The sequence below is a fragment of the Rutilus rutilus genome, assembly GCF_951802725.1.
Source record: "Rutilus rutilus genome assembly, chromosome: 10".
In the NCBI taxonomy this organism is placed as follows: domain Eukaryota; kingdom Metazoa; phylum Chordata; class Actinopteri; order Cypriniformes; family Leuciscidae; genus Rutilus; species Rutilus rutilus.
Genome location: NC_140215.1, coordinates 32,616,988 through 32,728,341, shown reverse-complemented (window position 1 = coordinate 32,728,341; position 111,354 = coordinate 32,616,988). Strand labels below are relative to the sequence as shown.

The 111,354-nt window shown below is 42.8% G+C and overlaps 8 protein-coding genes across 10 annotated transcripts; all 8 read left to right on the top strand.

Moving 5' to 3' along the window:
- Positions 1–10,094: 10,094 nt before the first annotated feature.
- LOC311298541 (uncharacterized protein) lies at positions 10,095–13,384 on the top strand. The gene is made up of 4 exons (XM_084421557.1): positions 10,095–10,477; positions 11,285–11,416; positions 11,695–11,832; positions 12,100–13,384. Exons 1-4 carry the CDS (start codon positions 10,393–10,395, stop codon positions 13,284–13,286), a joined length of 1,542 nt encoding a protein of 513 aa, XP_084277683.1. The 5' UTR covers positions 10,095–10,392; the 3' UTR covers positions 13,287–13,384.
- Positions 13,385–21,632: 8,248 nt separating this feature from the next.
- On the top strand, positions 21,633–24,854 carry LOC311298540 (uncharacterized protein). Its single transcript, XM_084421556.1, has 4 exons — positions 21,633–21,961; positions 22,769–22,900; positions 23,177–23,314; positions 23,582–24,854. Exons 1-4 carry the CDS (start codon positions 21,877–21,879, stop codon positions 24,754–24,756), a joined length of 1,530 nt encoding a protein of 509 aa, XP_084277682.1. The 5' UTR covers positions 21,633–21,876; the 3' UTR covers positions 24,757–24,854.
- Positions 24,855–42,555: 17,701 nt separating this feature from the next.
- Positions 42,556–45,735, top strand: LOC311298539 (uncharacterized protein). Its single transcript, XM_084421555.1, has 4 exons — positions 42,556–42,932; positions 43,740–43,871; positions 44,145–44,282; positions 44,547–45,735. The coding sequence occupies exons 1-4, from the start codon at positions 42,848–42,850 to the stop codon at positions 45,635–45,637; spliced, it is 1,446 nt and encodes a 481-aa protein (XP_084277681.1). The 5' UTR covers positions 42,556–42,847; the 3' UTR covers positions 45,638–45,735.
- A 9,652-nt stretch (positions 45,736–55,387) lies between these two features.
- Positions 55,388–58,597, top strand: LOC311298538 (uncharacterized protein). The gene is made up of 4 exons (XM_084421554.1): positions 55,388–55,751; positions 56,559–56,690; positions 56,962–57,099; positions 57,364–58,597. The coding sequence occupies exons 1-4, from the start codon at positions 55,667–55,669 to the stop codon at positions 58,497–58,499; spliced, it is 1,491 nt and encodes a 496-aa protein (XP_084277680.1). The 5' UTR covers positions 55,388–55,666; the 3' UTR covers positions 58,500–58,597.
- Positions 58,598–66,637: 8,040 nt separating this feature from the next.
- On the top strand, positions 66,638–69,871 carry LOC311298537 (uncharacterized protein). Its single transcript, XM_084421553.1, has 4 exons — positions 66,638–67,018; positions 67,826–67,957; positions 68,230–68,367; positions 68,635–69,871. Exons 1-4 carry the CDS (start codon positions 66,934–66,936, stop codon positions 69,771–69,773), a joined length of 1,494 nt encoding a protein of 497 aa, XP_084277679.1. The 5' UTR covers positions 66,638–66,933; the 3' UTR covers positions 69,774–69,871.
- Positions 69,872–77,950: 8,079 nt separating this feature from the next.
- On the top strand, positions 77,951–81,263 carry LOC311298535 (uncharacterized protein). Of its 2 annotated transcripts, XM_084421551.1 has the most exons (5): positions 77,986–78,314; positions 79,122–79,253; positions 79,523–79,660; positions 79,928–81,017; positions 81,107–81,263. In XM_084421551.1, exons 1-5 carry the CDS (start codon positions 78,230–78,232, stop codon positions 81,159–81,161), a joined length of 1,500 nt encoding a protein of 499 aa, XP_084277677.1. In that variant the 5' UTR covers positions 77,986–78,229; the 3' UTR covers positions 81,162–81,263. The 2 variants fall into 2 exon arrangements, with proteins under 2 accessions (XP_084277676.1, XP_084277677.1); XM_084421550.1 differs by having other exon boundaries at positions 77,951–78,314; positions 79,928–81,263.
- An 8,100-nt stretch (positions 81,264–89,363) lies between these two features.
- Positions 89,364–92,605, top strand: LOC311298534 (uncharacterized protein). Of its 2 annotated transcripts, XM_084421549.1 has the most exons (5): positions 89,364–89,692; positions 90,500–90,631; positions 90,901–91,038; positions 91,306–92,359; positions 92,449–92,605. In XM_084421549.1, the coding sequence occupies exons 1-5, from the start codon at positions 89,608–89,610 to the stop codon at positions 92,501–92,503; spliced, it is 1,464 nt and encodes a 487-aa protein (XP_084277675.1). In that variant the 5' UTR covers positions 89,364–89,607; the 3' UTR covers positions 92,504–92,605. The 2 variants fall into 2 exon arrangements, with proteins under 2 accessions (XP_084277675.1, XP_084277674.1); XM_084421548.1 differs by having other exon boundaries at positions 91,306–92,464.
- Positions 92,606–100,654: 8,049 nt separating this feature from the next.
- Positions 100,655–103,938, top strand: LOC311298533 (uncharacterized protein). Its single transcript, XM_084421547.1, has 4 exons — positions 100,655–101,037; positions 101,845–101,976; positions 102,246–102,383; positions 102,651–103,938. Exons 1-4 carry the CDS (start codon positions 100,953–100,955, stop codon positions 103,838–103,840), a joined length of 1,545 nt encoding a protein of 514 aa, XP_084277673.1. The 5' UTR covers positions 100,655–100,952; the 3' UTR covers positions 103,841–103,938.
- The last annotated feature ends 7,416 nt before the right edge of the window (positions 103,939–111,354 follow it).

The window sequence follows — 111,354 nt, the reverse complement described above, 5'->3', positions numbered from 1 at the left end:
AAGCCTGCAGCCGAACCCCCGAAACCTCCGAAGGAAGCCTGCAGCCGAACCTCTGAAGCCTCCAGGGAAGCCTGCAGCCGAACCACCAAAGCCTCCAGGGAAGCCTGCAGCCGAACCGCCAAAGCCTCCAGGAAAGCCTGCACCAGAGCCTTCTAATGAACTACTGGAGCCTTCTACAGAACTGCCTGAGCCTTCTGCTGAACTGCCTGAGCTGGAGCCTTCTACCAAACCTCCAGAGCCTTCAGACGAACTGCCAGTGACGCTTGCAGCCGAACCCCCGAAGCCTCCGGTGAAGCCTGCAGCCAAACCCCCGAAGCCTCCAGGAAAGCCTGCAGCCGAACCTCCAAAGCCTCCAGGAAAGCCTGCAGCCGAACCACCAAAGCCTCCAGGAAAGCCTGCAGCCGAACCACCAGGAAAGCCTCCAGGAAAGCCTGCAGTTGAACCACCAGGAAAGCCTCCAGGGAAGTGTGCAACCGAACCACCAGGAAAGCCTCCAGGGAAGCCTGCAGCCGAACCTCCAAAGCCTCCAGGAAAGCCTGCAGCCGAACCACCAGGAAAGCCTCCAGGGAAGCCTGCAGCCAAACCTCCAGGAAAGCCTTCAGGGAAGCCTGCAGCCGAACCACAAGGAAAGCCTCCAGGAAAGCCTGCAGCCGAACCTCCAAAGCCTCCAGGAAAGCCTGCAGCCGAACCTCCAGGGAAGCCTGCAGCCGAACCACCAAAGCCTCCAGGAAAGCCTGCAGCCGAACCTCCAAAGCCTCCAGCAAAGCCTGCAGCCGAACCTCCAGGGAAGCCTGCAGCCGAACCACCAAAGCCTCCAAAGAAAACCTGCAGCCGAACCTCCAGAGCCTTCTAACAAACTACCGGAGCCTTCTACAGAACTGCCTGAGCTGGAGCCTTCTACCGAACCTCCGGAGCCTTCAGACGAACTGCCAGTGACGCCTGCAGCCAAACCCCCGAAGCCTCCGGTGAAGCCTGCAGCTGAATCCCCGAAAGCCTCCAGTGAAGCCTGCAGCCGAAGCCTCCTGTGAAGCCTGCAGCCGAACCGCCAGGAAAGCCTCCAGGGAAGCCTGCAGCCGAACCACCAGGAAAGCCTCCAGGGAAGCCTGCAGCCGAACCACCAGGAAAGCCTCCAGGGAAGCCTGCAGCTGAACCTCCAAAGCCTCCAGGGAAGCCTGCAGCCGAACCACCAGGAAAGCCTCCAGGAAAGCCTGCAGCCGAACCTCCAGAGCCTTCTAACGAACTACCGGAGCCTTTTACAGAACTGCCTGAGCCTTCTGCTGAACTGCCTGAGCTGGAGCCTTCTACCGAACCTCCAGAGCCTTCAGACGAACTGCCAGTGACGCTTGCAGCCGAACCCCCGAAGCCTCTGGTGAAGCCTGCAGCCGAACCCCCGAAGCCTCCAGGAAAGCCTGCAGCCGAACCTCCAGGAAAGCCTGCAGCCGAACCTCCAAAGCCTCCAGGAAAGCCTGCAGCCGAACCACCAGGAAAGCCTCCAGGAAAGCCTGCAGCCGAACCACCAGGAAAACCACCAGGAAAGCCTCCAGGAAAGCCTGCAGCCGAACCACCAGGAAAGCCTCCAGGGAAGCCTGCAGCCGAACCACCAGGAAAGCCTCCAGGGAAGCCTGCAGCCGAACCACCAGGAAAGCCTCCAGGGAAGCCTGCAGCTGAACCTCCAGGAAAGCCTCCAGCCGAACCTCCAGAGCCTTCTAACGAACTACCGGAGCCTTCTACAGAACTGCCTGAGCTGGAGCCTTCTACCGAACCGCCGGAGCCTTCAGACGAACTGCCAGTGACGCCTGCAGCCAAACCCCCGAAGCCTCCAATGAAGCCTGCAGCCGAACCCCCGAAGCCTCCGGTGAAGCCTGCAGCTGAATCCCCAAAGCCTCCTGTGAAGCCTGCAGCCGAACCCCCGAAGCCTCCAGGAAAGCCTGCAGCCGAACCACCAGGAAAGCCTCCAGGAAAGCCTGCAGCCGAACCTCCAAAGCCTCCAGGAAAGCCTGCAGCCGAACCACCAGGAAAGCCTCCAGGAAAGCCTGCAGCCGAACCGCCAACTTACCCTTATGGGCAATGTCCTGGCCATAAGTAATGTGGCTGTGCATGCAGTTAACTGTGCTGATTTAACCATTGGATGTATGGTGTGTTTTCCCTGTTTATCACCAAATAAATCTCACACTTGTAAGACCATTTTCCTCTCTTTTTTTTTTTAAGTGGGAAAACAAGGAATTTGATTTTGTATTCCAGTGTTAGTTTGGCTGTTCTCTCTCATAATGGCTCATTGGAATCAATGCATGAAATCCCACCCTCCAAAGCCTCGCCGCCTTCAAAACGCTTGAACACACAGCAGAGTCTGTAAAGTGTCATAAGATGAAAGACTGCACTAAATTGCCTCATGTCTACAATGCATAACATTACAGTGATAATGAATGTAAACAACTTGCAGTGCTCTAGTTGTACCACCTGACTGATGCAGATTCATTTCGCTGTTGACATGGAAACGTCTGAATCAAAATGCCATGATTGGATGAAGAATTCTATTATTGATTGCTATAGGATGTGAAGTTTCAACCAGTATTGCCTATTGACTAATAGTCTTCTGCATTCTGAAGCATTTTAGTGAAATTGTGTCTTCTAGTGGTCATTTTAGGAAGTTGCAACTTCAAGCCTATTAACAGATGATCCCTTTAGTTACCTGCGACCAAATGAGTTCTGAATGCCTGTAATGCCGAGTTCACACTGCACAATTTTCAGAGTAGTCGGGTCACTGTTCTTTTCACACCGCACGACTATCTGGGGTAACGTTCAGTTGCTGCTGTGTGCACACTGCACCGACGACAGTTTCACACTGGACTGAGTTCACTGAGTGGCTCAGTGGTTCATGTAGGTTGTCTACAAACCGGAAGGTTGGTGGTTCAATCCCCGGTTCCACCTGTCGAGGTGTCCATGAGCAAGACACCTAACCCCAGCTGCTCCTGACCAGCTGGATGGCGCCTTGCATGGCTGATACCGCCGTCGGTGTATGAATGGGTAAATGTGAGGCAATATGTAAAGCGTAGATGGCCAAGCCATAATGCCAGAATAAAGAGATGTCAAAGGTTCGTCGATTGACTACAATAAAGCATGAATGGGCCAGTTCTCCTCACCAGACATTAGTCATAGACTGTAAATGGGCAATAACTTATTTGATTAGCATCTTATCAGCCTTCTCTAAAAAACTCCCCTGACATCATCTTAGAAAATGTATATACAATTCATAGATTTAGAGATATCATCCTCAGATTTGAAATGAAGCATGACTACACTGTGGTTGTGGTTATAAGTTGTTATACTGCATTCACATAATATGTTTATACATTTAATACATACACTCTTATAGGGCTGTCCCCGACTATGGATTTTCATAGTCGAATCAGAATCGTCATGTCTTGCCTATAGTCGACTAATAGTCGAATCATGTGTATGGGGGCGGGGCTTTAACGTTTCAAAGCCGTGATGTACAGAAAATCACACAAAGATATAGAAGAAAATGTATAAAAACATTTTGGATCAATAAAACTAAGAAATAACATAACTCCAGAAAGGCCACACTGCAGACAGGATTTGCATTTCACATGCAAATCAAATTAAATCGGCTAAATTACCTGTATAATAATAAACAATTAATTTACTAAAATTAACTTAGAACAGAATAGGCCTATACCTTTCTAGTAAATAAAAAAATACAAAACGAAATAAATTAGAATCAAGTCACAAGATGAGGAGCAAATGTGTGCAAAATGCCTAAAGTGCAGAGGAACATATATTCAAAACACAAGCCACAAATAGTTAGATTAGATAACCCTGACAGATCAATAAAGAAAATAAAAATAAAGAAATTATTAAAATAACAATAGTAGCCAGAATTTTCAACTTTGTCTTTTTAACTGCAGAAACAACAATAAATGCTAAACTGGAGGCAGTCTTTTTAGCTAAAAATGTTCACAGCATCCAAAAATCAAATTAGAACCGGCTGAAAAGTTTTGAAATCACTTGTACCCTACCTGATCGAGAGAACAAATCCAGTCTTTCACTCTGTCTGTGTCCGTTGGAGTCTTTTCAAATTGTGCGCGCGGATAAAATACATTCTAACGTGAAACCCAGTCTATGCGTGAAACGTGTTAACGTTGGCCGGCAGAAGTGCGATAATGGTTTTCCTGATGCTAAATCCAGCCTTGGAGAATATCCTTTCTGATGGTGTACATCCACACTTTAGATTTTCTTATCCCAGACATTGTTAAAGATTTAAATCCTTGCCGCGAAGACGCTCCTCTGTCGGTCACGGATCGAAAGTGAAACTTAAATCTGTCACGGGCTGTTTGGATTTATTCACGGACGTTAAAAAATATTTATTAAACGCTTCTTTCTTTGCACATTTTTATATACAGCATTATCATAATAGGCTGAATATTAACGTATTGACATAAAAGCTAGTTCTATGTGAAATTGAGCACCCTCATATAGCCAAATGGGCATGATACTCGTTTCATAACACCTCTGCGAAGATTCGACCATGAGATCGGTAGTCGAATCAGGCTCCTCCTATCGAAGCATCGAATCTTCGACTATTCGGGGTCACCCCTACACTCTTAATATATATTTTTTGTTTTTATGTTTGAGCTTTTATATCTCAATATTAATAAGAGTCTGATTAATTCTGAGTCTTGAACTGTAAACTGTCAAGAGTTGGCTTTCTAAATATATGTTGGTTATGTGTCTATTCAGAATGACTTTTTATTTTGGGTATGTAATGTATGCCCCACTTGCCAAAATTGGGTCTGTCTGGTAAGGGGTTAATGCCACAAACTTTAAGCTGAGGATAACAGAACTCTAAGGCTAGCTCAGTCGGTAGAGCATCAGACTTTTAATCTGAGGGTTCAGGGTTCAAGTCCCTGCTTGGGTGAAGGTCAGACAGTTTGTTGCAGACGTCCCCTATTCACTTGTTGTCCTCTTTTCCAGCATTTGAGGGGGCTGTTCATCCTCAGCTGCTCACATCCAGAAAAGAATACAGCATCTGACACACTGGCAGGAGTAGCCGTGGCCGAGAGGTTAAGGCGATGGACTTGAAATCCATTGGGGTCTCCCCGCGCAGGTTCGAACCCTGCCGACTACGTGGCTCTTTGTCTGTTTCCGGCAGGAACTGTAACATCCAGGATCTTTGTACGAGCTGCATTTTTTTCCTCTAACATGGAAAACTGGGCAACCCACATCTCTTTTCAAGCCTGAAGTGAGCAGGTTTTTGTGTAGGTGAAGACATCGTTGAACTCCTTTTTGCCAACACAATATGTTAGCTGAGTGCATCCTCTGCTGCTCACATCCACATTGATGGTTGGCCCTGGTGTCCTCTGCTGCTCACTTCCAGAAAAGAAAATAGCATGTGACTCATTACCACTATCACTGATTCACTTTCAAGAGTAGTCGTGACCGAGAGGTTAAGGCGATGGCCTTGAAAACCATTGGGGTCTCCCCGCGCAGGTTCCAACCCTGCTGACTACGTGGCTCCTTGTCATTTTGTCTGATTGCGACAGGAGTTGTGACATCCAGGATCTTTGTACAAGCTGCTTTTTTTTCTAACAAGGAAATTGGGCTCTTTTCAAGCCTGAAGTGGGCATCGTTTCAAAAGGCCCAGATCATCACTCTTTCAATGTCAGTGTTCCTAGCTTTGGAAGGAGCAACCTATCTCTCTCGTCCCTTTATAAATTGTGGTCTTCATCCTTTAATGCCACAAACTTTAAGCTGACAAAGCATGAACACTTTAAGGAGAAAGTGCTGTTATATCCCAAGGGTGGCTGTTCCCTGGCAAAAGCCCGGTTAGCTCCAATGGTAGAGCATCATACTTTTAATCTGAGGGTCCAGGGTTCAAGTCCCTGTTCGGGTGAAGGTTTGTTGCAGACCTCCCCTAATCTCTTGCTGTGCTCTTCCCAACCTTTGAGGGAGATGGTCTTCCTCTTCAAGATAAGATGTAATGCTTGGTTACTAGCAGTGTTGGGGAGTAACGGAATACATGTACCGGCGTTACGTATTCAGAATACAAATTATGAGTAACTGTATTCCGTTACAGTTACAATTTAAATAGTTGGTATTTAGAATACAGTTACATTGTTGAAATCAATTTATTACATGACGATACTTCTCTGTTTCACGAGTTTATTCACTCTCTAAATAAATTAAGGCAACTCCATGCATTTCCCAGAAGCCCCAATATGAAAACGAAAAAAATGTGTGGTTTGTGTGATCAGTCACAATGGAGTCGGAAGAGGAGCAGCGGGAGCTAGAGGTAGAGATGGAGCCGAAACAACAGAGCCAGGGCAAGAATGCGTTTCTATCTTGGAAATTCACATTCACATTAGCATTTCACAAGAGAACGAAATATAACTGTGCAGTGCAACCTCTGCTTGCCAGCAACCAACCTCCTTTCAGCGTCCAAAGACTCCACCTCCAACCTGAAGAAGCATCTTAAAGTAAGTTTTTTTCAAATACGTAGACCTACACCACAAAACTAGTTGAAGATACATTTTTTTTAATCGGTCAATTCCAGCGTTATGGGCGTGAAATTTGCAGTCAAAACTTGAAATATAAATTCTCAGAAAATGCATTAATACCAATAGTGAAACGTCCGTTTATCCATACTCCCTTAATAAAGGAGTCCAGACATTAGAAAAATATCGGTCTACATGCGTTTTATATTTAATATGAGGGAATAAGATTTAGAAGATTTAGATTTACTCAGATTGAGTAACGTAACGGAATAAGTTACAAATGACATTTTTGGGCATGTATTCTGTATTCTGTAACGAAATACGTTTTGAAAGTATCCTTCCCAACACTGGTTACTAGGGACTTTAAGCAACAGCTGCTGATGGAACGGCAACGGCAACGGCAGCCGGAAGTAAGCGTTAACTGCCGTAGCTAAAGAGCGCAAAAATCACTAAGCAACAGTAAAGAGGACGGCGTAGGGGTAATTTAATCATCAAACAAAATACAAAAAAAGGAAGTGATTTTTGAGCAAGAGAAGGGTTGCTTTTGGCATTTAATGATATACAGAAACGATTACAATGCCACATAACCTAAAACATAACATTAACTTTCTTAATCTGTCATGTAGTAACGACTACGGCAAATCAGCTGTTCTCCCGTAGTAGACGGTTACAGTAGAACGTCGCGAGGTAGCAGTTAATGTCGCGCGTGCGCAATAGAACGACAGAATGCCATTGCCGTTCCACCAGAGGCCGTTGCTTAAAGTCCCTACTGTCTGAGCAAGCGGTGGTGGGGGACTTTGAGAGAACTGAGCTGAAGCTTGCCGTTGACACTGTATGTGCAGGCCCGGGGCGAGTGGAAAGATTGCTTTCTCAGTATAGCATTTAGTACTCTGCGTTGTGCGGGCAGCATCCCCAGTCCAAATCCGGATCATGGCAGTTTTTTCGTGTAGGTGAAGACGTCGCTGAACTCCTTTTTGCCAACACAATATTTTCGCCGGGTTGATCCTCTGCTGCTCACATTGATCCACATTGATAGTTGGCCCCGGTGTTCTCTGATGCTCAAATCCAGAAATGAAAATAGCATGTGACTCACTGGCGGGAGTAGTCGTGGCCGAGAGGTTAAGGCGATGGACTCGAAATCCATTGGGGTCTCCCCGCGCAGGTTCGAACCCTGCCGACTACGTGGCTCCTTGTCTATTTGCGACAGGAATCGTGACATCCAGGAGCTTTGTACGAGCTGCTTTTTTTCTCTAACACAGAAAATTGGGCAACCCACATCTCTTTTCAAGCCTGAAGTGAGCAGGTTTTTGTGTAGGTGAAGACGTCGTTAGTTTATAAATAAGTGTTGGCACACCTGTCCGAGTGGCGCTACAAATTCTTCTAAAATCTGATTTTATTTCGGGCATGTTAAATTAGCGTTCGACAAACGCGAACAAACTTTTAGTTATTTATGTACACTCACAATAACAATTAAATGTTGTGCTTTTGTAAAATAAAGAAAACAAACAGGGTGCGCTTTCTGCCGTCTCGGTCTCCGTCACAGAAATTAACCAAAACTCTATGGCAGGGGTCGGCAACCTAACCCCTCATTTACACTGCACACGTCTGCAACCACACGGTGCCAACTCACACCAGGAGCATTTCAGAAGCGAAGCGACTGGATGCGTGAGACCACGTGATTTGCCTGTCCGACGTGGTTTTTCTTGATTTTGGGGGTTTCTACCTTACAGTCTATGCTTTCTACCAAGGATAAATTGGTGTGCAATACAATTGGGAGTCTGCACATGGTGTTTATTTTGAAATTGACAGTGTTTTTTAACTTTTATTTTGTATTTCCGGTGCGACTTGGACGCGCGTCCGTCAAAAATAGACTAGGCGCCTATATTTAGCGAAGCGGCGCGGAGAGCCGTTTCTGGGAAGCTTCTGAAACGCGCCGCGTCGCGGCCGGTGTAAACACAAGCATTGACTAGAATGGGCGCGATCAGCTCCGGTAGCCGTGTCGCAGCCGTAATGCGCCGCAGATGTGTGCAGTGTAAATGAGGGGTAAGGCACGCGTGCCCGCTGGCACACAAGCAACACATGCGAGAGAAGTGTATGTATTTCATTCAGATAAAGTAGTCTACCTGCACACAGATCTACATTTTGATGTAATAATTCCTCATAGTAAAAAAAGCGTATTTTATTAAGTTAGGAGTAGAGATGCACCGATTGATCCGCTGGTGACCGGAATTGGCCGATTTTCACGTGACATATGCCGATTTTATGCCGGTCAAATGCACTCGGGCTCCCCATGATTAACATCGCGCAACATCAGCATCACACGTGCACGTGTAATATTTTTTTTTCGCCGTGCATGTTAATCAATGAGTGCATTCACACCGCGAGCAGGAGCAGCGCGTGAGCGCCCCACAGGAGCAATGAAGCGAGTCTATTTTGTCTGCGCTGCTCACGCTCAATTAAAGTGAAAGCACACTTTTGATGAACAAAATAAATATGATTTCAAACAAAAGTGCCCAAAATGCACAGAATGTGCATGTCTAGTGTGTTTTAACAAGAACTGGATTAGGTTATGTCAGAAAAGAAAATGAAGACTCAAAAATATTTATATAAAATGTACCCATTTAAACTTGTTTTTATTATTCAGTTTGATATGGTATTTTATGAAAAAAATATATATATAGAAAAAAAAAATATTTGTGTGGGCTGTAAAGTGGTTAGAAAAAATGACATCGGAATCGGCTAAAATCGGTATCGGCAGGTCAAACTCAATGGGAAATCGGAATCGGCCTAGAAAATTGTAATCGGTGCATCTCTAGTTAGGAGTTATAAATACTATTAAATTGTCTATCTAAATCTAAAACAAATTTCAAGAGAAATATTTAAATTTCTGTACTATTTCTGTGTAAGCCATTATGAAAATGTAAAATGTTTGTGTATTTATATGAGTGTGTGCGTGTATATATATATATATATATATATATATATATATATATATATATATATATAGGCTATGTGTGTGTTGTGGCACAGTGATGAACTCGGAAACTTAAAAATGGCACTTTATGACAAAAAGGTTGCTGACCCCTGCTCTATAGGCTACTTGCCTCGGTCACGATAAGAAATATGTCTATAGAAAGCTTTGAGTGAACAAATATTATCTGATTATGCAATCCATATGAAACCATCCAATATTAAATTGGCTATGATATAACCGTGGCTGTGTATTCCCCTATATTCACTACAGTGGCTGGAAACATTGTTTTCATTCATAATTACTTGCATGGATTCAAATCAATCAGCAATTGAAAAATTCAGATTCAAATAATAGACATGCCCGTGTTTCTTGATGATCAATGCAGATTTATGCCAGTCTCCAGTAGAGATCCATTTCCTGGAGAGTTTAGGTGTAGGAGTTTAGTCATAATTACAACTTGTAACTTGTGGTAGAACTCCGACTTGTACCACGTGATCGCTGTACCACCTGACCACTGCAGATTAATTTGCCGTTGATAGTGTTGCCATAAAAACAATCAATCATCTCCTAATTACGGTCATTATTACGACATCCAACCCTAATCAAACACACCTGAACAAGCTAATCAAGGTCTTCAAGATTAGGCTATATTAGAAAGCTACAGGCAAATGATTTTCATTAGGGTTGGAGTTACCCAGACCCCCAATTGGATCTTTAAAAACGCATTTTCAAAAAGTGTTTTAAACTCTTCTGATAGCGTTTGGTTTGGGACTCAGCTGATATTTTGATGCAGCAACAGGGATTTTTCTTTGTAGTTTTGTGGTCCTTGCTGTCCGCCCCTCCTGACTCACTAATTCAGTGCATCTTCCAGCAGAGTTGATTTTGAGATTTTTGCAGGTTGAGAGGATGACAGCTCAAGTGTACTGCTCGTTTAGTGCTGTTTTATTGTGTCTGTCTGCTTGTTTGAGCGCAACAGATGCTGGAGTCCTAGGTGAGAAGTTCTTTTAGCTTCATTACGCAGCCTGAAGAAGTGCATAAATAAAGTGCCTTACAAAATTTGATTTCAGACACATCTACTTACAAAAATACAGTACAGACGTCAAGTGGAAGTTCATCTTTGAATGTTGGTTTAGTTTTAATAATAAGCAAAGTGTAAATATGCAAACTGTCATAAGTTTATGCATTGTACAAGTAACCCATATAATCACTAATAGGCATTTTTGTTTACTGTTAAACACGAACATTAGTGTTATAATATGGCTGCAAAATTGTTACCGGACTGTATCAATCCTGAGTTTAAACTTTTGCTTAAGGTTTTTTTGTTTTAAGAAATGCATAAGCCTACAATATAACGTGGGGAGCTAATTATAACCGATAACTCTGCATTTTACATATATAGTGGGTTTCTATATTTGTTTTGTTTTCTGTTGAGTAGCTTATTAAAATGCTTAAAAGGAAATGAGGGTGGTCATTGCCAACCGCCATTAAAAGAAAGAGGGTGGTCATGGGGATGGCATCATTTTTGAAGATGTACACCAGTAAATTTGTATACAACATATTAACTGATGTCCATGCTTTCTATCAGCATTTCACTATTATTCACTCTACTACAGTGGGGTAGGTTGTATCTGCACTCAGTCTTTGAAACCGATTGATGCAGTTTAGTGAAAAATGGTAGATTTCTAAGCTACTTGAGTTGAAGCAGATAAATGTGTGAATATTATAAAGTGAGGCTGAAGCAAACTATTACAGCACTTCCTGGTCTCCCCTAATGATCCTCTTGAATCCTCTTCTGTAGTGCCTGGTCAGTGTCCGGCGACGCTGACGGTCGTGCCCTCCCGACGAGGATGCACTTCTGATAGAGACTGCTCTGGAGGACACAAATGCTGTCAATTTCCCTGTGGGTCCGCGTGTGTGCCACCTGTTTTCAGTGAGTTTTAATTGATGCATGCTATACGTCTTCCAGAAAAAACCCTGAAAAAATGTTTTCACTCAGGAATTGCTAGTAAGTTTCACAAATAACTGCAAAGAAACCGCAAGTAACACATTGAACTAAACGTGAAACTATGAAGTAGATGGACTGAATATTCCGGTAAATCCTCCTACGAATTTTTTTTTTTTTTTTTTTTTTTTTTTTTTTTTTCATACAGCGTATGAGACATTCAGTATTCAGTGATGTGGTTTCTCTGTCATGTGTCTCTATAACAGCAAAGCCAGGGGAGTGTCCAAGTACAAATTTTGGAGCAGGAATGTGTGCAGAGTTGTGTTCCTATGACAGTGACTGTCCGAACAATGAGAAATGCTGCTGCAATGGATGTGGACATCAGTGTATGGATCCATTTGCAGGTATTTGTTGTTATATTAATGTTTGGGTCAGCTTCCTCATTTCAGTTTGTCTTGTTTTATAATTAATCGTTCTCAATGTAAAAATTATTTAGCCAATAGCACGGTTTAAAGTACAGGATGGCTTTACAAAATTAATACGAAAAATTATTAATACGATCATGATTAATAATTAAGAGAAGTAAAACTTGGTATTTGGGTTTTGTGCTGTATCTGAGACTGAATGCCTCTAAACAGACTGACTAAAGTTGACTATCTGGATCCATCCAGGGAAGCCTGCAGCCGAACCCCGGAAGCCTCCAGGGAAGCCTGCAGCCGAACCACCAGGAAAGCCTCCAGGAAAGCCTGCAGCCGAACCACCAGGAAAACCACCAGGAAAGCCTGCAGCCGAACCACCAGGAAAGCCTCCAGGGAAGCCTGCAGCCGAACCACCAGGAAAGCCTCCAGGGAAGCCTGCAGCCGAACCACCAGGAAAGCCTCCAGGAAAGCCTGCAGCCGAACCACCAGGAAAGCCTCCAGGGAAGCCTGCAGCCGAACCACCAGGAAAGCCTCCAGGGAAGCCTGCAGCCGAACCACCAGGAAAGCCTCCAGGAAAGCCTGCAGCCGAACCTCCAGAGCCTTCTAACGAACTACCGGAGCTTTCTACAGAACTGCCTGAGCCTTCTGCTGAACTGCCTGAGCTGGAGCCTTCTACCGAACCTCCAGAGCCTTCAGACGAACTGCCAGTGACGCTTGCAGCCGAACCCCCGAAGCCTCCAGGAAAGCCTGCAGCCGAACCACCAGGAAAGCCTCCAGGAAAGCCTGCAGCCGAACCACCAGGAAAGCCTCCAGGAAAGCCTGCAGCCGAACCACCAGGAAAGCCTCCAGGAAAGCCTGCAGCCGAACCACCAGGAAAACCTCCAGGAAAGCCTGCAGCCGAACCACCAGGAAAGCCTCCAGGAAAGCCTGCAGCCGAACCACCAGGAAAGCCACCAGGAAAGCCTCCAGGGAAGCCTGCAGCCGAACCACCAGGAAAGCCTCCAGGGAAGCCTGCAGCTGAACCTCCAGGAAAGCCTGCAGCCGAACCTCCAGAGCCTTCTAACGAACTACCGGAGCCTTCTACAGAACTGCCTGAGCTGGAGCCTTCTACCGAACCTCCGGAGCCTTCAGACGAACTGCCAGTGACGCCTGCAGCCAAACCCCCGAAGCCTCCAATGAAGCCTGCAGCCGAACCCCCGAAGCCTCCGGTGAAGCCTGCAGCTGAATCCCCGAAGCCTCCTGTGAAGCCTGCAGCCGAACCCCCGAAGCCTCCAGGAAAGCCTGCAGCCAAACCACCAGGAAAGCCTCCAGGAAAGCCTGCAGCCGAACCTCCAAAGCCTCCAGGAAAGCCTGCAGCCGAACCACCAGGAAAGCCTCCAGGAAAGCCTGCAGCCGAACCGCCAACTTACCCTTATGGGCAATGTCCTGGCCATAAGTAATGTGGCTGTGCATGCAGTTAACTGTGCTGATTTAACCATTGGATGTATGGTGTGTTTTCCCTGTTTATCACCAAATAAATCTCACACTTGTAAGACCATTTTCCTCTCTTTTTTTTTTTAAGTGGGAAAACAAGGAATTTGATTTTGTATTCCAGTGTTAGTTTGGCTGTTCTCTCTCATAATGGCTTATTGGAATCAATGCATGAAATCCCACCCTCCAAAGCCTCGCCGCCTTCAAAACGCTTGAACACACAGCAGAGTCTGTAAAGTGTCACAAGATGAAAGACTGCACTAAATTGCCTCATGTCTACAATGCATAATATTACAGTGATAATGAATGTAAACAACTTGCAGTGCTCTAGTTGTACCACCTGACTGATGCAGATTCATTTCGCTGTTGACATGGAAACGTCTGAATCAAAATGCCATGATTGGATGAAGAATTCTATTATTGATTGCTATAGGATGTGAAGTTTCAACCAGTATTGCCTATTGACTAATAGTCTTCTGCATTCTGAAGCATTTTAGTGAAATTGTGTCTTCTAGTGGTCATTTTAGGAAGTTGCAACTTCAAGCCTATTAACAGATGATCCCTTTAGTTACCTGCGACCAAATGAGTTCTGAATGCCTGTAATGCCGAGTTCACACTGCACAATTTTCAGAGTAGTCGGGTCACTGTTCTTTTCACACCGCACGACTATCTGGGGTAACGTTCAGTTGCTGCTGTGTGCACACTGCACCGATGACAGTTTCACACTGGAGTGGCTCAGTGGTTCATGTAGGTTGTCTACAAACCGGAAGGTTGGTGGTTCAATCCCCGGTTCCACCTGTCGAGGTGTCCATGAGCAAGACACCTAACCCCAGCTGCTCCTGACGAGCTGGATGGCGCCTTGCATGGCTGATACCGCCGTCGGTGTATGAATGGGTAAATGTGAGGCAATATGTAAAGCGTAGATGGCCAAGCCATAATGCCAGAATAAAGAGATGTCAAAGGTTCGTCCATTGACTACAATAAAGCATGAATGGGCCAGTTCTCCTCACCAGACATTAGTCATAGACTGTAAATGGGCAATAACATATTTGATTAGCATCTTATCAGCCTTCTCTAAAAAACTCCCCTGACATCATCTTAGAAAATGTATATACAATTCATAGATTTAGAGATATCATCCTCAGATTTGAAATGAAGCATGACCACACCAGTGGCTACACTGTGGTTGTGGTTATAAGTTGTTATACTGCATTCACATAATATGTTTATACATTTAATACATACACTCTTAATATATATATTTTTGTTTTTATGTTTCAGCTTTTATATCTCAATATTAATAACAGTCTGATTAATTCTGAGTCTTGAACTGTAAACTGTCAAGAGTTGGCTTTCTAAATATATGTTGGTTATGTGTCTATTCAGAATGACTTTTTATTTTGGGTATGTAATGTATGCCCCACTTGCCAAAATTGGGTCTGTCTGGTAAGGGGTTAATGCCACAAACTTTAAGCTGAGGATAACATACTGTAACTCTAAGGCTAGCTCAGTCGGTAGAGCATCAGACTTTTAATCTGAGGGTTCAGGGTTCAAGTCCCTGCTTGGGTGAAGGTCAGACAGTTTGTTGCAGACGTCCCCTATTCACTTGTTGTCCTCTTAAGGAGATAAGGCGATGGACTTGAAATCCATTGGGGTCTCCCCGCGCAGGTTCGAACCCTGCCGACTACGTGGCTCTTTGTCTGTTTCCGGCAGGAACTGTAACATCCAGGATCTTTGTACGAGCTGCATTTTTTTCCTCTAACATGGAAAACTGGGCAACCCACATCTCTTTTCAAGCCTGAAGTGAGCAGGATTTTGTGTAGGTGAAGACATCGTTGAACTCCTTTTTGCCAACACAATATGTTAGCTGAGTGCATCCTCTGCTGCTCACATCCACATTGATGGTTGGCCCTGGTGTCCTCTGCTGCTCACTTTCAGAAAAGAAAATAGCATGTGACTCATTACCACTATCACTGATTCACTTTCAAGAGTAGTCGTGACCGAGAGGTTAAGGCGATGGCCTTGAAAACCATTGGGGTCTCCCCGCGCAGGTTCCAACCCTGCTGACTACGTGGCTCCTTGTCATTTTGTCTGATTGCGACAGGAGTTGTGACATCCAGGATCTTTGTACAAGCTGCTTTTTTTTCTAACAAGGAAATTGGGCTCTTTTCAAGCCTGAAGTGGGCATCGTTTCAAAAGGCCCAGATCATCACTCTTTCAATGTCAGTGTTCCTAGCTTTGGAAGGAGCAACCTATCTCTCTCGTCCCTTTATAAATTGTGGTCTTCATCCTTTAATGCCACAAACTTTAAGCTGACAAAGCATGAACACTTTAAGGAGAAAGTGCTGTTATATCCCAAGGGTGGCTGTTCCCTGGCAAAAGCCCGGTTAGCTCCAATGGTAGAGCATCATACTTTTAATCTGAGGGTCCAGGGTTCAAGTCCCTGTTCGGGTGAAGGTTTGTTGCAGACCTCCCCTAATCTCTTGCTGTGCTCTTCCCAACCTTTGAGGGAGATGGTCTTCCTCTTCAAGATAAGATGTAATGCTTGGTTACTAGCAGTGTTGGGGAGTAACGGAATACATGTACCGGCGTTACGTATTCAGAATACAAATTATGAGTAACTGTATTCCGTTACAGTTACAATTTAAATAGTTGGTATTTAGAATACAGTTACATCGTTGAAATCAATTTATTACATGACGATACTTCTCTGTTTCACGAGTTTATTCACTCTCTAAATAAATTAAGGCAACTCCATGCATTTCCCAGAAGCCCCAATATGAAAACGAAAAAAATGTGTGGTTTGCGTGATCAGTCACAATGGAGTCGGAAGAGGAGCAGCGGGAGCTAGAGGTAGAGATGGAGCCGAAACAACAGAGCCAGGGCAAGAATACGTTTCTATTTTGGAAATTCACATTCACATTAGCATTTCACAAGAGAACGAAATATAACTGTGCAGTGCAACCTCTGCTTGCCAGCAACCAACCTCCTTTCAGCGTCCAAAGACTCCACCTCCAACCTGAAGAAGCATCTTAAAGTAAGTTTTTTTCAAATACGTAGACCTACACCACAAAACTAGTTGAAGATCATTTTTTTTAATCGGTCAATTCCAGCGTTATGGACGTGAAATTTGCAGTCAAAACTTGAAATATAAATTCTCAGAAAATGAATTAATAACAATAGTGAAACGTCCGTCTATCCATACTCCCTTAATAAAGGAGTCCAGACATTAGAAAAATATTGGAATATCGAAAAATATATAAATATATTTTATATTTAATATGAGGGAATAAAAAAATCTTTAACTTTTAGGTGGCAACATTTTTTTTGTTTTTTTTGTAATTCTGTGAATTACACTGCGCAAACCAAAAGTAATACTACTCACCGGATGAAGAAGGGTAGGCTCTCCACAGAACATAAAATATTCATGTTATTTAATTTTTCGTATTCGCATTCATGAGGAAAAAAACAATGGTCGTGACAGTTCTCCGTTACGGACGTGAGCGCTCTGAAAGCAGCACTAAAAGACTGCTTTAAAACTTTCACAGAGACCTCAAACAGAAACACAAAGCCTTTCTTTAAAGTGAATTTCGTTTTCGTTTTTTAGAGCTTTCACCCTGCACGCGTTTGCAGTCCGTTTATCCGTTCCAGTTGCGGTGCGTATAGGCTACAGCAGTGCAGCGATCGTTTCCGCACCGAGTCTATTTCTGCTGTGCTGCAAACGCTGAATTAAAGTGACAGCACATGTTTCGTGGTCAAAATGAACACAGATTGAGCTGAAAATGTAGTAATTTAACCATAAATGCATTTAATTAAATTAAATAAAACTAAATTTAGTAATACCACCATTAATGTTTTTAATTAAGTACTGCTTTTTTTCACAGTCATCTTTTTACTTTAAGACCGGGGTAAAGCAATGAAAACAAGACGAAATAATGAACAACACTCGTCTGATTCGTGGAGGTTGAAAAACAAGTTATTTGTGGCATGCAAGATTTATTGTATTTAAATTTAAATGCTAAAAGAAAAGGCATGATAGTCGGCTGTGTTTGTCAATTTTAAGTTTTAATTTAAAATGTTTGCATTTTTAATATAAGGAGCCTACATAGTTAAATATGTTACCACTTGCTTGAACAACTTAATATATAATCTATATAGAAGTAATGCATTGATTAATACGTTGTTTAAATTGTTTAAACTTGAATACGTCTATTAAAGAGTGTATATGTGTAGGCTACAAAGAGAATTGCACCGGTGACAAAACTTTTTTAAAAATAAAAGTTGCTGATAACTTCTGGATTTGAAATACAAATATTGTGTAGGCCTATGTGTTTGTGGTACAGCCACGGATCAGTTACGCACTGCAAACGCAGCATATGTGAAAGCACTACAGCGCGTGCTGCTCCTGCACCGCATACGCACTGCACACAGAGTATGTGTGAAATGGGCGCGTATAAGGTAGAAGGCCCTACTTGCCTCACAGACATGTCTACTTTTAAACAGAACAATTCAACACGAAAGAACTGCTCTCTGCATGTAATCCGTATGAAATGTGCATTTCTCTCTGGCGCGTTCACTAGGCTACTGCGAAGATCACGAGTCAGCATCGTCAACTTCATCTTTGTAACCGACACTGACAAAGAAAACACTTGTTTATTAATAAACAATTAAAATATCTCCTTTCTATATTTGACATAGGCTATTCATAATTATTACTTTTGCTGGTTCTTTGTGACAGCTTTTAGGTGCTTTATTGGCATACGCATCACCACCGCATCACCAGGCCTGTTTATTAAGCAGGATTTGATGGCCAACACTTATAAAATGCAATTCAATGTGGAAGTAATCCAAGTATTCAGAATACGTTACTCAGATTGAGTAACGTAACGGAATAAGTTACAAATGACATTTTTGGGCATGTATTCTGTATTCTGTAACGAAATACGTTTTGAAAGTATCCTTCCCAACACTGGTTACTAGGGACTTTAAGCAACAGCTGCTGATGGAACGGCAACGGCAACGGCAGCCGGAAGTAAGCGTTAACTGCCGTAGCTAAAGAGCGCAAAAATCACTAAGCAACAGTAAAGAGGACGGCGTAGGGGTAATTTAATCATCAAACAAAATACAAAAAAAGGAAGTGATTTTTGAGCAAGAGAAGGGTTGCTTTTGGCATTTAATGATATACAGAAACGATTACAATGCCACATAACCTAAAACATAACATTAACTTTCTTAATCTGTCATGTAGTAACGACTACGGCAAATCAGCTGTTCTCCCGTAGTAGACGGTTACAGTAGAACGTCGCGAGGTAGCAGTTAATGTCGCGCGTGCGCAATAGAACGACAGAATGCCATTGCCGTTCCACCAGAGGCCGTTGCTTAAAGTCCCTACTGTCTGAGCAAGCGGTGGTGGGGGACTTTGAGAGAACTGAGCTGAAGCTTGCCGTTGACACTGTATGTGCAGGCCCGGGGCGAGTGGAAAGATTGCTTTCTCTGTATAGCATTTAGTACTCTGCGTTGTGCGGGCAGCATCCCCAGTCCAAATCCGGATCATGGCAGTCTTTTCGTGTAGGTGAAGACGTCGCTGAACTCCTTTTTGCCAACACAATATTTTCGCCGGGTTGATCCTCTGCTGCTCACATTGATCCACATTGATAGTTGGCCCCGGTGTTCTCTGATGCTCAAATCCAGAAATGAAAATAGCATGTGACTCACTGGCGGGAGTAGTCGTGGCCGAGAGGTTAAGGCGATGGACTCGAAATCCATTGGGGTCTCCCCGCGCAGGTTCGAACCCTGCCGACTACGTGGCTCCTTGTCTATTTGCGACAGGAATTGTGACATCCAGGAGCTTTGTACGAGCTGCTTTTTTTCTCTAACACAGAAAATTGGGCAACCCACATCTCTGTTCAAGCCTGAAGTGAGCAGGTTTTTGTGTAGGTGAAGACGTCGTTAGTTTATAAATAAGTGTTGGCACACCTGTCCGAGTGGCGCTACAAATTCTTCTAAAATCTGATTTTATTTCGGGCATGTTAAATTAGCGTTCGACAAACGCGAACAAACTTTTATTTATTTATGTACACTCACAATAACAATTAAATGTTGTGCTTTTGTAAAATAAAGAAAACAAACAGGGTGCGCTTTCTGCCGTCTCGGTCTCCGTCACAGAAATTAACCAAAACTCTATGGCAGGGGTCGGCAACCTAACCCCTCATTTACACTGCACACGTCTGCGGCGCATTACGGCTCCGACAAGGTTTTATTCCGTCCACCACACGGTGCCAACTCACACCAGGAGCATTTCAGAAGCGAAGCGACTGGATGCGTGAGACCACGTGATTTGCCTGTCCGACGTGGTTTTTCTTGATTTTGGGGGTTTCTACCTTACAGTCTATGCTTTCTACCAAGGATATATTGGTGTGCAATACAATTGGGAGTCTGCACATGGTGTTTATTTTGAAATTGACAGTGTTTTTTAACTTTTATTTTGTATTTCCGGTGCGACTTGGACGCGCGTCCGTCAAAAATAGACTAGGCGCCTATATTTAGCGAAGCGGCGCGGAGAGCCGTTTCTGGGAAGCTTCTGAAACGCGCCGCGTCGCGGCCGGTGTAAACACAAGCATTGACTAGAATGGGCGCGATCAGCTCCGGTAGCCGTGTCGCAGCCGTAATGCGCCGCAGATGTGTGCAGTGTAAATGAGGGGTAAGGCACGCGTGCCCGCTGGCACACAAGCAACACATGCGAGAGAAGTGTATGTATTTCATTCAGATAAAGTAGTCTACCTGCACACAGATCTACATTTTGATGTAATAATTCCTCATAGTAAAAAAAGCGTATTTTATTAAGTTAGGAGTAGAGATGCACCGATTGATCCGCTGGTGACCGGAATTGGCCGATTTTCACGTGATCGGCCATGACCGGCGACCGGCCGGTCATGGCTGACATATGCCGATTTTATGCCGGTCAAATGCACTCGGGCTCCCCATGATTAACATCGCGCAACATCAGCATCACACGTGCACGTGTGATATTTTTTTTTCGCCGTGCATGTTAATCAATGAGTGCATTCACACCGCGAGCAGGAGCAGCGCGTGAGCGCCCCACAGGAGCAATGAAGCGAGTCTATTTTGTCTGCGCTGCTCACGCTCAATTAAAGTGAAAGCACACTTTTGATGAACAAAATAAATATGATTTCAAACAAAAGTGCCCAAAATGCACAGAATGTGCATGTCTAGTGTGTTTTAACAAGAACTGGATTAGGTTATGTCAGAAAAGAAAATGAAGACTCAAAAATATTTATATAAAATGTACCCATTTAAACTTGTTTTTATTATTCAGTTTGATATGGTATTTTATGAAAAAAAAATATATATAGAAAAAAAAATATTTGTGTGGGCTGTAAAGTGGTTAGAAAAAATGACATCGGAATCGGCTAAAATCGGTATCGGCAGGTCAAACTCAATGGGAAATCTGAATCGGCCTAGAAAATTGTAATCGGTGCATCTCTAGTTAGGAGTTATAAATACTATTAAATTGTCTATCTAAATCTAAAACAAATTTCAAGAGAAATATTTAAATTTCTGTACTATTTCTGTGTAAGCCATTATGAAAATGTAAAATGTTTGTGTATTTATATGAGTGTGTGCGTGTATATATATATATATATATATATACATATATATATATAGGCTATGTGTGTGTTGTGGCACAGTGATGAACTCGGAAACTTAAAAATGGCACTTTATGACAAAAAGGTTGCTGACCCCTGCTCTATAGGCTACTTGCCTCGGTCACGATAAGAAATATGTCTATAGAAAGCTTTGAGTGAACAAATATTATCTGATTATGCAATCCATATGAAACCATCCAATATTAAATTGGCTATGATATAACCGTGGCTGTGTATTCCCCTATATTCACTACAGTGGCTGGAAACATTGTTTTCATTCATAATTACTTGCATGGATTCAAATCAATCAGCAATTGAAAAATTCAGATTCAAATAATAGACATGCCCGTGTTTCTTGATGATCAATGCAGATTTATGCCAGTCTCCAGTAGAGATCCATTTCCTGGAGAGTTTAGGTGTAGGAGTTTAGTCATAATTACAACTTGTAACTTGTGGTAGAACTCCGACTTGTACCACGTGATCGCTGTACCACCTGACCACTGCAGATTAATTTGCCGTTGATAGTGTTGCCATAAAAACAATCAATCATCTCCTAATTACGGTCATTATTACGACATCCAACCCTAATCAAACACACCTGAACAAGCTAATCAAGGTCTTCAAGATTAGGCTATATTAGAAAGCTACAGGCAAATGAATTTCATTAGGGTTGGAGTTACCCAGACCCCCAATTGGATCTTTAAAAACGCATTTTCAAAAAGTGTTTTAAACTCTTTTGATAGCGTTTGGTTTGGGACTCAGCTGATATTTTGATGCAGCAACAGGGATTTTTCTTTGTAGTTTTGTGGTCCTTGCTGTCCGCCCCTCCTGACTCACTAATTCAGTGCATCTTCCAGCAGAGTTGATTTTGAGATTTTTGCAGGTTGAGAGGATGACAGCTCAAGTGTACTGCTCGTTTAGTGCTGTTTTATTGTGTCTGTCTGCTTGTTTGAGCGCAACAGATGCTGGAGTCCTAGGTGAGAAGTTCTTTTAGCTTCATTACGCAGCCTGAAGAAGTGCATAAATAAAGTGCCTTACAAAATTTGATTTCAGACACATCTGCTTACAAAAATACAGTACAGACGTCAAGTGGAAGTTCATCTTTGAATGTTGGTTTAGTTTTAATAATAAGCAAAGTGTAAATATGCAAACTGTCATAAGTTTATGCATTGTACAAGTAACCCATATAATCACTAATAGGCATTTTTGTTTACTGTTAAACACGAACATTAGTGTTACAATATGGCTGCAAAATTGTTACCGGACTGTATCAATCCTGAGTTTAAACTTTTGCTTAAGGTTTTTTTGTTTTAAGAAATGCATAAGCCTACAATATAACGTGGGGAGCTAATTATAACCGATAACTCTGCATTTTACATATATAGTGGGTTTCTATATTTGTTTTGTTTTCTGTTGAGTAGCTTATTAAAATGCTTAAAAGGAAATGAGGGTGGTCATTGCCAACCGCCATTAAAAGAAAGAGGGTGGTCATGGGGATGGCATCATTTTTGAAGATGTACACCAGTAAATTTGTATACAACATATTAACTGATGTCCATGCTTTCTATCAGCATTGCACTATTATTCACTCTACTACAGTGGGGTAGGTTGTATCTGCACTCAGTCTTTGAAACCGATTGATGCAGTTTAGTGAAAAATGGTAGATTTCTAAGCTACTTGAATTGAAGCAGATAAATGTGTGAATATTATAAAGTGAGGCTGAAGCAAACTATTACAGCACTTCCTGGTCTCCCCTAATGATCCTCTTGAATCCTCTTCTGTAGTGCCTGGTCAGTGTCCGGCGACGCTGACGGTCGTGCCCTCCCGACGAGGATGCACTTCTGATAGAGACTGCTCTGGAGGACACAAATGCTGTCAATTTCCCTGTGGGTCCGCGTGTGTGCCACCTGTTTTCAGTGAGTTTTAATTATTGATGCATGCTATACGTCTTGCAGAAAAAAACCCTGAAAAAATGTTTTCACTCAGGAATTGCTAGTAAGTTTCACAAATAACTGCAAAGAAACCGCAAGTAACACATTGAACTAAACGTGAAACTATGAAGTAGATGGACTGAATATTCCGGTAAATCCTCCTACGATTTTTTTTTTTTTTTTTTTTTTTCTCTTTCATACAGCGTATGAGACATTCAGTATTCAGTGATGTGGTTTCTCTGTCATGTGTCTCTATAACAGCAAAGCCAGGGGAGTGTCCAAGTACAAATTTTGGAGCAGGAATGTGTGCAGAGTTGTGTTCCTATGACAGTGACTGTCCGAACAATGAGAAATGCTGCTGCAATGGATGTGGACATCAGTGTATGGATCCATTTGCAGGTATTTGTTGTTATATTAATGTTTGGGTCAGCTTCCTCATTTCAGTTTGTCTTGTTTTATAATTAATCGTTCTCAATGTAAAAATTATTTAGCCAATAGCACGGTTTAAAGTACAGGATGGCTTTACAAAATTAATACGAAAAATTATTAATACGATCATGATTAATAATTAAGAGGAGTAAAACTTGGTATTTGGGTTTTGTGCTGTATCTGAGACTGAATGCCTCTAAACAGACTGACTAAAGTTGACTATCTGGATCCCTCCAGGGAAGCCTGCAGCCGAACCCCGGAAGCCTCCAGGGAAGCCTGCAGCCGAACCACCAGGAAAGCCTCCAGGAAAGCCTGCAGCCGAACCACCAGGAAAACCACCAGGAAAGCCTCCAGGGAAGCCTGCAGCCGAACCACCAGGAAAGCCTCCAGGGAAGCCTGCAGCCGAACCACCAGGAAAGCCTCCAGGGAAGCCTGCAGCCGAACCACCAGGAAAGCCTCCAGGAAAGCCTGCAGCCGAACCTCCAGAGCCTTCTAACGAACTACCGGAGCTTTCTACAGAACTGCCTGAGCCTTCTGCTGAACTGCCTGAGCTAGAGCCTTCTACCGAACCCCCAGAGCCTTCAGACGAACTGCCAGTGACGCTTGCAGCCGAACCCCCGAAGCCTCCAGGAAAGCCTGCAGCCGAACCACCAGGAAAGCCTCCAGGAAAGCCTGCAGCCGAACCACCAGGAAAGCCTCCAGGAAAGCCTGCAGCCGAACCACCAGGAAAGCCTCCAGGAAAGCCTGCAGCCGAACCACCAGGAAAGCCTCCAGGAAAGCCTGCAGCCGAACCACCAGGAAAGCCTCCAGGAAAGCCTGCAGCCGAACCACCAGGAAAACCACCAGGAAAACCTCCAGGAAAGCCTGCAGCCGAACCACCAGGAAAGCCTCCAGGAAAGCCTGCAGCCGAACCACCAGGAAAGCCACCAGGAAAGCCTCCAGGGAAGCCTGCAGCCGAACCACCAGGAAAGCCTCCAGGGAAGCCTGCAGCTGAACCTCCAGGAAAGCCTGCAGCCGAACCTCCAGAGCCTTCTAACGAACTACCGGAGCCTTCTACAGAACTGCCTGAGCTGGAGCCTTCTACCGAACCTCCGGAGCCTTCAGACGAACTGCCAGTGACGCCTGCAGCCAAACCCCCGAAGCCTCCAATGAAGCCTGCAGCCGAACCCCCGAAGCCTCCGGTGAAGCCTGCAGCTGAATCCCCGAAGCCTCCTGTGAAGCCTGCAGCCGAACCCCCGAAGCCTCCAGGAAAGCCTGAAGCCAAACCACCAGGAAAGCCTCCAGGAAAGCCTGCAGCCGAACCTCCAAAGCCTCCAGGAAAGCCTGCAGCCGAACCACCAGGAAAGCCTCCAGGAAAGCCTGCAGCCGAACCGCCAACTTACCCTTATGGGCAATGTCCTGGCCATAAGTAATGTGGCTGTGCATGCAGTTAACTGTGCTGATTTAACCATTGGATGTATGGTGTGTTTTCCCTGTTTATCACCAAATAAATCTCACACTTGTAAGACCATTTTCCTCTTTTTTTTTTTTTTTTTTTTTTTTTTTTAAGTGGGAAAACAAGGAATTTGATTTTGTATTCCAGTGTTAGTTTGGCTGTTCTCTCTCATAATGGCTCATTGGAATCAATGCATGAAATCCCACCCTCCAAAGCCTCGCCGCCTTCAAAACGCTTGAACACACAGCAGAGTCTGTAAAGTGTCACAAGATGAAAGACTGCACTAAATTGCCTCATGTCTACAATGCATAATATTACAGTGATAATGAATGTAAACAACTTGCAGTGCTCTAGTTGTACCACCTGACTGATGCAGATTCATTTCGCTGTTGACATGGAAACGTCTGAATCAAAATGCCATGATTGGATGAAGAATTCTATTATTGATTGCTATAGGATGTGAAGTTTCAACCAGTATTGCCTATTGACTAATAGTCTTCTGCATTCTGAAGCATTTTAGTGAAATTGTGTCTTCTAGTGGTCATTTTAGGAAGTTGCAACTTCAAGCCTATTAACAGATGATCCCTTTAGTTCCCTGCGACCAAATGAGTTCTGAATGCCTGTAATGCCGAGTTCACACTGCACAATTTTCAGAGTAGTCGGGTCACTGTTCTTTTCACACCGCACGACTATCTGGGGTAACGTTCAGTTGCTGCTGTGTGCACACTGCACCGATGACAGTTTCACACTGGAGTGGCTCAGTGGTTCATGTAGGTTGTCTACAAACCGGAAGATTGGTGGTTCAACCTGTCGAGGTGTCCATGAGCAAGACACCTAACCCCAGCTGCTCCTGACGAGCTGGATGGCGCCTTGCATGGCTGATACCGCCGTCGGTGTATGAATGGGTAAATGTGAGGCAATATGTAAAGCGTAGATGGCCAAGCCATAATGCCAGAATAAAGAGATGTCAAAGGTTCGTCGATTGACTACAATAAAGCATGAATGGGCCAGTTCTCCTCACCAGACATTAGTCATAGACTGTAAATGGGCAATAACATATTTGATTAGCATCTTATCAGCCTTCTCTAAAAAACTCCCCTGACATCATCTTAGAAAATGTATATACAATTCATAGATTTAGAGATATCATCCTCAGATTTGAAATGAAGCATGACCACACCAGTGGCTACACTGTGGTTGTGGTTATAAGTTGTTATACTGCATTCACATAATATGTTTATACATTTAATACATACACTCTTAATATGTATTTTTTGTTTTTATGTTTCAGCTTTTATATCTCAATATTAATAAGAGTCTGATTAATTCTGAGTCTTGAACTGTAAACTGTCAAGAGTTGGCTTTCTAAATATATGTTGGTTATGTGTCTATTCAGAATGACTTTTTATTTTGGGTATGTAATGTATGCCCCACTTGCCAAAATTGGGTCTGTCTGGTAAGGGGTTAATGCCACAAACTTTAAGCTGAGGATAACATAACTCTAAGGCTAGCTCAGTCGGTAGAGCATCAGACTTTTAATCTGAGGGTTCAGGGTTCAAGTCCCTGCTTGGGTCTTGAAATCCATTGGGGTCTCCCCGTTCAGGTTCGAACCCTGCCGACTACGTGGCTCTTTGTCTGTTTCCGGCAGGAACTGTAACATCCAGGATCTTTGTACGAGCTGCATTTTTTTCCTCTAACATGGAAAACTGGGCAACCCACATCTCTTTTCAAGCCTGAAGTGAGCAGGTTTTTGTGTAGGTGAAGACATCGTTGAACTCCTTTTTGCCAACACAATATGTTAGCTGAGTGCATCCTCTGCTGCTCACATCCACATTGATGGTTGGCCCTGGTGTCCTCTGCTGCTCACTTCCAGAAAAGAAAATAGCATGTGACTCATTACCACTATCACTGATTCACTTTCAAGAGTAGTCGTGACCGAGAAGTTAAGGCGATGGCCTTGAAAACCATTGGGGTCTCCCCGCGCAGGTTCCAACCCTGCTGACTACGTGGCTCCTTGTCATTTTGTCTGATTGCGACAGGAGTTGTGACATCCAGGATCTTTGTACAAGCTGCTTTTTTTTCTAACAAGGAAATTGGGCTCTTTTCAAGCCTGAAGTGGGCATCGTTTCAAAAGGCCCAGATCATCACTCTTTCAATGTCAGTGTAACGACTATGGCTCGATGGGTAAAAAATGGACTTTTAATTTATATACTAATTAAAAGTGAAAACACTTTCTAAGTCCCACAGACTGGGCAGACTCTGTAACTGAATCCCTTTTACGACCCACTTCCCCCTTTCCACAGTGTGAGCTTCAAAGACATTATTGACATTCCGATCTCAACAGAAAACCCGCTCTGAATCACACACACACCAAACCCCTCTGAAACTCCTAAAATACAAGTTACACACACGCATGAATCATTATCAAAATGTTTTATGTAGTTTTCTTGTCTATGGGTTGTGATGGGATAAATTGAGATATTTACGCACCTCTGCAGATGTAATGGACACGTGTGTTGATACATTTGAGATGTATCTGTTTCATTAACTGATATTAATGTCGGGTGTGATATCTTACGGATCGTACTGAGCTTCTTTATACAGAGATAGAAACTATATTCCGCACAAAATGTTTATTCCTAGACATAAGGTGGTATTAAAGTTTTAATGCATTTTTCTGTGTACGATCAGAAGAGGCGTTCCTTCACAAACAATGAAACGCTCCCGCCTCAGAACCGAAAGATTTCATTGGGTCCCGTCATCAAACGGGGCGTTACCCCGCGCTGCTTTAAAAACCACAACACAAGCAGACGCTCGCTCTCTCTGCGCTCATACTCTCTCACCCTCGGGACTCCGAACTCTGAACTCTGCACTCTCACCCCTCCCTGCACCAAGGGCAGCGGAGCGAGAGAAGGCACAGGGCCTTCATCTAAACCAACCGCGGATGTAGAAATCCAGTCTCGTCCTGTAACCAAGTTTTCTCGCCCTTCCCGCACCGGGAAGAGACTTCCGTACCTCTCGGTAATGTTACGATCAGTAAGTTTTAAGAACTTCACGCGAAACGCAAGCCTACAAATCGATGAGACACGGTCCAGCCAAGATACGCACGTGGTCCCGAAGCCCAGCTTCACACAGACAAAGGAACAGAATCGCAAGTAACGTATCAAATGATCTCTCTCGAAGCGGCTTTCACAGTTGTCTCTTAAAAGGTTCTGTTTGTGAATTACCATACTTTCTCCCTCACTTTCTTCCTATTTTCATTCTGATCAAGTCATGTTTATGTTTGTTTGTTTAAACGTTCGTGTGTCTTGTGTATTTTACGTACGTAGATTAGCCTATATTACTTCCTATATACATATAATCCTTTGTGTGTCATTTTTGATTAAATAAATCTTTTATACTTTGACTGACTCTGTGTTACAATCCCACCAATGTAATTGTCAATGAAATTGCGATAAGATCTGGCTACTAGCTCTTTATTTTGATTCATAAACCCAGCAATTTGCATCCACGGCCAGGAGAGAATTTGTCTGAGGTTTGATAATATAAATATTCCTTCTTAACGGGTATAATCAAAGTATTCGCTGGTCGAATGACTGATGAGAGACCAGTTACAGAACGAAATATTTTTGATAATTAGCAGGTAATGTAATCGCATATGTGAAATTTATGAATTATGACTATGAGTTATGATTTTAATATTTCCCCAAATTTGAATATTGCTCGAGCTAATATTTCATATATGACCTAATTACGATTGTTACCTATAAACGCTACAGTTTTGGTGGAGAATGCGGGCAGTTTCAAACTTCATTTTTTGTGGGCAAATTCAGTTTCAGTTGAATGTGTATTATTGGTATTAATAATTGTAACGTTACACGCGCGTTCTGAATTGTGAGGTAAGTCGCTAAGGCGAACTCACCCAGCTGAAGGCAGGCACAAAGCCAGCTCAGCTCTGCTAAAACTGCAGTTCATGACATTACATCTGTCTCTGTAAAGACGAAGCAAAACTCTTTGCAGTTGATACATGTAACATGATTTAAACCGACTAAATGAAGACGAAGGATCTCTTTTAGGACGAAGACGTAAATCTGATAGTTTTTCAGTCGTAATAGGCCTTATGATATACAATACGTTAACGATAAACTCCTGGTCAGGAATTGGCCTCGCGATCCAATTTCGTAAACCTACGCAAAAATCATAAAAGTGCTATTTTGATTAATGCTTATGGGAGATGAGCAGTTGATAAGTCCTGCTCACAGCTGTTCTGATGCCTGGTGTGCTCACAGCTTAAGTAAATAGATGTTCAACGCCTGTTTGCTCACAGTTTCTAGTGATTAAAACACGAAGTTTTAATACCTGTTGTTATGTAAACCGTTTTATATGTATAATATGTAATTGGAGGCCAGTTTCATGAATTAAGAAAACGGATGATAATCCCTGTTCTCCTTCTTTAAACCGTCTCATGTGTATAATATATAATGTGTAAATTGGAGACCAGTTTTATGAATTAAGAAAAGATGATAATCCCTGTTCTTATTCTAAAACCGTCTCAATGTGTAATGCATAATGTGTAATCCCCGTAGTCACGTGCTGTAAAACTCGCTCATTTTCCGCATGCAACAGAGCGCAAAATACTCGCGATTCCACAGATAAAAAATCTGCTGTCTTAACTGCTGAATCACGTCACCGACCCTAGAGGGCAGCCTCTAGAGGTGTGGCAGTGCTCAAATTACGCGCCCCCACCGACGTCATCCTGCGTGAGCGTCGCCTCCCACTGACGTCAGCCTGCGCGAGCGCAACTACGCCATCTCGTGGCGTTCTAAGATAATACCTGCTTTCAATTTCTTTTTCTCTCTGCATTCATTTTCTCTCTCAAATACTTAACTGCATTCAAAGCTTAGCTTATGCTGATATTATTTGGAGTTAGACAATTCTCTTTGCTATTTTTGACTGTCACACTTTAAGTTAAGTTCGAAAAAAAAAAGGAAACTTTTCGAATTAAAAACTTAGATTTGATTCACTCAGTTCATTGATGAGTCCACCCAGGAAGAAGCACGCCACCGTGTGGCCATCGTGGGTCGACTCATCAATATCTGTTTCACCCCCAAGTCTCATTGAAGTGTCTCAACATTGCTACCCTTCTCGTTTGATTATTTTATAATCAATACTAATAACTTCAGTGTTATTGTAAGGATTATAGGAAGTCATTCTGAATTTCAGTTTTGATTATTTTTAGTATTGATACATCACTGTTATCATTCTAATTTTCTTTCCTTCCTTATTATTATTATTTTGGACCTCTCCGTGCATGCTTATTTGAATTTTAATTTAAACAAGTTTGCATTTTTTTCAAATTGTGTCTATTCAACCAGGTGGACCACTGAGAGGAAACACGGCCCTCACCCTTGTGGCACAAACCCACTGCCGGGGCCTTTTCCTCTGCCTGCGTCTCAAACCTGTGTTGTTTATTCAAATTTTATTTCATTGATAATTTTTTTTCCCTCTTCCCTCTTTTCTCCAAAAGGGGGGGGTGGGGTAGTTTATTCTGATAAATCACCATCAGTTATCATAATAATTTTTTTTTTGTATCACTATTTTAGTAAAGCCTTCGCCTCGGACTCCTGCATACATATTTACTCAATTTGATGACACCAGAAAGCCTTAATTTACATTAAGTCTAACATCTTAATCCCTTATTGTGTATCTATTGGCAGGACTCAGTCAGTGTTTAGGCTTAGGCCTCTTTATTTTTATTTTATAACACTCCCCGTGTTATTGTTTGTGACATGTCATTGCAGACCAATTCACTTCCTTGTGTTGTGTTTCATTCTGATCTTCCCTACCTTCAACCTTGTCTCTTTCTCCACTCTGTTGTGATTTGTTTTCTTCATTTCACTTAGACACAGAACCTAAGAGAGACCCCAGGAAAGCTGAATAATAGAGTGACGATCAAAGCGGGCGTCGCTAGACGACCACCAGGCTACCGCCTGCCAAAATTTCTATTGTGGGTCTAAAACGTACCCACGCAATTGGCTCCGCTAACTGTCAGCATCAGTTAGCCCAAATTCTCATAACGGCAGCGGCCCGTATGAGTCTAGCGCATTAACCTAAAAACAAACTTGCATTTTGTTTTCTTTTGTGTGTGCTGTGCTCTCTCGCCAACAGTAAGCGGAGATGTCGAGCTCACCCTGTCCTGCAGTCCGCTAAGACGATCTTGAGCCAAGAGCAACGGGACACAGACCTGGACCAGTTCGAGTCCCATGATCCAGCCCAGACATACAGCCACGAGCAGCTGTCCAAAATCTTCGGAAACCTCGCACTCAAACTCGTCGCCAGGGCCCGGGACAGCGAAAGGAGCAACGCCGACCTGCAGCAAAAGACAGCCACACTACGGCTTCAAGCCACAGTGGCCCGGAAGGACCGGGACCACACCCAAAGTCGTCTAGACCAGCTACTCTCCCTACAAGAGGACGAGACCAACGCAACACTGCGTCAGGAAGTTGAAAGACTTCAAAATGCCCTAGACGACCTCCGTCTACACACAGACGGCAGCCAGCAGTCGGAGGACAACACCAGGAAGGAACGCGACGAAAGACTCCGACTGGCTGAAGCTCTCATAGAGAGAGCACATATTGAACTCAGAGACAAAGACTCTGAAGTCAAGGCCCGTAAAACCCATTTACGAATGGCCTGAGCTGAACTCCATCAGCTTTCTCAGCTAAGTCATGATCTCAGGTACGAACTTGACATTGCTCACAAAGAACTTGCACATTTTGACAGACTTAAAGGTGACCGGGAAGGGGAAACACACCTCACACTGTTATCCCCTTCCAGCGAGTCTGTGCCTTTCAGCCACACACACAAAGCTGAAAAGGCGGGCGCAAGCCCACTGCACTGTCAACACATCACAAGCTGAAGTGAGTAGAGCTGTAATGGGTCAGAATCCCCCCAGACGGATTGGGCCCCCAACAAACAGCTCTCTCACCCCACAAGCTTTGACAAGATGGCCAGAAACATCCCTATGTTTGCTGAAGACCACAATGTACACGTACCTTTCAGACATTGACTTTCATTTACACACTGTCCCCAACGCGACCGCTTGGGACGCACTGTACCTGCTGAGAATCAGACCCAGGGTTTTTCCAAGCCCTTGACATCCAGCAGAACCGACATGGAAGAAAATGTCGCCTTCAGAACAGTATTCCTATGGAACCTACACCCCACAATGAAGACAGCGCAGCCACTTCTGATACAACTGACATCCTGAGTGTGCTGAAAGAGCTCCTTCACAGGACGGGCGAATAGAACAGGCCTGACATTTTATGCCTCAGCATAAAACCTGAAACAAGCACCCAGAACATTGCTTTCCATCCACAGGCTACAATGCTAACTGTCACCTCACAAAGTGACAGCACTTCACAAAGTGACAGCACCGACATCAGCCTGAGCCACCCTTCGATCACCTCACCAGCTCAAACGCCAACGTTTATAAGGAAACTGATCGAAAAGGGGGTGGTTCGAACACTTTACATGGTCACACAACGACCATCCTAACACCTTCAAGATTGCAGTGATTACACAGCACAAACGAACCTTGACAATTACACTGCACACCTCAGAGCCACTAACGCTGCCTCCGCTGTGTACAAACAAGGTCATGCGGGCCTCTGAAGAACAAACTTGTCCTATGCCACCGCTTACCCCACCTGCCACCCTCACACGACATCTGAACACTGACAGCCAGTAACTAAGATTGCTCTCTGAGTCCACGCACATGCTGCGTTCACCGGACTTTCAAATCGCATTGTGCACATGTTGCCATCACAGCGCCACAGCTTGTAAGGTCACAGCGCACAAAAGGGGGGTCAAGCGTGCCCAGTAAACACACCATGTGCTGAACACCGCAGCACCAAAGCCACACATGGGACATTAAAGCATGTGGCATACCAACCTCAGCGAAAACAAAAGACTGTCCTAAGCCAACCAAGGACGTCCTTCGCTGGAAATTTTTTTTTTTTGTTGTTTTCTCCTTCTCCCTCTCTCTCTCTCTCTCTCTCTCCCTATTGCCCCTAACAGGATGCTGTGGTGGTTCGCGAGAAAGCAGCCACAATCAGACATCACCAGGTCCGGCATCCGGCATCGCACGGAGAGAGCAACCCTGAGTCCTGAACACCAAGGCAGGACTCGCACTCAACACAGTCCCTCCAAGCATGGGCAACCGCCCAGCCTGAACACCTCACCTGCGTCCATACCTGGACCGCAGCTGACCCTGTGCTGTGCACCTCCACAGCAACCGACCACGCCCTGACTCCCGTCTTGGCTTTCACCCTGTACCAGACCCTACCAAATGTGAGCAGCCACCGCAAAGCTCACAAAGCCGTGTCTGGTGGTTTCCTATGGGACCGCAAAAAGGGGGGTCCCGATCCGGGGCTCACCTAAACCTCATTTGACCTGAGTCCTCAGTCATCAGCCACTTGCCATCGACCATTGCGCGAATTTGTTGTTCGATAAAGTCCTTCCGAGGTCTTTATCTAACAAAAAGGGGGATATGTAACGACTATGGCTCGATGGGTAAAAAATGGACTTTTAATTTATATACTAATTAAAAGTGAAAACACTTTCTAAGTCCCACAGACTGGGCAGACTCTGTAACTGAATCCCTTTTACGACCCACTTCCCCCTTTCCACAGTGTGAGCTTCAAAGACATTATTGACATTCCGATCTCAACAGAAAACCCGCTCTGAATCACACACACACCAAACCCCTCTGAAACTCCTAAAATACAAGTTACACACACGCATGAATCATTATCAAAATGTTTTATGTAGTTTTCTTGTCTATGGGTTGTGATGGGATAAATTGAGATATTTACGCACCTCTGCAGATGTAATGGACACGTGTGTTGATACATTTGAGATGTATCTGTTTCATTAACTGATATTAATGTCGGGTGTGATATCTTACGGATCGTACTGAGCTTCTTTATACAGAGATAGAAACTATATTCCGCACAAAATGTTTATTCCTAGACATAAGGTGGTATTAAAGTTTTAATGCATTTTTCTGTGTACGATCAGAAGAGGCGTTCCTTCACAAACAATGAAACGCTCCCGCCTCAGAACCGAAAGATTTCATTGGGTCCCGTCATCAAACGGGGCGTTACCCCGCGCTGCTTTAAAAACCACAACACAAGCAGACGCTCGCTCTCTCTGCGCTCATACTCTCTCACCCTCGGGACTCCGAACTCTGAACTCTGCACTCTCACCCCTCCCTGCACCAAGGGCAGCGGAGCGAGAGAAGGCACAGGGCCTTCATCTAAACCAACCGCGGATGTAGAAATCCAGTCTCGTCCTGTAACCAAGTTTTCTCGCCCTTCCCGCACCGGGAAGAGACTTCCGTACCTCTCGGTAATGTTACGATCAGTAAGTTTTAAGAACTTCACGCGAAACGCAAGCCTACAAATCGATGAGACACGGTCCAGCCAAGATACGCACGTGGTCCCGAAGCCCAGCTTCACACAGACAAAGGAACAGAATCGCAAGTAACGTATCAAATGATCTCTCTCGAAGCGGCTTTCACAGTTGTCTCTTAAAAGGTTCTGTTTGTGAATTACCATACTTTCTCCCTCACTTTCTTCCTATTTTCATTCTGATCAAGTCATGTTTATGTTTGTTTGTTTAAACGTTCGTGTGTCTTGTGTATTTTACGTACGTAGATTAGCCTATATTACTTCCTATATACATATAATCCTTTGTGTGTCATTTTTGATTAAATAAATCTTTTATACTTTGACTGACTCTGTGTTACAATCCCACCAATGTAATTGTCAATGAAATTGCGATAAGATCTGGCTACTAGCTCTTTATTTTGATTCATAAACCCAGCAATTTGCATCCACGGCCAGGAGAGAATTTGTCTGAGGTTTGATAATATAAATATTCCTTCTTAACGGGTATAATCAAAGTATTCGCTGGTCGAATGACTGATGAGAGACCAGTTACAGAACGAAATATTTTTGATAATTAGCAGGTAATGTAATCGCATATGTGAAATTTATGAATTATGACTATGAGTTATGATTTTAATATTTCCCCAAATTTGAATATTGCTCGAGCTAATATTTCATATATGACCTAATTACGATTGTTACCTATAAACGCTACATCAGTGTTCCTAGCTTTGGAAGGAGCAACCTATCTCTCTCGTCCCTTTATAAATTGTGGTCTTCATCCTTTAATGCCACAAACTTTAAGCTGACAAAGCATGAACACTTTAAGGAGAAAGTGCTGTTATATCCCAAGGGTGGCTGTTCCCTGGCAAAAGCCCGGTTAGCTCCAATGGTAGAGCATCATACTTTTAATCTGAGGGTCCAGGGTTCAAGTCCCTGTTCGGGTGAAGGTTTGTTGCAGACCTCCCCTAATCTCTTGCTGTGCTCTTCCCAACCTTTGAGGGAGATGGTCTTCCTCTTCAAGATAAGATGTAATGCTTGGTTACTAGCAGTGTTGGGGAGTAACGGAATACATGTACCGGCGTTACGTATTCAGAATACAAATTATGAGTAACTGTATTCCGTTACAGTTACAATTTAAATAGTTGGTATTTAGAATACAGTTACATCGTTGAAATCAATTTATTACATGACGATACTTCTCTGTTTCACGAGTTTATTCACTCTCTAAATAAATTAAGGCAACTCCATGCATTTCCCAGAAGCCCCAATATGAAAACGAAAAAAATGTGTGGTTTGCGTGATCAGTCACAATGGAGTCGGAAGAGGAGCAGCGGGAGCTAGAGGTAGAGATGGAGCCGAAACAACAGAGCCAGGGCAAGAATACGTTTCTATCTTGGAAATTCACATTCACATTAGCATTTCACAAGAGAACGAAATATAACTGTGCAGTGCAACCTCTGCTTGCCAGCAACCAACCTCCTTTCAGCGTCCAAAGACTCCACCTCCAACCTGAAGAAGCATCTTAAAGTAAGTTTTTTTCAAATACGTAGACCTACACCACAAAACTAGTTGAAGATCATTTTTTTTAATCGGTCAATTCCAGCGTTATGGACGTGAAATTTGCAGTCAAAACTTGAAATATAAATTCTCAGAAAATGAATTAATAACAATAGTGAAACGTCCGTTTATCCATACTCCCTTAATAAAGGAGTCCAGACATTAGAAAAATATCGGTCTACATGCGTTTTATATTTAATATGAGGGAATAAAAAAATCTTTAACTTTTAGGTGGCAACATTTTTTTTTTTTTTTGTAATTCTGTGAATTACACTGCGCAAACCAAAAGTAATACTACTCACCGGATGAAGAAGGGTAGGCTCTCCACAGAACATAAAATATTCATGTTATTTAATTTTTCGTATTCGCATTCATGAGGAAAAAAACAATGGTCGTGACAGTTCTCCGTTACGGACGTGAGCGCTCTGAAAGCAGCACTAAAAGACTGCTTTAAAACTTTCACAGAGACCTCAAACAGAAACACAAAGCCTTTCTTTAAAGTGAATTTCGTTTTCGTTTTTTAGAGCTTTCACCCTGCACGCGTTTGCAGTCCGTTTATCCGTTCCAGTTGCGGTGCGTATAGGCTACAGCAGTGCAGCGATCGTTTCCGCACCGAGTCTATTTCTGCTGTGCTGCAAACGCTGAATTAAAGTGACAGCACATGTTTCGTGGTCAAAATGAACACAGATTGAGCTGAAAATGTAGTAATTTAACCATAAATGCATTTAATTAAATTAAATAAAACTAAATTTAGTAATACCACCATTAATGTTTTTAATTAAGTACTGCTTTTTTTCACAGTCATCTTTTTACTTTAAGACCGGGGTAAAGCAATGAAAACAAGACGAAATAATGAACAACACTCGTCTGATTCGTGGAGGTTGAAAAACAAGTTATTTGTGGCATGCAAGATTTATTGTATTTAAATTTAAATGCTAAAAGAAAAGGCATGATAGTCGGCTGTGTTTGTCAATTTTAAGTTTTAATTTAAAATGTTTGCATTTTTAATATAAGGAGCCTACATAGTTAAATATGTTACCACTTGCTTGAACAACTTAATATATAATCTACACTGCTCAAAAAAATTAAGGGAACACTTAAACAACACAATGTAACTCCAAGTCAATCACACTTCTGTGAAATCAAACTGTCCACTTAGGAAGCAACACTGATTGACAATCAATTTCACATGCTGTTGTGCGAATGGAATAGACGACCGGTGGAAATTATAGGCAATTAGCAAGACACCCCCAATAAAGGAGTGGTTCTGCAGGTGGTGACCACAGACCACTTCTCAGTTCCTATGCTTTCTGGCTGATGTTTTGGTCACTTTTGAATGCTGGCGGTGCTTTCACTCTAGTGGTAGCATGAGACGGAGTCTACAACCCACACAAGTGGCTCAGGTAGTGCAGCTCATCCAGGATGGCACATCAATGCGAGCTGTTTCAAGAAGGTTTGCTGTGTCTGTCAGCATAGTGTCCAGAGCATGGAGGCGCTACCAGGAGACAGGCCAGTACATCAGGAGACGTGGAGGAGGCCGTAGGAGGGCAACCATCCAGCAGCAGGACCGCTACTTCCGCCTTTGTGCAAGGAGGAGCAGGAGGAACACTGCCAGAGCCCTGCAAAATGACCTCCAGTAGGCCACAAATGTGCATGTGTCTGCTCAAACGGTCAGAAACAGACTCCATGAGGGTGGTATGAGGGACCGACGTCCACAGGTGGGGGTTGTGCTTACAGCCCAACACCGTACAGGACGTTTGGCATTTGCCAGAGAACACCAAGATTGGCAAATTCGCCACTGGCGCCCTGTGCTCTTCACAGATGAAAGCAGGTTCACACTGAGCACATGTGACAGACGTGACAGAGTCTGGAGACGCCATGGACAACGTTCTGCTGCCTGCTTTCATCTGTGAAGAGCACAGGGCGCCAGTGGCGAATTTGCCAATCTTGGTGTTCTCTGGCAAATGCCAAACGTCCTGCACGGTGTTGGGCTGTAAGCACAACCCCCACCTGTGGACGTCGGTCCCTCATACCACCCTCATGGAGTCTGTTTCTGACCGTTTGAGCAGACACATGCACATTTGTGGCCTACTGGAGGTCATTTTGCAGGGCTCTGGCAGTGTTCCTCCTGCTCCTCCTTGCAAAAAGGCGGAGGTAGCGGTCCTGCTGCTGGGTTGTTGGCCTCCTCCACGTCTCCTGATGTACTGGCCTGTCTCCTGGTAGCGCCTCCTTGCTCTGGACACTATGCTGACAGACACAGCAAACCTTCTTGCCACAGCTCGCATTGATGTGCCATCCTGGATGAGCTGCACTACCTGAGCCACTTGTGTGGGTTGTAGACTCCGTCTCATGCTACCACTAGAGTGAAAGCACCGCCAGCATTCAAAAGTGACCAAAACATCAGCCAGAAAGCATAGGAACTGAGAAGTGGTCTGTGGTCACCACCTGCAGAACCACTCCTTTATTGGGGGTGTCTTGCTAATTGCCTATAATTTCCACCGGTCGTCTATTCCATTCGCACAACAGCATGTGAAATTGATTGTCAATCAGTGTTGCTTCCTAAGTGGACAGTTTAATTTCACAGAAGTGTGATTGACTTGGAGTTACATTGTGTTGTTTAAGTGTTCCCTTAATTTTTTTGAGCAGTGTATATAGAAGTAATGCATTGATTAATACGTTGTTTAAATTGTTTAAACTTGAATACGTCTATTAAAGAGTGTATATGTGTAGGCTACAAAGAGAATTGCACCGGTGACCAAACTTTTTTAAAAATAAAAGTTGCTGATAACTTCTGGATTTGAAATACAAATATTGTGTAGGCCTATGTGTTTGTGGTACAGCCACGGATCAGTTACGCACTGCAAACGCAGCATATGTGAAAGCACTACAGCGCGTGCTGCTCCTGCACCGCATACGCACTGCACACAGAGTATGTGTGAAATGGGCGCGTATAAGGTAGAAGGCCCTACTTGCCTCACAGACATGTCTACTTTTAAACAGAACAATTCAACACGAAAGAACTGCTCTCTGCATGTAATCCGTATGAAATGTGCATTTCTCTCTGGCGCGTTCACTAGGCTACTGCGAAGATCACGAGTCAGCATCGTCAACTTCATCTTTGTAACCGACACTGACAAAGAAAACACTTGTTTATTAATGAACAATTAAAATATCTCCTTTCTATATTTGACATAGGCTATTCATAATTATTACTTTTGCTGGTTCTTTGTGACAGCTTTTAGGTGCTTTATTGGCATATCACCACCGCATCACCAGGCCTGTTTATTAAGCAGGATTTGATGGCCAACACTTATAAAATGCAATTCAATGTGGAAGTAATCCAAGTATTCAGAATACGTTACTCAGATTGAGTAACGTAACGGAATAAGTTACAAATGACATTTTTGGGCATGTATTCTGTATTCTGTAACGAAATACGTTTTGAAAGTATCCTTCCCAACACTGGTTACTAGGGACTTTAAGCAACAGCTGCTGATGGAACGGCAACGGCAACGGCAGCCGGAAGTAAGCGTTAACTGCCGTAGCTAAAGAGCGCAAAAATCACTAAGCAACAGTAAAGAGGACGGCGTAGGGGTAATTTAATCATCAAACAAAATACAAAAAAAGGAAGTGATTTTTGAGCAAGAGAAGGGTTGCTTTTGGCATTTAATGATATACAGAAACGATTACAATGCCACATAACCTAAAACATAACATTAACTTTCTTAATCTGTCATGTAGTAACGACTACGGCAAATCAGCTGTTCTCCCGTAGTAGACGGTTACAGTAGAACGTCGCGAGGTAGCAGTTAATGTCGCGCGTGCGCAATAGAACGACAGAATGCCATTGCCGTTCCATCAGAGGCCGTTGCTTAAAGTCCCTACTGTCTGAGCAAGCGGTGGTGGGGGACTTTGAGAGAACTGAGCTGAAGCTTGCCGTTGACACTGTTTGTGCAGGCCCGGGGCGAGTGGAAAGATTGCTTTCTCTGTATAGCATTTAGTACTCTGCGTTGTGCGGGCAGCATCCCCAGTCCAAATCCGGATCATGGCAGTCTTTTCGTGTAGGTGAAGACGTCGCTGAACTCCTTTTTGCCAACACAATATTTTCGCCGGGTTGATCCTCTGCTGCTCACATTGATCCACATTGATAGTTGGCCCCGGTGTTCTCTGATGCTCAAATCCAGAAATGAAAATAGCATGTGACTCACTGGCGGGAGTAGTCGTGGCCGAGAGGTTAAGGCGATGGACTCGAAATCCATTGGGGTCTCCCCGCGCAGGTTCGAACCCTGCCGACTACGTGGCTCCTTGTCTATTTGCGACAGGAATTGTGACATCCAGGAGCTTTGTACGAGCTGCTTTTTTTCTCTAACACAGAAAATTGGGCAACCCACATCTCTGTTCAAGCCTGAAGTGAGCAGGTTTTTGTGTAGGTGAAGACGTCGTTAGTTTATAAATAAGTGTTGGCACACCTGTCCGAGTGGCGCTACAAATTCTTCTAAAATCTGATTTTATTTCGGGCATGTTAAATTAGCGTTCGACAAACGCGAACAAACTTTTATTTATTTATGTACACTCACAATAACAATTAAATGTTGTGCTTTTGTAAAATAAAGAAAACAAACAGGGTGCGCTTTCTGCCGTCTCGGTCTCCGTCACAGAAATTAACCAAAACTCTATGGCAGGGGTCGGCAACCTAACCCCTCATTTACACTGCACACGTCTGCGGCGCATTACGGCTCCGACAAGGTTTTATTCCGTCCACCACACGGTGCCAACTCACACCAGGAGCATTTCAGAAGCGAAGCGACTGGATGCGTGAGACCACGTGATTTGCCTGTCCGACGTGGTTTTTCTTGATTTTGGGGGTTTCTACCTTACAGTCTATGCTTTCTACCAAGGATATATTGGTGTGCAATACAATTGGGAGTCTGCACATGGTGTTTATTTTGAAATTGACAGTGTTTTTTAACTTTTATTTTGTATTTCCGGTGCGACTTGGACGCGCGTCCGTCAAAAATAGACTAGGCGCCTATATTTAGCGAAGCGGCGCGGAGAGCCGTTTCTGGGAAGCTTCTGAAACGCGCCGCGTCGCGGCCGGTGTAAACACAAGCATTGACTAGAATGGGCGCGATCAGCTCCGGTAGCCGTGTCGCAGCCGTAATGCGCCGCAGATGTGTGCAGTGTAAATGAGGGGTAAGGCACGCGTGCCCGCTGGCACACAAGCAACACATGCGAGAGAAGTGTATGTATTTCATTCAGATAAAGTAGTCTACCTGCACACAGATCTACATTTTGATGTAATAATTCCTCATAGTAAAAAAAGCGTATTTTATTAAGTTAGGAGTAGAGATGCACCGATTGATCCGCTGGTGACCGGAATTGGCCGATTTTCACGTGATCGGCCATGACCGGCGACCGGCCGGTCATGGCTGACATATGCCGATTTTATGCCGGTCAAATGCACTCGGGCTCCCCATGATTAACATCGCGCAACATCAGCATCACACGTGCACGTGTAATATTTTTTTTTCGCCGTGCATGTTAATCAATGAGTGCATTCACACCGCGAGCAGGAGCAGTGCGTGAGCGCCCCACAGGAGCAATGAAGCGAGTCTATTTTGTCTGCGCTGCTCACGCTCAATTAAAGTGAAAGCACACTTTTGATGAACAAAATAAATATGATTTCAAACAAAAGTGCCCAAAATGCACAGAATGTGCATGTCTAGTGTGTTTTAACAAGAACTGGATTAGGTTATGTCAGAAAAGAAAATGAAGACTCAAAAATATTTATATAAAATGTACCCATTTAAACTTGTTTTTATTATTCAGTTTGATATGGTATTTTATGAAAAAAAAATATATATAGAAAAAAAAATATTTGTGTGGGCTGTAAAGTGGTTAGAAAAAATGACATCGGAATCGGCTAAAATCGGTATCGGCAGGTCAAACTCAATGGGAAATCGGAATCGGCCTAGAAAATTGTAATCGGTGCATCTCTAGTTAGGAGTTATAAATACTATTAAATTGTCTATCTAAATCTAAAACAAATTTCAAGAGAAATATTTAAATTTCTGTACTATTTCTGTGTAAGCCATTATGAAAATGTAAAATGTTTGTGTATTTATATGAGTGTGTGCGTGTATATATATATATATATATATATATATATATATATATATATAGGCTATGTGTGTGTTGTGGCACAGTGATGAACTCGGAAACTTAAAAATGGCACTTTATGACAAAAAGGTTGCTGACCCCTGCTCTATAGGCTACTTGCCTCGGTCACGATAAGAAATATGTCTATAGAAAGCTTTGAGTGAACAAATATTATCTGATTATGCAATCCATATGAAACCATCCAATATTAAATTGGCTATGATATAACCGTGGCTGTGTATTCCCCTATATTCACTACAGTGGCTGGAAACATTGTTTTCATTCATAATTACTTGCATGGATTCAAATCAATCAGCAATTGAAAAATTCAGATTCAAATAATAGACATGCCCGTGTTTCTTGATGATCAATGCAGATTTATGCCAGTCTCCAGTAGAGATCCATTTCCTGGAGAGTTTAGGTGTAGGAGTTTAGTCATAATTACAACTTGTAACTTGTGGTAGAACTCCGACTTGTACCACGTGATCGCTGTACCACCTGACCACTGCAGATTAATTTGCCGTTGATAGTGTTGCCATAAAAACAATCAATCATCTCCTAATTACGGTCATTATTACGACATCCAACCCTAATCAAACACACCTGAACAAGCTAATCAAGGTCTTCAAGATTAGGCTATATTAGAAAGCTACAGGCAAATGAATTTCATTAGGGTTGGAGTTACCCAGACCCCCAATTGGATCTTTAAAAACGCATTTTCAAAAAGTGTTTTAAACTCTTTTGATAGCGTTTGGTTTGGGACTCAGCTGATATTTTGATGCAGCAACAGGGATTTTTCTTTGTAGTTTTGTGGTCCTTGCTGTCCGCCCCTCCTGACTCACTAATTCAGTGCATCTTCCAGCAGAGTTGATTTTGAGATTTTTGCAGGTTGAGAGGATGACAGCTCAAGTGTACTGCTCGTTTAGTGCTGTTTTATTGTGTCTGTCTGCTTGTTTGAGCGCAACAGATGCTGGAGTCCTAGGTGAGAAGTTCTTTTAGCTTCATTACGCAGCCTGAAGAAGTGCATAAATAAAGTGCCTTACAAAATTTGATTTCAGACACATCTGCTTACAAAAATACAGTACAGACGTCAAGTGGAAGTTCATCTTTGAATGTTGGTTTAGTTTTAATAATAAGCAAAGTGTAAATATGCAAACTGTCATAAGTTTATGCATTGTACAAGTAACCCATATAATCACTAATAGGCATTTTTGTTTACTGTTAAACACGAACATTAGTGTTACAATATGGCTGCAAAATTGTTACCGGACTGTATCAATCCTGAGTTTAAACTTTTGCTTAAGGTTTTTTTGTTTTAAGAAATGCATAAGCCTACAATATAACGTGGGGAGCTAATTATAACCGATAACTCTGCATTTTACATATATAGTGGGTTTCTATATTTGTTTTGTTTTCTGTTGAGTAGCTTATTAAAATGCTTAAAAGGAAATGAGGGTGGTCATTACCAACCGCCATTAAAAGAAAGAGGGTGGTCATGGGGATGGCATCATTTTTGAAGATGTACACCAGTAAATTTGTATACAACATATTAACTGATGTCCATGCTTTCTATCAGCATTGCACTATTATTCACTCTACTACAGTGGGGTAGGTTGTATCTGCACTCAGTCTTTGAAACCGATTGATGCAGTTTAGTGAAAAATGGTAGATTTCTAAGCTACTTGAATTGAAGCAGATAAATGTGTGAATATTATAAAGTGAGGCTGAAGCAAACTATTACAGCACTTCCTGGTCTCCCCTAATGATCCTCTTGAATCCTCTTCTGTAGTGCCTGGTCAGTGTCCGGCGACGCTGACGGTCGTGCCCTCCCGACGAGGATGCACTTCTGATAGAGACTGCTCTGGAGGACACAAATGCTGTCAATTTCCCTGTGGGTCCGCGTGTGTGCCACCTGTTTTCAGTGAGTTTTAATTATTGATGCATGCTATACGTCTTCCAGAAAAAAACCCTGAAAAAATGTTTTCACTCAGGAATTGCTAGTAAGTTTCACAAATAACTGCAAAGAAACCGCAAGTAACACATTGAACTAAACGTGAAACTATGAAGTAGATGGACTGAATATTCCGGTAAATCCTCCTACGAATTTTTTTTTTTTTTTTTTTCTCTTTCATACAGCGTATGAGACATTCAGTATTCAGTGATGTGGTTTCTCTGTCATGTGTCTCTATAACAGCAAAGCCAGGGGAGTGTCCAAGTACAAATTTTGGAGCAGGAATGTGTGCAGAGTTGTGTTCCTATGACAGTGACTGTCCGAACAATGAGAAATGCTGCTGCAATGGATGTGGACATCAGTGTATGGATCCATTTGCAGGTATTTGTTATATTAATGTTTGGGTCAGCTTCCTCATTTCAGTTTGTCTTGTTTTATAATTAATCGTTCTTAATGTAAAAATTATTTAGCCAATAGCACGGTTTAAAGTACAGGATGGTTTTACAAAATTAATACGAAAAATTATTAATACGATCATGATTAATAATTAAGAGGAGTAAAACTTGGTATTTGGGTTTTGTGCTGTATCTGAGACTGAATGCCTCTAAACAGACTGACTAAAGTTGACTATCTGGATCCCTCCAGGGAAGCCTGCAGCCGAACCCCGGAAGCCTCCAGGGAAGCCTGCAGCCGAACCACCAGGAAAGCCTCCAGGAAAGCCTGCAGCCGAACCACCAGGAAAACCACCAGGAAAGCCTCCAGGAAAGCCTGCAGCCGAACCACCAGGAAAGCCTCCAGGGAAGCCTGCAGCCGAACCACCAGGAAAGCCTCCAGGAAAGCCTGCAGCCGAACCTCCAGAGCCTTCTAACGAACTACCGGAGCTTTCTACAGAACTGCCTGAGCCTTCTGCTGAACTGCCTGAGCTGGAGCCTTCTACCGAACCTCCAGAGCCTTCAGACGAACTGCCAGTGACGCTTGCAGCCGAACCCCCGAAGCCTCCAGGAAAGCCTGCAGCCGAACCACCAGGAAAGCCTCCAGGAAAGCCTGCAGCCGAACCACCAGGAAAGCCTCCAGGAAAGCCTGCAGCCGAACCACCAGGAAAGCCTCCAGGAAAGCCTGCAGCCGAACCACCAGGAAAGCCTCCAGGAAAGCCTGCAGCCGAACCACCAGGAAAGCCTCCAGGAAAGCCTGCAGCCGAACCACCAGGAAAGCCTCCAGGAAAGCCTGCAGCCGAACCACCAGGAAAGCCACCAGGAAAGCCTCCAGGGAAGCCTGCAGCCGAACCACCAGGAAAGCCTCCAGGGAAGCCTGCAGCTGAACCTCCAGGAAAGCCTGCAGCCGAACCTCCAGAGCCTTCTAACGAACTACCGGAGCCTTCTACAGAACTGCCTGAGCTGGAGCCTTCTACCGAACCTCCGGAGCCTTCAGACGAACTGCCAGTGACGCCTGCAGCCAAACCCCCGAAGCCTCCAATGAAGCCTGCAGCCGAACCCCCGAAGCCTCCGGTGAAGCCTGCAGCTGAATCCCCGAAGCCTCCTGTGAAGCCTGCAGCCGAACCCCCGAAGCCTCCAGGAAAGCCTGCAGCCAAACCACCAGGAAAGCCTCCAGGAAAGCCTGCAGCCGAACCTCCAAAGCCTCCAGGAAAGCCTGCAGCCGAACCACCAGGAAAGCCTCCAGGAAAGCCTGCAGCCGAACCGCCAACTTACCCTTATGGGCAATGTCCTGGCCATAAGTAATGTGGCTGTGCATGCAGTTAACTGTGCTGATTTAACCATTGGATGTATGGTGTGTTTTCCCTGTTTATCACCAAATAAATCTCACACTTGTAAGACCATTTTCCTCTCTTTTTTTTTTTTAAGTGGGAAAACAAGGAATTTGATTTTGTATTCCAGTGTTAGTTTGGCTGTTCTCTCTCATAATGGCTCATTGGAATCAATGCATGAAATCCCACCCTCCAAAGCCTCGCCGCCTTCAAAACGCTTGAACACACAGCAGAGTCTGTAAAGTGTCACAAGATGAAAGACTGCACTAAATTGCCTCATGTCTACAATGCATAATATTACAGTGATAATGAATGTAAACAACTTGCAGTGCTCTAGTTGTACCACCTGACTGATGCAGATTCATTTCGCTGTTGACATGGAAACGTCTGAATCAAAATGCCATGATTGGATGAAGAATTCTATTATTGATTGCTATAGGATGTGAAGTTTCAACCAGTATTGCCTATTGACTAATAGTCTTCTGCATTCTGAAGCATTTTAGTGAAATTGTGTCTTCTAGTGGTCATTTTAGGAAGTTGCAACTTCAAGCCTATTAACAGATGATCCCTTTAGTTCCCTGCGACCAAATGAGTTCTGAATGCCTGTAATGCCGAGTTCACACTGCACAATTTTCAGAGTAGTCGGGTCACTGTTCTTTTCACACCGCACGACTATCTGGGGTAACGTTCAGTTGCTGCTGTGTGCACACTGCACCGATGACAGTTTCACACTGGAGTGGCTCAGTGGTTCATGTAGGTTGTCTACAAACCGGAAGGTTGGTGGTTCAACCTGTCGAGGTGTCCATGAGCAAGACACCTAACCCCAGCTGCTCCTGACGAGCTGGATGGCGCCTTGCATGGCTGATACCGCCGTCGGTGTATGAATGGGTAAATGTGAGGCAATATGTAAAGCGTAGATGGCCAAGCCATAATGCCAGAATAAAGAGATGTCAAAGGTTCGTCGATTGACTACAATAAAGCATGAATGGGCCAGTTCTCCTCACCAGACATTAGTCATAGACTGTAAATGGGCAATAACATATTTGATTAGCATCTTATCAGCCTTCTCTAAAAAACTCCCCTGACATCATCTTAGAAAATGTATATACAATTCATAGATTTAGAGATATCATCCTCAGATTTGAAATGAAGCATGACCACACCAGTGGCTACACTGTGGTTGTGGTTATAAGTTGTTATACTGCATTCACATAATATGTTTATACATTTAATACATACACTCTTAATATGTATTTTTTGTTTTTATGTTTCAGCTTTTATATCTCAATATTAATAAGAGTCTGATTAATTCTGAGTCTTGAACTGTAAACTGTCAAGAGTTGGCTTTCTAAATATATGTTGGTTATGTGTCTATTCAGAATGACTTTTTATTTTGGGTATGTAATGTATGCCCCACTTGCCAAAATTGGGTCTGTCTGGTAAGGGGTTAATGCCACAAACTTTAAGCTGAGGATAACATAACTCTAAGGCTAGCTCAGTCGGTAGAGCATCAGACTTTTAATCTGAGGGTTCAGGGTTCAAGTCCCTGCTTGGGTCTTGAAATCCATTGGGGTCTCCCCGTTCAGGTTCGAACCCTGCCGACTACGTGGCTCTTTGTCTGTTTCCGGCAGGAACTGTAACATCCAGGATCTTTGTACGAGCTGCATTTTTTTCCTCTAACATGGAAAACTGGGCAACCCACATCTCTTTTCAAGCCTGAAGTGAGCAGGTTTTTGTGTAGGTGAAGACATCGTTGAACTCCTTTTTGCCAACACAATATGTTAGCTGAGTGCATCCTCTGCTGCTCACATCCACATTGATGGTTGGCCCTGGTGTCCTCTGCTGCTCACTTCCAGAAAAGAAAATAGCATGTGACTCATTACCACTATCACTGATTCACTTTCAAGAGTAGTCGTGACCGAGAAGTTAAGGCGATGGCCTTGAAAACCATTGGGGTCTCCCCGCGCAGGTTCCAACCCTGCTGACTACGTGGCTCCTTGTCATTTTGTCTGATTGCGACAGGAGTTGTGACATCCAGGATCTTTGTACAAGCTGCTTTTTTTTCTAACAAGGAAATTGGGCTCTTTTCAAGCCTGAAGTGGGCATCGTTTCAAAAGGCCCAGATCATCACTCTTTCAATGTCAGTGTTCCTAGCTTTGGAAGGAGCAACCTATCTCTCTCGTCCCTTTATAAATTGTGGTCTTCATCCTTTAATGCCACAAACTTTAAGCTGACAAAGCATGAACACTTTAAGGAGAAAGTGCTGTTATATCCCAAGGGTGGCTGTTCCCTGGCAAAAGCCCGGTTAGCTCCAATGGTAGAGCATCATACTTTTAATCTGAGGGTCCAGGGTTCAAGTCCCTGTTCGGGTGAAGGTTTGTTGCAGACCTCCCCTAATCTCTGGCTGTGCTCTTCCCAACCTTTGAGGGAGATGGTCTTCCTCTTCAAGATAAGATGTAATGCTTGGTTACTAGCAGTGTTGGGGAGTAACGGAATACATGTACCGGCGTTACGTATTCAGAATACAAATTATGAGTAACTGTATTCCGTTACAGTTACAATTTAAATAGTTGGTATTTAGAATACAGTTACATCGTTGAAATCAATTTATTACATGACGATACTTCTCTGTTTCACGAGTTTATTCACTCTCTAAATAAATTAAGGCAACTCCATGCATTTCCCAGAAGCCCCAATATGAAAACGAAAAAAATGTGTGGTTTGCGTGATCAGTCACAATGGAGTCGGAAGAGGAGCAGCGGGAGCTAGAGGTAGAGATGGAGCCGAAACAACAGAGCCAGGGCAAGAATACGTTTCTATCTTGGAAATTCACATTCACATTAGCATTTCACAAGAGAACGAAATATAACTGTGCAGTGCAACCTCTGCTTGCCAGCAACCAACCTCCTTTCAGCGTCCAAAGACTCCACCTCCAACCTGAAGAAGCATCTTAAAGTAAGTTTTTTTCAAATACGTAGACCTACACCACAAAACTAGTTGAAGATCATTTTTTTTAATCGGTCAATTCCAGCGTTATGGACGTGAAATTTGCAGTCAAAACTTGAAATATAAATTCTCAGAAAATGAATTAATAACAATAGTGAAACGTCCGTTTATCCATACTCCCTTAATAAAGGAGTCCAGACATTAGAAAAATATCGGTCTACATGCGTTTTATATTTAATATGAGGGAATAAAAAAATCTTTAACTTTTAGGTGGCAACATTTTTTTTTTTTTTTTTGTAATTCTGTGAATTACACTGCGCAAACCAAAAGTAATACTACTCACCGGATGAAGAAGGGTAGGCTCTCCACAGAACATAAAATATTCATGTTATTTAATTTTTCGTATTCGCATTCATGAGGAAAAAAACAATGGTCGTGACAGTTCTCCGTTACGGACGTGAGCGCTCTGAAAGCAGCACTAAAAGACTGCTTTAAAACTTTCACAGAGACCTCAAACAGAAACACAAAGCCTTTCTTTAAAGTGAATTTCGTTTTCGTTTTTTAGAGCTTTCACCCTGCACGCGTTTGCAGTCCGTTTATCCGTTCCAGTTGCGGTGCGTATAGGCTACAGCAGTGCAGCGATCGTTTCCGCACCGAGTCTATTTCTGCTGTGCTGCAAACGCTGAATTAAAGTGACAGCACATGTTTCGTGGTCAAAATGAACACAGATTGAGCTGAAAATGTAGTAATTTAACCATAAATGCATTTAATTAAATTAAATAAAACTAAATTTAGTAATACCACCATTAATGTTTTTAATTAAGTACTGCTTTTTTTCACAGTCATCTTTTTACTTTAAGACCGGGGTAAAGCAATGAAAACAAGACGAAATAATGAACAACACTCGTCTGATTCGTGGAGGTTGAAAAACAAGTTATTTGTGGCATGCAAGATTTATTGTATTTAAATTTAAATGCTAAAAGAAAAGGCATGATAGTCGGCTGTGTTTGTCAATTTTAAGTTTTAATTTAAAATGTTTGCATTTTTAATATAAGGAGCCTACATAGTTAAATATGTTACCACTTGCTTGAACAACTTAATATATAATCTACACTGCTCAAAAAAATTAAGGGAACACTTAAACAACACAATGTAACTCCAAGTCAATCACACTTCTGTGAAATCAAACTGTCCACTTAGGAAGCAACACTGATTGACAATCAATTTCACATGCTGTTGTGCGAATGGAATAGACGACCGGTGGAAATTATAGGCAATTAGCAAGACACCCCCAATAAAGGAGTGGTTCTGCAGGTGGTGACCACAGACCACTTCTCAGTTCCTATGCTTTCTGGCTGATGTTTTGGTCACTTTTGAATGCTGGCGGTGCTTTCACTCTAGTGGTAGCATGAGACGGAGTCTACAACCCACACAAGTGGCTCAGGTAGTGCAGCTCATCCAGGATGGCACATCAATGCGAGCTGTTTCAAGAAGGTTTGCTGTGTCTGTCAGCATAGTGTCCAGAGCATAGTGTCCAGAGGCGCTACCAGGAGACAGGCCAGTACATCAGGAGACGTGGAGGAGGCCGTAGGAGGGCAACCATCCAGCAGCAGGACCGCTACTTCCGCCTTTGTGCAAGGAGGAGCAGGAGGAACACTGCCAGAGCCCTGCAAAATGACCTCCAGTAGGCCACAAATGTGCATGTGTCTGCTCAAACGGTCAGAAACAGACTCCATGAGGGTGGTATGAGGGACCGACGTCCACAGGTGGGGGTTGTGCTTACAGCCCAACACCGTACAGGACGTTTGGCATTTGCCAGAGAACACCAAGATTGGCAAATTCGCCACTGGCGCCCTGTGCTCTTCACAGATGAAAGCAGGTTCACACTGAGCACATGTGACAGACGTGACAGAGTCTGGAGACGCCATGGACAACGTTCTGCTGCCTGCTTTCATCTGTGAAGAGCACAGGGCGCCAGTGGCGAATTTGCCAATCTTGGTGTTCTCTGGCAAATGCCAAACGTCCTGCACGGTGTTGGGCTGTAAGCACAACCCCCACCTGTGGACGTCGGTCCCTCATACCACCCTCATGGAGTCTGTTTCTGACCGTTTGAGCAGACACATGCACATTTGTGGCCTACTGGAGGTCATTTTGCAGGGCTCTGGCAGTGTTCCTCCTGCTCCTCCTTGCAAAAAGGCGGAGGTAGCGGTCCTGCTGCTGGGTTGTTGGCCTCCTCCACGTCTCCTGATGTACTGGCCTGTCTCCTGGTAGCGCCTCCTTGCTCTGGACACTATGCTGACAGACACAGCAAACCTTCTTGCCACAGCTCGCATTGATGTGCCATCCTGGATGAGCTGCACTACCTGAGCCACTTGTGTGGGTTGTAGACTCCGTCTCATGCTACCACTAGAGTGAAAGCACCGCCAGCATTCAAAAGTGACCAAAACATCAGCCAGAAAGCATAGGAACTGAGAAGTGGTCTGTGGTCACCACCTGCAGAACCACTCCTTTATTGGGGGTGTCTTGCTAATTGCCTATAATTTCCACCGGTCGTCTATTCCATTCGCACAACAGCATGTGAAATTGATTGTCAATCAGTGTTGCTTCCTAAGTGGACAGTTTAATTTCACAGAAGTGTGATTGACTTGGAGTTACATTGTGTTGTTTAAGTGTTCCCTTAATTTTTTTGAGCAGTGTATATAGAAGTAATGCATTGATTAATACGTTGTTTAAATTGTTTAAACTTGAATACGTCTATTAAAGAGTGTATATGTGTAGGCTACAAAGAGAATTGCACCGGTGACCAAACTTTTTTAAAAATAAAAGTTGCTGATAACTTCTGGATTTGAAATACAAATATTGTGTAGGCCTATGTGTTTGTGGTACAGCCACGGATCAGTTACGCACTGCAAACGCAGCATATGTGAAAGCACTACAGCGCGTGCTGCTCCTGCACCGCATACGCACTGCACACAGAGTATGTGTGAAATGGGCGCGTATAAGGTAGAAGGCCCTACTTGCCTCACAGACATGTCTACTTTTAAACAGAACAATTCAACACGAAAGAACTGCTCTCTGCATGTAATCCGTATGAAATGTGCATTTCTCTCTGGCGCGTTCACTAGGCTACTGCGAAGATCACGAGTCAGCATCGTCAACTTCATCTTTGTAACCGACACTGACAAAGAAAACACTTGTTTATTAATGAACAATTAAAATATCTCCTTTCTATATTTGACATAGGCTATTCATAATTATTACTTTTGCTGGTTCTTTGTGACAGCTTTTAGGTGCTTTATTGGCATATCACCACCGCATCACCAGGCCTGTTTATTAAGCAGGATTTGATGGCCAACACTTATAAAATGCAATTCAATGTGGAAGTAATCCAAGTATTCAGAATACGTTACTCAGATTGAGTAACGTAACGGAATAAGTTACAAATGACATTTTTGGGCATGTATTCTGTATTCTGTAACGAAATACGTTTTGAAAGTATCCTTCCCAACACTGGTTACTAGGGACTTTAAGCAACAGCTGCTGATGGAACGGCAACGGCAACGGCAGCCGGAAGTAAGCGTTAACTGCCGTAGCTAAAGAGCGCAAAAATCACTAAGCAACAGTAAAGAGGACGGCGTAGGGGTAATTTAATCATCAAACAAAATACAAAAAAAGGAAGTGATTTTTGAGCAAGAGAAGGGTTGCTTTTGGCATTTAATGATATACAGAAACGATTACAATGCCACATAACCTAAAACATAACATTAACTTTCTTAATCTGTCATGTAGTAACGACTACGGCAAATCAGCTGTTCTCCCGTAGTAGACGGTTACAGTAGAACGTCGCGAGGTAGCAGTTAATGTCGCGCGTGCGCAATAGAACGACAGAATGCCATTGCCGTTCCACCAGAGGCCGTTGCTTAAAGTCCCTACTGTCTGAGCAAGCGGTGGTGGGGGACTTTGAGAGAACTGAGCTGAAGCTTGCCGTTGACACTGTTTGTGCAGGCCCGGGGCGAGTGGAAAGATTGCTTTCTCTGTATAGCATTTAGTACTCTGCGTTGTGCGGGCAGCATCCCCAGTCCAAATCCGGATCATGGCAGTCTTTTCGTGTAGGTGAAGACGTCGCTGAACTCCTTTTTGCCAACACAATATTTTCGCCGGGTTGATCCTCTGCTGCTCACATTGATCCACATTGATAGTTGGCCCCGGTGTTCTCTGATGCTCAAATCCAGAAATGAAAATAGCATGTGACTCACTGGCGGGAGTAGTCGTGGCCGAGAGGTTAAGGCGATGGACTCGAAATCCATTGGGGTCTCCCCGCGCAGGTTCGAACCCTGCCGACTACGTGGCTCCTTGTCTATTTGCGACAGGAATTGTGACATCCAGGAGCTTTGTACGAGCTGCTTTTTTTCTCTAACACAGAAAATTGGGCAACCCACATCTCTGTTCAAGCCTGAAGTGAGCAGGTTTTTGTGTAGGTGAAGACGTCGTTAGTTTATAAATAAGTGTTGGCACACCTGTCCGAGTGGCGCTACAAATTCTTCTAAAATCTGATTTTATTTCGGGCATGTTAAATTAGCGTTCGACAAACGCGAACAAACTTTTATTTATTTATGTACACTCACAATAACAATTAAATGTTGTGCTTTTGTAAAATAAAGAAAACAAACAGGGTGCGCTTTCTGCCGTCTCGGTCTCCGTCACAGAAATTAACCAAAACTCTATGGCAGGGGTCGGCAACCTAACCCCTCATTTACACTGCACACGTCTGCGGCACATTACGGCTCCGACAAGGTTTTATTCCGTCCACCACACGGTGCCAACTCACACCAGGAGCATTTCAGAAGCGAAGCGACTGGATGCGTGAGACCACGTGATTTGCCTGTCCGACGTGGTTTTTCTTGATTTTGGGGGTTTCTACCTTACAGTCTATGCTTTCTACCAAGGATATATTGGTGTGCAATACAATTGGGAGTCTGCACATGGTGTTTATTTTGAAATTGACAGTGTTTTTTAACTTTTATTTTGTATTTCCGGTGCGACTTGGACGCGCGTCCGTCAAAAATAGACTAGGCGCCTATATTTAGCGAAGCGGCGCGGAGAGCCGTTTCTGGGAAGCTTCTGAAACGCGCCGCGTCGCGGCCGGTGTAAACACAAGCATTGACTAGAATGGGCGCGATCAGCTCCGGTAGCCGTGTCGCAGCCGTAATGCGCCGCAGATGTGTGCAGTGTAAATGAGGGGTAAGGCACGCGTGCCCGCTGGCACACAAGCAACACATGCGAGAGAAGTGTATGTATTTCATTCAGATAAAGTAGTCTACCTGCACACAGATCTACATTTTGATGTAATAATTCCTCATAGTAAAAAAAGCGTATTTTATTAAGTTAGGAGTAGAGATGCACCGATTGATCCGCTGGTGACCGGAATTGGCCGATTTTCACGTGACATATGCCGATTTTATGCCGGTCAAATGCACTCGGGCTCCCCATGATTAACATCGCGCAACATCAGCATCACACGTGCACGTGTAATATTTTTTTTTCGCCGTGCATGTTAATCAATGAGTGCATTCACACCGCGAGCAGGAGCAGCGCGTGAGCGCCCCACAGGAGCAATGAAGCGAGTCTATTTTGTCTGCGCTGCTCACGCTCAATTAAAGTGAAAGCACACTTTTGATGAACAAAATAAATATGATTTCAAACAAAAGTGCCCAAAATGCACAGAATGTGCATGTCTAGTGTGTTTTAACAAGAACTGGATTAGGTTATGTCAGAAAAGAAAATGAAGACTCAAAAATATTTATATAAAATGTACCCATTTAAACTTGTTTTTATTATTCAGTTTGATATGGTATTTTATGAAAAAAATATATATATAGAAAAAAAAATATTTGTGTGGGCTGTAAAGTGGTTAGAAAAAATGACATCGGAATCGGCTAAAATCGGTATCGGCAGGTCAAACTCAATGGGAAATCGGAATCGGCCTAGAAAATTGTAATCGGTGCATCTCTAGTTAGGAGTTATAAATACTATTAAATTGTCTATCTAAATCTAAAACAAATTTCAAGAGAAATATTTAAATTTCTGTACTATTTCTGTGTAAGCCATTATGAAAATGTAAAATGTTTGTGTATTTATATGAGTGTGTGCGTTTATATATATATATATATATATATATATATAGGCTATGTGTGTGTTGTGGCACAGTGATGAACTCGGAAACTTAAAAATGGCACTTTATGACAAAAAGGTTGCTGACCCCTGCTCTATAGGCTACTTGCCTCGGTCACGATAAGAAATATGTCTATAGAAAGCTTTGAGTGAACAAATATTATCTGATTATGCAATCCATATGAAACCATCCAATATTAAATTGGCTATGATATAACCGTGGCTGTGTATTCCCCTATATTCACTACAGTGGCTGGAAACATTGTTTTCATTCATAATTACTTGCATGGATTCAAATCAATCAGCAATTGAAAAATTCAGATTCAAATAATAGACATGCCCGTGTTTCTTGATGATCAATGCAGATTTATGCCAGTCTCCAGTAGAGATCCATTTCCTGGAGAGTTTAGGTGTAGGAGTTTAGTCATAATTACAACTTGTAACTTGTGGTAGAACTCCGACTTGTACCACGTGATCGCTGTACCACCTGACCACTGCAGATTAATTTGCCGTTGATAGTGTTGCCATAAAAACAATCAATCATCTCCTAATTACGGTCATTATTACGACATCCAACCCTAATCAAACACACCTGAACAAGCTAATCAAGGTCTTCAAGATTAGGCTATATTAGAAAGCTACAGGCAAATGAATTTCATTAGGGTTGGAGTTACCCAGACCCCCAATTGGATCTTTAAAAACGCATTTTCAAAAAGTGTTTTAAACTCTTTTGATAGCGTTTGGTTTGGGACTCAGCTGATATTTTGATGCAGCAACAGGGATTTTTCTTTGTAGTTTTGTGGTCCTTGCTGTCCGCCCCTCCTGACTCACTAATTCAGTGCATCTTCCAGCAGAGTTGATTTTGAGATTTTTGCAGGTTGAGAGGATGACAGCTCAAGTGTACTGCTCGTTTAGTGCTGTTTTATTGTGTCTGTCTGCTTGTTTGAGCGCAACAGATGCTGGAGTCCTAGGTGAGAAGTTCTTTTAGCTTCATTACGCAGCCTGAAGAAGTGCATAAATAAAGTGCCTTACAAAATTTGATTTCAGACACATCTGCTTACAAAAATACAGTACAGACGTCAAGTGGAAGTTCATCTTTGAATGTTGGTTTAGTTTTAATAATAAGCAAAGTGTAAATATGCAAACTGTCATAAGTTTATGCATTGTACAAGTAACCCATATAATCACTAATAGGCATTTTTGTTTACTGTTAAACACGAACATTAGTGTTACAATATGGCTGCAAAATTGTTACCGGACTGTATCAATCCTGAGTTTAAACTTTTGCTTAAGGTTTTTTTGTTTTAAGAAATGCATAAGCCTACAATATAACGTGGGGAGCTAATTATAACCGATAACTCTGCATTTTACATATATAGTGGGTTTCTATATTTGTTTTGTTTTCTGTTGAGTAGCTTATTAAAATGCTTAAAAGGAAATGAGGGTGGTCATTGCCAACCGCCATTAAAAGAAAGAGGGTGGTCATGGGGATGGCATCATTTTTGAAGATGTACACCAGTAAATTTGTATACAACATATTAACTGATGTCCATGCTTTCTATCAGCATTGCACTATTATTCACTCTACTACAGTGGGGTAGGTTGTATCTGCACTCAGTCTTTGAAACCGATTGATGCAGTTTAGTGAAAAATGGTAGATTTCTAAGCTACTTGAATTGAAGCAGATAAATGTGTGAATATTATAAAGTGAGGCTGAAGCAAACTATTACAGCACTTCCTGGTCTCCCCTAATGATCCTCTTGAATCCTCTTCTGTAGTGCCTGGTCAGTGTCCGGCGACGCTGACGGTCGTGCCCTCCCGACGAGGATGCACTTCTGATAGAGACTGCTCTGGAGGACACAAATGCTGTCAATTTCCCTGTGGGTCCGCGTGTGTGCCACCTGTTTTCAGTGAGTTTTAATTATTGATGCATGCTATACGTCTTCCAGAAAAAAACCCTGAAAAAATGTTTTCACTCAGGAATTGCTAGTAAGTTTCACAAATAACTGCAAAGAAACCGCAAGTAACACATTGAACTAAACGTGAAACTATGAAGTAGATGGACTGAATATTCCGGTAAATCCTCCTACGATTTTTTTTTTTTTTTTTTCTCTTTCATACAGCGTATGAGACATTCAGTATTCAGTGATGTGGTTTCTCTGTCATGTGTCTCTATAACAGCAAAGCCAGGGGAGTGTCCAAGTACAAATTTTGGAGCAGGAATGTGTGCAGAGTTGTGTTCCTATGACAGTGACTGTCCGAACAATGAGAAATGCTGCTGCAATGGATGTGGACATCAGTGTATGGATCCATTTGCAGGTATTTGTTATATTAATGTTTGGGTCAGCTTCCTCATTTCAGTTTGTCTTGTTTTAGAATTAATCGTTCTCAATGTAAAAATTATTTAGCCAATAGCACGGTTTAAAGTACAGGATGGCTTTACAAAATTAATACGAAAAATTATTAATACGATCATGATTAATAATTAAGAGGAGTAAAACTTGGTATTTGGGTTTTGTGCTGTATCTGAGACTGAATGCCTCTAAACAGACTGACTAAAGTTGACTATCTGGATCCCTCCAGGGAAGCCTGCAGCCGAACCCCGGAAGCCTCCAGGGAAGCCTGCAGCCGAACCACCAGGAAAGCCTCCAGGAAAGCCTGCAGCCGAACCACCAGGAAAACCACCAGGAAAGCCTCCAGGGAAGCCTGCAGCCGAACCACCAGGAAAGCCTCCAGGGAAGCCTGCAGCCGAACCACCAGGAAAGCCTCCAGGGAAGCCTGCAGCCGAACCACCAGGAAAGCCTCCAGGAAAGCCTGCAGCCGAACCTCCAGAGCCTTCTAACGAACTACCGGAGCTTTCTACAGAACTGCCTGAGCCTTCTGCTGAACTGCCTGAGCTAGAGCCTTCTACCGAACCCCCAGAGCCTTCAGACGAACTGCCAGTGACGCTTGCAGCCGAACCCCCGAAGCCTCCAGGAAAGCCTGCAGCCGAACCACCAGGAAAGCCTCCAGGAAAGCCTGCAGCCGAACCACCAGGAAAGCCTCCAGGAAAGCCTGCAGCCGAACCTCCAGGAAAGCCTGCAGCCGAACCACCAGGAAAGCCTCCAGGAAAGCCTGCAGCCGAACCACCAGGAAAACCACCAGGAAAACCTCCAGGAAAGCCTGCAGCCGAACCACCAGGAAAGCCTCCAGGAAAGCCTGCAGCCGAACCACCAGGAAAGCCACCAGGAAAGCCTCCAGGGAAGCCTGCAGCCGAACCACCAGGAAAGCCTCCAGGGAAGCCTGCAGCTGAACCTCCAGGAAAGCCTGCAGCCGAACCTCCAGAGCCTTCTAACGAACTACCGGAGCCTTCTACAGAACTGCCTGAGCTGGAGCCTTCTACCGAACCTCCGGAGCCTTCAGACGAACTGCCAGTGACGCCTGCAGCCAAACCCCCGAAGCCTCCAATGAAGCCTGCAGCCGAACCCCCGAAGCCTCCGGTGAAGCCTGCAGCTGAATCCCCGAAGCCTCCTGTGAAGCCTGCAGCCGAACCCCCGAAGCCTCCAGGAAAGCCTGAAGCCAAACCACCAGGAAAGCCTGCAGCCGAACCTCCAAAGCCTCCAGGAAAGCCTGCAGCCGAACCTCCAAAGCCTCCAGGAAAGCCTGCAGCCGAACCACCAGGAAAGCCTGCAGCCGAACCGCCAACTTACCCTTATGGGCAATGTCCTGGCCATAAGTAATGTGGCTGTGCATGCAGTTAACTGTGCTGATTTAACCATTGGATGTATGGTGTGTTTTCCCTGTTTATCACCAAATAAATCTCACACTTGTAAGACCATTTTCCTCTCTTTTTTTTTTTAAGTGGGAAAACAAGGAATTTGATTTTGTATTCCAGTGTTAGTTTGGCTGTTCTCTCTCATAATGGCTTATTGGAATCAATGCATGAAATCCCACCCTCCAAAGCCTCGCCGCCTTCAAAACGCTTGAACACACAGCAGAGTCTGTAAAGTGTCACAAGATGAAAGACTGCACTAAATTGCCTCATGTCTACAATGCATAATATTACAGTGATAATGAATGTAAACAACTTGCAGTGCTCTAGTTGTACCACCTGACTGATGCAGATTCATTTCGCTGTTGACATGGAAACGTCTGAATCAAAATGCCATGATTGGATGAAGAATTCTATTATTGATTGCTATAGGATGTGAAGTTTCAACCAGTATTGCCTATTGACTAATAGTCTTCTGCATTCTGAAGCATTTTAGTGAAATTGTGTCTTCTAGTGGTCATTTTAGGAAGTTGCAACTTCAAGCCTATTAACAGATGATCCCTTTAGTTACCTGCGACCAAATGAGTTCTGAATGCCTGTAATGCCGAGTTCACACTGCACAATTTTCAGAGTAGTCGGGTCACTGTTCTTTTCACACCGCACGACTATCTGGGGTAACGTTCAGTTGCTGCTGTGTGCACACTGCACCGATGACAGTTTCACACTGGAGTGGCTCAGTGGTTCATGTAGGTTGTCTACAAACCGGAAGGTTGGTGGTTCAACCTGTCGAGGTGTCCATGAGCAAGACACCTAACCCCAGCTGCTCCTGACGAGCTGGATGGCGCCTTGCATGGCTGATACCGCCGTCGGTGTATGAATGGGTAAATGTGAGGCAATATGTAAAGCGTAGATGGCCAAGCCATAATGCCAGAATAAAGAGATGTCAAAGGTTCGTCGATTGACTACAATAAAGCATGAATGGGCCAGTTCTCCTCACCAGACATTAGTCATAGACTGTAAATGGGCAATAACATAATTGATTAGCATCTTATCAGCCTTCTCTAAAAAACTCCCCTGACATCATCTTAGAAAATGTATATACAATTCATAGATTTAGAGATATCATCCTCAGATTTGAAATGAAGCATGACCACACCAGTGGCTACACTGTGGTTGTGGTTATAAGTTGTTATACTGCATTCACATAATATGTTTATACATTTAATACATACACTCTTAATATGTATTTTTTGTTTTTATGTTTCAGCTTTTATATCTCAATATTAATAAGAGTCTGATTAATTCTGAGTCTTGAACTGTAAACTGTCAAGAGTTGGCTTTCTAAATATATGTTGGTTATGTGTCTATTCAGAATGACTTTTTATTTTGGGTATGTAATGTATGCCCCACTTGCCAAAATTGGGTCTGTCTGGTAAGGGGTTAATGCCACAAACTTTAAGCTGAGGATAACATAACTCTAAGGCTAGCTCAGTCGGTAGAGCATCAGACTTTTAATCTGAGGGTTCAGGGTTCAAGTCCCTGCTTGGGTCTTGAAATCCATTGGGGTCTCCCCGCGCAGGTTCGAACCCTGCCGACTACGTGGCTCTTTGTCTGTTTCCGGCAGGAACTGTAACATCCAGGATCTTTGTACGAGCTGCATTTTTTTCCTCTAACATGGAAAACTGGGCAACCCACATCTCTTTTCAAGCCTGAAGTGAGCAGGTTTTTGTGTAGGTGAAGACATCGTTGAACTCCTTTTTGCCAACACAATATGTTAGCTGAGTGCATCCTCTGCTGCTCACATCCACATTGATGGTTGGCCCTGGTGTCCTCTGCTGCTCACTTCCAGAAAAGAAAATAGCATGTGACTCATTACCACTATCACTGATTCACTTTCAAGAGTAGTCGTGACCGAGAAGTTAAGGCGATGGCCTTGAAAACCATTGGGGTCTCCCCGCGCAGGTTCCAACCCTGCTGACTACGTGGCTCCTTGTCATTTTGTCTGATTGCGACAGGAGTTGTGACATCCAGGATCTTTGTACAAGCTGCTTTTTTTTCTAACAAGGAAATTGGGCTCTTTTCAAGCCTGAAGTGGGCATCGTTTCAAAAGGCCCAGATCATCACTCTTTCAATGTCAGTGTTCCTAGCTTTGGAAGGAGCAACCTATCTCTCTCGTCCCTTTATAAATTGTGGTCTTCATCCTTTAATGCCACAAACTTTAAGCTGACAAAGCATGAACACTTTAAGGAGAAAGTGCTGTTATATCCCAAGGGTGGCTGTTCCCTGGCAAAAGCCCGGTTAGCTCCAATGGTAGAGCATCATACTTTTAATCTGAGGGTCCAGGGTTCAAGTCCCTGTTCGGGTGAAGGTTTGTTGCAGACCTCCCCTAATCTCTTGCTGTGCTCTTCCCAACCTTTGAGGGAGATGGTCTTCCTCTTCAAGATAAGATGTAATGCTTGGTTACTAGCAGTGTTGGGGAGTAACGGAATACATGTACCGGCGTTACGTATTCAGAATACAAATTATGAGTAACTGTATTCCGTTACAGTTACAATTTAAATAGTTGGTATTTAGAATACAGTTACATCGTTGAAATCAATTTATTACATGACGATACTTCTCTGTTTCACGAGTTTATTCACTCTCTAAATAAATTAAGGCAACTCCATGCATTTCCCAGAAGCCCCAATATGAAAACGAAAAAAATGTGTGGTTTGCGTGATCAGTCACAATGGAGTCGGAAGAGGAGCAGCGGGAGCTAGAGGTAGAGATGGAGCCGAAACAACAGAGCCAGGGCAAGAATACGTTTCTATCTTGGAAATTCACATTCACATTAGCATTTCACAAGAGAACGAAATATAACTGTGCAGTGCAACCTCTGCTTGCCAGCAACCAACCTCCTTTCAGCGTCCAAAGACTCCACCTCCAACCTGAAGAAGCATCTTAAAGTAAGTTTTTTTCAAATACGTAGACCTACACCACAAAACTAGTTGAAGATCATTTTTTTTAATCGGTCAATTCCAGCGTTATGGACGTGAAATTTGCAGTCAAAACTTGAAATATAAATTCTCAGAAAATGAATTAATAACAATAGTGAAACGTCCGTTTATCCATACTCCCTTAATAAAGGAGTCCAGACATTAGAAAAATATCGGTCTACATGCGTTTTATATTTAATATGAGGGAATAAAAAAATCTTTAACTTTTAGGTGGCAACATTTTTTTTGTTTTTTTGTAATTCTGTGAATTACACTGCGCAAACCAAAAGTATTACTACTCACCGGATGAAGAAGGGTAGGCTCTCCACAGAACATAAAATATTCATGTTATTTAATTTTTCGTATTCGCATTCATGAGGAAAAAAACAATGGTCGTGACAGTTCTCCGTTACGGACGTGAGCGCTCTGAAAGCAGCACTAAAAGACTGCTTTAAAACTTTCACAGAGACCTCAAACAGAAACACAAAGCCTTTCTTTAAAGTGAATTTCGTTTTCGTTTTTTAGAGCTTTCACCCTGCACGCGTTTGCAGTCCGTTTATCCGTTCCAGTTGCGGTGCGTATAGGCTACAGCAGTGCAGCGATCGTTTCCGCACCGAGTCTATTTCTGCTGTGCTGCAAACGCTGAATTAAAGTGACAGCACATGTTTCGTGGTCAAAATGAACACAGATTGAGCTGAAAATGTAGTAATTTAACCATAAATGCATTTAATTAAATTAAATAAAACTAAATTTAGTAATACCACCATTAATGTTTTTAATTAAGTACTGCTTTTTTTCACAGTCATCTTTTTACTTTAAGACCGGGGTAAAGCAATGAAAACAAGACGAAATAATGAACAACACTCGTCTGATTCGTGGAGGTTGAAAAACAAGTTATTTGTGGCATGCAAGATTTATTGTATTTAAATTTAAATGCTAAAAGAAAAGGCATGATAGTCGGCTGTGTTTGTCAATTTTAAGTTTTAATTTAAAATGTTTGCATTTTTAATATAAGGAGCCTACATAGTTAAATATGTTACCACTTGCTTGAACAACTTAATATATAATCTATATAGAAGTAATGCATTGATTAATACGTTGTTTAAATTGTTTAAACTTGAATACGTCTATTAAAGAGTGTATATGTGTAGGCTACAAAGAGAATTGCACCGGTGACCAAACTTTTTTAAAAATAAAAGTTGCTGATAACTTCTGGATTTGAAATACAAATATTGTGTAGGCCTATGTGTTTGTGGTACAGCCACGGATCAGTTACGCACTGCAAACGCAGCATATGTGAAAGCACTACAGCGCGTGCTGCTCCTGCACCGCATACGCACTGCACACAGAGTATGTGTGAAATGGGCGCGTATAAGGTAGAAGGCCCTACTTGCCTCACAGACATGTCTACTTTTAAACAGAACAATTCAACACGAAAGAACTGCTCTCTGCATGTAATCCGTATGAAATGTGCATTTCTCTCTGGCGCGTTCACTAGGCTACTGCGAAGATCACGAGTCAGCATCGTCAACTTCATCTTTGTAACCGACACTGACAAAGAAAACACTTGTTTATTAATAAACAATTAAAATATCTCCTTTCTATATTTGACATAGGCTATTCATAATTATTACTTTTGCTGGTTCTTTGTGACAGCTTTTAGGTGCTTTATTGGCATACGCATCACCACCGCATCACCAGGCCTGTTTATTAAGCAGGATTTGATGGCCAACACTTATAAAATGCAATTCAATGTGGAAGTAATCCAAGTATTCAGAATACGTTACTCAGATTGAGTAACGTAACGGAATAAGTAACAAATGACATTTTTGGGCATGTATTCTGTATTCTGTAACGAAATACGTTTTGAAAGTATCCTTCCCAACACTGGTTACTAGGGACTTTAAGCAACAGCTGCTGATGGAACGGCAACGGCAACGGCAGCCGGAAGTAAGCGTTAACTGCCGTAGCTAAAGAGCGCAAAAATCACTAAGCAACAGTAAAGAGGACGGCGTAGGGGTAATTTAATCATCAAACAAAATACAAAAAAAGGAAGTGATTTTTGAGCAAGAGAAGGGTTGCTTTTGGCATTTAATGATATACAGAAATGATTACAATGCCACATAACCTAAAACATAACATTAACTTTCTTAATCTGTCATGTAGTAACGACTACGGCAAATCAGCTGTTCTCCCGTAGTAGACGGTTACAGTAGAACGTCGCGAGGTAGCAGTTAATGTCGCGCGTGCGCAATAGAACGACAGAATGCCATTGCCGTTCCACCAGAGGCCGTTGCTTAAAGTCCCTACTGTCTGAGCAAGCGGTGGTGGGGGACTTTGAGAGAACTGAGCTGAAGCTTGCCGTTGACACTGTATGTGCAGGCCCGGGGCGAGTGGAAAGATTGCTTTCTCTGTATAGCATTTAGTACTCTGCGTTGTGCGGGCAGCATCCCCAGTCCAAATCCGGATCATGGCAGTCTTTTCGTGTAGGTGAAGACGTCGCTGAACTCCTTTTTGCCAACACAATATTTTCGCCGGGTTGATCCTCTGCTGCTCACATTGATCCACATTGATAGTTGGCCCCGGTGTTCTCTGATGCTCAAATCCAGAAATGAAAATAGCATGTGACTCACTGGCGGGAGTAGTCGTGGCCGAGAGGTTAAGGCGATGGACTCGAAATCCATTGGGGTCTCCCCGCGCAGGTTCGAACCCTGCCGACTACGTGGCTCCTTGTCTATTTGCGACAGGAATTGTGACATCCAGGAGCTTTGTACGAGCTGCTTTTTTTCTCTAACACAGAAAATTGGGCAACCCACATCTCTGTTCAAGCCTGAAGTGAGCAGGTTTTTGTGTAGGTGAAGACGTCGTTAGTTTATAAATAAGTGTTGGCACACCTGTCCGAGTGGCGCTACAAATTCTTCTAAAATCTGATTTTATTTCGGGCATGTTAAATTAGCGTTCGACAAACGCGAACAAACTTTTAGTTATTTATGTACACTCACAATAACAATTAAATGTTGTGCTTTTGTAAAATAAAGAAAACAAACAGGGTGCGCTTTCTGCCGTCTCGGTCTCCGTCACAGAAATTAACCAAAACTCTATGGCAGGGGTCGGCAACCTAACCCCTCATTTACACTGCACACGTCTGCGGCGCATTACGGCTCCGACAAGGTTTTATTCCGTCCACCACACGGTGCCAACTCACACCAGGAGCATTTCAGAAGCGAAGCGACTGGATGCGTGAGACCACGTGATTTGCCTGTCCGACGTGGTTTTTCTTGATTTTGGGGGTTTCTACCTTACAGTCTATGCTTTCTACCAAGGATATATTGGTGTGCAATACAATTGGGAGTCTGCACATGGTGTTTATTTTGAAATTGACAGTGTTTTTTAACTTTTATTTTGTATTTCCGGTGCGACTTGGACGCGCGTCCGTCAAAAATAGACTAGGCGCCTATATTTAGCGAAGCGGCGCGGAGAGCCGTTTCTGGGAAGCTTCTGAAACGCGCCGCGTCGCGGCCGGTGTAAACACAAGCATTGACTAGAATGGGCGCGATCAGCTCCGGTAGCCGTGTCGCAGCCGTAATGCGCCGCAGATGTGTGCAGTGTAAATGAGGGGTAAGGCACGCGTGCCCGCTGGCACACAAGCAACACATGCGAGAGAAGTGTATGTATTTCATTCAGATAAAGTAGTCTACCTGCACACAGATCTACATTTTGATGTAATAATTCCTCATAGTAAAAAAAGCGTATTTTATTAAGTTAGGAGTAGAGATGCACCGATTGATCCGCTGGTGACCGGAATTGGCCGATTTTCACGTGACATATGCCGATTTTATGCCGGTCAAATGCACTCGGGCTCCCCATGATTAACATCGCGCAACATCAGCATCACACGTGCACGTGTAATATTTTTTTTTCGCCGTGCATGTTAATCAATGAGTGCATTCACACCGCGAGCAGGAGCAGCGCGTGAGCGCCCCACAGGAGCAATGAAGCGAGTCTATTTTGTCTGCGCTGCTCACGCTCAATTAAAGTGAAAGCACACTTTTGATGAACAAAATAAATATGATTTCAAACAAAAGTGCCCAAAATGCACAGAATGTGCATGTCTAGTGTGTTTTAACAAGAACTGGATTAGGTTATGTCAGAAAAGAAAATGAAGACTCAAAAATATTTATATAAAATGTACCCATTTAAACTTGTTTTTATTATTCAGTTTGATATGGTATTTTATGAAAAAAATATATATATAGAAAAAAAAATATTTGTGTGGGCTGTAAAGTGGTTAGAAAAAATGACATCGGAATCGGCTAAAATCGGTATCGGCAGGTCAAACTCAATGGGAAATCGGAATCGGCCTAGAAAATTGTAATCGGTGCATCTCTAGTTAGGAGTTATAAATACTATTAAATTGTCTATCTAAATCTAAAACAAATTTCAAGAGAAATATTTAAATTTCTGTACTATTTCTGTGTAAGCCATTATGAAAATGTAAAATGTTTGTGTATTTATATGAGTGTGTGCGTTTATATATATATATATATATAGGCTATGTGTGTGTTGTGGCACAGTGATGAACTCGGAAACTTAAAAATGGCACTTTATGACAAAAAGGTTGCTGACCCCTGCTCTATAGGCTACTTGCCTCGGTCACGATAAGAAATATGTCTATAGAAAGCTTTGAGTGAACAAATATTATCTGATTATGCAATCCATATGAAACCATCCAATATTAAATTGGCTATGATATAACCGTGGCTGTGTATTCCCCTATATTCACTACAGTGGCTGGAAACATTGTTTTCATTCATAATTACTTGCATGGATTCAAATCAATCAGCAATTGAAAAATTCAGATTCAAATAATAGACATGCCCGTGTTTCTTGATGATCAATGCAGATTTATGCCAGTCTCCAGTAGAGATCCATTTCCTGGAGAGTTTAGGTGTAGGAGTTTAGTCATAATTACAACTTGTAACTTGTGGTAGAACTCCGACTTGTACCACGTGATCGCTGTACCACCTGACCACTGCAGATTAATTTGCCGTTGATAGTGTTGCCATAAAAACAATCAATCATCTCCTAATTACGGTCATTATTACGACATCCAACCCTAATCAAACACACCTGAACAAGCTAATCAAGGTCTTCAAGATTAGGCTATATTAGAAAGCTACAGGCAAATGAATTTCATTAGGGTTGGAGTTACCCAGACCCCCAATTGGATCTTTAAAAACGCATTTTCAAAAAGTGTTTTAAACTCTTTTGATAGCGTTTGGTTTGGGACTCAGCTGATATTTTGATGCAGCAACAGGGATTTTTCTTTGTAGTTTTGTGGTCCTTGCTGTCCGCCCCTCCTGACTCACTAATTCAGTGCATCTTCCAGCAGAGTTGATTTTGAGATTTTTGCAGGTTGAGAGGATGACAGCTCAAGTGTACTGCTCGTTAAGTGCTGTTTTATTGTGTCTGTCTGCTTGTTTGAGCGCAACAGATGCTGGAGTCCTAGGTGAGAAGTTCTTTTAGCTTCATTACGCAGCCTGAAGAAGTGCATAAATAAAGTGCCTTACAAAATTTGATTTCAGACACATCTGCTTACAAAAATACAGTACAGACGTCAAGTGGAAGTTCATCTTTGAATGTTGGTTTAGTTTTAATAATAAGCAAAGTGTAAATATGCAAACTGTCATAAGTTTATGCATTGTACAAGTAACCCATATAATCACTAATAGGCATTTTTGTTTACTGTTAAACACGAACATTAGTGTTACAATATGGCTGCAAAATTGTTACCGGACTGTATCAATCCTGAGTTTAAACTTTTGCTTAAGGTTTTTTTGTTTTAAGAAATGCATAAGCCTACAATATAACGTGGGGAGCTAATTATAACCGATAACTCTGCATTTTACATATATAGTGGGTTTCTATATTTGTTTTGTTTTCTGTTGAGTAGCTTATTAAAATGCTTAAAAGGAAATGAGGGTGGTCATTGCCAACCGCCATTAAAAGAAAGAGGGTGGTCATGGGGATGGCATCATTTTTGAAGATGTACACCAGTAAATTTGTATACAACATATTAACTGATGTCCATGCTTTCTATCAGCATTGCACTATTATTCACTCTACTACAGTGGGGTAGGTTGTATCTGCACTCAGTCTTTGAAACCGATTGATGCAGTTTAGTGAAAAATGGTAGATTTCTAAGCTACTTGAATTGAAGCAGATAAATGTGTGAATATTATAAAGTGAGGCTGAAGCAAACTATTACAGCACTTCCTGGTCTCCCCTAATGATCCTCTTGAATCCTCTTCTGTAGTGCCTGGTCAGTGTCCGGCGACGCTGACGGTCGTGCCCTCCCGACGAGGATGCACTTCTGATAGAGACTGCTCTGGAGGACACAAATGCTGTCAATTTCCCTGTGGGTCCGCGTGTGTGCCACCTGTTTTCAGTGAGTTTTAATTATTGATGCATGCTATACGTCTTCCAGAAAAAAACCCTGAAAAAATGTTTTCACTCAGGAATTGCTAGTAAGTTTCACAAATAACTGCAAAGAAACCGCAAGTAACACATTGAACTAAACGTGAAACTATGAAGTAGATGGACTGAATATTCCGGTAAATCCTCCTACGATTTTTTTTTTTTTTTTTTTCTCTTTCATACAGCGTATGAGACATTCAGTATTCAGTGATGTGGTTTCTCTGTCATGTGTCTCTATAACAGCAAAGCCAGGGGAGTGTCCAAGTACAAATTTTGGAGCAGGAATGTGTGCAGAGTTGTGTTCCTATGACAGTGACTGTCCGAACAATGAGAAATGCTGCTGCAATGGATGTGGACATCAGTGTATGGATCCATTTGCAGGTATTTGTTGTTATATTAATGTTTGGGTCAGCTTCCTCATTTCAGTTTGTCTTGTTTTATAATTAATCGTTCTCAATGTAAAAATTATTTAGCCAATAGCACGGTTTAAAGTACAGGATGGCTTTACAAAATTAATACGAAAAATTATTAATACGATCATGATTAATAATTAAGAGGAGTAAAACTTGGTATTTGGGTTTTGTGCTGTATCTGAGACTGAATGCCTCTAAACAGACTGACTAAAGTTGACTATCTGGATCCCTCCAGGGAAGCCTGCAGCCGAACCCCGGAAGCCTCCAGGGAAGCCTGCAGCCGAACCACCAGGAAAGCCTCCAGGAAAGCCTGCAGCCGAACCACCAGGAAAGCCTCCAGGAAAGCCTGCAGCCGAACCACCAGGAAAGCCTCCAGGGAAGCCTGCAGCCGAACCACCAGGAAAGCCTCCAGGAAAGCCTGCAGCCGAACCTCCAGAGCCTTCTAACGAACTACCGGAGCTTTCTACAGAACTGCCTGAGCCTTCTGCTGAACTGCCTGAGCTGGAGCCTTCTACCGAACCTCCAGAGCCTTCAGACGAACTGCCAGTGACGCTTGCAGCCGAACCCCCGAAGCCTCCAGGAAAGCCTGCAGCCGAACCACCAGGAAAGCCTCCAGGAAAGCCTGCAGCCGAACCACCAGGAAAGCCTCCAGGAAAGCCTGCAGCCGAACCACCAGGAAAGCCTGCAGCCGAACCACCAGGAAAGCCTCCAGGAAAGCCTGCAGCCGAACCACCAGGAAAGCCTCCAGGAAAGCCTGCAGCCGAACCACCAGGAAAGCCTCCAGGAAAGCCTGCAGCCGAACCACCAGGAAAACCTCCAGGAAAGCCTGCAGCCGAACCACCAGGAAAGCCTCCAGGAAAGCCTGCAGCCGAACCACCAGGAAAGCCACCAGGAAAGCCTCCAGGGAAGCCTGCAGCCGAACCACCAGGAAAGCCTCCAGGGAAGCCTGCAGCTGAACCTCCAGGAAAGCCTGCAGCCGAACCTCCAGAGCCTTCTAACGAACTACCGGAGCCTTCTACAGAACTGCCTGAGCTGGAGCCTTCTACCGAACCTCCGGAGCCTTCAGACGAACTGCCAGTGACGCCTGCAGCCAAACCCCCGAAGCCTCCAATGAAGCCTGCAGCCGAACCCCCGAAGCCTCCGGTGAAGCCTGCAGCTGAATCCCCGAAGCCTCCTGTGAAGCCTGCAGCCGAACCCCCGAAGCCTCCAGGAAAGCCTGCAGCCAAACCACCAGGAAAGCCTCCAGGAAAGCCTGCAGCCGAACCTCCAAAGCCTCCAGGAAAGCCTGCAGCCGAACCACCAGGAAAGCCCCCAGGAAAGCCTGCAGCCGAACCGCCAACTTACCCTTATGGGCAATGTCCTGGCCATAAGTAATGTGGCTGTGCATGCAGTTAACTGTGCTGATTTAACCATTGGATGTATGGTGTGTTTTCCCTGTTTATCACCAAATAAATCTCACACTTGTAAGACCATTTTCCTCTCTTTTTTTTTTTAAGTGGGAAAACAAGGAATTTGATTTTGTATTCCAGTGTTAGTTTGGCTGTTCTCTCTCATAATGGCTCATTGGAATCAATGCATGAAATCCCACCCTCCAAAGCCTCGCCGCCTTCAAAACGCTTGAACACACAGCAGAGTCTGTAAAGTGTCACAAGATGAAAGACTGCACTAAATTGCCTCATGTCTACAATGCATAATATTACAGTGATAATGAATGTAAACAACTTGCAGTGCTCTAGTTGTACCACCTGACTGATGCAGATTCATTTCGCTGTTGACATGGAAACGTCTGAATCAAAATGCCATGATTGGATGAAGAATTCTATTATTGATTGCTATAGGATGTGAAGTTTCAACCAGTATTGCCTGTTGACTAATAGTCTTCTGCATTCTGAAGCATTTTAGTGAAATTGTGTCTTCTAGTGGTCATTTTAGGAAGTTGCAACTTCAAGCCTATTAACAGATGATCCCTTTAGTTACCTGCGACCAAATGAGTTCTGAATGCCTGTAATGCCGAGTTCACACTGCACAATTTTCAGAGTAGTCGGGTCACTGTTCTTTTCACACCGCACGACTATCTGGGGTAACGTTCAGTTGCTGCTGTGTGCACACTGCACCGATGACAGTTTCACACTGGAGTGGCTCAGTGGTTCATGTAGGTTGTCTACAAACCGGAAGGTTGGTGGTTCAATCCCCGGTTCCACCTGTCGAGGTGTCCATGAGCAAGACACCTAACCCCAGCTGCTCCTGACGAGCTGGATGGCGCCTTGCATGGCTGATACCGCCGTCGGTGTATGAATGGGTAAATGTGAGGCAATATGTAAAGCGTAGATGGCCAAGCCATAATGCCAGAATAAAGAGATGTCAAAGGTTCGTCCATTGACTACAATAAAGCATGAATGGGCCAGTTCTCCTCACCAGACATTAGTCATAGACTGTAAATGGGCAATAACATATTTGATTAGCATCTTATCAGCCTTCTCTAAAAAACTCCCCTGACGTCATCTTAGAAAATGTATATACAATTCATAGATTTAGAGATATCATCCTCAGATTTGAAATGAAGCATGACCACACCAGTGGCTACACTGTGGTTGTGGTTATAAGTTGTTATACTGCATTCACATAATATGTTTATACATTTAATACATACACTCTTAATATATATTTTTTGTTTTTATGTTTCAGCTTTTATATCTCAATATTAATAAGAGTCTGATTAATTCTGAGTCTTGAACTGTAAACTGTCAAGAGTTGGCTTTCTAAATATATGTTGGTTATGTGTCTATTCAGAACGACTTTTTATTTTGGGTATGTAATGTATGCCCCACTTGCCAAAATTGGGTCTGTCTGGTAAGGGGTTAATGCCACAAACTTTAAGCTGAGGATAACATAACTCTAAGGCTAGCTCAGTCGGTAGAGCATCAGACTTTTAATCTGAGGGTTCAGGGTTCAAGTCCCTGCTTGGGTCTTGAAATCCATTGGGGTCTCCCCGTTCAGGTTCGAACCCTGCCGACTACGTGGCTCTTTGTCTGTTTCCGGCAGGAACTGTAACATCCAGGATCTTTGTACGAGCTGCATTTTTTTCCTCTAACATGGAAAACTGGGCAACCCACATCTCTTTTCAAGCCTGAAGTGAGCAGGTTTTTGTGTAGGTGAAGACATCGTTGAACTCCTTTTTGCCAACACAATATGTTAGCTGAGTGCATCCTCTGCTGCTCACATCCACATTGATGGTTGGCCCTGGTGTCCTCTGCTGCTCACTTCCAGAAAAGAAAATAGCATGTGACTCATTACCACTATCACTGATTCACTTTCAAGAGTAGTCGTGACCGAGAAGTTAAGGCGATGGCCTTGAAAACCATTGGGGTCTCCCCGCGCAGGTTCCAACCCTGCTGACTACGTGGCTCCTTGTCATTTTGTCTGATTGCGACAGGAGTTGTGACATCCAGGATCTTTGTACAAGCTGCTTTTTTTTCTAACAAGGAAATTGGGCTCTTTTCAAGCCTGAAGTGGGCATCGTTTCAAAAGGCCCAGATCATCACTCTTTCAATGTCAGTGTTCCTAGCTTTGGAAGGAGCAACCTATCTCTCTCGTCCCTTTATAAATTGTGGTCTTCATCCTTTAATGCCACAAACTTTAAGCTGACAAAGCATGAGCACTTTAAGGAGAAAGTGCTGTTATATCCCAAGGGTGGCTGTTCCCTGGCAAAAGCCCGGTTAGCTCCAATGGTAGAGCATCATACTTTTAATCTGAGGGTCCAGGGTTCAAGTCCCTGTTCGGGTGAAGGTTTGTTGCAGACCTCCCCTAATCTCTTGCTGTGCTCTTCCCAACCTTTGAGGGAGATGGTCTTCCTCTTCAAGATAAGATGTAATGCTTGGTTACTAGCAGTGTTGGGGAGTAACGGAATACATGTACCGGCGTTACGTATTCAGAATACAAATTATGAGTAACTGTATTCCGTTACAGTTACAATTTAAATAGTTGGTATTTAGAATACAGTTACATCGTTGAAATCAATTTATTACATGACGATACTTCTCTGTTTCACGAGTTTATTCACTCTCTAAATAAATTAAGGCAACTCCATGCATTTCCCAGAAGCCCCAATATGAAAACGAAAAAAATGTGTGGTTTGCGTGATCAGTCACAATGGAGTCGGAAGAGGAGCAGCGGGAGCTAGAGGTAGAGATGGAGCCGAAACAACAGAGCCAGGGCAAGAATACGTTTCTATCTTGGAAATTCACATTCACATTAGCATTTCACAAGAGAACGAAATATAACTGTGCAGTGCAACCTCTGCTTGCCAGCAACCAACCTCCTTTCAGCGTCCAAAGACTCCACCTCCAACCTGAAGAAGCATCTTAAAGTAAGTTTTTTTCAAATACGTAGACCTACACCACAAAACTAGTTGAAGATCATTTTTTTTAATCGGTCAATTCCAGCGTTATGGACGTGAAATTTGCAGTCAAAACTTGAAATATAAATTCTCAGAAAATGAATTAATAACAATAGTGAAACGTCCGTTTATCCATACTCCCTTAATAAAGGAGTCCAGAGATTAGAAAAATATCGGTCTACATGCGTTTTATATTTAATATGAGGGAATAAAAAAATCTTTAACTTTTAGGTGGCAACATTTTTTTAGTTTTTTTGTAATTCTGTGAATTACACTGCGCAAACCAAAAGTATTACTACTCACCGGATGAAGAAGGGTAGGCTCTCCACAGAACATAAAATATTCATGTTATTTAATTTTTCGTATTCGCATTCATGAGGAAAAAAACAATGGTCGTGACAGTTCTCCGTTACGGACGTGAGCGCTCTGAAAGCAGCACTAAAAGACTGCTTTAAAACTTTCACAGAGACCTCAAACAGAAACACAAAGCCTTTCTTTAAAGTGAATTTCGTTTTCGTTTTTTAGAGCTTTCACCCTGCACGCGTTTGCAGTCCGTTTATCCGTTCCAGTTGCGGTGCGTATAGGCTACAGCAGTGCAGCGATCGTTTCCGCACCGAGTCTATTTCTGCTGTGCTGCAAACGCTGAATTAAAGTGACAGCACATGTTTCGTGGTCAAAATGAACACAGATTGAGCTGAAAATGTAGTAATTTAACCATAAATGCATTTAATTAAATTAAATAAAACTAAATTTAGTAATACCACCATTAATGTTTTTAATTAAGTACTGCTTTTTTTCACAGTCATCTTTTTACTTTAAGACCGGGGTAAAGCAATGAAAACAAGACGAAATAATGAACAACACTCGTCTGATTCGTGGAGGTTGAAAAACAAGTTATTTGTGGCATGCAAGATTTATTGTATTTAAATTTAAATGCTAAAAGAAAAGGCATGATAGTCGGCTGTGTTTGTCAATTTTAAGTTTTAATTTAAAATGTTTGCATTTTTAATATAAGGAGCCTACATAGTTAAATATGTTACCACTTGCTTGAACAACTTAATATATAATCTATATAGAAGTAATGCATTGATTAATACGTTGTTTAAATTGTTTAAACTTGAATACGTCTATTAAAGAGTGTATATGTGTAGGCTACAAAGAGAATTGCACCGGTGACCAAACTTTTTTAAAAATAAAAGTTGCTGATAACTTCTGGATTTGAAATACAAATATTGTGTAGGCCTATGTGTTTGTGGTACAGCCACGGATCAGTTACGCACTGCAAACGCAGCATATGTGAAAGCACTACAGCGCGTGCTGCTCCTGCACCGCATACGCACTGCACACAGAGTATGTGTGAAATGGGCGCGTATAAGGTAGAAGGCCCTACTTGCCTCACAGACATGTCTACTTTTAAACAGAACAATTCAACACGAAAGAACTGCTCTCTGCATGTAATCCGTATGAAATGTGCATTTCTCTCTGGCGCGTTCACTAGGCTACTGCGAAGATCACGAGTCAGCATCGTCAACTTCATCTTTGTAACCGACACTGACAAAGAAAACACTTGTTTATTAATAAACAATTAAAATATCTCCTTTCTATATTTGACATAGGCTATTCATAATTATTACTTTTGCTGGTTCTTTGTGACAGCTTTTAGGTGCTTTATTGGCATACGCATCACCACCGCATCACCAGGCCTGTTTATTAAGCAGGATTTGATGGCCAACACTTATAAAATGCAATTCAATGTGGAAGTAATCCAAGTATTCAGAATACGTTACTCAGATTGAGTAACGTAACGGAATAAGTAACAAATGACATTTTTGGGCATGTATTCTGTATTCTGTAACGAAATACGTTTTGAAAGTATCCTTCCCAACACTGGTTACTAGGGACTTTAAGCAACAGCTGCTGATGGAACGGCAACGGCAACGGCAGCCGGAAGTAAGCGTTAACTGCCGTAGCTAAAGAGCGCAAAAATCACTAAGCAACAGTAAAGAGGACGGCGTAGGGGTAATTTAATCATCAAACAAAATACAAAAAAAGGAAGTGATTTTTGAGCAAGAGAAGGGTTGCTTTTGGCATTTAATGATATACAGAAACGATTACAATGCCACATAACCTAAAACATAACATTAACTTTCTTAATCTGTCATGTAGTAACGACTACGGCAAATCAGCTGTTCTCCCGTAGTAGACGGTTACAGTAGAACGTCGCGAGGTAGCAGTTAATGTCGCGCGTGCGCAATAGAACGACAGAATGCCATTGCCGTTCCACCAGAGGCCGTTGCTTAAAGTCCCTACTGTCTGAGCAAGCGGTGGTGGGGGACTTTGAGAGAACTGAGCTGAAGCTTGCCGTTGACACTGTATGTGCAGGCCCGGGGCGAGTGGAAAGATTGCTTTCTCTGTATAGCATTTAGTACTCTGCGTTGTGCGGGCAGCATCCCCAGTCCAAATCCGGATCATGGCAGTCTTTTCGTGTAGGTGAAGACGTCGCTGAACTCCTTTTTGCCAACACAATATTTTCGCCGGGTTGATCCTCTGCTGCTCACATTGATCCACATTGATAGTTGGCCCCGGTGTTCTCTGATGCTCAAATCCAGAAATGAAAATAGCATGTGACTCACTGGCGGGAGTAGTCGTGGCCGAGAGGTTAAGGCGATGGACTCGAAATCCATTGGGGTCTCCCCGCGCAGGTTCGAACCCTGCCGACTACGTGGCTCCTTGTCTATTTGCGACAGGAATTGTGACATCCAGGAGCTTTGTACGAGCTGCTTTTTTTCTCTAACACAGAAAATTGGGCAACCCACATCTCTGTTCAAGCCTGAAGTGAGCAGGTTTTTGTGTAGGTGAAGACGTCGTTAGTTTATAAATAAGTGTTGGCACACCTGTCCGAGTGGCGCTACAAATTCTTCTAAAATCTGATTTTATTTCGGGCATGTTAAATTAGCGTTCGACAAACGCGAACAAACTTTTATTTATTTATGTACACTCACAATAACAATTAAATGTTGTGCTTTTGTAAAATAAAGAAAACAAACAGGGTGCGCTTTCTGCCGTCTCGGTCTCCGTCACAGAAATTAACCAAAACTCTATGGCAGGGGTCGGCAACCTAACCCCTCATTTACACTGCACACGTCTGCGGCGCATTACGGCTCCGACAAGGTTTTATTCCGTCCACCACACGGTGCCAACTCACACCAGGAGCATTTCAGAAGCGAAGCGACTGGATGCGTGAGACCACGTGATTTGCCTGTCCGACGTGGTTTTTCTTGATTTTGGGGGTTTCTACCTTACAGTCTATGCTTTCTACCAAGGATATATTGGTGTGCAATACAATTGGGAGTCTGCACATGGTGTTTATTTTGAAATTGACAGTGTTTTTTAACTTTTATTTTGTATTTCCGGTGCGACTTGGACGCGCGTCCGTCAAAAATAGACTAGGCGCCTATATTTAGCGAAGCGGCGCGGAGAGCCGTTTCTGGGAAGCTTCTGAAACGCGCCGCGTCGCGGCCGGTGTAAACACAAGCATTGACTAGAATGGGCGCGATCAGCTCCGGTAGCCGTGTCGCAGCCGTAATGCGCCGCAGATGTGTGCAGTGTAAATGAGGGGTAAGGCACGCGTGCCCGCTGGCACACAAGCAACACATGCGAGAGAAGTGTATGTATTTCATTCAGATAAAGTAGTCTACCTGCACACAGATCTACATTTTGATGTAATAATTCCTCATAGTAAAAAAAGCGTATTTTATTAAGTTAGGAGTAGAGATGCACCGATTGATCCGCTGGTGACCGGAATTGGCCGATTTTCACGTGACATATGCCGATTTTATGCCGGTCAAATGCACTCGGGCTCCCCATGATTAACATCGCGCAACATCAGCATCACACGTGCACGTGTAATATTTTTTTTTCGCCGTGCATGTTAATCAATGAGTGCATTCACACCGCGAGCAGGAGCAGCGCGTGAGCGCCCCACAGGAGCAATGAAGCGAGTCTATTTTGTCTGCGCTGCTCACGCTCAATTAAAGTGAAAGCACACTTTTGATGAACAAAATAAATATGATTTCAAACAAAAGTGCCCAAAATGCACAGAATGTGCATGTCTAGTGTGTTTTAACAAGAACTGGATTAGGTTATGTCAGAAAAGAAAATGAAGACTCAAAAATATTTATATAAAATGTACCCATTTAAACTTGTTTTTATTATTCAGTTTGATATGGTATTTTATGAAAAAAATATATATATAGAAAAAAAAATATTTGTGTGGGCTGTAAAGTGGTTAGAAAAAATGACATCGGAATCGGCTAAAATCGGTATCGGCAGGTCAAACTCAATGGGAAATCGGAATCGGCCTAGAAAATTGTAATCGGTGCATCTCTAGTTAGGAGTTATAAATACTATTAAATTGTCTATCTAAATCTAAAACAAATTTCAAGAGAAATATTTAAATTTCTGTACTATTTCTGTGTAAGCCATTATGAAAATGTAAAATGTTTGTGTATTTATATGAGTGTGTGCGTGTATATATATATATATATATATATATATATAGGCTATGTGTGTGTTGTGGCACAGTGATGAACTCGGAAACTTAAAAATGGCACTTTATGACAAAAAGGTTGCTGACCCCTGCTCTATAGGCTACTTGCCTCGGTCACGATAAGAAATATGTCTATAGAAAGCTTTGAGTGAACAAATATTATCTGATTATGCAATCCATATGAAACCATCCAATATTAAATTGGCTATGATATAACCGTGGCTGTGTATTCCCCTATATTCACTACAGTGGCTGGAAACATTGTTTTCATTCATAATTACTTGCATGGATTCAAATCAATCAGCAATTGAAAAATTCAGATTCAAATAATAGACATGCCCGTGTTTCTTGATGATCAATGCAGATTTATGCCAGTCTCCAGTAGAGATCCATTTCCTGGAGAGTTTAGGTGTAGGAGTTTAGTCATAATTACAACTTGTAACTTGTGGTAGAACTCCGACTTGTACCACGTGATCGCTGTACCACCTGACCACTGCAGATTAATTTGCCGTTGATAGTGTTGCCATAAAAACAATCAATCATCTCCTAATTACGGTCATTATTACGACATCCAACCCTAATCAAACACACCTGAACAAGCTAATCAAGGTCTTCAAGATTAGGCTATATTAGAAAGCTACAGGCAAATGAATTTCATTAGGGTTGGAGTTACCCAGACCCCCAATTGGATCTTTAAAAACGCATTTTCAAAAAGTGTTTTAAACTCTTTTGATAGCGTTTGGTTTGGGACTCAGCTGATATTTTGATGCAGCAACAGGGATTTTTCTTTGTAGTTTTGTGGTCCTTGCTGTCCGCCCCTCCTGACTCACTAATTCAGTGCATCTTCCAGCAGAGTTGATTTTGAGATTTTTGCAGGTTGAGAGGATGACAGCTCAAGTGTACTGCTCGTTTAGTGCTGTTTTATTGTGTCTGTCTGCTTGTTTGAGCGCAACAGATGCTGGAGTCCTAGGTGAGAAGTTCTTTTAGCTTCATTACGCAGCCTGAAGAAGTGCATAAATAAAGTGCCTTACAAAATTTGATTTCAGACACATCTGCTTACAAAAATACAGTACAGACGTCAAGTGGAAGTTCATCTTTGAATGTTGGTTTAGTTTTAATAATAAGCAAAGTGTAAATATGCAAACTGTCATAAGTTTATGCATTGTACAAGTAACCCATATAATCACTAATAGGCATTTTTGTTTACTGTTAAACACGAACATTAGTGTTACAATATGGCTGCAAAATTGTTACCGGACTGTATCAATCCTGAGTTTAAACTTTTGCTTAAGGTTTTTTTGTTTTAAGAAATGCATAAGCCTACAATATAACGTGGGGAGCTAATTATAACCGATAACTCTGCATTTTACATATATAGTGGGTTTCTATATTTGTTTTGTTTTCTGTTGAGTAGCTTATTAAAATGCTTAAAAGGAAATGAGGGTGGTCATTGCCAACCGCCATTAAAAGAAAGAGGGTGGTCATGGGGATGGCATCATTTTTGAAGATGTACACCAGTAAATTTGTATACAACATATTAACTGATGTCCATGCTTTCTATCAGCATTGCACTATTATTCACTCTACTACAGTGGGGTAGGTTGTATCTGCACTCAGTCTTTGAAACCGATTGATGCAGTTTAGTGAAAAATGGTAGATTTCTAAGCTACTTGAATTGAAGCAGATAAATGTGTGAATATTATAAAGTGAGGCTGAAGCAAACTATTACAGCACTTCCTGGTCTCCCCTAATGATCCTCTTGAATCCTCTTCTGTAGTGCCTGGTCAGTGTCCGGCGACGCTGACGGTCGTGCCCTCCCGACGAGGATGCACTTCTGATAGAGACTGCTCTGGAGGACACAAATGCTGTCAATTTCCCTGTGGGTCCGCGTGTGTGCCACCTGTTTTCAGTGAGTTTTAATTATTGATGCATGCTATACGTCTTCCAGAAAAAAACCCTGAAAAAATGTTTTCACTCAGGAATTGCTAGTAAGTTTCACAAATAACTGCAAAGAAACCGCAAGTAACACATTGAACTAAACGTGAAACTATGAAGTAGATGGACTGAATATTCCGGTAAATCCTCCTACGATTTTTTTTTTTTTTTTCTCTTTCATACAGCGTATGAGACATTCAGTATTCAGTGATGTGGTTTCTCTGTCATGTGTCTCTATAACAGCAAAGCCAGGGGAGTGTCCAAGTACAAATTTTGGAGCAGGAATGTGTGCTGAGTTGTGTTCCTATGACAGTGACTGTCCGAACAATGAGAAATGCTGCTGCAATGGATGTGGACATCAGTGTATGGATCCATTTGCAGGTATTTGTTGTTATATTAATGTTTGGGTCAGCTTCCTCATTTCAGTTTGTCTTGTTTTATAATTAATCGTTCTCAATGTAAAAATTATTTAGCCAATAGCACGGTTTAAAGTACAGGATGGCTTTACAAAATTAATACGAAAAATTATTAATACGATCATGATTAATAATTAAGAGGAGTAAAACTTGGTATTTGGGTTTTGTGCTGTATCTGAGACTGAATGCCTCTAAACAGACTGACTAAAGTTGACTATCTGGATCCCTCCAGGGAAGCCTGCAGCCGAACCCCGGAAGCCTCCAGGGAAGCCTGCAGCCGAACCACCAGGAAAGCCTCCAGGAAAGCCTGCAGCCGAACCACCAGGAAAACCACCAGGAAAGCCTCCAGGAAAGCCTGCAGCCGAACCACCAGGAAAGCCTCCAGGGAAGCCTGCAGCCGAACCACCAGGAAAGCCTCCAGGGAAGCCTGCAGCCGAACCACCAGGAAAGCCTCCAGGAAAGCCTGCAGCCGAACCTCCAGAGCCTTCTAACGAACTACCGGAGCTTTCTACAGAACTGCCTGAGCCTTCTGCTGAACTGCCTGAGCTGGAGCCTTCTACCGAACCTCCAGAGCCTTCAGACGAACTGCCAGTGACGCTTGCAGCCGAACCCCCGAAGCCTCCAGGAAAGCCTGCAGCCGAACCACCAGGAAAGCCTCCAGGAAAGCCTGCAGCCGAACCACCAGGAAAGCCTCCAGGAAAGCCTGCAGCCGAACCACCAGGAAAGCCTCCAGGAAAGCCTGCAGCCGAACCACCAGGAAAGCCTCCAGGAAAGCCTGCAGCCGAACCACCAGGAAAGCCTCCAGGAAAGCCTGCAGCCGAACCACCAGGAAAGCCTCCAGGAAAGCCTGCAGCCGAACCACCAGGAAAGCCTCCAGGAAAGCCTGCAGCCGAACCACCAGGAAAGCCTCCAGGAAAGCCTGCAGCCGAACCACCAGGAAAACCACCAGGAAAACCTCCAGGAAAGCCTGCAGCCGAACCACCAGGAAAGCCTCCAGGAAAGCCTGCAGCCGAACCACCAGGAAAGCCACCAGGAAAGCCTCCAGGGAAGCCTGCAGCCGAACCACCAGGAAAGCCTCCAGGGAAGCCTGCAGCTGAACCTCCAGGAAAGCCTGCAGCCGAACCTCCAGAGCCTTCTAACGAACTACCGGAGCCTTCTACAGAACTGCCTGAGCTGGAGCCTTCTACCGAACCTCCGGAGCCTTCAGACGAACTGCCAGTGACGCCTGCAGCCAAACCCCCGAAGCCTCCAATGAAGCCTGCAGCCGAACCCCCGAAGCCTCCGGTGAAGCCTGCAGCCGAACCCCCGAAGCCTCCAGGAAAGCCTGAAGCCAAACCACCAGGAAAGCCTGCAGCCGAACCTCCAAAGCCTCCAGGAAAGCCTGCAGCCGAACCACCAGGAAAGCCTCCAGGAAAGCCTGCAGCCGAACCGCCAACTTACCCTTATGGGCAATGTCCTGGCCATAAGTAATGTGGCTGTGCATGCAGTTAACTGTGCTGATTTAACCATTGGATGTATGGTGTGTTTTCCCTGTTTATCACCAAATAAATCTCACACTTGTAAGACCATTTTCCTCTCTTTTTTTTTTTTAAGTGGGAAAACAAGGAATTTGATTTTGTATTCCAGTGTTAGTTTGGCTGTTCTCTCTCATAATGGCTCATTGGAATCAATGCATGAAATCCCACCCTCCAAAGCCTCGCCGCCTTCAAAACGCTTGAACACACAGCAGAGTCTGTAAAGTGTCACAAGATGAAAGACTGCACTAAATTGCCTCATGTCTACAATGCATAATATTACAGTGATAATGAATGTAAACAACTTGCAGTGCTCTAGTTGTACCACCTGACTGATGCAGATTCATTTCGCTGTTGACATGGAAACGTCTGAATCAAAATGCCATGATTGGATGAAGAATTCTATTATTGATTGCTATAGGATGTGAAGTTTCAACCAGTATTGCCTGTTGACTAATAGTCTTCTGCATTCTGAAGCATTTTAGTGAAATTGTGTCTTCTAGTGGTCATTTTAGGAAGTTGCAACTTCAAGCCTATTAACAGATGATCCCTTTAGTTACCTGCGACCAAATGAGTTCTGAATGCCTGTAATGCCGAGTTCACACTGCACAATTTTCAGAGTAGTCGGGTCACTGTTCTTTTCACACCGCACGACTATCTGGGGTAACGTTCAGTTGCTGCTGTGTGCACACTGCACCGATGACAGTTTCACACTGGAGTGGCTCAGTGGTTCATGTAGGTTGTCTACAAACCGGAAGGTTGGTGGTTCAACCTGTCGAGGTGTCCATGAGCAAGACACCTAACCCCAGCTGCTCCTGACGAGCTGGATGGCGCCTTGCATGGCTGATACCGCCGTCGGTGTATGAATGGGTAAATGTGAGGCAATATGTAAAGCGTAGATGGCCAAGCCATAATGCCAGAATAAAGAGATGTCAAAGGTTCGTCCATTGACTACAATAAAGCATGAATGGGCCAGTTCTCCTCACCAGACATTAGTCATAGACTGTAAATGGGCAATAACATATTTGATTAGCATCTTATCAGCCTTCTCTAAAAAACTCCCCTGACGTCATCTTAGAAAATGTATATACAATTCATAGATTTAGAGATATCATCCTCAGATTTGAAATGAAGCATGACCACACCAGTGGCTACACTGTGGTTGTGGTTATAAGTTGTTATACTGCATTCACATAATATGTTTATACATTTAATACATACACTCTTAATATATATTTTTTGTTTTTATGTTTCAGCTTTTATATCTCAATATTAATAAGAGTCTGATTAATTCTGAGTCTTGAACTGTAAACTGTCAAGAGTTGGCTTTCTAAATATATGTTGGTTATGTGTCTATTCAGAACGACTTTTTATTTTGGGTATGTAATGTATGCCCCACTTGCCAAAATTGGGTCTGTCTGGTAAGGGGTTAATGCCACAAACTTTAAGCTGAGGATAACATAACTCTAAGGCTAGCTCAGTCGGTAGAGCATCAGACTTTTAATCTGAGGGTTCAGGGTTCAAGTCCCTGCTTGGGTCTTGAAATCCATTGGGGTCTCCCCGTTCAGGTTCGAACCCTGCCGACTACGTGGCTCTTTGTCTGTTTCCGGCAGGAACTGTAACATCCAGGATCTTTGTACGAGCTGCATTTTTTTCCTCTAACATGGAAAACTGGGCAACCCACATCTCTTTTCAAGCCTGAAGTGAGCAGGTTTTTGTGTAGGTGAAGACATCGTTGAACTCCTTTTTGCCAACACAATATGTTAGCTGAGTGCATCCTCTGCTGCTCACATCCACATTGATGGTTGGCCCTGGTGTCCTCTGCTGCTCACTTCCAGAAAAGAAAATAGCATGTGACTCATTACCACTATCACTGATTCACTTTCAAGAGTAGTCGTGACCGAGAAGTTAAGGCGATGGCCTTGAAAACCATTGGGGTCTCCCCGCGCAGGTTCCAACCCTGCTGACTACGTGGCTCCTTGTCATTTTGTCTGATTGCGACAGGAGTTGTGACATCCAGGATCTTTGTACAAGCTGCTTTTTTTTCTAACAAGGAAATTGGGCTCTTTTCAAGCCTGAAGTGGGCATCGTTTCAAAAGGCCCAGATCATCACTCTTTCAATGTCAGTGTTCCTAGCTTTGGAAGGAGCAACCTATCTCTCTCGTCCCTTTATAAATTGTGGTCTTCATCCTTTAATGCCACAAACTTTAAGCTGACAAAGCATGAGCACTTTAAGGAGAAAGTGCTGTTATATCCCAAGGGTGGCTGTTCCCTGGCAAAAGCCCGGTTAGCTCCAATGGTAGAGCATCATACTTTTAATCTGAGGGTCCAGGGTTCAAGTCCCTGTTCGGGTGAAGGTTTGTTGCAGACCTCCCCTAATCTCTTGCTGTGCTCTTCCCAACCTTTGAGGGAGATGGTCTTCCTCTTCAAGATAAGATGTAATGCTTGGTTACTAGCAGTGTTGGGGAGTAACGGAATACATGTACCGGCGTTACGTATTCAGAATACAAATTATGAGTAACTGTATTCCGTTACAGTTACAATTTAAATAGTTGGTATTTAGAATACAGTTACATCGTTGAAATCAATTTATTACATGACGATACTTCTCTGTTTCACGAGTTTATTCACTCTCTAAATAAATTAAGGCAACTCCATGCATTTCCCAGAAGCCCCAATATGAAAACGAAAAAAATGTGTGGTTTGCGTGATCAGTCACAATGGAGTCGGAAGAGGAGCAGCGGGAGCTAGAGGTAGAGATGGAGCCGAAACAACAGAGCCAGGGCAAGAATACGTTTCTATCTTGGAAATTCACATTCACATTAGCATTTCACAAGAGAACGAAATATAACTGTGCAGTGCAACCTCTGCTTGCCAGCAACCAACCTCCTTTCAGCGTCCAAAGACTCCACCTCCAACCTGAAGAAGCATCTTAAAGTAAGTTTTTTTCAAATACGTAGACCTACACCACAAAACTAGTTGAAGATCATTTTTTTTAATCGGTCAATTCCAGCGTTATGGACATGAAATTTGCAGTCAAAACTTGAAATATAAATTCTCAGAAAATGAATTAATAACAATAGTGAAACGTCCGTTTATCCATACTCCCTTAATAAAGGAGTCCAGACATTAGAAAAATATCGGTCTACATGCGTTTTATATTTAATATGAGGGAATAAAAAAATCTTTAACTTTTAGGTGGCAACATTTTTTTTGTTTTTTTGTAATTCTGTGAATTACACTGCGCAAACCAAAAGTATTACTACTCACCGGATGAAGAAGGGTAGGCTCTCCACAGAACATAAAATATTCATGTTATTTAATTTTTCGTATTCGCATTCATGAGGAAAAAAACAATGGTCGTGACAGTTCTCCGTTACGGACGTGAGCGCTCTGAAAGCAGCACTAAAAGACTGCTTTAAAACTTTCACAGAGACCTCAAACAGAAACACAAAGCCTTTCTTTAAAGTGAATTTCGTTTTCGTTTTTTAGAGCTTTCACCCTGCACGCGTTTGCAGTCCGTTTATCCGTTCCAGTTGCGGTGCGTATAGGCTACAGCAGTGCAGCGATCGTTTCCGCACCGAGTCTATTTCTGCTGTGCTGCAAACGCTGAATTAAAGTGACAGCACATGTTTCGTGGTCAAAATGAACACAGATTGAGCTGAAAATGTAGTAATTTAACCATAAATGCATTTAATTAAATTAAATAAAACTAAATTTAGTAATACCACCATTAATGTTTTTAATTAAGTACTGCTTTTTTTCACAGTCATCTTTTTACTTTAAGACCGGGGTAAAGCAATGAAAACAAGACGAAATAATGAACAACACTCGTCTGATTCGTGGAGGTTGAAAAACAAGTTATTTGTGGCATGCAAGATTTATTGTATTTAAATTTAAATGCTAAAAGAAAAGGCATGATAGTCGGCTGTGTTTGTCAATTTTAAGTTTTAATTTAAAATGTTTGCATTTTTAATATAAGGAGCCTACATAGTTAAATATGTTACCACTTGCTTGAACAACTTAATATATAATCTATATAGAAGTAATGCATTGATTAATACGTTGTTTAAATTGTTTAAACTTGAATACGTCTATTAAAGAGTGTATATGTGTAGGCTACAAAGAGAATTGCACCGGTGACCAAACTTTTTTAAAAATAAAAGTTGCTGATAACTTCTGGATTTGAAATACAAATATTGTGTAGGCCTATGTGTTTGTGGTACAGCCACGGATCAGTTACGCACTGCAAACGCAGCATATGTGAAAGCACTACAGCGCGTGCTGCTCCTGCACCGCATACGCACTGCACACAGAGTATGTGTGAAATGGGCGCGTATAAGGTAGAAGGCCCTACTTGCCTCACAGACATGTCTACTTTTAAACAGAACAATTCAACACGAAAGAACTGCTCTCTGCATGTAATCCGTATGAAATGTGCATTTCTCTCTGGCGCGTTCACTAGGCTACTGCGAAGATCACGAGTCAGCATCGTCAACTTCATCTTTGTAACCGACACTGACAAAGAAAACACTTGTTTATTAATAAACAATTAAAATATCTCCTTTCTATATTTGACATAGGCTATTCATAATTATTACTTTTGCTGGTTCTTTGTGACAGCTTTTAGGTGCTTTATTGGCATACGCATCACCACCGCATCACCAGGCCTGTTTATTAAGCAGGATTTGATGGCCAACACTTATAAAATGCAATTCAATGTGGAAGTAATCCAAGTATTCAGAATACGTTACTCAGATTGAGTAACGTAACGGAATAAGTAACAAATGACATTTTTGGGCATGTATTCTGTATTCTGTAACGAAATACGTTTTGAAAGTATCCTTCCCAACACTGGTTACTAGGGACTTTAAGCAACAGCTGCTGATGGAACGGCAACGGCAACGGCAGCCGGAAGTAAGCGTTAACTGCCGTAGCTAAAGAGCGCAAAAATCACTAAGCAACAGTAAAGAGGACGGCGTAGGGGTAATTTAATCATCAAACAAAATACAAAAAAAGGAAGTGATTTTTGAGCAAGAGAAGGGTTGCTTTTGGCATTTAATGATATACAGAAACGATTACAATGCCACATAACCTAAAACATAACATTAACTTTCTTAATCTGTCATGTAGTAACGACTACGGCAAATCAGCTGTTCTCCCGTAGTAGACGGTTACAGTAGAACGTCGCGAGGTAGCAGTTAATGTCGCGCGTGCGCAATAGAACGACAGAATGCCATTGCCGTTCCACCAGAGGCCGTTGCTTAAAGTCCCTACTGTCTGAGCAAGCGGTGGTGGGGGACTTTGAGAGAACTGAGCTGAAGCTTGCCGTTGACACTGTATGTGCAGGCCCGGGGCGAGTGGAAAGATTGCTTTCTCTGTATAGCATTTAGTACTCTGCGTTGTGCGGGCAGCATCCCCAGTCCAAATCCGGATCATGGCAGTCTTTTCGTGTAGTGAAGACGTCGCTGAACTCCTTTTTGCCAACACAATATTTTCGCCGGGTTGATCCTCTGCTGCTCACATTGATCCACATTGATAGTTGGCCCCGGTGTTCTCTGATGCTCAAATCCAGAAATGAAAATAGCATGTGACTCACTGGCGGGAGTAGTCGTGGCCGAGAGGTTAAGGCGATGGACTCGAAATCCATTGGGGTCTCCCCGCGCAGGTTCGAACCCTGCCGACTACGTGGCTCCTTGTCTATTTGCGACAGGAATTGTGACATCCAGGAGCTTTGTACGAGCTGCTTTTTTTCTCTAACACAGAAAATTGGGCAACCCACATCTCTGTTCAAGCCTGAAGTGAGCAGGTTTTTGTGTAGGTGAAGACGTCGTTAGTTTATAAATAAGTGTTGGCACACCTGTCCGAGTGGCGCTACAAATTCTTCTAAAATCTGATTTTATTTCGGGCATGTTAAATTAGCGTTCGACAAACGCGAACAAACTTTTATTTATTTATGTACACTCACAATAACAATTAAATGTTGTGCTTTTGTAAAATAAAGAAAACAAACAGGGTGCGCTTTCTGCCGTCTCGGTCTCCGTCACAGAAATTAACCAAAACTCTATGGCAGGGGTCGGCAACCTAACCCCTCATTTACACTGCACACGTCTGCGGCGCATTACGGCTCCGACAAGGTTTTATTCCGTCCACCACACGGTGCCAACTCACACCAGGAGCATTTCAGAAGCGAAGCGACTGGATGCGTGAGACCACGTGATTTGCCTGTCCGACGTGGTTTTTCTTGATTTTGGGGGTTTCTACCTTACAGTCTATGCTTTCTACCAAGGATATATTGGTGTGCAATACAATTGGGAGTCTGCACATGGTGTTTATTTTGAAATTGACAGTGTTTTTTAACTTTTATTTTGTATTTCCGGTGCGACTTGGACGCGCGTCCGTCAAAAATAGACTAGGCGCCTATATTTAGCGAAGCGGCGCGGAGAGCCGTTTCTGGGAAGCTTCTGAAACGCGCCGCGTCGCGGCCGGTGTAAACACAAGCATTGACTAGAATGGGCGCGATCAGCTCCGGTAGCCGTGTCGCAGCCGTAATGCGCCGCAGATGTGTGCAGTGTAAATGAGGGGTAAGGCACGCGTGCCCGCTGGCACACAAGCAACACATGCGAGAGAAGTGTATGTATTTCATTCAGATAAAGTAGTCTACCTGCACACAGATCTACATTTTGATGTAATAATTCCTCATAGTAAAAAAAGCGTATTTTATTAAGTTAGGAGTAGAGATGCACCGATTGATCCGCTGGTGACCGGAATTGGCCGATTTTCACGTGACATATGCCGATTTTATGCCGGTCAAATGCACTCGGGCTCCCCATGATTAACATCGCGCAACATCAGCATCACACGTGCACGTGTAATATTTTTTTTTCGCCGTGCATGTTAATCAATGAGTGCATTCACACCGCGAGCAGGAGCAGCGCGTGAGCGCCCCACAGGAGCAATGAAGCGAGTCTATTTTGTCTGCGCTGCTCACGCTCAATTAAAGTGAAAGCACACTTTTGATGAACAAAATAAATATGATTTCAAACAAAAGTGCCCAAAATGCACAGAATGTGCATGTCTAGTGTGTTTTAACAAGAACTGGATTAGGTTATGTCAGAAAAGAAAATGAAGACTCAAAAATATTTATATAAAATGTACCCATTTAAACTTGTTTTTATTATTCAGTTTGATATGGTATTTTATGAAAAAAATATATATATAGAAAAAAAAATATTTGTGTGGGCTGTAAAGTGGTTAGAAAAAATGACATCGGAATCGGCTAAAATCGGTATCGGCAGGTCAAACTCAATGGGAAATCGGAATCGGCCTAGAAAATTGTAATCGGTGCATCTCTAGTTAGGAGTTATAAATACTATTAAATTGTCTATCTAAATCTAAAACAAATTTCAAGAGAAATATTTAAATTTCTGTACTATTTCTGTGTAAGCCATTATGAAAATGTAAAATGTTTGTGTATTTATATGAGTGTGTGCGTGTATATATATATATATATATATATATATAGGCTATGTGTGTGTTGTGGCACAGTGATGAACTCGGAAACTTAAAAATGGCACTTTATGACAAAAAGGTTGCTGACCCCTGCTCTATAGGCTACTTGCCTCGGTCACGATAAGAAATATGTCTATAGAAAGCTTTGAGTGAACAAATATTATCTGATTATGCAATCCATATGAAACCATCCAATATTAAATTGGCTATGATATAACCGTGGCTGTGTATTCCCCTATATTCACTACAGTGGCTGGAAACATTGTTTTCATTCATAATTACTTGCATGGATTCAAATCAATCAGCAATTGAAAAATTCAGATTCAAATAATAGACATGCCCGTGTTTCTTGATGATCAATGCAGATTTATGCCAGTCTCCAGTAGAGATCCATTTCCTGGAGAGTTTAGGTGTAGGAGTTTAGTCATAATTACAACTTGTAACTTGTGGTAGAACTCCGACTTGTACCACGTGATCGCTGTACCACCTGACCACTGCAGATTAATTTGCCGTTGATAGTGTTGCCATAAAAACAATCAATCATCTCCTAATTACGGTCATTATTACGACATCCAACCCTAATCAAACACACCTGAACAAGCTAATCAAGGTCTTCAAGATTAGGCTATATTAGAAAGCTACAGGCAAATGAATTTCATTAGGGTTGGAGTTACCCAGACCCCCAATTGGATCTTTAAAAACGCATTTTCAAAAAGTGTTTTAAACTCTTTTGATAGCGTTTGGTTTGGGACTCAGCTGATATTTTGATGCAGCAACAGGGATTTTTCTTTGTAGTTTTGTGGTCCTTGCTGTCCGCCCCTCCTGACTCACTAATTCAGTGCATCTTCCAGCAGAGTTGATTTTGAGATTTTTGCAGGTTGAGAGGATGACAGCTCAAGTGTACTGCTCGTTTAGTGCTGTTTTATTGTGTCTGTCTGCTTGTTTGAGCGCAACAGATGCTGGAGTCCTAGGTGAGAAGTTCTTTTAGCTTCATTACGCAGCCTGAAGAAGTGCATAAATAAAGTGCCTTACAAAATTTGATTTCAGACACATCTGCTTACAAAAATACAGTACAGACGTCAAGTGGAAGTTCATCTTTGAATGTTGGTTTAGTTTTAATAATAAGCAAAGTGTAAATATGCAAACTGTCATAAGTTTATGCATTGTACAAGTAACCCATATAATCACTAATAGGCATTTTTGTTTACTGTTAAACACGAACATTAGTGTTACAATATGGCTGCAAAATTGTTACCGGACTGTATCAATCCTGAGTTTAAACTTTTGCTTAAGGTTTTTTTGTTTTAAGAAATGCATAAGCCTACAATATAACGTGGGGAGCTAATTATAACCGATAACTCTGCATTTTACATATATAGTGGGTTTCTATATTTGTTTTGTTTTCTGTTGAGTAGCTTATTAAAATGCTTAAAAGGAAATGAGGGTGGTCATTGCCAACCGCCATTAAAAGAAAGAGGGTGGTCATGGGGATGGCATCATTTTTGAAGATGTACACCAGTAAATTTGTATACAACATATTAACTGATGTCCATGCTTTCTATCAGCATTGCACTATTATTCACTCTACTACAGTGGGGTAGGTTGTATCTGCACTCAGTCTTTGAAACCGATTGATGCAGTTTAGTGAAAAATGGTAGATTTCTAAGCTACTTGAATTGAAGCAGATAAATGTGTGAATATTATAAAGTGAGGCTGAAGCAAACTATTACAGCACTTCCTGGTCTCCCCTAATGATCCTCTTGAATCCTCTTCTGTAGTGCCTGGTCAGTGTCCGGCGACGCTGACGGTCGTGCCCTCCCGACGAGGATGCACTTCTGATAGAGACTGCTCTGGAGGACACAAATGCTGTCAATTTCCCTGTGGGTCCGCGTGTGTGCCACCTGTTTTCAGTGAGTTTTAATTATTGATGCATGCTATACGTCTTCCAGAAAAAAACCCTGAAAAAATGTTTTCACTCAGGAATTGCTAGTAAGTTTCACAAATAACTGCAAAGAAACCGCAAGTAACACATTGAACTAAACGTGAAACTATGAAGTAGATGGACTGAATATTCCGGTAAATCCTCCTACGATTTTTTTTTTTTTTTTCTCTTTCATACAGCGTATGAGACATTCAGTATTCAGTGATGTGGTTTCTCTGTCATGTGTCTCTATAACAGCAAAGCCAGGGGAGTGTCCAAGTACAAATTTTGGAGCAGGAATGTGTGCTGAGTTGTGTTCCTATGACAGTGACTGTCCGAACAATGAGAAATGCTGCTGCAATGGATGTGGACATCAGTGTATGGATCCATTTGCAGGTATTTGTTGTTATATTAATGTTTGGGTCAGCTTCCTCATTTCAGTTTGTCTTGTTTTATAATTAATCGTTCTCAATGTAAAAATTATTTAGCCAATAGCACGGTTTAAAGTACAGGATGGCTTTACAAAATTAATACGAAAAATTATTAATACGATCATGATTAATAATTAAGAGGAGTAAAACTTGGTATTTGGGTTTTGTGCTGTATCTGAGACTGAATGCCTCTAAACAGACTGACTAAAGTTGACTATCTGGATCCCTCCAGGGAAGCCTGCAGCCGAACCCCGGAAGCCTCCAGGGAAGCCTGCAGCCGAACCACCAGGAAAGCCTCCAGGAAAGCCTGCAGCCGAACCACCAGGAAAACCACCAGGAAAGCCTCCAGGAAAGCCTGCAGCCGAACCACCAGGAAAGCCTCCAGGGAAGCCTGCAGCCGAACCACCAGGAAAGCCTCCAGGGAAGCCTGCAGCCGAACCACCAGGAAAGCCTCCAGGAAAGCCTGCAGCCGAACCTCCAGAGCCTTCTAACGAACTACCGGAGCTTTCTACAGAACTGCCTGAGCCTTCTGCTGAACTGCCTGAGCTGGAGCCTTCTACCGAACCTCCAGAGCCTTCAGACGAACTGCCAGTGACGCTTGCAGCCGAACCCCCGAAGCCTCCAGGAAAGCCTGCAGCCGAACCACCAGGAAAGCCTCCAGGAAAGCCTGCAGCCGAACCACCAGGAAAGCCTCCAGGAAAGCCTGCAGCCGAACCACCAGGAAAGCCTCCAGGAAAGCCTGCAGCCGAACCACCAGGAAAGCCTCCAGGAAAGCCTGCAGCCGAACCACCAGGAAAGCCTCCAGGAAAGCCTGCAGCCGAACCACCAGGAAAGCCTCCAGGAAAGCCTGCAGCCGAACCACCAGGAAAGCCTCCAGGAAAGCCTGCAGCCGAACCACCAGGAAAACCACCAGGAAAACCTCCAGGAAAGCCTGCAGCCGAACCACCAGGAAAGCCTCCAGGAAAGCCTGCAGCCGAACCACCAGGAAAGCCACCAGGAAAGCCTCCAGGGAAGCCTGCAGCCGAACCACCAGGAAAGCCTCCAGGGAAGCCTGCAGCTGAACCTCCAGGAAAGCCTGCAGCCGAACCTCCAGAGCCTTCTAACGAACTACCGGAGCCTTCTACAGAACTGCCTGAGCTGGAGCCTTCTACCGAACCTCCGGAGCCTTCAGACGAACTGCCAGTGACGCCTGCAGCCAAACCCCCGAAGCCTCCAATGAAGCCTGCAGCCGAACCCCCGAAGCCTCCGGTGAAGCCTGCAGCCGAACCCCCGAAGCCTCCAGGAAAGCCTGAAGCCAAACCACCAGGAAAGCCTGCAGCCGAACCTCCAAAGCCTCCAGGAAAGCCTGCAGCCTAACCACCAGGAAAGCCTCCAGGAAAGCCTGCAGCCGAACCGCCAACTTACCCTTATGGGCAATGTCCTGGCCATAAGTAATGTGGCTGTGCATGCAGTTAACTGTGCTGATTTAACCATTGGATGTATGGTGTGTTTTCCCTGTTTATCACCAAATAAATCTCACACTTGTAAGACCATTTTCCTCTCTTTTTTTTTTTTAAGTGGGAAAACAAGGAATTTGATTTTGTATTCCAGTGTTAGTTTGGCTGTTCTCTCTCATAATGGCTCATTGGAATCAATGCATGAAATCCCACCCTCCAAAGCCTCGCCGCCTTCAAAACGCTTGAACACACAGCAGAGTCTGTAAAGTGTCACAAGATGAAAGACTGCACTAAATTGCCTCATGTCTACAATGCATAATATTACAGTGATAATGAATGTAAACAACTTGCAGTGCTCTAGTTGTACCACCTGACTGATGCAGATTCATTTCGCTGTTGACATGGAAACGTCTGAATCAAAATGCCATGATTGGATGAAGAATTCTATTATTGATTGCTATAGGATGTGAAGTTTCAACCAGTATTGCCTGTTGACTAATAGTCTTCTGCATTCTGAAGCATTTTAGTGAAATTGTGTCTTCTAGTGGTCATTTTAGGAAGTTGCAACTTCAAGCCTATTAACAGATGATCCCTTTAGTTACCTGCGACCAAATGAGTTCTGAATGCCTGTAATGCCGAGTTCACACTGCACAATTTTCAGAGTAGTCGGGTCACTGTTCTTTTCACACCGCACGACTATCTGGGGTAACGTTCAGTTGCTGCTGTGTGCACACTGCACCGATGACAGTTTCACACTGGAGTGGCTCAGTGGTTCATGTAGGTTGTCTACAAACCGGAAGGTTGGTGGTTCAACCTGTCGAGGTGTCCATGAGCAAGACACCTAACCCCAGCTGCTCCTGACGAGCTGGATGGCGCCTTGCATGGCTGATACCGCCGTCGGTGTATGAATGGGTAAATGTGAGGCAATATGTAAAGCGTAGATGGCCAAGCCATAATGCCAGAATAAAGAGATGTCAAAGGTTCGTCCATTGACTACAATAAAGCATGAATGGGCCAGTTCTCCTCACCAGACATTAGTCATAGACTGTAAATGGGCAATAACATATTTGATTAGCATCTTATCAGCCTTCTCTAAAAAACTCCCCTGACGTCATCTTAGAAAATGTATATACAATTCATAGATTTAGAGATATCATCCTCAGATTTGAAATGAAGCATGACCACACCAGTGGCTACACTGTGGTTGTGGTTATAAGTTGTTATACTGCATTCACATAATATGTTTATACATTTAATACATACACTCTTAATATATATTTTTTGTTTTTATGTTTCAGCTTTTATATCTCAATATTAATAAGAGTCTGATTAATTCTGAGTCTTGAACTGTAAACTGTCAAGAGTTGGCTTTCTAAATATATGTTGGTTATGTGTCTATTCAGAACGACTTTTTATTTTGGGTATGTAATGTATGCCCCACTTGCCAAAATTGGGTCTGTCTGGTAAGGGGTTAATGCCACAAACTTTAAGCTGAGGATAACATAACTCTAAGGCTAGCTCAGTCGGTAGAGCATCAGACTTTTAATCTGAGGGTTCAGGGTTCAAGTCCCTGCTTGGGTCTTGAAATCCATTGGGGTCTCCCCGTTCAGGTTCGAACCCTGCCGACTACGTGGCTCTTTGTCTGTTTCCGGCAGGAACTGTAACATCCAGGATCTTTGTACGAGCTGCATTTTTTTCCTCTAACATGGAAAACTGGGCAACCCACATCTCTTTTCAAGCCTGAAGTGAGCAGGTTTTTGTGTAGGTGAAGACATCGTTGAACTCCTTTTTGCCAACACAATATGTTAGCTGAGTGCATCCTCTGCTGCTCACATCCACATTGATGGTTGGCCCTGGTGTCCTCTGCTGCTCACTTCCAGAAAAGAAAATAGCATGTGACTCATTACCACTATCACTGATTCACTTTCAAGAGTAGTCGTGACCGAGAAGTTAAGGCGATGGCCTTGAAAACCATTGGGGTCTCCCCGCGCAGGTTCCAACCCTGCTGACTACGTGGCTCCTTGTCATTTTGTCTGATTGCGACAGGAGTTGTGACATCCAGGATCTTTGTACAAGCTGCTTTTTTTTCTAACAAGGAAATTGGGCTCTTTTCAAGCCTGAAGTGGGCATCGTTTCAAAAGGCCCAGATCATCACTCTTTCAATGTCAGTGTTCCTAGCTTTGGAAGGAGCAACCTATCTCTCTCGTCCCTTTATAAATTGTGGTCTTCATCCTTTAATGCCACAAACTTTAAGCTGACAAAGCATGAGCACTTTAAGGAGAAAGTGCTGTTATATCCCAAGGGTGGCTGTTCCCTGGCAAAAGCCCGGTTAGCTCCAATGGTAGAGCATCATACTTTTAATCTGAGGGTCCAGGGTTCAAGTCCCTGTTCGGGTGAAGGTTTGTTGCAGACCTCCCCTAATCTCTTGCTGTGCTCTTCCCAACCTTTGAGGGAGATGGTCTTCCTCTTCAAGATAAGATGTAATGCTTGGTTACTAGCAGTGTTGGGGAGTAACGGAATACATGTACCGGCGTTACGTATTCAGAATACAAATTATGAGTAACTGTATTCCGTTACAGTTACAATTTAAATAGTTGGTATTTAGAATACAGTTACATCGTTGAAATCAATTTATTACATGACGATACTTCTCTGTTTCACGAGTTTATTCACTCTCTAAATAAATTAAGGCAACTCCATGCATTTCCCAGAAGCCCCAATATGAAAACGAAAAAAATGTGTGGTTTGCGTGATCAGTCACAATGGAGTCGGAAGAGGAGCAGCGGGAGCTAGAGGTAGAGATGGAGCCGAAACAACAGAGCCAGGGCAAGAATACGTTTCTATCTTGGAAATTCACATTCACATTAGCATTTCACAAGAGAACGAAATATAACTGTGCAGTGCAACCTCTGCTTGCCAGCAACCAACCTCCTTTCAGCGTCCAAAGACTCCACCTCCAACCTGAAGAAGCATCTTAAAGTAAGTTTTTTTCAAATACGTAGACCTACACCACAAAACTAGTTGAAGATCATTTTTTTTAATCGGTCAATTCCAGCGTTATGGACGTGAAATTTGCAGTCAAAACTTGAAATATAAATTCTCAGAAAATGAATTAATAACAATAGTGAAACGTCCGTTTATCCATACTCCCTTAATAAAGGAGTCCAGACATTAGAAAAATATCGGTCTACATGCGTTTTATATTTAATATGAGGGAATAAAAAAATCTTTAACTTTTAGGTGGCAACATTTTTTTTGTTTTTTTGTAATTCTGTGAATTACACTGCGCAAACCAAAAGTATTACTACTCACCGGATGAAGAAGGGTAGGCTCTCCACAGAACATAAAATATTCATGTTATTTAATTTTTCGTATTCGCATTCATGAGGAAAAAAACAATGGTCGTGACAGTTCTCCGTTACGGACGTGAGCGCTCTGAAAGCAGCACTAAAAGACTGCTTTAAAACTTTCACAGAGACCTCAAACAGAAACACAAAGCCTTTCTTTAAAGTGAATTTCGTTTTCGTTTTTTAGAGCTTTCACCCTGCACGCGTTTGCAGTCCGTTTATCCGTTCCAGTTGCGGTGCGTATAGGCTACAGCAGTGCAGCGATCGTTTCCGCACCGAGTCTATTTCTGCTGTGCTGCAAACGCTGAATTAAAGTGACAGCACATGTTTCGTGGTCAAAATGAACACAGATTGAGCTGAAAATGTAGTAATTTAACCATAAATGCATTTAATTAAATTAAATAAAACTAAATTTAGTAATACCACCATTAATGTTTTTAATTAAGTACTGCTTTTTTTCACAGTCATCTTTTTACTTTAAGACCGGGGTAAAGCAATGAAAACAAGACGAAATAATGAACAACACTCGTCTGATTCGTGGAGGTTGAAAAACAAGTTATTTGTGGCATGCAAGATTTATTGTATTTAAATTTAAATGCTAAAAGAAAAGGCATGATAGTCGGCTGTGTTTGTCAATTTTAAGTTTTAATTTAAAATGTTTGCATTTTTAATATAAGGAGCCTACATAGTTAAATATGTTACCACTTGCTTGAACAACTTAATATATAATCTATATAGAAGTAATGCATTGATTAATACGTTGTTTAAATTGTTTAAACTTGAATACGTCTATTAAAGAGTGTATATGTGTAGGCTACAAAGAGAATTGCACCAGTGACCAAACTTTTTTAAAAATAAAAGTTGCTGATAACTTCTGGATTTGAAATACAAATATTGTGTAGGCCTATGTGTTTGTGGTACAGCCACGGATCAGTTACGCACTGCAAACGCAGCATATGTGAAAGCACTACAGCGCGTGCTGCTCCTGCACCGCATACGCACTGCACACAGAGTATGTGTGAAATGGGCGCGTATAAGGTAGAAGGCCCTACTTGCCTCACAGACATGTCTACTTTTAAACAGAACAATTCAACACGAAAGAACTGCTCTCTGCATGTAATCCGTATGAAATGTGCATTTCTCTCTGGCGCGTTCACTAGGCTACTGCGAAGATCACGAGTCAGCATCGTCAACTTCATCTTTGTAACCGACACTGACAAAGAAAACACTTGTTTATTAATAAACAATTAAAATATCTCCTTTCTATATTTGACATAGGCTATTCATAATTATTACTTTTGCTGGTTCTTTGTGACAGCTTTTAGGTGCTTTATTGGCATACGCATCACCACCGCATCACCAGGCCTGTTTATTAAGCAGGATTTGATGGCCAACACTTATAAAATGCAATTCAATGTGGAAGTAATCCAAGTATTCAGAATACGTTACTCAGATTGAGTAACGTAACGGAATAAGTAACAAATGACATTTTTGGGCATGTATTCTGTATTCTGTAACGAAATACGTTTTGAAAGTATCCTTCCCAACACTGGTTACTAGGGACTTTAAGCAACAGCTGCTGATGGAACGGCAACGGCAACGGCAGCCGGAAGTAAGCGTTAACTGCCGTAGCTAAAGAGCGCAAAAATCACTAAGCAACAGTAAAGAGGACGGCGTAGGGGTAATTTAATCATCAAACAAAATACAAAAAAAGGAAGTGATTTTTGAGCAAGAGAAGGGTTGCTTTTGGCATTTAATGATATACAGAAACGATTACAATGCCACATAACCTAAAACATAACATTAACTTTCTTAATCTGTCATGTAGTAACGACTACGGCAAATCAGCTGTTCTCCCGTAGTAGACGGTTACAGTAGAACGTCGCGAGGTAGCAGTTAATGTCGCGCGTGCGCAATAGAACGACAGAATGCCATTGCCGTTCCACCAGAGGCCGTTGCTTAAAGTCCCTACTGTCTGAGCAAGCGGTGGTGGGGGACTTTGAGAGAACTGAGCTGAAGCTTGCCGTTGACACTGTATGTGCAGGCCCGGGGCGAGTGGAAAGATTGCTTTCTCTGTATAGCATTTAGTACTCTGCGTTGTGCGGGCAGCATCCCCAGTCCAAATCCGGATCATGGCAGTCTTTTCGTGTAGGTGAAGACGTCGCTGAACTCCTTTTTGCCAACACAATATTTTCGCCGGGTTGATCCTCTGCTGCTCACATTGATCCACATTGATAGTTGGCCCCGGTGTTCTCTGATGCTCAAATCCAGAAATGAAAATAGCATGTGACTCACTGGCGGGAGTAGTCGTGGCCGAGAGGTTAAGGCGATGGACTCGAAATCCATTGGGGTCTCCCCGCGCAGGTTCGAACCCTGCCGACTACGTGGCTCCTTGTCTATTTGCGACAGGAATTGTGACATCCAGGAGCTTTGTACGAGCTGCTTTTTTTCTCTAACACAGAAAATTGGGCAACCCACATCTCTGTTCAAGCCTGAAGTGAGCAGGTTTTTGTGTAGGTGAAGACGTCGTTAGTTTATAAATAAGTGTTGGCACACCTGTCCGAGTGGCGCTACAAATTCTTCTAAAATCTGATTTTATTTCGGGCATGTTAAATTAGCGTTCGACAAACGCGAACAAACTTTTATTTATTTATGTACACTCACAATAACAATTAAATGTTGTGCTTTTGTAAAATAAAGAAAACAAACAGGGTGCGCTTTCTGCCGTCTCGGTCTCCGTCACAGAAATTAACCAAAACTCTATGGCAGGGGTCGGCAACCTAACCCCTCATTTACACTGCACACGTCTGCGGCGCATTACGGCTCCGACAAGGTTTTATTCCGTCCACCACACGGTGCCAACTCACACCAGGAGCATTTCAGAAGCGAAGCGACTGGATGCGTGAGACCACGTGATTTGCCTGTCCGACGTGGTTTTTCTTGATTTTGGGGGTTTCTACCTTACAGTCTATGCTTTCTACCAAGGATATATTGGTGTGCAATACAATTGGGAGTCTGCACATGGTGTTTATTTTGAAATTGACAGTGTTTTTTAACTTTTATTTTGTATTTCCGGTGCGACTTGGACGCGCGTCCGTCAAAAATAGACTAGGCGCCTATATTTAGCGAAGCGGCGCGGAGAGCCGTTTCTGGGAAGCTTCTGAAACGCGCCGCGTCGCGGCCGGTGTAAACACAAGCATTGACTAGAATGGGCGCGATCAGCTCCGGTAGCCGTGTCGCAGCCGTAATGCGCCGCAGATGTGTGCAGTGTAAATGAGGGGTAAGGCACGCGTGCCCGCTGGCACACAAGCAACACATGCGAGAGAAGTGTATGTATTTCATTCAGATAAAGTAGTCTACCTGCACACAGATCTACATTTTGATGTAATAATTCCTCATAGTAAAAAAAGCGTATTTTATTAAGTTAGGAGTAGAGATGCACCGATTGATCCGCTGGTGACCGGAATTGGCCGATTTTCACGTGACATATGCCGATTTTATGCCGGTCAAATGCACTCGGGCTCCCCATGATTAACATCGCGCAACATCAGCATCACACGTGCACGTGTAATACTTTTTTTTCGCCGTGCATGTTAATCAATGAGTGCATTCACACCGCGAGCAGGAGCAGCGCGTGAGCGCCCCACAGGAGCAATGAAGCGAGTCTATTTTGTCTGCGCTGCTCACGCTCAATTAAAGTGAAAGCACACTTTTGATGAACAAAATAAATATGATTTCAAACAAAAGTGCCCAAAATGCACAGAATGTGCATGTCTAGTGTGTTTTAACAAGAACTGGATTAGGTTATGTCAGAAAAGAAAATGAAGACTCAAAAATATTTATATAAAATGTACCCATTTAAACTTGTTTTTATTATTCAGTTTGATATGGTATTTTATGAAAAAAATATATATATAGAAAAAAAAATATTTGTGTGGGCTGTAAAGTGGTTAGAAAAAATGACATCGGAATCGGCTAAAATCGGTATCGGCAGGTCAAACTCAATGGGAAATCGGAATCGGCCTAGAAAATTGTAATCGGTGCATCTCTAGTTAGGAGTTATAAATACTATTAAATTGTCTATCTAAATCTAAAACAAATTTCAAGAGAAATATTTAAATTTCTGTACTATTTCTGTGTAAGCCATTATGAAAATGTAAAATGTTTGTGTATTTATATGAGTGTGTGCGTGTATATATATATATATATATATATATATATAGGCTATGTGTGTGTTGTGGCACAGTGATGAACTCGGAAACTTAAAAATGGCACTTTATGACAAAAAGGTTGCTGACCCCTGCTCTATAGGCTACTTGCCTCGGTCACGATAAGAAATATGTCTATAGAAAGCTTTGAGTGAACAAATATTATCTGATTATGCAATCCATATGAAACCATCCAATATTAAATTGGCTATGATATAACCGTGGCTGTGTATTCCCCTATATTCACTACAGTGGCTGGAAACATTGTTTTCATTCATAATTACTTGCATGGATTCAAATCAATCAGCAATTGAAAAATTCAGATTCAAATAATAGACATGCCCGTGTTTCTTGATGATCAATGCAGATTTATGCCAGTCTCCAGTAGAGATCCATTTCCTGGAGAGTTTAGGTGTAGGAGTTTAGTCATAATTACAACTTGTAACTTGTGGTAGAACTCCGACTTGTACCACGTGATCGCTGTACCACCTGACCACTGCAGATTAATTTGCCGTTGATAGTGTTGCCATAAAAACAATCAATCATCTCCTAATTACGGTCATTATTACGACATCCAACCCTAATCAAACACACCTGAACAAGCTAATCAAGGTCTTCAAGATTAGGCTATATTAGAAAGCTACAGGCAAATGAATTTCATTAGGGTTGGAGTTACCCAGACCCCCAATTGGATCTTTAAAAACGCATTTTCAAAAAGTGTTTTAAACTCTTTTGATAGCGTTTGGTTTGGGACTCAGCTGATATTTTGATGCAGCAACAGGGATTTTTCTTTGTAGTTTTGTGGTCCTTGCTGTCCGCCCCTCCTGACTCACTAATTCAGTGCATCTTCCAGCAGAGTTGATTTTGAGATTTTTGCAGGTTGAGAGGATGACAGCTCAAGTGTACTGCTCGTTTAGTGCTGTTTTATTGTGTCTGTCTGCTTGTTTGAGCGCAACAGATGCTGGAGTCCTAGGTGAGAAGTTCTTTTAGCTTCATTACGCAGCCTGAAGAAGTGCATAAATAAAGTGCCTTACAAAATTTGATTTCAGACACATCTGCTTACAAAAATACAGTACAGACGTCAAGTGGAAGTTCATCTTTGAATGTTGGTTTAGTTTTAATAATAAGCAAAGTGTAAATATGCAAACTGTCATAAGTTTATGCATTGTACAAGTAACCCATATAATCACTAATAGGCATTTTTGTTTACTGTTAAACACGAACATTAGTGTTACAATATGGCTGCAAAATTGTTACCGGACTGTATCAATCCTGAGTTTAAACTTTTGCTTAAGGTTTTTTTGTTTTAAGAAATGCATAAGCCTACAATATAACGTGGGGAGCTAATTATAACCGATAACTCTGCATTTTACATATATAGTGGGTTTCTATATTTGTTTTGTTTTCTGTTGAGTAGCTTATTAAAATGCTTAAAAGGAAATGAGGGTGGTCATTGCCAACCGCCATTAAAAGAAAGAGGGTGGTCATGGGGATGGCATCATTTTTGAAGATGTACACCAGTAAATTTGTATACAACATATTAACTGATGTCCATGCTTTCTATCAGCATTGCACTATTATTCACTCTACTACAGTGGGGTAGGTTGTATCTGCACTCAGTCTTTGAAACCGATTGATGCAGTTTAGTGAAAAATGGTAGATTTCTAAGCTACTTGAATTGAAGCAGATAAATGTGTGAATATTATAAAGTGAGGCTGAAGCAAACTATTACAGCACTTCCTGGTCTCCCCTAATGATCCTCTTGAATCCTCTTCTGTAGTGCCTGGTCAGTGTCCGGCGACGCTGACGGTCGTGCCCTCCCGACGAGGATGCACTTCTGATAGAGACTGCTCTGGAGGACACAAATGCTGTCAATTTCCCTGTGGGTCCGCGTGTGTGCCACCTGTTTTCAGTGAGTTTTAATTATTGATGCATGCTATACGTCTTCCAGAAAAAAACCCTGAAAAAATGTTTTCACTCAGGAATTGCTAGTAAGTTTCACAAATAACTGCAAAGAAACCGCAAGTAACACATTGAACTAAACGTGAAACTATGAAGTAGATGGACTGAATATTCCGGTAAATCCTCCTACGATTTTTTTTTTTTTTTTCTCTTTCATACAGCGTATGAGACATTCAGTATTCAGTGATGTGGTTTCTCTGTCATGTGTCTCTATAACAGCAAAGCCAGGGGAGTGTCCAAGTACAAATTTTGGAGCAGGAATGTGTGCTGAGTTGTGTTCCTATGACAGTGACTGTCCGAACAATGAGAAATGCTGCTGCAATGGATGTGGACATCAGTGTATGGATCCATTTGCAGGTATTTGTTGTTATATTAATGTTTGGGTCAGCTTCCTCATTTCAGTTTGTCTTGTTTTATAATTAATCGTTCTCAATGTAAAAATTATTTAGCCAATAGCACGGTTTAAAGTACAGGATGGCTTTACAAAATTAATACGAAAAATTATTAATACGATCATGATTAATAATTAAGAGGAGTAAAACTTGGTATTTGGGTTTTGTGCTGTATCTGAGACTGAATGCCTCTAAACAGACTGACTAAAGTTGACTATCTGGATCCCTCCAGGGAAGCCTGCAGCCGAACCCCGGAAGCCTCCAGGGAAGCCTGCAGCCGAACCACCAGGAAAGCCTCCAGGAAAGCCTGCAGCCGAACCACCAGGAAAGCCTCCAGGAAAGCCTGCAGCCGAACCACCAGGAAAGCCTCCAGGGAAGCCTGCAGCCGAACCACCAGGAAAGCCTCCAGGGAAGCCTGCAGCCGAACCACCAGGAAAGCCTCCAGGAAAGCCTGCAGCCGAACCTCCAGAGCCTTCTAACGAACTACCGGAGCTTTCTACAGAACTGCCTGAGCCTTCTGCTGAACTGCCTGAGCTGGAGCCTTCTACCGAACCTCCAGAGCCTTCAGACGAACTGCCAGTGACGCTTGCAGCCGAACCCCCGAAGCCTCCAGGAAAGCCTGCAGCCGAACCACCAGGAAAGCCTCCAGGAAAGCCTGCAGCCGAACCACCAGGAAAGCCTCCAGGAAAGCCTGCAGCCGAACCACCAGGAAAGCCTCCAGGAAAGCCTGCAGCCGAACCACCAGGAAAGCCTCCAGGAAAGCCTGCAGCCGAACCACCAGGAAAGCCTCCAGGAAAGCCTGCAGCCGAACCACCAGGAAAGCCTCCAGGAAAGCCTGCAGCCGAACCACCAGGAAAGCCTCCAGGAAAGCCTGCAGCCGAACCACCAGGAAAACCACCAGGAAAACCTCCAGGAAAGCCTGCAGCCGAACCACCAGGAAAGCCTCCAGGAAAGCCTGCAGCCGAACCACCAGGAAAGCCACCAGGAAAGCCTCCAGGGAAGCCTGCAGCCGAACCACCAGGAAAGCCTCCAGGGAAGCCTGCAGCTGAACCTCCAGGAAAGCCTGCAGCCGAACCTCCAGAGCCTTCTAACGAACTACCGGAGCCTTCTACAGAACTGCCTGAGCTGGAGCCTTCTACCGAACCTCCGGAGCCTTCAGACGAACTGCCAGTGACGCCTGCAGCCAAACCCCCGAAGCCTCCAATGAAGCCTGCAGCCGAACCCCCGAAGCCTCCGGTGAAGCCTGCAGCCGAACCCCCGAAGCCTCCAGGAAAGCCTGAAGCCAAACCACCAGGAAAGCCTGCAGCCGAACCTCCAAAGCCTCCAGGAAAGCCTGCAGCCGAACCACCAGGAAAGCCTCCAGGAAAGCCTGCAGCCGAACCGCCAACTTACCCTTATGGGCAATGTCCTGGCCATAAGTAATGTGGCTGTGCATGCAGTTAACTGTGCTGATTTAACCATTGGATGTATGGTGTGTTTTCCCTGTTTATCACCAAATAAATCTCACACTTGTAAGACCATTTTCCTCTCTTTTTTTTTTTTAAGTGGGAAAACAAGGAATTTGATTTTGTATTCCAGTGTTAGTTTGGCTGTTCTCTCTCATAATGGCTCATTGGAATCAATGCATGAAATCCCACCCTCCAAAGCCTCGCCGCCTTCAAAACGCTTGAACACACAGCAGAGTCTGTAAAGTGTCACAAGATGAAAGACTGCACTAAATTGCCTCATGTCTACAATGCATAATATTACAGTGATAATGAATGTAAACAACTTGCAGTGCTCTAGTTGTACCACCTGACTGATGCAGATTCATTTCGCTGTTGACATGGAAACGTCTGAATCAAAATGCCATGATTGGATGAAGAATTCTATTATTGATTGCTATAGGATGTGAAGTTTCAACCAGTATTGCCTGTTGACTAATAGTCTTCTGCATTCTGAAGCATTTTAGTGAAATTGTGTCTTCTAGTGGTCATTTTAGGAAGTTGCAACTTCAAGCCTATTAACAGATGATCCCTTTAGTTACCTGCGACCAAATGAGTTCTGAATGCCTGTAATGCCGAGTTCACACTGCACAATTTTCAGAGTAGTCGGGTCACTGTTCTTTTCACACCGCACGACTATCTGGGGTAACGTTCAGTTGCTGCTGTGTGCACACTGCACCGATGACAGTTTCACACTGGAGTGGCTCAGTGGTTCATGTAGGTTGTCTACAAACCGGAAGGTTGGTGGTTCAACCTGTCGAGGTGTCCATGAGCAAGACACCTAACCCCAGCTGCTCCTGACGAGCTGGATGGCGCCTTGCATGGCTGATACCGCCGTCGGTGTATGAATGGGTAAATGTGAGGCAATATGTAAAGCGTAGATGGCCAAGCCATAATGCCAGAATAAAGAGATGTCAAAGGTTCGTCCATTGACTACAATAAAGCATGAATGGGCCAGTTCTCCTCACCAGACATTAGTCATAGACTGTAAATGGGCAATAACATATTTGATTAGCATCTTATCAGCCTTCTCTAAAAAACTCCCCTGACGTCATCTTAGAAAATGTATATACAATTCATAGATTTAGAGATATCATCCTCAGATTTGAAATGAAGCATGACCACACCAGTGGCTACACTGTGGTTGTGGTTATAAGTTGTTATACTGCATTCACATAATATGTTTATACATTTAATACATACACTCTTAATATATATTTTTTGTTTTTATGTTTCAGCTTTTATATCTCAATATTAATAAGAGTCTGATTAATTCTGAGTCTTGAACTGTAAACTGTCAAGAGTTGGCTTTCTAAATATATGTTGGTTATGTGTCTATTCAGAACGACTTTTTATTTTGGGTATGTAATGTATGCCCCACTTGCCAAAATTGGGTCTGTCTGGTAAGGGGTTAATGCCACAAACTTTAAGCTGAGGATAACATAACTCTAAGGCTAGCTCAGTCGGTAGAGCATCAGACTTTTAATCTGAGGGTTCAGGGTTCAAGTCCCTGCTTGGGTCTTGAAATCCATTGGGGTCTCCCCGTTCAGGTTCGAACCCTGCCGACTACGTGGCTCTTTGTCTGTTTCCGGCAGGAACTGTAACATCCAGGATCTTTGTACGAGCTGCATTTTTTTCCTCTAACATGGAAAACTGGGCAACCCACATCTCTTTTCAAGCCTGAAGTGAGCAGGTTTTTGTGTAGGTGAAGACATCGTTGAACTCCTTTTTGCCAACACAATATGTTAGCTGAGTGCATCCTCTGCTGCTCACATCCACATTGATGGTTGGCCCTGGTGTCCTCTGCTGCTCACTTCCAGAAAAGAAAATAGCATGTGACTCATTACCACTATCACTGATTCACTTTCAAGAGTAGTCGTGACCGAGAAGTTAAGGCGATGGCCTTGAAAACCATTGGGGTCTCCCCGCGCAGGTTCCAACCCTGCTGACTACGTGGCTCCTTGTCATTTTGTCTGATTGCGACAGGAGTTGTGACATCCAGGATCTTTGTACAAGCTGCTTTTTTTTCTAACAAGGAAATTGGGCTCTTTTCAAGCCTGAAGTGGGCATCGTTTCAAAAGGCCCAGATCATCACTCTTTCAATGTCAGTGTTCCTAGCTTTGGAAGGAGCAACCTATCTCTCTCGTCCCTTTATAAATTGTGGTCTTCATCCTTTAATGCCACAAACTTTAAGCTGACAAAGCATGAGCACTTTAAGGAGAAAGTGCTGTTATATCCCAAGGGTGGCTGTTCCCTGGCAAAAGCCCGGTTAGCTCCAATGGTAGAGCATCATACTTTTAATCTGAGGGTCCAGGGTTCAAGTCCCTGTTCGGGTGAAGGTTTGTTGCAGACCTCCCCTAATCTCTTGCTGTGCTCTTCCCAACCTTTGAGGGAGATGGTCTTCCTCTTCAAGATAAGATGTAATGCTTGGTTACTAGCAGTGTTGGGGAGTAACGGAATACATGTACCGGCGTTACGTATTCAGAATACAAATTATGAGTAACTGTATTCCGTTACAGTTACAATTTAAATAGTTGGTATTTAGAATACAGTTACATCGTTGAAATCAATTTATTACATGACGATACTTCTCTGTTTCACGAGTTTATTCACTCTCTAAATAAATTAAGGCAACTCCATGCATTTCCCAGAAGCCCCAATATGAAAACGAAAAAAATGTGTGGTTTGCGTGATCAGTCACAATGGAGTCGGAAGAGGAGCAGCGGGAGCTAGAGGTAGAGATGGAGCCGAAACAACAGAGCCAGGGCAAGAATACGTTTCTATCTTGGAAATTCACATTCACATTAGCATTTCACAAGAGAACGAAATATAACTGTGCAGTGCAACCTCTGCTTGCCAGCAACCAACCTCCTTTCAGCGTCCAAAGACTCCACCTCCAACCTGAAGAAGCATCTTAAAGTAAGTTTTTTTCAAATACGTAGACCTACACCACAAAACTAGTTGAAGATCATTTTTTTTAATCGGTCAATTCCAGCGTTATGGACGTGAAATTTGCAGTCAAAACTTGAAATATAAATTCTCAGAAAATGAATTAATAACAATAGTGAAACGTCCGTTTATCCATACTCCCTTAATAAAGGAGTCCAGACATTAGAAAAATATCGGTCTACATGCGTTTTATATTTAATATGAGGGAATAAAAAAATCTTTAACTTTTAGGTGGCAACATTTTTTTTGTTTTTTTGTAATTCTGTGAATTACACTGCGCAAACCAAAAGTATTACTACTCACCGGATGAAGAAGGGTAGGCTCTCCACAGAACCTAAAATATTCATGTTATTTAATTTTTCGTATTCGCATTCATGAGGAAAAAAACAATGGTCGTGACAGTTCTCCGTTACGGACGTGAGCGCTCTGAAAGCAGCACTAAAAGACTGCTTTAAAACTTTCACAGAGACCTCAAACAGAAACACAAAGCCTTTCTTTAAAGTGAATTTCGTTTTCGTTTTTTAGAGCTTTCACCCTGCACGCGTTTGCAGTCCGTTTATCCGTTCCAGTTGCGGTGCGTATAGGCTACAGCAGTGCAGCGATCGTTTCCGCACCGAGTCTATTTCTGCTGTGCTGCAAACGCTGAATTAAAGTGACAGCACATGTTTCGTGGTCAAAATGAACACAGATTGAGCTGAAAATGTAGTAATTTAACCATAAATGCATTTAATTAAATTAAATAAAACTAAATTTAGTAATACCACCATTAATGTTTTTAATTAAGTACTGCTTTTTTTCACAGTCATCTTTTTACTTTAAGACCGGGGTAAAGCAATGAAAACAAGACGAAATAATGAACAACACTCGTCTGATTCGTGGAGGTTGAAAAACAAGTTATTTGTGGCATGCAAGATTTATTGTATTTAAATTTAAATGCTAAAAGAAAAGGCATGATAGTCGGCTGTGTTTGTCAATTTTAAGTTTTAATTTAAAATGTTTGCATTTTTAATATAAGGAGCCTACATAGTTAAATATGTTACCACTTGCTTGAACAACTTAATATATAATCTATATAGAAGTAATGCATTGATTAATACGTTGTTTAAATTGTTTAAACTTGAATACGTCTATTAAAGAGTGTATATGTGTAGGCTACAAAGAGAATTGCACCGGTGACCAAACTTTTTTAAAAATAAAAGTTGCTGATAACTTCTGGATTTGAAATACAAATATTGTGTAGGCCTATGTGTTTGTGGTACAGCCACGGATCAGTTACGCACTGCAAACGCAGCATATGTGAAAGCACTACAGCGCGTGCTGCTCCTGCACCGCATACGCACTGCACACAGAGTATGTGTGAAATGGGCGCGTATAAGGTAGAAGGCCCTACTTGCCTCACAGACATGTCTACTTTTAAACAGAACAATTCAACACGAAAGAACTGCTCTCTGCATGTAATCCGTATGAAATGTGCATTTCTCTCTGGCGCGTTCACTAGGCTACTGCGAAGATCACGAGTCAGCATCGTCAACTTCATCTTTGTAACCGACACTGACAAAGAAAACACTTGTTTATTAATAAACAATTAAAATATCTCCTTTCTATATTTGACATAGGCTATTCATAATTATTACTTTTGCTGGTTCTTTGTGACAGCTTTTAGGTGCTTTATTGGCATACGCATCACCACCGCATCACCAGGCCTGTTTATTAAGCAGGATTTGATGGCCAACACTTATAAAATGCAATTCAATGTGGAAGTAATCCAAGTATTCAGAATACGTTACTCAGATTGAGTAACGTAACGGAATAAGTAACAAATGACATTTTTGGGCATGTATTCTGTATTCTGTAACGAAATACGTTTTGAAAGTATCCTTCCCAACACTGGTTACTAGGGACTTTAAGCAACAGCTGCTGATGGAACGGCAACGGCAACGGCAGCCGGAAGTAAGCGTTAACTGCCGTAGCTAAAGAGCGCAAAAATCACTAAGCAACAGTAAAGAGGACGGCGTAGGGGTAATTTAATCATCAAACAAAATACAAAAAAAGGAAGTGATTTTTGAGCAAGAGAAGGGTTGCTTTTGGCATTTAATGATATACAGAAACGATTACAATGCCACATAACCTAAAACATAACATTAACTTTCTTAATCTGTCATGTAGTAACGACTACGGCAAATCAGCTGTTCTCCCGTAGTAGACGGTTACAGTAGAACGTCGCGAGGTAGCAGTTAATGTCGCGCGTGCGCAATAGAACGACAGAATGCCATTGCCGTTCCACCAGAGGCCGTTGCTTAAAGTCCCTACTGTCTGAGCAAGCGGTGGTGGGGGACTTTGAGAGAACTGAGCTGAAGCTTGCCGTTGACACTGTATGTGCAGGCCCGGGGCGAGTGGAAAGATTGCTTTCTCTGTATAGCATTTAGTACTCTGCGTTGTGCGGGCAGCATCCCCAGTCCAAATCCGGATCATGGCAGTCTTTTCGTGTAGGTGAAGACGTCGCTGAACTCCTTTTTGCCAACACAATATTTTCGCCGGGTTGATCCTCTGCTGCTCACATTGATCCACATTGATAGTTGGCCCCGGTGTTCTCTGATGCTCAAATCCAGAAATGAAAATAGCATGTGACTCACTGGCGGGAGTAGTCGTGGCCGAGAGGTTAAGGCGATGGACTCGAAATCCATTGGGGTCTCCCCGCGCAGGTTCGAACCCTGCCGACTACGTGGCTCCTTGTCTATTTGCGACAGGAATTGTGACATCCAGGAGCTTTGTACGAGCTGCTTTTTTTCTCTAACACAGAAAATTGGGCAACCCACATCTCTGTTCAAGCCTGAAGTGAGCAGGTTTTTGTGTAGGTGAAGACGTCGTTAGTTTATAAATAAGTGTTGGCACACCTGTCCGAGTGGCGCTACAAATTCTTCTAAAATCTGATTTTATTTCGGGCATGTTAAATTAGCGTTCGACAAACGCGAACAAACTTTTAGTTATTTATGTACACTCACAATAACAATTAAATGTTGTGCTTTTGTAAAATAAAGAAAACAAACAGGGTGCGCTTTCTGCCGTCTCGGTCTCCGTCACAGAAATTAACCAAAACTCTATGGCAGGGGTCGGCAACCTAACCCCTCATTTACACTGCACACGTCTGCGGCGCATTACGGCTCCGACAAGGTTTTATTCCGTCCACCACACGGTGCCAACTCACACCAGGAGCATTTCAGAAGCGAAGCGACTGGATGCGTGAGACCACGTGATTTGCCTGTCCGACGTGGTTTTTCTTGATTTTGGGGGTTTCTACCTTACAGTCTATGCTTTCTACCAAGGATATATTGGTGTGCAATACAATTGGGAGTCTGCACATGGTGTTTATTTTGAAATTGACAGTGTTTTTTAACTTTTATTTTGTATTTCCGGTGCGACTTGGACGCGCGTCCGTCAAAAATAGACTAGGCGCCTATATTTAGCGAAGCGGCGCGGAGAGCCGTTTCTGGGAAGCTTCTGAAACGCGCCGCGTCGCGGCCGGTGTAAACACAAGCATTGACTAGAATGGGCGCGATCAGCTCCGGTAGCCGTGTCGCAGCCGTAATGCGCCGCAGATGTGTGCAGTGTAAATGAGGGGTAAGGCACGCGTGCCCGCTGGCACACAAGCAACACATGCGAGAGAAGTGTATGTATTTCATTCAGATAAAGTAGTCTACCTGCACACAGATCTACATTTTGATGTAATAATTCCTCATAGTAAAAAAAGCGTATTTTATTAAGTTAGGAGTAGAGATGCACCGATTGATCCGCTGGTGACCGGAATTGGCCGATTTTCACGTGACATATGCCGATTTTATGCCGGTCAAATGCACTCGGGCTCCCCATGATTAACATCGCGCAACATCAGCATCACACGTGCACGTGTAATATTTTTTTTTCGCCGTGCATGTTAATCAATGAGTGCATTCACACCGCGAGCAGGAGCAGCGCGTGAGCGCCCCACAGGAGCAATGAAGCGAGTCTATTTTGTCTGCGCTGCTCACGCTCAATTAAAGTGAAAGCACACTTTTGATGAACAAAATAAATATGATTTCAAACAAAAGTGCCCAAAATGCACAGAATGTGCATGTCTAGTGTGTTTTAACAAGAACTGGATTAGGTTATGTCAGAAAAGAAAATGAAGACTCAAAAATATTTATATAAAATGTACCCATTTAAACTTGTTTTTATTATTCAGTTTGATATGGTATTTTATGAAAAAAATATATATATAGAAAAAAAAATATTTGTGTGGGCTGTAAAGTGGTTAGAAAAAATGACATCGGAATCGGCTAAAATCGGTATCGGCAGGTCAAACTCAATGGGAAATCGGAATCGGCCTAGAAAATTGTAATCGGTGCATCTCTAGTTAGGAGTTATAAATACTATTAAATTGTCTATCTAAATCTAAAACAAATTTCAAGAGAAATATTTAAATTTCTGTACTATTTCTGTGTAAGCCATTATGAAAATGTAAAATGT

Bases quoted from the DNA above. Each gene is read 5' to 3' on its own strand.
- LOC311298541 (XM_084421557.1), top strand. From the start codon at position 10,393: ATGACAGCTCAAGTGTACTGCTCGTTTAGTGCTGTTTTATTGTGTCTG. The intron at 10,478-11,284 runs GTGAGAAGTTCT...CCTCTTCTGTAG, and splicing joins AACAGATGCTGGAGTCCTAG to TGCCTGGTCAGTGTCCGGCG. The intron at 11,833-12,099 runs GTATTTGTTGTT...GGATCCATCCAG, and splicing joins GTGTATGGATCCATTTGCAG to GGAAGCCTGCAGCCGAACCC.
- LOC311298540 (XM_084421556.1), top strand. From the start codon at position 21,877: ATGACAGCTCAAGTGTACTGCTCGTTTAGTGCTGTTTTATTGTGTCTG. The intron at 22,901-23,176 runs GTGAGTTTTAAT...TCTCTATAACAG, and splicing joins GTGTGTGCCACCTGTTTTCA to CAAAGCCAGGGGAGTGTCCA. The intron at 23,315-23,581 runs GTATTTGTTGTT...GGATCCCTCCAG, and splicing joins GTGTATGGATCCATTTGCAG to GGAAGCCTGCAGCCGAACCC.
- LOC311298539 (XM_084421555.1), top strand. From the start codon at position 42,848: ATGACAGCTCAAGTGTACTGCTCGTTTAGTGCTGTTTTATTGTGTCTG. The intron at 43,872-44,144 runs GTGAGTTTTAAT...TCTCTATAACAG, and splicing joins GTGTGTGCCACCTGTTTTCA to CAAAGCCAGGGGAGTGTCCA. The intron at 44,283-44,546 runs GTATTTGTTATA...GGATCCCTCCAG, and splicing joins GTGTATGGATCCATTTGCAG to GGAAGCCTGCAGCCGAACCC.
- LOC311298538 (XM_084421554.1), top strand. From the start codon at position 55,667: ATGACAGCTCAAGTGTACTGCTCGTTTAGTGCTGTTTTATTGTGTCTG. The intron at 55,752-56,558 runs GTGAGAAGTTCT...CCTCTTCTGTAG, and splicing joins AACAGATGCTGGAGTCCTAG to TGCCTGGTCAGTGTCCGGCG. The intron at 56,691-56,961 runs GTGAGTTTTAAT...TCTCTATAACAG, and splicing joins GTGTGTGCCACCTGTTTTCA to CAAAGCCAGGGGAGTGTCCA.
- LOC311298537 (XM_084421553.1), top strand. From the start codon at position 66,934: ATGACAGCTCAAGTGTACTGCTCGTTAAGTGCTGTTTTATTGTGTCTG. The intron at 67,958-68,229 runs GTGAGTTTTAAT...TCTCTATAACAG, and splicing joins GTGTGTGCCACCTGTTTTCA to CAAAGCCAGGGGAGTGTCCA. The intron at 68,368-68,634 runs GTATTTGTTGTT...GGATCCCTCCAG, and splicing joins GTGTATGGATCCATTTGCAG to GGAAGCCTGCAGCCGAACCC.
- LOC311298535 (XM_084421550.1), top strand. From the start codon at position 78,230: ATGACAGCTCAAGTGTACTGCTCGTTTAGTGCTGTTTTATTGTGTCTG. The intron at 79,254-79,522 runs GTGAGTTTTAAT...TCTCTATAACAG, and splicing joins GTGTGTGCCACCTGTTTTCA to CAAAGCCAGGGGAGTGTCCA. The intron at 79,661-79,927 runs GTATTTGTTGTT...GGATCCCTCCAG, and splicing joins GTGTATGGATCCATTTGCAG to GGAAGCCTGCAGCCGAACCC.
- LOC311298534 (XM_084421548.1), top strand. From the start codon at position 89,608: ATGACAGCTCAAGTGTACTGCTCGTTTAGTGCTGTTTTATTGTGTCTG. The intron at 89,693-90,499 runs GTGAGAAGTTCT...CCTCTTCTGTAG, and splicing joins AACAGATGCTGGAGTCCTAG to TGCCTGGTCAGTGTCCGGCG. The intron at 90,632-90,900 runs GTGAGTTTTAAT...TCTCTATAACAG, and splicing joins GTGTGTGCCACCTGTTTTCA to CAAAGCCAGGGGAGTGTCCA.
- LOC311298533 (XM_084421547.1), top strand. From the start codon at position 100,953: ATGACAGCTCAAGTGTACTGCTCGTTTAGTGCTGTTTTATTGTGTCTG. The intron at 101,038-101,844 runs GTGAGAAGTTCT...CCTCTTCTGTAG, and splicing joins AACAGATGCTGGAGTCCTAG to TGCCTGGTCAGTGTCCGGCG. The intron at 102,384-102,650 runs GTATTTGTTGTT...GGATCCCTCCAG, and splicing joins GTGTATGGATCCATTTGCAG to GGAAGCCTGCAGCCGAACCC.